Source organism: Lynx canadensis, chromosome D4, assembly GCF_007474595.2.
Source record: "Lynx canadensis isolate LIC74 chromosome D4, mLynCan4.pri.v2, whole genome shotgun sequence".
NCBI classification, from domain to species: Eukaryota; Metazoa; Chordata; class Mammalia; order Carnivora; family Felidae; genus Lynx; species Lynx canadensis.
Window position 1 is genome coordinate 23,957,819 of NC_044315.2, and position 144,179 is coordinate 24,101,997.

Below are 144,179 nucleotides of genomic sequence, written 5' to 3' on the forward strand. Positions count from 1 at the left end.
CCTCAAGCTTCTTTAGAAAGGGTATATAGTGTATGAGAGATAAGGTTTTGAGACCCTGACTGTCTTGAAATGTCATTATTATTGACATTTTATCAATGGTTTAGTTAGGTATAGAATTACAGGTTGAAAATAATTTTCCTTTGGAAATTTAAAGGCATTGTTTCATTGTCATTTTGCTTCTGGTATTTCTGTTGAAAGATGCATAGCCATTCTAATTCCTGTTTCTTAATTTCTTTTTTCCTCTCTGCAAACTTGGAGAATTTTTTCACTGGGCAATGGGCCCAAATGACAATATGCTTTATTTCCATTCATTCTTCTGAATTTGTTAATGTTTATTTATTTTTGAGAGAGAGAGTATGAGTGGGGGGGTGCAAAGAGAGAGGGGGACAGAGGATCAGAAGCAGGCTCTGTGCTGACAGCAGAGAGCCCAATGCCAGGCTCAAACCCATGACCTGAGCTGAAGCTGGGTGCTTAACTGACTGAACCACCCAAGCTTCTGGGTTTTAGATAAGCTTTTTCAATCTAGCAACTCATGCCTTTCAGTTCTAGAAATTTGTCTTGATTTATTTGGCTATGTAGTCCTGTTTTCTCTGATGTCTCCTTGTGGAATAGCTATTTTTGGATGTTGGACTTCCTTCTGATTTCTCTTTATGTGTTCCTGAAAGACTCCTCGAATTTGTCTTCCAAACTCTATGTTGTTTACTTTTTTTATACTTCTCCCATGTTTTTAATTTCTAAGAGCTTACTTTTGCTCTTTAAATGCTCCTTATTGACAGTAACTTGTTCTTGTTTCATGGCTGCAATAGTTTTGTCTATCTCTTTAAATATATTCATGATAATTTTTTTTCTTTTCTCTGCATGAGCTCTATCTCCCCCAACTTGATATTTTTGTTTTAGTTGGTCTCCATCTTCCATGCTAGAGACTTTCCACAAATATCCAGTGATCCTTAGATTATTCAGAGGAGCTAAAATCCTGATGGAAAGTGTGGGGCATGACTTGCCAACTTTGAACTTTACTGTAGGATGATGGTATGGAGGTTATATTTGTTGGGAAGATATCTGATGTTAGTGTCTTAAGGTCTTCCCTCTTGACTGGTCATACTCCAGGGAAAAGTCTTTGAATCTCAGAAAGATAAAGGTGTCAGTGTCCTGTAAGCTGAATGAGGAATATTGGCTTTTAGCACCAAGCACCCAGAATGTATATTGTCACTTAATTCCCCCATTTGTTGTTGTTTTTTTTGAATAGTACCAACACTCAACTATGCCTGGCACCCATCCCCCAATTTAGCAGCCCTCTGTTTTATTCCAGAAAATACATCTCCAGATGTTGGTCTGGGTAGTAGTGGCATAGCACTGAAGAACAATACTTTAGGATAGAACTGCTTCTCAAACTTTCATCCCACCTTTCATTGAAACACCAGTTACAGAGGTATCTGCTTCCCTAGTTCCTCAGCTTTTTGGGAAATTCACAGTGTAAATCTAGATTATTCTCAGCTTTCTCCCACTACTGGTTTGGGATTCAACTTCCTAGGGTGCCTAGGTGGCTTAGTCGGTTAAGCGTCCAACTCTTGATTTCAGCTCAGGTCATGATTTCATGGTTTGTGGGTTCTAGCCCTGCATCAGGCTCTGAGCTGACAGTGTGGCGCCTGCTTGGGATTCTCTGTCTCCCTCTCTCTCTGCCCTCCCCTGCTCACTCTCTATCCCTATCAAAAATAAATAAACATTAAAAAAAAAAAAGGATTCAGCTTCCTTAGGTTGTTCATTCAGTTCCCAATTTTCCATCTACTTTGCAGCTTCACAATTTTGTTGTAACGGTCTTCTGTCCTTGTGGGTCTATCTTTAAAAGAAAATCTATAGGACTCTAGTTTTAACGGGATTTTAGAGGAGATAATTTATATGCTCTCTCACCCTTGAAAACATTCAGTATTTCTGATTCCTAACTGAGTCTTATCCTCAGTCTTATGTACCATGTGCCAACTTGTGGAGGTTTTGCTGTCAATTTGCTTTATTTTTGCTTTTATTTTGAGGGCGTTAGGCCTTCCTTACTTCCTTAGCCAGCATTCATGGCCAAAAGAGGAATCATGAAAGCAGGCTAGTTTCACAGCTGCAGTTATGAGGCAGAAGGTGGGCTCCAACACACTTCTGCAAGGGGCATATTTTATCCTTCAATGTCAGCACACTGGATGGTCAAGAACGGCAGGCCACGTGCCTTCTTTTTCTTTCATGAGATCTATCTTGCTAACATGTGAAGCAGTATCTATGTTGTAAGCACCATGCTTCCCTTCCCTGGACCTTATGGGGAGTGATTCTGTAGTAAGTAGTACATCAGGGATGCGGAACAGACAAGGGCGACGGAGCCCCTTCCCATGTCAGGCTTCAGGCTGAAGCAAGCCTGAGCTGGAACAGAGAGAAAACTAACACCACTAAGGCGAACTTGGAGTTCTGATTACATTAAGGGAATTCTCATCTAGATATACCTTCTCATCAAGGGCCTGAGCTTCCTACTTGGAGCAATGGATCCATTGCCTCCACAGATAGAAACCCATTTAACTTGAATGGGACAAAAATTACACGTTTATTTTCACTAAACTCTAACTGAAATTTAGCATGTCAGTTCATATAAAATGCTGGCAATGAAATGCAGTAGTATTATTGGTACCTGTGACCACCCTGTCCACAAAATCAGATATTCATAATTTACTCTAGATTAATGCAGATGTCTCAACACACAGTTTACTTTCATGACTACATCACAAGTATGGGGACTCTTGGATCCATCACCAGATCTTGCACTAGATCTTGTGCCAATAAAACAGCATAAATACCATATTATCACATTGTTTAAGTATCTTGGGAATAGTCTTTCAATAGCATTGGTTTCCTTTACAATCCTCTGTATTTTGTTTTATTCATTTAAAAACATTATTCCTAGGGGTTCCTGGGCTTCAAAGGAGTCCATGGCATAAGAAAGTTGAGACACTGATCCAGAAGAGCCATGAACCTGCTGAAGTGTACATTCAGGGTGGAGGAAGCTTACTTCCACTCAGTCACGTTTAAAGGGCTGCAGGAAGTAGAAATCATCCAGCGTGCCAGGTGCACAAGTCAGCTGATCATGGCAACCACTGACGAAGGGCTGCGATGGGCACTGCAGGGAGACATCACGGAGAGGAGGCTTTGGCTCAGACCTGAGTGTCAGGCATAGCTGCCAGGAGGAACTGAGACGAGCAGTGCGGACAGGAACTGGGTAGGGCAAATGGACACGAGCACATGGTTCTCCAGGCAGAAAGCAGAGCCTGAGTAAAGGGTGGGGGTGAGAGGGCTGGCATATCTGAGAACAGATGTTTCTGTGCCCAAAGGTAGACTTTGGAGTAGAGAGAGGTGAGGAAGAAGCAGAACGTGGATCTTCTTTATTTGTCTGCACATGTTTCATCAAGCCCCACCAGAATGTAATCTGCTTGGGAGTCTATTTTATTCACCCTGTATCTCCAGTGTCTAGAATCGTAGCAAATGTACAGGTAGGAGTCAGATCACAGACAGCCGCAGAGATCATGTAAAGTTTTTAGATTTTATCTAAGAGGTAAAAACATCTGTTTCTGGAATGACTGATCAAGAAAAGAAGATAGGTGTGGTGAATTAAAAAACTCCTGAGGCACCTGAGTGGCTCAGATGGTTAAGTGTCCAATTCTTGATATACACTCAGGTCATAAGATCAAGCCTTGCATCAGGCTCCATGCTGAGCATGAGCCTGTTTGGGATTCTCTCTCTCCGTCTCTCTCTGCCCCTCCTCCATTCACACAGGCTCTGTAAAAAACAAAAAAAAACAAAACAAAAAACCAAAAAAAAACCCAAAAAAACAAAAACAGAAAACCCCACAAAACTCCTAAACCCACACTGGAATTATTCATAAGATATGCCCTGAAGGGATCTTTGTCCAGCTCTTGAGTTCTGCCTTGCTGCACAGCAATGGGAAGATGTGCCAGAAAACCTGCATGGAAAAATTTCCAGAAAGCCAAAATCCTGAGGACAGTGAGAAACTCTACTAAAGTGTATGTCAAATGCTATGAAATGTGGTTTGTGAACTGCCAGCCTGAAAGGCCACAAGTTAAAGGACCTTGCACCTAAATCCCCATTCTACAGAAATTTAAGAAATATAAATTCACAAATAAACCTGATATGCAGATGCAGAAAAAAATAAAGGAAACTGGGTAACTATTTCTAGGATTTTTCATTTGAAAATTTGCCTTACCCTGCAATTTTAAGTTGAGGCATTTTTGCCTGTTTTCCATTTTCAGCTATGAAAACGAAGCGTAACATCTAGATCTGGAAAGAAAAGATGTTATTTTTACTTTAAAGCTTGTAAAACAATATGCTTTCCTAAGGATTAATTCCCATCTTGTGGACATTTGCATATATCCATCAGAGATCCTTCTCAACAGGCTACCTGTCATGGTATAAACATAAAGGTTACTCTCTAATTAGTTTGAGAACATCATTAACCACCACCATTGTCTACTGTCTTTTAGATTCACACTCTCAATCACAGCTCTGGTTTTCTCCATCCCTTTAACTATTTGATACAATTAGACTTTAATAAATGGAGGTTCCACACCTGTAAGGACTCCATTCACAATTTTCCATTTTAATTTTCAGATCTTCGTCTTTCTCTCCATGATTTCCCCCTCTTTTAATTCATCTACACAGTAGCCTATCCCCTGTGATACCCAACTTCATGTCCATCGAAATACCAAGAACATATATGGGAAGTAATCAATGAACTTATGTCAAAGTGAGTCCTCTACAATGCCCTATCCCCCAAGTAATCTGGTAAATTTTTTTAAGGTTTAATTTTGAAAGAGAGCGAGAGAAAGGAGAGAGAACAGTAGTGGGGGAGGGGCAGAGAGAGAAGGAGACAGAAAATCTCAAACAGTGCGCAGAGCCTGACATGGGGCTCCACCTCATGAACCTGTGAGATCCTGACCTAAGCCGAAATGGAGTCAGACACTTAACCGACTAAGCCACCAAGGCGCCCCTCAAAACTTTCAAAGTGAGGGTGATAAAAGTGCCAGGTAGTATTCCAAGCCCTTTAAATACACTAACTCATTTAGTCTTCATAAACTTTCTGTGACAATAGTACTTTTATCACTATTTTATCAAAGAAACAGCTGGGGTCCACAGAGGTTAAGCCCCTTGTTCACAGTTACCCCACTAGTAGGTATATGAGGCTGGGTTCATCCCCAAGCAGCCTGGCTGCAGAGCTCAGACCTATGGCCATTAACATATGTTGTCTTGGGGCTCCTAGGTGGCTCAGTAGTATGAGCATATGACTCTTGATTTCGGCTCAGGTCATGATGCCAGGGTCGTGGGATGGAGCCCTGCATCCGGCTCCATGCTGAGCGTGGAGCCTGCTTAATATTCTCCCTCTCTCCCTCTGCCCCTCTAGCCAGTTAGTGCTCTTTCTCAAAATAAATAGAAAATAAAATATGCTGCCTCTTGATTACACTGTCCATGACTATCGTGTACGTGCATCTGTGTATGTCTGCAGAAACCCTTTGCAAAGCCTGCCTTATTTAAAGTTAGTTATTTGCTCCCCTATTTAAGCACTGCATGCAGCAGAAGGGAGGCAGCAGCAAAGGGCTCAGGGCATGTGTCTAGTTAAACAAGTATAAGGGCAATAAGGATGCCAATCAGTTCCAACGGATGCTACACAAGTAGCATCCTATTTTATGCTCATCCTATTTTAGGGGGTTGAGAGGGAAGACTCCTGAAGAAAGTGACGTTTCTGCTAAAACCCAAGGACAAGCAGGAGTTGCTAGGCAGTGTGGGGAACGGAAGGAGCAGAACGAGTGTCGGAGAAAGGCACTAACCCCTGAGGTCATGAGGATGGCCAGAACATGCCCTGAAATTTTCCTGCAAAGCCTCCCAATTCCTGGCTGTCACATCCCAAGCTGGTTGACGTGCTGCCCCACTGGCCAAGGTGACATGGCTGTACCGTAGCACCAAATAAACCATGTGTTCATTTGTTTCTCTAGCCAGCTGCTGTCCAGGACAGATAAGGCAAGTGTTTTAGAGGCATGATTTCATGTAGGCACATCCTAGAATTAAAGTTATTTAGGTATGCCTGCAGGAAAGCTGAAGGAAACACCCCAAAGGCCAACAGAAGCGTGCTTTACTGAATTTACAATGCAGAAAATATTTGTAGTTCCTTAGACATTTGCATTGCTATAAAAATTACACTTTATGGTATAATTATTAATGGTTTGAAGAGAAATAAACAGTATAAACGAAATATGGCCAATACTATGAAAATGTAAACCATATAAATCAAAATCATGAAACAATTATTCAATACCCAGAGGCCTACTTAATATATACATATGAAATTTCTTACACACATATACAATAAAAGCCCACAAAAGCCTTCACTCTGAAGCCGATCACTGTACAAATATGAAAATAAATCTTTATCTTTTAACCTCAATTTTATCTTCAGCAAGAGGGTTGTATGACTTGGGTTTATGCAAATCACATTTGGTATTAAATAATCAAATGTCACATATGTCATATAAAGCAGCAAGTGGAAAAAATAAATTATGAAAATGCATGAGGCTAAAAGTTAACAGTGAAAAATGTCTCCTTATCCAACATTCTTTTCCATGATGAAATTAAAATATTATCCAATGTGTCAGGACGCATAAAAAAAGGAGCATAATAGAATTGTGATTTTAAAAGCTCTCAAAGGAAAAATTGAGTCAAGATGAGTTAGCTGCACAGGACTATGCAAATGTGTCACAATAAGTCTAAGTTAAAAACATTAAATATTTTTTTCTTACCAAAAATACACTGTAACTTTGAGAACACCTTCATGAAATCAAATGTGAGTAATAATTATGATTTCCCACCAATGCAGCTGAAAGAACTTTCAAGTAGCTTTTCTTTAAACAAGATTGCTAACCAAAGCTATAAGTCTCTAATTTGGATTTTATTGCCAAAATATTTATCTAGGTTCAAATAAAGATGATTGCTTTGTCTATTAAAGGTGCCTTTGTAATCTCCGAATCTATGGGTGTACTAACCATACAATCCAGAGGCAAAAGCGAAGATAATACTTCTGTATCAAAGGTATACTCTACGTACAGACCGTCATACAAACACAGAGAGACACTTTGGGGGAAAATAAATAAAGGCAACACAACATGTATATTAACACAATTTTGTGCAACTGCACCAGACACCTGAACATGTGTCCCCTATGTCAACACAGAAGATCCTTTCTAACCTGGGCTCCAAAAGGTGCCACAGAGACAAACAGCAGTGGCCAAATCTGCATCTCACCATAGTCCCAAAATAACCACCTCCCTGCCCTGTTCCATTCATTTGACAAGCAAGGCATTCTTTTCAGTCAAAACTATAAACTTCTTTTTCTGCAACCAAAACCACACAACAGAAATGCATGGTAGAGTTGCTGAGGATAGATCAAACTTTCCAGTGGGGGGAGGGGGGAGGGGGGGCTAGATGTCAATAGAGAAAAGGCAAGCTTTTCAAAGCTAAAGGATGCTGTGGTTATTTATAACCTGTGTGTGTAACATATCTGGTCAGTTTTCATTTAAAAAAAAATGAAGCTAGGGAATTTAAGGTTTGATCATAAAAATCATAAACAGGAGAAAACTGCTACATGGGATTCTTTTAATTCAACAAAAAGGAACGTTATTAGCTCACATAATACCATAAATAACCACTATTCTTTAAGTTTTTCAGGAACCTGGACCTAACCTATACGAACCAAGGTAAGTTCAAACGTCTGGTTGGAAATAACTTAATTGGTTCAAGACCACTGAAAACCAAACACCAAAAACCAGGCTTCTCTCTAGGGTCAGGTGTCGACTCTCTCAGCTGCTAGCGACATTTCGGTGGAGAAATCTGGGAGGCACTGCAGGTTCTAGAAGAGCAAGGCCAACCAAGCTGTTGGTGAGCAGGAGTCACTAGTCACATTCAACAAAGGACTTGGACTTCCCATTCCTAAGGATAATTCCTCTTTTGAAGAGTTGAGTTTCCAAAACCACACATTTCTATCACTGTTCATTATTTCAGGAAGCAAATGCTGGCAACTAGGGAGTTGAGGGATTTGCACTGTATTGGAGATTATGTTTGTAAACCATGGGAAGGTAGGAATCAAGCATGCACATTTTCATTTGTCAAAATGTTAAATTGTTTCTACTGGTAGTGTTTTTTTTTTTTTTTAATGAGGTATAATTCACATGCCATAAACTTCAGCCATTTTAAAGTATATAATTCAGTGTTATTTTGTATATTCACAGTTGTACAACCATTATCACAATGTAATTCCAGAAAATTCTCATCCCCCAAAGAAACCACATACCCATTAGCAGTCACTCCCAGTTCCTGTGTGTCCCCAGTCCATGGTCATGACTTACTGGTATATATTTTTAAGTAAAGAGTGACAACTTTCCTGGGCATTGCATTTTTAGTAGTATGTGGCCTCCTAAGTTTTCATTAGAATTTTTAACATTGACTCTAAACCATGGATTTTGTAAGTATTCTGAGATTACAGTACCATTTTTTCCAACTCTTTGTCAAAAAAAAATGTTTTTTTCTTTATATATATAAAAAAATAGATTTTTCTGTCTCCACTGGAGCCTAACACATTACCATGTTTTTTCTCAAGTTCTGTTGTTTCAGAAATGAGAAAAGTCAATATCCCCAATATTTAAAAAGTACAACCAACCAGAGTCCTTATTAACTGTGGGCCAGCAGACGCTCCTTCCCGCTCCTTACAGCGCACAAAATCTGAGAGGTCAAGGCCCGCAAGGCCAAGATGCTTGTTTCACAGATGAGGAAACAGATCTAATGTGGGTTGCTGACAGATCTCAGGCCACAGGCTAGTTAGCAGTAAAGCTAGGATGGTAACCCCTTTTTACTAATATTCTACTATCGAATATTTGAAATAAAATTTTGTCATGGATTATCTACAAAGTCAGCTACACATGAATCTAATTATGTCAGTTTCTTCTACAGCTTTGATCTGAGCAGGTGACTTTTTTTTTTTTTATCACTTTTTACACATTATCTTGGAGACTCTGCAAGGACAAGACAAGTATATTTAACCAGGGGGCCCAAATCATTCACTGAAACATAGCAAGAAGCCAGGGCTCCAGAGAGATCTAGAGCACGATTCAGACTCCCACACTGTAACTTCCCACAGGCAGTGTCTGTAGGATGTACCACTATGCAAGAAGCAAACAGGTCATGGAAACTTAGCACTCTGGGACTTGAGAGGCCAAGGATGTGTGGGATTTAACTACTGCAACAGTTCTTCATCTGGGTTGACTTTTTGGAACTGGTCCCGCTCAGATTGGTAATGGATTTGCTGTCATCCTCATCAGTTCTTTTTTTCACTTCCCTGGGGGAAGGGGGAAAGGGAGGGAGGGAGATAGGAAGAGAGAAAGAAAGAGAGAGAGAATGAATTATCGAGGTACAAAACCGAACCACAAATGGCTTTGTAGAAATAAAAACAACACTGCTGAGCATTTGCTGTGTGCCACCCAGACCTTGTGGTAAATGCTTTATAGGTATTGACTGTCTTAATCCTCACCAGGACCATATGAATTTGTTGTGCCCCATTTGATATATGATGAAACCAAGGCAAAAAAAAAAAAAGGTTAAGAAATTTCCCTTCGGTCAGGCAGCTGGAGGAGACACAGAGCTGTGCTCTGAGCACCAGGCCACACTCACACGTGCACAAGGCAGGCACACACACATGTGCATAGGTACACACACACACACACACACGCACAGCCTACTCTTGCTCTCTCTGGTGGTTTCATATACTTTATTGTCTCCTGCATGCACAGCTCACTCCTTAATACTCTGGAACCTGGCTTCCATCCCTGACTCATGCTCGCTGACCTTCATGAAAACAACGATAACTTTATAACCATTCTTTAATTATACATGATCATGGATGTCGTGATGAATGTTTAAGTTAAAATCCAGAAAAAGAAAAATCTTCCTAAATTTCTCTTAGAATTAACAGCTAGAGGCAACAATGACAAAAGATCTGTAAAATCTTGCAAAAGTCTCCTAGGAAAAGATCCTTCCACGTGTATTCCTTGGGATGCTCGTGAAACATGCAGGGACCCTGAAGTCCCACCTGAAACTACTAAGGACTGGCGTATTCCTAGTACAGCAATATATTTCAGTAGAAATAGAATATAATCCACATATGCTATTTTAAATTTATCAGAGACCACATCAAAAAATGTAAAAACAAATATGCAGATTTAATTTTATTAATATATTTGATTTAAATGAGTATAGCAAATATATTGTCATTTCAGCATTTATTATCAATAAAAACAGTAATGAAGTATTTTATAATTTTTATACTGTCTTCAAAATCCAGCATATACTTAATACCTACAGCACATCTTAATTTGGGTTAGCCACACTTCTGGAATGTCCGAATTGGTCAGCACAACTCCAAAAGGTGCTCATTTGTGCTAATCACTTTCGAAAACCACTATACTGTGAATTGGAAAGAAGATGCCTCAGCGGAAGAAAAAAAGAGAAAGAAATTAATTCTTGCTGAAGGCCAGCTAATAAATGCTAGGCTTTACATTTTTACATTTTTCTTATTTAATGCACATTCACATGCACACAACATAAACACACATGCAAACCTGACAGGTTGACAGGTGAGTACTATTATCCTCTCTCCACAGGTAAGGAAACAAAGACTCAGGATAAGAAGGAAGGAACATGAGCCAACCTAGAACAGCCCACGAGACTCATTTCAGACTTCTGACCACCAGAAGCGGAACATGATAAATTTGTACTGCTTAAGGGACTACGTTCGTGGGAGTTCATTACAGCAACAACAGGAAAGTGATACAACTTCCAACTGCATCATCTCGGACATTTGGTCATTCAACAAACTCTGGGACCCCCTCTGTGAGCTTTGAAGGGGAGAAAGTCTAAACAAATCATTACAAGGCCCTGAGAGAGCTGCTAATGCCCACACACAGTGTGCTGTGGGAATACAAAGGGTATACCACAGTCGTGCTGGCCTGCAGAAAAGGAAGACTTTATGGAGACAGCTTCATGGAGACTTTGACAATGGAGGGATCTCTTAAAAGGACAAGGATTGAAGGGTTCCTGGGTGGCTCAGTTGGTTAAGCGTCCGACTTCGGCTCAGGTCATGATCTCAGTTTGTGAGTTTGAGCCCCATGTCAGGCTCTGTGCTGACAGCTCGGAGCCTGGAGCCTGCTTCGGATTCTGTGTCTCCTTCTCTCTCTGCGCCTCCCCGACCTGTGCTCTGTCTCTCTCTCAAAAATAAATAAATGTAAAAAAAATTTTTTTTTAATTTAAAAAAAAAAAGGACAGGGATTGGCCTTCAGTTAATGAGGAAAGGAGAGTCCAGGTTCAGGGAACAGCATGCATAAAGGCAAGGAAACATAAAAGAGCCTGGCCACAACTAGAAATAAAGTTTGACTGTGTCCACAGATTATCACTCCTTTGGGAAGCAAGATAAGAGATGCCACCAGAAAGGTAGGTGAGGCCAGGCTGTGAGGGTTTAGACATGTTGGATACAGTCATGCCTTCAGAATTTCTACTTGTTGATGGGTTGGGGATGTGGTTTTGGAATTTTAAAAAGAAGTGGAGGTTAGAAATACAGAAAGTGGAAGTCACCAGCTAGAGATAGTTCTAGAAACACTGGGGACAGAAGGCATTAGGTGGAGAGAGAGTAAAGAAGAGAATGTGGAATGCAATCCTGAGACTGCCAACACTGAAGTGACAAGCCTATGCTTCAGATTCACGTGACAAGTCCCAATGATGCCACTTAGTGGCTGTGTCACTTTGAGCAAGTTGATCAAGCACTCTAGTTCTCCATTTTCTGATCTGTAGAATGGGTATAATAATCATAGCACCTTCACAAGACAACTCATGTCTCTCCTTCTGGGGGTTCCAATGGCCTCTATCAGCTACAATCATCTGGCTGCCTGGTCATATGTTTCTTCTTTTCCTCTCATGTTATTATTTTTTTGTTTTCAGAGACAGGGAGAGAGAGAGAGAGAAAGAGAAAGAGAGAGAGAGGGAGAGAGAGAGACAATGTGAGCAGGGGAGGGGCAAAGAGACAGAGAGACACAGAATCTGAAGCAGGCTCTAGGCTCCGAGCTGTCAGCACAGAGCCCGATGTAGGGCTTGAACTCATGAACCGCGGGATCATGACCTGAGCTGAAGTCGGACGCTCAATCGACTGAGCCACCCAGGCGCCCCTCTTCCTCTCATGTTAAATTACATGGCCTGTCTCATATTTATTTCCTCGGTATCTTTACTGAATCATGTATCGGGCCTCCATGGGCTGAATGCTCACAAAATACAGACATTATAGAACCTGAAAACAAATATTAAGGAGGAAAAACATGTACCCACATTTTTCATCTGGCCTTCGGGTTTCTTTAATCCATCATAAATGCAGGCATGTCCCACTTTAAGGAAATCAACAGTGTTAAGGCTGGGAAAACTAGACTATCTCTCCAAAAACTACCACATGCCCAACAGCTGCATTTTAGGTGAGTCAGTCTCATGGATGGATTTACACCCACAGGCTCAGCTCCTCGGCTGAACTGATAATATCAACCTAAGCATTTTTTGTGGGTTTTTTTTTTTTTCAATTTTCAGGCCATTGATCAACTAAATGCCCCTGGAACTTGAATCTAGTGCAAAATGCTTAAAGCTTGTGGTCCTGGTATGGCAAATTCACCTGCCAAGGGATGATGATTGTGACAGATGTCCCGTCAGCATTACAAGGAAACTGCATTTCTAGGAGAAACTTTTCCTGGGATTGAGAGGTTTCCAGAAAAAGCAGTATTAGTAGTTGCAGGTGTTAACCACACATTTATGGCCACCTTTCAAAACAGAATTCTGGTTCAGACTGTGCAAATTCATAAACTCTTATAGTACACGTTTTAAGATGTAACACAGTGTGAAAGGGGCCACGACAGGAATTATCTTGTGAGATCCAAATCGAGAATGCGACATGCTTTGGATGATGCATAGCTTTCTGAAGGATGAAAAACTTTTAAAAATGATAATTTCACCTGTGGTGACTCTGCCATTTCAAGACACAGGTACTTTGACAAGCAAATCTGAAGGCAGGATAGAAAGCAAATTCAAGCATTTACATGTTTGCCCTACTTGTAATTTTCACATTTAACACATCGCTAACGTAACTAAACCAGAGGCCTTGCACCAGGCCACAATGCAATAACAACAATAAAAGAACTCCTTGATAAGTGATTCACGAGAAGTGACCTCGTTATCAAAATGCCTCTGCACACAGGTGTTCTAAGGAAAGAAGCACATGGCTGTGCGGATGCTGCATGGTAAACAGGGCGCCGGGCGGGAGCAGATGGGGAAAAGGCACAGGCGGCTCACAGCCTCTCCCATCTTTACAATACAATAAAGGGAATCGATTCTGTGCTCTGGGTGTGACTGTGGCAATTTGGAGTCATTTAACTTTAATATGACCCCGTGAAGACAATTCAGCATTAAACAGTGATTATGGGATTCAGTGGACTACTGGCTATGATACACAGAACCATGGACTGTCAGAACCGGAAGGACCTTGGGGGTCGTTTCCTCCAGGCTCCTTCCTCATTTTACAGATTAGAGAGGCCGAGAGGAGACTCCATGGCTGTGCGAGGGCAGATTTAAGATCGGACTTTGAGCCTCCTGACACTACAGTCTTCCAATAAGCTAGGCAGCAAACGACAGCCTCACAGGGGGCCTGACATACAGCATCCTTTTCTCCCCACTGCCAAAGCTAAGGCTCCCTCCACCTCCCCTGGGGTTCCAGGTCAGCCTCGGGCCCTGCAATGTTCTGCAGACCTGCAGGCAGGCCCTTCCCACACCCATCGAGCCCAGCAAGTGCATCACCTCCACCCTGGAATCCCCGGGTATACTGCAGTGAAACACCATATGACCACCTGGAAAAGTGTAAACAACTAATAGTTCAGCAATGAATCCATCTTTCGTGCATTTCGCTGAATCTCTCACCACCTCTACTGAGTGAGCCTTCCTTGGTCAAAATGGCTGGAGGCCCCTATGCACACAGAGGTGCACGAAGTCACTTATTTCACCCAACTTACAAAGGTTTTACTTGGGTTCTTGTTTGACAAATATAATACTAGCCCATGATTCTCCCTGTGACTCACAGGCAGAAAACCAAGTAATTCCCCTGAATCTACAAATGTTTAATGCTTACCTTTTTTCTACCTGTTCTAGGTCACACTCAAAGTTAGCACTGCTTTTGCTTTAAACAAAGATGATTTCCAGTGTGGTGGGGAAAGGTGGTTCTCTATCTTGGACTGATAGCAAAGGAGATAATTTTTAAAGACAGGCCATTTAAAATCCTGGGCTAATTTCCTGGGGCAGCTGAGTGGCTCAGTCAGTTAAGCATCTGACCCTTGATTTTTGGGTCAGGTCATGATCTCATGGTTCATGAGATCGAGCCCCACCAGGCTCTATGCTAACAGTGTGGCACCTGTTTGGAATTCTCTCTCTCTCTCTCTCTCTCTCTCTCTCTGTCTCTCTCTCCTTTCTCTGCCTCTCCCCACCCCCAACCTCACCCCATGTGTGTGCCTGCGCACTCTCTCTCAAAATAAATAAATAGTCTTAAAAAAAAAGTCCTAGGGCCCATTTCCTGATTCTCTCAAGTGAGGGCAAGGATCTTGCCCAAGGCCCCAGTCGAAGCAGCTAGTAAGCACTAGAAACACCAAGTCATCAATATAAAAGCAGCACTTAAAACACTGCAAGGTATTTTACTTGTCAATGTATATTAGCAAGCCAACTATCCTTCTAAAATTAAGATTCTTGGGGCGCCTGGGTGGCGCAGTCGGTTAAGCGTCCGACTTCAGCCAGGTCACGATCTCGCGGTCCGTGAGTTCGAGCCCCGCGTCGGGCTCTGGGCTGGTGGCTCAGAGCCTGGAGCCTGTTTCCGATTCTGTGTCTCCCTCTCTCTCTGCCCCTCCCCCGTTCATGCTCTGTCTCTCTCTGTCCCAAAAATAAATAAACGTTGAAAAAAAAAATTAATAAAATTAAGATTCTTGTAGGGGTGCCTGGGTGGCTCAACCGGTTGGGCATCCAACTTCAGCTCAGGTTATGATTTCACAGTCGGTAGGTTTGAGCCCCACGTCAGGCTCTGAGCTAACAGCTCAGAGCCTGGAGCCTGCTTCAGATTTTGTGTCTCCCTCTCTCTTTGCCCCTCCCGGGCTTGTGCTCTGTCTCTGTCTCTCAAAAATAATAAATAAAAACATTGAAAAATTTTTAAAAAAAGATTCTTGTAAAACCTCACAAATGACCAGGAAAAAAAACCTACACAAATTACACTAAAATTATGGCTTTGTCAGTAATTAAAGATCACTGGCCTGAATCTTGCTAATGTACACTTTCTTTTCTTTTTTTCCTTTCCTTTCCTTCCAATTTTTTTGGATATTTAATTCCTTTAGGCCAGTAAAGAATCATCTTTTCATTTGTGGCAGAAAACTAGGCAAAAAAGAGAGATCTAACAGATAATATTGTTATTTCCTAAAAATTAAATTTACTCCAAGGATTAAAACACTCACATTTATATTCAAGTTCCTCAATGATATAATTTTCATTCTAATCTATATCCCAAAGTGTTATTTATTATTAACACCATTACCTTAGCTTAGTAATTATCTGACTAATAATTTTAACAAGGTGCTTCCAACTGGCATGACATACAATTTGCTTTGTTGAGGTTTTTTTTTTCCCTTTACCCAGGAAAATGTCATAATAGATAATTTCATAATAGTCTCTTGTGTTTAAAATCTGGTTCCTGGAAATGATTCATACAAGTCAACTATTAGCTTTGCAGTGACATTTTGCAGAAATGTCAACAACACCTCAGATGCACCTGTTTTGTTTGGCAGTAAAGGTACTTTGCCAACATTCACAGTGCAGAGGCAGCATTACCAGTTTTTATAAAATCTGTGCTCAATTGTTTCACTCACCACTACTAAATACAAGACTGTGTTTTTGAATGTATATTCATGTTATGGTCAAGAAATTTGATATATGCACCAACTACATGAAAATTCAATCCTACTTCCAGTTTTCCAAATATGAGGCAACACTTTACCGAGCGAGATGGAGAACAGCTTCCACTACATTCGAGCCATCTTTGGCGCTGGTTTCACAGAATAATGCCCCATAGGTCTGTAGAAAAGAAATACACACAATTAAATGAAGAATTCTCTCTCTCTCAGGTCTCTTTCTTAGGTCTCCCGGAATTTTAGCTTTTAAAACCAACAAATAAAATAAAAATACTCTTCTGTTGAGGATGCTAATAGCCAAGAAACTGGATTCAGAGTTTCAATGCTTTAAGAAAGAGTGAATCTGAATGTAGTTATGCCAGAAACAGTTTCTAGTCAGAGGAATTTTATTTTGCCTTAAAAGTAAGCACTGTACACAATTTCATGTTTTAAGGTTCTTCCCACATTCCTATCGCAGTTGCTACAAATGTTCTCTAAAAGATCATCTGAGAGAAGTAAAAATGATAGTTTAAGGTAACCACTCACGAATTAAACGTCCATCAAAAGTATGTGTCCTTTGGGCCAGCAGCTAACACACATCCCTTCACACTATCATCTTTTCCTATCAAGATTCAGCAACCTCCATGTTGCTAAAACCAATGGACATCTTCTAGGCCTCTATTATTCAACGTCCCAGCAGTTATGTATATGATCACAGATCATATACTCCTGCTTCAAACCTTTCAATGCTTCTCATTCCTCCTCAAGTAACGCTCAAGTGCTTCACCACGGCTGACAATGCAGTCCCAGCCCACCCCCCAGCTTTACCTGCCATCATCTTCCCTCACTCACAATGCTCCAATTACCCTGACCTTCCCTCCATTTCTCCAATGTTCTAAATTCCCTCCTACCTCAGGACCTGTGCACCTGCTGTTTCCCTTACCTGGGTTATGCCCTTCCCCCATCAAACCCCTTCTGCAGGCTGACTCCTACCACCCTTTGGGGTTTTCAGGTAATCCTCCCCGGAGGTTAAGATTCAGTGTTGTCTCACCCTGACAAGTTGCTGCACAGCCCTGTGTGGTTTTCCTGCATTGCACTTGCCACAAGTGTAATGGATGAAGTTACTTTTGTGTCTTTGCCTGGAGACAATTTCCCTCAGGAAAGGCCTGGGTGTGGGCAACACTGTCCATGTGGGACAAGGGGAGGATGTAATGGCTGCTCTGGAGCATGGAGAGAGAGAACGACACAATGGGGAAAGATTCCACTCCACAGTGGGACCTTCACCCATGAGCCCCTGTGGATTCCACAGAAAATGCATAAAAATCACAAAATTCTAGTGGAAATGGGTAGCACTGCTGCTGAGTTCTAGAGCTAGGATGTCAGGGGGTGAAACAGAGATTGCCTCCACAGATGCACAGGGGTAGGGGTCACAAGACACACAGGTAAACAAACCTTGGGAACTCAGAAATCGTGAGATGGGAATAAACCTGGCATATGGCCAGGAATGATGTGCTCTCAAGGGGGTGTGTGGGACAATGTGGCACACGCATTATGTAAGTTTTACATAAATCTCCCCCAGAAATAAACTACCTGAAGACAAGGACTGTCTGCTTTGTGCTCTAGTCTCTGCTCAGCACACAATGAAGTGGATACAATGAAGTGTGTGTTGAATGAATCCCCTCTGTATTTCACTGCCTGGTTCTGATGTTTAGCATGTTAGGCTCACAATTCCAAGATTTAAATCAAGAAATATTTTCCAACTGAAAATAGTGACACTGAAACTCATTGTTCAAGCCCGCATGTCCATACTACAGGGCAGCCCTTCCATGGTGCTGATGACAGACAACAATGACCACAGTATCAGATCAGACTGTTAGGGCATGAATTTATCCGACCCAAGTACCTCTGATTCCTTGTTGGGGAAGGACAGGTCGTGAGAGGGCCCTGGAGCATTCTCACACACTGGTAATAATGGCAGAATAAACACTTCCCATGGTAATAGGCTGGATAGACATGGGCTTCATCCTCTATTCAAGTGCATAACCAAATTTAGACTATTCAACTAAGCACAAATCTTAGAGAAAAAAAAACGAGTTTCCCAATGCTCTTCCACCCAAGTGACACACTGCCCTTTGGCACAGTAAACCTCTGGAACTCAACCATGTTTTCTAAACAGGAAACCCTTCTTTTTCCTTGACATTGATTCCAGAACTACAGGAGTCCAGGAACTGGTAGAGAGTGGGGAGGAAGGCAGGATAATTCTGGCTACTCTTTGTCAATGTTCTCCACTGGAGGATGACCAAGTGGTCATTTTACTTCCATGAGAGGTTTAAATCCTTGGTACAACTACATCCATTGAAGGGAGGTGAGCGGAGTTCTGCCTGAATAAGGACAGGAGACCCATCAAAAAGGATGGAGGTTGGGGTGCCTGGGGGGCTCAGTTGGTTAAGCATCTGACTTTGGCTCAGGTCATGATCTCACCATTCATGGGTTCGAGCTCCACATCGGGCTCCGTGCTGACAGCTCAGAGCCTGGAGCCTGCTTCAGAGTGTGTGTTTCCCTCTCTCTACCCATCCCCGACTCCCACTCTGTATCTCTCTCTCTCAAAAATAAATAAACGCTTAAAAAAAAGTTTTAAAAAAGGATGGAGGTTTGCCAAAATACCTCTTAAAGTGAATGTAGACAAAAGTGAAGGGCCATAAACTACAAAGCTCATGAACTGCTAAAGTCTATCCCAATAGACCCACTTCTACCCTTACCATGGCTAGCTTTTCTCCAAAGTATCCTGGGACACACTTTTGTCCCTCTGCTGCAGCAGCGTCACGAAGATCAGCCTTGTTTCCCACCAACATGATAGGAATGCTCTCCTGGGTTGCATCCTGCCACAAAGAATAAAATTGTGTGTTCATCAAACACCGAACAAGTTCCACTGACAAGAGCAGCAATACCAACCGCAGCTTCCATTTTCCAAATGCCCCTCGGGTGCCAAGTGACATAGAGGGACGATCTTTAAGCCTCAAAATATCTCTAAAAAGAGTCAGACTTCTTCCCATTGCCAAGTGAGAACACTGAAATTCAGAGAGGCCAAATAAGAACTTGTAAAGGCCCAGGCCACGGTCCAAATGCACTCCATCCCCCCGCCACCGTACAAACCAATATAAACTCAAGAGGCATGACCACAGAATTATATTTGGCTGTGGCGCCCAGAGCATTTTCTGCAGCTTTCACTCCAACGAGCGGTGATGACCAGTCAACTTCGTTATCTCAGGTACAAAACACACAGGAAATCCCTCAGCCATAATGGGATAAAAACAGAGCCTGAGGGCTCCACATGCACTGCTGTCTGGTTTACAACAAAAGCAAAATATGAAGGTTCTAAAAGGTTCATTTTTCTTACAAGAGTTAATTACCAATCATTCAAAGGAATCAATTGTAAGGATAATGCTCCTAAATCAACTTACACAAACTGTACCACCATCTGGGACCACACAAGCTGGCAGAGCGTGAAATGAGAGAAGCACAGCTGAGTTTGAGGCCCCCCGCTCCCACCACCGGGCTGCTGGTGTGGGTGTGTGAAATCAGGCAAATCTCTTCATGTTTCTGACTCAGTTTCCCCACTTGTAAAATGAAGGAGTTAGTAAGAGCACATGTGACCTCAAAACGTGCTGATGAGAACAGAGGAAGATGACCTGACCAGCACAGAAAAACAGGGTTCTGGTTCCTAAGCACGAAAAGCAGGAGCCCCGACTAAGGCACATGGGACGTGCCCTTTGCAGTGTCTAAGATACAAGGTGTTCTTTCAGTTTGGTGCCCTACCTGTCACGAGATCAAGAAATAAGCATTAAAAATGATGACATTATACCTGACTTCCTTTCTCTTCAGACCATTTTCCTTGCACCAGAGTGTGATAACAGCAAAGGGGGAAAGGAAATAAAAGGCCCTCCCAGAAACTAGGCACTCCATCCACTAACGTGTTAATTAATTGTGCTTCTTGGGCAAACTGCTCAGGTTCCAAGGGGGCACCATTTGGAAGCCATTAAACAAATATTCACTTAAGTAAGCCAAGAACCCAAGCATCCAAATGACTTCCCAAAGTCATTCCAGTAAAGACTGGCAGTTCCTTCAGGTCTTGACTCAAACTCCACCTTCCAGGGAGGCCACGCTGACCACACCACCTGCGGTCCAGTGCTTCATCATCAGGCCCCTTCCCCTGCTCTCTTCTTGTTGCTACAAGATTTGTTATTTTCTACCATTCTATTTATTTTACATATTTATTGCTAGTTATGTTTCCCCTACTAGAGTGCAAGCTCCGTAAGGATAGGGCTCTCCGTTTATTAATGGATACACTGCAGGCTCTAGAATAGTACGTGCACAAAGGAGGCACTCCCAAAATGCTCTTGAACGTGTAAAAGTCAGGAAGAGATCCCACATCTCAAGTGTCTCCTCCCTTCAACTTTCACCCAATTATTCAATCAATACATTATTCATGACAGGTGAGTAAATGGCCAAAATTTAACTTTATCCCTAATTTTGTTGCACGATTTTGTAACCCAGTGGTTTTTATCAAAGTGTATTCATTAATAATTCAGAGGGTCTGTTCACCGCTGAAGTTCTACTACAACGCTCTGGCTTACCCCAACAATCATAATCTGAGTTTCTACCCATATTTATAGTGGCCATATAAACTGTCCCTACAGGGGATGTCTGGGTGGCTCAGTCAGTTAAGTGGCCAACTTCAGCTCAGGTCACGATCTCATGGTTCCTGAGTTCGAGCCCCACATCAGACACTCTGCTATCAGTGCAGAGGCCGCTTCCTATCCACTTTGGATCCTCTGTCTCTCTCTGCCCCTCCCCGCTCTTGCTTGCTCTCTCTCTCTCCCTCTCAAAAATAAACATTTAAATAAATAAATAAATAAATAAACTGTCCCTGTAGAATTTCCTCAAATTAGAGTGAGCCATGGCAAAGGTTTATAACGCTTTGTTTTTTTCTGAAGGTGAAAGTCTAATGCCAACTGGTATCTATTTTTTCCCGATTGCAAATTCAATCATTCATATTCAATACAGTTTTCATCCTTTTCAGACCCTGTGAAAGGTGATCCAAAGAGCTAAAAAGGTCACTTATCATGTGTTGGTGATTAGCAAATCACGGCAAATTATGAGGTCCTGGTACATGCTGTGGCTGGTCACTAAGGGCCGTTTCAACATGGGCTGACCTTGCCTTTAGGCCTCCTTTCCTTGAGCATAAATCCAAAGACTTAAAACAAAGACTAAGTCTAAAAACAACAACAACAATTAAAAAACCAAACAAACAAAAAACAAAGACTAAGTCTGATAGTTTTAACAACAAAAAGTTTTGCTATAGATTTTGAATTTCTGTGGGGTATGAGTTTGCTGGGATTATGTCATTCTGGACTCATCGCTCTGTCCCAGGGAGGTCTGTCTGTTCCCTTGAGCAGCTGCTTTTCCTCTGTTCACTGAGGGTACCTTGGAATTCCTTTCTGGACCTCAAAAGCTTTTCTCAACCCACTGCTTACTCTGGTGCTTTATCCCAGTAGCAACCAGGGTTGAATCAGGAGAGCCAATTCCCCATTCAACTCCTAACCTCTAAATAACCACAAGCCATTGTCCTATTCTTTCTCTACCTCAAGTTTCACATAAAAAAGTGAGAAAAACATTACACTTTTTACTTCTTTTCTCAGATACATTACAGAGATGAATATAACATGTGGAAAGTTTTGTGAAATAAAAATTCTACGTAAATGTCAACACACTTTCATCGTTATTTATAACAAATTTAAGCCATGATATTTCAGTAGAACAAAATGCACATTTCTTTGTCATTTCTCACATCACTTCTTTAGTTAGAAAGAGATCATTAATTCTATTTTTGATAGGGTATTAAATAGGCCCAACTGAAGAATCTAGAGGCTAACCTGGTATCATACAGCAATCAGTTCTGTGTTTAGCCACCACTGTACTATTTCATGCCTGTTAAAAATTATAGATAATGGACTTAATTGAAAAATTATATTAGCCACTATTTTTTTTTAATTTTATTTTTTCTAAAAGAGTATATTGAGTGGTGCCTGGGTGGCTCAGTTGGTTGGGTGACTGACTTTGGCTCAGGTCATGATCTCTCAGTTTGTGAGTTCGAGCCCCGTGTTGGGCTCTGTGCTGACAGCTCAGAGCTTGGAGCCTACTTATGATTCTGTGTTTCCCCCTCTCTCTGCCCCTCCCCTGCTCATGCACTGTGTCTGTCTCTCAATAATAAATAAACATTAAAAAAAAATTAAAAGAGTATATTGAACCATAGCTTGCAGTTTCATGTTGATTAATAACTACTGGGGGCTCCTGGGTGGCTCAGTCAGTTAAGCGACTAACTTTGGCTCAGGTCATGATCTCATGGTTCGTGAGTTTGAGCCCCACGTCGGGCTCTGTGCTGACAGCTCAGAGCCTGGAGCCTGCTTTGGATTCTGTGTCTCCCTCTCCCTCTCTGCCCTTTCCCCATTCATGCTCTGTCTCTCAAAAATAATAAATAAACATTAAGAAAAATTAAAAAAAAAAATAAACGCTGACAGCAAGACACCTGGGTGGCTCAGTCGGTTAAGCATTTGACTTTTGATTTTGTTTCAGGTCATGATCTCGTCATGGTTCTGGGATCGAGCCCCACATCAAGCTCTGTACTGACAGCACGGAGCCTGCTTAGGATTCTCTCTCTCTCTAAATAAATAAACCTTTAAAAAAATAAATAAAACTTAAAAAAAATAACCTCTGGCAGCACACTATGGTCAAAATCATTTCCTACTTTCAGAAATTATTCACCATGAAACCAAAGATAAGAAAGGTCCTCAGATGAAAGGCATCATCTCATTTAACAAACAAACAAAAAAGAGCACAGATGTTACCACGTATGTTTAAAATACCAACTGGAGGGGCACCCAGGTGGCTCAGTTGGTTGAGCGTCCGACTTCAGCTCAGGTCATGATCTCACAGCTCATGAGTTCGAGCCCTGCATCAGGCTCTGTGCTGACAGCTGGGAGCCCTGGAGCCTGCTTCAGATTCTGTGCCTCCCTCTCTCTCTGCCCCAACCCACTTGCATTCTGTCTCTATCTCTCTCAAAAATAAACAAACATTTAAAAAAAATTAAAAAGTAAATAAATAAATAAAATACCAACTGGTATTTCAGTGATACCCAAATTACTGCCACCACAAGGCTGAGAACGCAGGTGCCACAGAACTGGGCCGTGCACATGCTCACATCCGTGATGCGACACCCACACGTCCGGCATGCATGGAAGGCCCTGTGCAACACCCAGTCATGCTACACACTACCCCATGTGTAAAAGCAGCTTCTTCTCAGGCTACCTACATGTGCATTTACTTCCAAAAGGGTTCTGATTTCATCTGTAAGAACACCCCCAAGTTTCATTCCCAGAAGCTCTCTTCAGTGGTATCCATGGTTCTGTGGAAACCTACCCAGCTACTGAGGAAGAGACCAATACTGCCAAGTGTCACTGGAAACTCCCTCTAACACCCAGTCCTTCCTGTGACAGCCTGGACCAATGGTCTCTACCGGTGTGCACTTCAACCAAGAAAAGAAATCGCACATTCCAAGACGGCCTATGACTCTCTTGTGTAATTTTTGGTTTGTTTCTCTGTGTTGAGGTCTTACCTCAATCATATCTACCCACTCTCGTACATTAAGAAAGGATTTCTCGCACGTCACATCATACAGCAACAGAACGCCATCTGCTCTCCTGAAGTAAGACTTGGCAATACTTCTGAATCTGGCAAAGAGAAAAGCATGTTAAGTAATGGTTCTAATCAGTCCACTGGGCAGGAGCTGCCCCTTCATCTCTTTTATGCTTTTTTTCTCATCTTCTAGAATGAGCCTCCCCTGAGAAGACTCTAACGGCAACCGTCACTGTGAAACAGCCACCTCCAAGGACTGGGATGTCTCAGCGGAAGGTAACTGGACAACAATCTGGGGTGCTAATCTACAAGAGCCAATCAATTTCTCCATCAAACTACCCCCAAGAATGTCTGCAAACCGCAAAACATAACCAGGACAAGGTTGGAGCATAATTTCTTAAAAATTTCAGCCTTGGCAACAAGCTCCTGAACCTACACGTGGGACACAGAGGAGGGAGGGAGATGCACAAGAGAGAAAATCTCCGTTTTGGTGGGGGGGGGGGGTCACATGAAAGAAGAACAACGGCTGCAACAGGCCAGAAACTGTATACACAGGGTGAGGGGCAGCTCGTGAGGGGAAGAGCATATACCTCAACGTGTATGTCCCAACTCTAAGCCAACTGCCCTATTTTATATTATCTTCAGTAAGGCCACATCAACCGTGAATGTTTTTTATTCCTTTTTTTAAAAAATATTTTTTAAATGTTTATTTATTTTAGAGGGCAGGGGCAGAGAGATGGGGACAGAGGATCTGAAGCAGGCTCCATGCCGACAGCAGAGAGCCCGATGCGGGGCTTGAACTCACAAACTGTGAGATCATGACCTGAGTTGAAGTCGGTCGCCCAACCAACTGAGCCACCCAGGCATCCCAACCACAAATATTTTTTTGTTTTTTTTTAATTAATTTTTTAATGTTTATTTATATTTGAGAGAGAGAAAGAGAGAGAGAGAAAGAGAGAGAGAGAGAAAGAGAGTGCATGAGTAGGCGGGATAGAGAGAGACGAAAACAGAGAAACTGAAGCAGGCTCCAGGTTCTGAGCTGCCAGCACAGAGCCTGACGTGGGGTTCGAACCCACGAACTGCGAGATCATGACCTGAGCCGAAGTCGGGTGCTTAACTGACTGAGCCACCCAGGCGCCCCATGAATGTTTTTTAAACGTTGAAACTCAGCCTGCTCCAGAATATGAGCTCCAGGTGAACAGCTTTTACATATCTGTGTCTGTTCACTGCTGAATCTTAGCAGCCTGAGTAGTGCCTGGTACACAGGCAGGCAGCACCCAAACTTAGTTGAACAACTGGAGAGATTCTATTTCCAAAGAGTTAGACAAGATTAAAACCTGTGCTTAATACTTATGGTCATTGGCAATGAATGCAAGATAAGGCAATGCCACCCAACATGAGTCTTCCATTTAGTTTGTGCCTCTGCCCTTGAACTGAAGGAAGCGGACAGATTCTCTTTTCCATCACTTACTGTACCCGACTAAGTACCTGCCCCCACTGATACTGCATTTGGACTGTTGGGTCACCTAAATTCCCTTGTTCTCTTTTTCCCAAGTCAACACAGGCTCAGAGGAAGCCTAAAGATCTCCACAGACAACGGACAGGTAAGTGAAGGAGGGAAGAATGTGGCAAAAAGTGCGCATTCCTGAAATTGTAATATAATTATATGATCACGAGCAGAAAAAAACACCAAGCACCTTAGGAGGCTTGTCTAGGCAAACCTAAGCAGAGCCCGAAGCACCAAACAAAGCACTTGCCTCTCCTGACCGGCTGTATCCCAGAGCTGCAGGACCGTTTGCTCTCCATCCACAATGAGAGTTTTCATTTGAAAATCAACTCCTAAGAAGGAATTATAAGAGAACATGAGGGAACATGATGTAAATAATTCTATTGTTCTTTTACTCTCAAGCACTACTGGGATAAGAAAAAAGCCAATAAGCCCAAGCTCAGTGAGGTAGACAGGAATGAATGTGGCCTTCAAGGGGACTGACCTTCAGATACTAATTACAAGTCAGACCACATGTGTGCACACAGATGTACCATCTGCAGGTTGGCTGACTTGGGGAAGGATTTAATCTATGGACAAAAGGAAAATCTATGTTCTATTTGCTTGGGTAATCAGACAAACTCAGTTATGTCTCTGTGTTTGTGTGTGTGCATGTGTATGTGCTTGTGTGCACATAAACGTGCATATGTGTATGTATGCGCATGTGTATGAGTGTGTATACGGGTAAGACACACATACGTGCCATGCTCTTTAGCAACTGAACAAAACACTGCAGTCTTTTTATGAATCAAATTACAGTGAACTTTCAGCTTTGTTATCTTGAAGGGTATGTAAGTAACAAAGGACCATAAATTTACAAAGACACCCACTGTGAAGAGGGTAATCAATCTGTTCTAATATTTCTAGTTATCAAAATAAGAACTCTTAGATGAAGAACAAAAGTGAATGATAATTTGCGTATCTTCAACCCTATTTACTGATTATTATCCAAATCTGGGAAATCAGGACACTTCTTTTCTTGTTCTCAGAAGTATTTACTCATGTATTCCATTGTAAAGGAGGGGAGGGATCATACACCTGCCTATGATTTTGACCATGACAAACTGGCCATTAATAATGTCACTTTATCAACAAGTGACATCTTATCAGAAAAGCCTTCCCTGGTCACCCTGTGTGAGATTTCGCCTCTCTCCAAACCTCATATTTTTTTATTTGTTTTTCACCGACTCCCATCCTTTGGGATGTAGCTTCCTTCGAGGCTGGGTTTTAGTTGACTGTTCATTGTGTGCCTTCAGCACCTACAACTGCATTTGGCTCATAGCAGAACCCAGGAAATGTTTGCTGAACAAATGAATCTCCAGCTCTGAACTTGGTTCAGTTTTTCTGACCGGCTAAGTAGATTATCTTTGTCCTTTGTCAGTCTTCTTTTCCTAAAGTTGGGCCTTGACTAAAACAGAAGAGGTCCATTCTACAGACAAGGAGACACACACACACACACACACACACACACACACACACACGCATGTACGTATACAGAAAGAGATCTGTATATCTGTGTATCTAATCTCTAAAGAAAATAAACTCAAGCTAAACAAGGTCATCTCCCCATTATCAACTGAAGAAGGACCCATACCCAAAGTGGCACTTGTATTTCCTCGAAATTCATTCTTGCAAAGTCTCATGAGGAAACTAGACTTCCCCACTGCAGCATCTCCAGCAAGCACAATCTTGTAAGCCTTCTGTGAGCTGGAAGATTTATGGTTACCATCCACCATGTCTGTCTAGGGGACAAAAGCCACAGTGGGTGATAAAGGTCATGCCAGTTTTCTTCCTAAAAAGTTGTATGACACCGAAAACTCACAGTGTTCATGAATAAAATACCTCAGCAACTACCTACCGGTGGTGACAGTGCCGAGATGGGCTTTCTCGAAGAACTGACAATGCTGCCTTCGCTAGAGGGCCCCTGGGGCTTCCAGTCCAAGATGGAAGCCACGCCTTCTGCACCAAACGTCTCTTCATCTCTTATATCAGGAACCTAATTTTTTTTTTAAGGCAGCGATTAAAAAACAAAGTCTCTCATTACACATATACATCATGGATTAGAGAGAAGAAAAATAAGTAGCTGAATCTATAGTCAGTGCTGTTAGGGAACAGAGTAGCCCTGAATGGCAATCTGTGAGAATTTCTTCCCAACTTGGTGGAGGGAAAAACCATTCGGCTGACTATGTTTCATATTTATAACCGTTAAGTCGTATTCCCGTGACGGATACAAGTCAAATGGGGTGACAGATTTCTATCAAAGGTAAGGCCCAGGAGACCATGATTTCTGGGGCTTACGTCTGTGTCTGAAGCATCACCCGCAAAGCTCTCCTGCGTGCCGTGTGACCTCTGAAGTCCCCTCTGGTGCTTGTACTCCACCTCTGAGTCGTACTCATTGGAGTCTCTCAGGGTAGACAAGCCGCTGTCGAAGCAGCTCTCAGGCAGGCTGTCAACCTCACAATTCATTCTCTGCATTGGATCACAGAGGGCCAACGAGTCACAGTCCTCATCCACATAGGAAGAGCGGGATGACCTGGTGACAAAGGGGAAGAGAGATTTACCGGAGAGCTCACAAAGCTCAGGACCACACAGCAGTGGACTCCAGAAGATCAACACTCTAGCTTTGGCCAAGAACCACAATGTATTCCATGATTGTGCATCAGGGGAAACAAAATGTTCAAAGCAATATCAGTTCATTCCATGCAACAATCAGTTAACATAAAGATACTCAAATCAAACATTTAACAAAAATGAAGCTGTTTTTAAAATCACTTTATTTCCTGATACAAAAGGAATTACAGTGTCCAGGGCATAAATGCAATCTCAAGTTGAGTTAAGAAAAATGTATGCAGAACATGTGAACCTTTTTACTCTGATGCGTTTGGACCATATTCCAAACAGCTTGTCCATTTCTGGATAACTCTCTACTTAAAAGAGATGCTGAGAACCTGGACAGCGAAGGCATCTATGGTGATGTGAGACTCAGATGCAAGAAACAGTTCCATGAACTCAGTTTAAGTCTCGTGAACTCAGCTTAAGTCGTAACAGTTTCTCTCCTCAAATACTCAAAGAGCGACACATAATGAAGAAGAATACATTCTCTCAAGTTGCACAAGACAAAATAAGGGCCAACTGATAAACTTTTCCAGGAGTCATACTTCCAAACAACATGGTGAAAAATGACAGGCAATTAGAAAGGTATGGTACTGGAATATGACCTGGGAGTTTTCTGCCAGTAGGTGTTGATACAGAGTCTAGAAAGACTCCTATAGGAAAGGTACTTGGATAAAGGCTAGATCCCCTGACTTCTATGGATGTTTCCATTTATCAGACCCTCTAACATCTTATAAGTGAGGCAGAAATTAACATCAAACAGGAGAATCAAAAGAAACCACATTATTTCCCTATATACTTTTGCTTTTCCATTTGATTTTCACAAAAACCTAAGTTTATGTTGAAATAAAAGCAAGGGCTATAACTCATTTAGTCACCACTACACTCTGGGGACCATTCTGGCCACTTGGCATAGACCATCTCATCAGAATGGAGAAATGGGCAGGGTATATAAGTGTACAGAGATAAAAATATTAAGAGATTAATATGCTTAGAAAACAGAAGGTGATCTCAAATATAAGTAAATATAAGCCATATAAATCTGAGAACTCAAAAATATTTTGGTGCCATTAGCAAATGTGTCAAATTAATTAAAAAGGTAATAACTTAAGCCACCAAACTCTCCCTAAATATGTTGCTCATATCCTGGGGCATGTATTCACACCATATCTGTAGCTAGCTATCTGTGTGTGTGTGTGTGTGTGTGTGTGTGTGTGTGTGTGTGTGTGCACATTTTCTTGTTGTTTTATAATTTATGAAACTCTCCTTCCAAAACTGATTTAGGTAACACTATAAGGAAACTAAGAAAACCATACTCATAATATAGTACAAACTACTTCAGCTCCATGTAATTATTGATCAGAACTTTTTTTAAAAACTTATTCAGATTTTTGATAAGGAATGAAGAAGTGAAATCCTGAATTGAGAAATCACTTCCATGAATATCTAGACTCCAAATTAAAAATATAGGTACAGATCAGACTTTCTCAAAATCAAGTTCTAGACATACTCTTTTAAAAGTAAACTATTCTTACTTCCCCAAAGAATATTTTCATCATAATTAAATATGTACAAATATAGAACAAGTCATATTTTTGTTACAGATCTTAGAGAAAACACAAAACTAAAACAAATAGACAAGTTAAAACCCAGTAAGGCCACAAAAGCAATAAAATTCACAATGTGCTTTCAAAAAGTAAATTTAAATGTTGATTTCTTACATCAAATTAATGACCCTCCAAAGGGGACATCAGTCCAGACCCTACTGGCCCACTGGTTCCTATTCAGGGTGATGAGCACCTGAGTGCTATGCTCTTATCTCTCTGAGCCACAGGCGTGTGATGACTTTGTCCCTTAGAACCTACTGTTGAGGAGTTCTTAGTCCAGTACTATTCAGTCTTACCCATAGTGTGTAATCTTTTCCAGAATGAACTATGGTAAAATTTCTGAAATAATTTTCAGTTATGTATCTTTTCCCTTATGTGCTTAGAATTGATCTTAAATATCAGTCCAGAAAAAGCACATTGCACCCACACATTGTTAAAAAGAAGGAGCCTGGGTGGCTCAGTCGGTTAAGCTGTGCTGACAGCTCACAGCCTGGAGCCTGCTTCAGATTCTCCCTCTCTCTGCCCCTCCCTTGCTCTCTCTCTCTCTCTCAAAAAATGAACATTTAAAAAAATTTAAATAAAGATAAAAAATGTCTACTGCTTAGTAACAGAGCAACCAAGTTGCCTACACATCTATAAACCATCCACATTTATTATTTCACAAATCAGTGAACAACAAAACTTCTGATACCTGGATAGAATTTTCCTAAAAGTGACCACCAATAAGCCTTGGTAACAGACCTTTCTGAAAGGGGACCTGACCATCTTGCTATCTCCGGGATAGTAAGTACATTATTCTTGAGAACAAAAGTTCTCAAATGCAAAGGGAATGAACATGAATTGGAGGGTTGCACTGGAAATGGAGAGCTGGAAACCTAGAGTTTATGTGCTCACTTCTATTTACAAACTTTGATACACTCCAAAGTTAACTTTTTAAGTAAAACAAAGGACACATGTGTTTGTACACACATGTACACATACATGTAACCTTCCAGTCCTTATCACTAGATCTCAAGCTAGGACCAATATTTCACTTCATATGATTCAGAATAGAGGTAAATTCTCACTTCAGCTTCAATACAATAGCTCACCAACACCTACTAGTCATATTTGTATTTGTTTTTAACGTTTCCCTGCCCTTGAACACAGCTTACATATTATGCTGAGCTATTAAGCATTTACAGATCACGCCAAGAGTCTCAAAATCATATACCACACGTACATCAACATCCTACACTGTAATTCCATTTATTTCCCTGAAACAGCACTCAGAGTCCATTTCTTAGGAACACGACGTGATGAGGGATGAGGTAATGGGGAGCACATGTAAAATCAAGTCATGATAACATCTTTTTTTTTTTTTTTTAAATTTTTTTTTTCAACGTTTATTTATTTTCAGGACAGAGAGAGACAGAGCATGAACAGGGGAGGGGCAGAGAGAGAGGGAGACACAGAATCGGAAACAGGCTCCAGGCTCTGAGCCATCAGCCCAGAGCCCGACGCGGGGCTCGAACTCACGGACCGCGAGATCGTGACCTGGCTGGTCGGACGCTTAACCGACTGCGCCACCCAGGCGCCCCAAGTCATGATAACATCTTAAGGAAACTACTTTGCCCTCTCTGGGACATTTTTACTTGGAATTTTTACAGGTTTCAGAAATTTACAATAACATAGCAGAAAATAGAAATTTGTGCCCAAAGTAGATTCTACTATTTTATTAATTCACCTTTAAGGAAATTCACTTTCCTTTTAACTTTGATCCAGAATTCAAACAAAAAGTAAGTAGGTGTTAACATACCTGTCATAGCCCAGAGGTTGAGGGGAATGACCATTAAATTTGGGACTGCTTCTAGAAATTGTATTCCCTGGTGATATATTATTTATGCGCTGCAATACAAAAAATATATAAGCAATTTTTTGTTATGCCAGGTACATATAGTACATATACATATACACATATTTACAACACACTAGTTACCTTGCACTGTAATTCAAATCTTGGTATCCTACATGAGTAAGTGTTGAGTATGGACGCTGAGGTAAAAACTTCAACAAGGCACCTGCACACAGTACCCTTGCCTCATTGTGTCTTCAGTCCAAGCCTTACTGCATAAGCGATAAAGGGGTATCCCAGTTCCCCACATCTGCCAGGACCCTGCAATACCAACTTCTTTGGATTTCTCTCTTCTCAAACCATAATTTGGCCGAGTGACTGACCTGTCCATATGTAAAGCTACTGCATAGGAACCCCAAACTGGAAGCTGACCTCCAAAAGTGGGAGAGGAGGATTTCTGGCATGTGCCCTCTGGGGAAGTTCCTCAAATTTCCAAGAAGGGCTTAGCTTGTTTCCACAGCAGGGTTTTAAAACTAATTCCCACTCTGATAATCTTACCACCATAGAAAATACTTACTGTGTCTAAATGCATGCCTCAGTCAGAAGTGCGTTCTCCCTCCTCAGAAATGAGCGGTATTTTCTTTGTACTTCTATAAGATTTCCCACTTTTTCTTATATTATTGCCATCCATGCACATCTTAACTCCCCACTACATTATAAACTCTTCCTGGACGCAGGTCACACTTTATACATCTTTCTCTGGTTTCCCTGAACATCTAACAGAGAGTCAGTTAACATCTAGGTATTTATGTCTACAGAGGGGTGGCATATTTTTTAATTTGGGAAAATGTTGCTTCTTCTCATTAAATGGAATAGTTTCTCATTATTGTAAGTTCCCCTTTAAGAAAATACATGATTTGTGGGGTGTCTGGGCAGCTAAGTCCATTAAGCAAGTCTGACTCTTGGTCTTGGCTCAGGTCATGACCTCACTGTTCATGAGTCCAAGCCCCACGTCGGGTTCTATCCTGCCAGTGGGGTCCTGCTTGAGATTCTCTCTTTTCCTCTCTCTCTACCCCTCCCCTGTTCATGCTTGCTCTCTTTCTCTCAAGACAAACAAACCAACAAAATACTTTAAAAAGAAAATACATTATTTTCATCAAAATATCCCATTACAAGAAGGAACAAAATGTATTCTAAAATTCTACTTGCGGGGCTCCTGGGTGGCTCAGTCAGTTAAGCATCTGACTTCAGCTCTGGTCATGATCTTACGGTTCGTGAGTTCAAGCCCCACATCAGGCTCTGTGCTGACAGCCTGTCTGGGGCCTGCTTCAGATTCTGTGTCTCCCTCTCTCTCTGCCCCTCCCCCACTCACACTCTCTCTCTGTCTCTCAAAGATACATAAATGTTAAAATTAAAAAAAAAATAAAATAAAATTCTACTTGCATACCAAAGATCTGTTGAACTTGCTGTAACTGTTTTCAAGGGCACTCCTCAGGCCGTCATTACTGTCATGCAGTTTCCGGTTAGCTGTTCTACAGAGCAGATAAATTAAATAGATAGATAAGGAAAGTGGGGGTGAAAATCACTGCCTTTGCAGGCTCTCATGTTCATTCTATGGAATTACTTACCACCTCTTGCAACTTTGTACCACTCCCCTTCAAACCTCATCAACTGAGATCATAATTCATTATTAGAACTACAACTTGGTGAATCACCTCTCTTTTAAAGGTTTGGAAGCATTTAAGGAAGGAATTAGCTATGCTGTGGAATCCCCTCCCTCAGGTAGGTTCACAGTGTGAGTAGGTTTCCTGCAGGTCTCTGTTCCCTAAGTGCCTGGACCCAGCTGGCCCCCTGCGCGTGTCCCAGCCAGGTGTGGATGCGATGTGTTTTATCACACTTCTTTCTCCTCCTGGCTATTCCCACATCCTACTCATGGCCTGCCACTGCCCAGGTACCAGTTAAGGTTCCAATGTTGACTGTGGATTCAAATCCCAACACAGGCATGTACTTACCATATAATTTATGGGAGTCATTTAAGCTGTCAAAGCCTCGGCAACCTCTTCTAAAAAATGAGGACAATAACAGAGCCCCTGCCTGAGAGCAGCCAATCTTTTCCTACTGAAGGCTTATCCATCCTTCAGATCTCAGCTCAACTGCTGCACCTGCCAGAACACTTTCTGGACCTTCCTGGTTAGGAGGAAGCTCTTCCTGTATGCCCCTGGGGGACACGTCCCTTCCCCCTGTCCCACCTCCCCTGCAGCACTTTATGTTTGTTTCTATAATTATTGATCAGTTTCCATTCTCTTTCCCTAGATGAGCCCCATATCTAGAGAGACTTTTTTTTTCTTTTTTTTTTTACTTGTACTCCATCCTCAGCTCCTGGAACACCTGACCCATAAAAGGTAATGAATGTAAATCTGCTGAATGAATGAATAAATGAACAGAGTTACTATGTCAACGCTGTACCTGCTACAGGTGAGAATTAATAAGCATTGTAAATGGTGAAAAAAACAAAACAAAACAACAGGGGCTCCTGGGTGGCTCAGTGAGTTAAGCATCCGACATTGGCTCAGGTCACGATCTCAACGTTCGTGAGTTTGAGCCCTGCATTGGGCTCTGTGCTGACAGCTCAGAGCCTGGAGCCCACTTCAGATTCTGTGTCTCCCTCTCTCTCTGCCCCTCCCTCACTCACACCCTCTCTCTCACTCTCAAAAATAAACATTAAAAAAATTTAAAAACAAACAAACAACAACAACAACAACCACAAAACTTGACAAGCCTGACCTTACTTCCTTTGGGAAGACAAACCAGAAGCAAATACCTGGATAGAAAAGAGAGCAGGGTGGAGGAGGGGAAGGTTTTGTGGAGAAGGCCCTCACAGGCTAGAATTACAGTAACTCAGGAGCAAAGTTGACAGGGTGGGTATAATATTTCCAGCAGGGTTAAAAAAAAAAAAAACCTAAGAAAAATAGCCGTGTCATCAAGAACAATACACTGGGAAAGAATGATCCTTTGTACCTGGTGCTGTGGCATGAGCTAACAGGACTCCTGACAACCTCTGCTGGGCTGCAGAGGAAACTTCTGAGGTCACAGCCCTTAGTCTTTACAGAGGTATTATAACATACCACCTGACTTGCGAGGGTTTTTAGAAAATTATACTCTAGCCTCTGGATTTGAATAGTTTACTTAGGATTAAAAGCATGAGAAAACCAAGTGGATGTGCTGGAGGCAGCATGGTGAGAAGAAACAAGCATATATCCACAAACCCAGTATATGGCAACTTGTGTCAGATGTGGCACAGCTCTTATTAACAAAACATTAGGAAAATGTAGATGTAATGAGCATTTTATATGAGAACTTACTGGAGTATTTCGATTTGCCTCTCAAGACTATTTCGATCTTCTGTGTACTCCTGGATTATTTGCAGATCCCTGTAAAATCATATTTTATGTTTGAACAAGAATTTGGTATTCAGTCCTGCCTCACCTGTACCTATCTTCCCAGACCCCCTTTCTCAAAGATGTGTCCCTGGCCCTGGTTTTCTAGCTCCCTGCGCTTCCCACGCTCCTGCTCGGTTCCTCTGTGCCGTGAGCACATCCCCTCTGCTTCCTGTGCAAGTTTCTGGCTGTGTTCCTCCCAGAACATCATGACCCCTCCCCTTCTGCTAAGTCCACTCTCCCCAGGCACTCATCACCAGTCCCTTCAATCCAGCCTGCTCTCTCACCTCTGACCCTTCCCTGCTTATTCCCTGCCTTACACAATCCCAACCCAGCTACCTTCTCCTGCCTTGTGATTCCTTCTCCTCTCCTTGCCTGGGCCTCCCCTCCTCACCCTGGACCGCAGAGGAGTCCGCAGGACCAGGCTTTCTCCGTCTGCTATAAACCTATGCTCAGAGATTCCTGTTGCTTTATTACAAAGCCCTGGCTGCCTCCCCATAACGTCCACTGAAAACAGCCACTCACCACCAGCCCATATTCTACCCCCATTCCTAAGTGGACAAATCCCTAAGCTTCCAAAGACTCTGAGGCTCTCAACTTTTGTTCACAATAACCTGTCTGCTCACTCTCTTGATGATAAAGCTCAAAGTTTCCCAATGGACTATAGGAATTTAAGTTCCTTAGTCAACAATTCTGGGCCCTTACATCATAGCCTTAAATTAGCTTTAAAATTTTTTAATTTTATTTAACTTTTATCTTTCCATTCAAAATATCTTTTTCTGTCCAAACGTCTGAGCACTGTTCCCCAAACAGTCTTATCTGTCCCTATGTTTGTGCCTCTGCCTTGGTTACTGCCTCACCTGGAACATCTCTGAGACTCTCTTTTTCCATCTGTGAAATAGGAATACTAAAAGTCCCTATCTCCTAGGATATTCTATGGACTGAAAGAGTTAATACTAGTAAAGTACTAAGTACAGGGCCCGGCAGACGGTAATGCTACTTTTGTTACTTGCTGATGTTGCTACTTTTGTTACTTGCTGATGTTGCCCCTTTGGCCAACACAAACCAACTCCTTTCAACCTCAATGTCTCCTCTTTAACAAAGTTTTCACTTCTTCTGAATAAAAAGTACATTTTGCCTACCATCACATGGCAGTGAACCCCACCTGTAACACTGCTGCTGGTATTGTTTCTGACACTGCTTAGCTCTCATGTTAACTCTGTCATCTTTTGGCTTTGAATCTTTCTCAACAACATTTGATGTTCTCACAGAGCAGAGACCACATCTTTGCTTTTTTATGTATTCTACACTCATAACTCCTTATTTAGTTTAGGAGCCTGTGTACAGTAAGTACTTGCTTCGCTGCTTTTCATTACAGGACTTTAATTCTGATTAAAGTTTGCAAGCAAATAAAACAAAAAGCAACATAGTTTTCCCAAGTGTACATGTTTTATATATTTGAGTGTGCATATGAATGTATGTGTATGTGTATACACATACATACATGTGTATTCTGTGCATATAACCACATATGCATTCACATGCAAGTGTGTGTATACAAATACATGCATTATACATTTGTACACCTTTACCTATATAAATATACAAATATATATAAATACATGTGTTTGTGTGTGTGTGTGTGTGTGTGTGTGTGTTAGGTCTTGTGTTATTAACACCATACTAATAAAACTAAAGCATATCAAAAGGAAATGACTTACTAATAAGATGCTACTTTTTCCCCTTTCATATGTTGAAGGGCCAGGATTCCCACCTTCAAAGCACTTTAATTAGCACTGACTCCTGACACTTCATATTCTTCTGGTCCCAATAATTTAAGTATTTATTAAGTCCTGCACTGTCCTAAGCACTCAATAACTAAACTGTTTGTTAAAAAAATTAAAACACAAAAATCACCAGGAAACATGACACTGAAAGTGAAAGCTTTAGAAAGAACATATCGCAAAAGTTAATAAATAACTCTTTATTTATTTCAGTTATTACACGGCTCAGCTTCATTCACATGAATGGTCATCAAAACAAACATTCCACTCAAACTAAAGAATAAAATGGAGAGTTTCATACCTTTCTGAATTCAGACTCTGATCGGCATAATCACTTTTCAAAGCATCTAATTCACTCTGAAGAAAGGCTATGTTTGTCTGTGCTTCTAAAAGATCTTTCTTAACTTTCTGATTTTCCTGGAGAAGAGGAACAACAGCATGGGCAGTTAGATTCAGGAGTGTCTTCCACCTGAGAGAGTCAAGTGCAGGGGAACCTCGCGCACCAACCTTACCCCTCCACCGTTCTTCCAATCTTGGTATTCCAACAAACTATCAATTCAAGGTGATTTAAAGTTATTATAAAGTATTAAAATCTCAAAGAACTAAATCCTTGAAGCTGTTCTTTTTTTTTTTTTAATGCTTGACATTTGGTGCCAAACAATAGTCTAGACCTGATCATGAGGTCCTTTAACATGTTATTGGCAAATAAACTCCAATCAAATACTTAAACATCTGTTTTACTCAATGAAAGCTACAAAAATGCTGACAAATATTCTGTGAAATTACTAGTACCGTTACCAAGTAGACTGCCTAGTTTTTATAATAAATCCTATCACCTAATGTTTGTAAGTTTTGCACTTAAAAATAAACTAGTGTGGTTTAAAAAATGTCCATATTTTAAAAAAAAAAAAAAACCATTGGGGCCTTCTGGTTCAAAATGATGGACTGAGCACTATTCTTTCCCTTTTGAGACCCCATTAACATGAAATACCAAATAACATGAAATAAACCAATACAAGTTAAAAGAACGGAGGAGGGGTCCCTCAACCATTCAGTGAATTAAATACATTTTTGGAAAATGGAAACTGGATGGAAATATGCTAAAGGGAAGAGAACAGGAGCAAAGGAGGTACAGAAGAGGCAGAGTTGAAGGTTCTGCTATAGAACAAAGGAGGAGGCAAAGGAGAAGACAGTTGGAAATGGGGCTAAAAACAGAGATTAAATTTTTATATTAAGGCACACCCCCCCAAGGCCATCCCCTTTATACTAGCAAATAATAGCAGATAGTTGATTCCCAAGGCAGTAATACAGGGCATGTCTTTTAAAAAATAACTGGAAGACCCTGATACTGTTAGCTACAGCTTCTTGATTATCCATACCCCACTCATTCCGGTAATCAGGGGTCCCACAGTCTGACAGTCAGCTTCACACACAGAGCTCCTAGGAAGACTCTCTTTCAGGGAAGAGGCCTTGAGGCAAACAGATCTATTTACCTAGCTGCACAGGAATCCTACACCAGCGACCTTTTAAAATGCTCAGAAATTACAGGATGACATAAGGGGAGCAAGCCTGAAAAACAATCACTCCAATAAGAACTGAAACTTTGTGGACTCCAAAATTAATATTTTCAAGGAGAAAAAACAAACTCCATGCATTGGGAACAATAAATAAGAACCTGTAAGGCATCAGTGGATGATATCATGAAGATGCCAGAGTTGGGTTTTTTTTTGTTAGTTTGTTTTACAAGAAACCAAAAACTCAACCAGAAAATCCAAGAAAAACAAGCAATTCCACAAGAAAGTCATGATCCAAGTACAAAGCCAACTAAGATGTGGCAAAATTTGGAACTGCTGGTGCATTCCACTTTGACCATAAAGCTGGGAGTTTCCCTTCTGAACGGTACGGAGTAATGACTACACAGAAAGAAAGGCACTTCTCCACAGTCAGCTCACTTCTGGCTCTGCAATGAGAATATTTAGACTCATAATAAAGGAAATGCTCACTACTGGCTTTCAAGAGTCCACCTAAAAACAAAATAAAGACAATTTTAAGGACGGTAACAAAACAGATGCAAATGCTGTCAACTGCGGCAACAGAAAGAGCAAAGGTATGGTCAGCAAAAGATGGGAAAGGGACAAAAAGAGGAACGCTGGAGGAAGAGAAGGGCAATAACAGTCATCCTACAAAGCCAGGGACACAGACGGAGCTGAAGTTGTAAGAATACAGGGTTAACAATTTCGAGTTCAAGGGCGATGCCATTACTGCTTTGAATTAAAAAATAAGTAAAAGCATTCACAATAGGGGGCACCTGGGTGGCTCAGTCACTTAAGCGTCTGACTTTGACTCAGGTCATGATCTCACGGTTCGATTTGTGAGTTCCATTCAGAGTTCGAACCTGGGGCCATGTGGGGCTCTGCACTGACAGCTCAGAGCCTGCTGCCCCTCCCCCGCTCTGGTGCACACGTGTGCACATACTCTCTTTCTCTCTCAAAATTAAATAAAAAATATTTTTTAAAAATCCAGAGGAATGGGGGTGCATGGGGGGGCTCAGTCAGTTAAGTGTCTGACTTTGGCTCAGGTCATGATATCATGGTTCATGAGTTTGAGCCCCACATCAGGCTCTGTGCTGACAGCCCAGAGCCTGGAGCCTGCTTCAGATTCTGTATCTCCCTCTCTCTCTGCCCCTCCCCTGCTCGTGCTCTGTCTCTCAAAAATTTTAAATGTTAAGAAAAATTTTTTTAAAGTCCAAGGCAATGCTTTATACTTAAAAAAAAAAAAAAACCATTCACAATAGTTGGGGTATCACTGAGGATAAAAGCCTGAGTAACACCCTTGGTCAAAGGTATGTCAAAGACTTTCTCTAACTGCGGTATTAATTTCTCTCTATGCTTCCATCCCTGGAACACTGAAATAACAGCATGATTATGTCTAGGAAACAGTCATCTAAGAGAAAATGTATTTCTGTAAGTGAAAGTTGATTCTTACCATTGATAAATCATAAATTTGCTTTTTTAATGCAGCCACATCTTCCTTTTGACTTATGTGTTTTGACTGTTCTTCTAGCTGAAAAAGCAAATAAAAGTTGTGCATTTTGCAAACTCGCTTTGAATTGCTTCAGTTAAGTTTCTGAATATCCGTAAGTGTAGATACAGGAATTCTGAGAGTCTTCAATTTTCAACTTTATCAGTCATTAAACTATACATAACTCATGAGGATTTGAAAATTTGCTTTAAATAATTTAAATAATTTCAAGTTCCTGAACTTGAAAAAGGGGTTTTATCGTTTAATGAACTTCCTTCGAAACAACTGAAAAGTCCTTTTGGGAAACCTTTCAAATATTCAGCAACCTACCTTCGCTTTTTCAGTTATGCTACATAGGAGTCTGGACCTTTATATTCCCCAAGAACTTTTATCTGTACTTTTTATCTATCCTCTATTATGATTATTTATGAAGGCCTTAATTCTACCAGAGTCTAAGATTTTTAAAAGAGGGTTAGTGTCAGATTCAACTGTTTTCTTCACAGCGATTTCAGTAAATGCTTATTAAAATAACTGAAATCAATAAAATGTAAGTATGACATAAGGCTAATGAATACATACTTGAGCTCTGCTTTCTGGCTGACTTATTAGTATATGAATACATACACAAACTATATGAATACATACACGAGCTTTGCTTTCTTGTTGACTTGTTAGTATTACCAGACTAAACTGGCTCGGGAGCATCTCTAACATGGACAACAAAAAAATATCTTCTCTACAAACAGCTTACTTACCCGGAACCTTAGGGATTTGTGGGTTTCCATTAATTGAATAGTTAGGTACTGAGCAAAAGGAATGCTGTATTTCATCAAGTCTAAGTCAAAGGCTAAGTAATCTGATGCTGGACTTTCTTCATCTTGCCAGACATCATCAACTAAAGATTTTCACACAACTATGCCGTGACTGCCGCATGGCAGACCATACGACTGTAACTAAGAAGAGCTCTTGATTTTATAAGAGGGATGTCAACTTCAGAGAAGAAAAACTGTGTGTGTGTGTGTGTGACAGGGTGGGGGGGGGTGTAGGATCTAGCTCCTCAGCATCAGTGGCATAAGGTAATGGCAACTGTAACCAATTTGTGAACGTTTCCATAGTTCTTTAAATCCTTTAATGTTCTTACCCTACGACCCAGCAATGACACTACTAGGTATTTATCCAAGGGATATAGGAGTGCTGTTTTGAAGGGACACATGCACCCCAATGTTTATAGAAGCACTATCGACAACAAAGTATGGAAGGAGCCCAAATGTCCATCAACAGATGAATGGATAAAGAAGACATGGTATGTATCTGTATGTATGTGTGTGTGTGTACACACACACACACACACACACACACACACACACACAATGGAGTATTACTCGGCAATCAAAAAGAATGAAATCTTGCCATTTGCAACTACGTGGATGGAACTAGAGGGTATTATGCTACGTGAAATTAGCCAATCAGAGAAAAACAAATATCATATGACTTCACTCATAGGAGAAATTTAAGATACAAAACAGATGAACATAAGAGAAGGGAAGCAAAAATAATATAAGCGAGGAGGGGGACAAAACATAAGACACTCTTAAATATAGAGAACAAACTGAGGGTTGTTGGAGAGGTTGTGGATGGGGGGGATGGGCTAAATGTGCAAGGGGCATTAGGAAAACACTTGGGATGAGCACTGGGTTCATATGTAGGGGATGAATCACTGCAATCTACTCCTGAAATCATCATAGCACTATATGCTTAGATGTAAATTAGAAAATAAAAAAAATAAAAATAAAAATAAATAAATCCTTTAATGTTCCCTCACATAAATCATTGCTTGCTCTCTTGCAGAACAACCCTCTAGCAGGCAAGAAGTCTGGTGTGAGAAAGCACAAACTGTGTACCAAGACCACTCCCTTGCTTATTGGCTCTGTGACTCTGGACAAGTTACTTCACAAGGAACTCAGCGTCCTTACCTGTGAAAGTGGGAGATTTACCTATCCTCAGAGAAAGTTTGAGAATTAGATTTAAAAATTATGAAAAGAAGCTTAGTAAATCATGAAGTCAAAAAAGTACTGGTTATTACGGTTAAGCAAGACGGCCAATGATTAACCCCATATTATGGATGAGAAACTAAAGATAAGATAAAGAAGCCAATTGTCCCAGGTGTTACAGGCAGAAAATGGCATAGTCTTGATAAGAACCCAGGTCCCAGGCTTCTGACTCATGCTCTTCGCTATTTGGTCCTCATCATGTGCCTTATCATGGTAAGAAATTTTGTGTCTTTCTTGTGTAACTTTCTCTTAGCCTAAAGATTTGGAAAGGCATGAGGATAACTGAGGACAGGGGCTAGGAGAATCTGTGATTCTGGCATAAACAAAGGATTGGTCCATTCAAATTCTGTAATGCAAGCATTATGTACGGTCTAACGACCTTCGGAAATCAGAGAAAAAGGCTGACATCAATAATAATTTCCCAAGAAGGCTATTGGGGAAAATTTTTAATAATTCCAGAGGTTTGAACTGCAATAGCCCATAAAATACAGTTAACTGTCCCTTAATCTCATGAATATAAACATTGGAAAGAGCTTGAAAGGTTATCATATCAACAACCAGAGAAGCAAAGTGATGTGCCAGAATCCACGATGCTACTTTCAGGGATGATTATTTTTTAAGTATCCATTTGCCTTTTAGCCAAGATATTTCCACTAGTTATGGAGACAATCCACATGCAAGAAGTGGATCCCGTACCGTGCTGCAGACAACCCGTACCCGCAGGTGAGAGCCTGTTTTAAGCATCTCTTGCAAACTCTGCACCCAGTGATTTGAAACTATTAATGGTGGGAATACTCACAGCACAGAAACTCGCAAATGTTGCAGACTCCTCCCTTTCCCCCTTCTGCCTCCAGAACCAGTTGTTAAGTATCTACCAGCACACCACTCGGTGACACATAACCTACTCATTAGAAACCAAACACAGCAAAGGCCAAAGGCCAAAACCAATCACACCTTTGCTCACATTTCAACAAATTCTCTCCCACCTCCTACTGATCTGGGGTCCCCTAAATCTGGAACTTTCTACGTAGAAGAAAGTATTTACTTCATTTAGTGTTCACTGAATACTGACTGTGTACCTTGCAGTAAGCTGGGGATAGGGATACAGGAATACGTGATGAGTAAAGACAGTACCCCTCCTGTCATGAGCAGAGTCCACTGAACGTGTGGGAATTGAGGGCACCTGAGGAAGGAAAACTGGGGCTTGATGGACAACTGTTCAAGGGATCAGAAATATTTATTAGATCTGTGTGCAGAAGATAGGTTCCCCTTGGAAACAGAAAAGGAAATCAGGGATGTTCAAAAAAAACATCTTTCCAGAGAGTGCAGTTTGACTCTGAAATCTGATTCCAACTGCTGCTTTAATATGATTCCAAATGTTTTTAGTTGCCAGTAATTAAACACACCGATATACTGAGACTATTCCTAGAAGCCTCACTGCCACAAACCTACCTTTCTGAGTTTCTTTATTGTCACCTGTAGATCCCCTACTTCTGTTTCATACTGACGTCTGAGGTCACTGAGGGCTTCCTCAGCTTTACGTTTTTCCTAAAAAAAAAAAAAATTATTGATTTAAAAAAATTTTGTTAACATTTATTCATTTTTCAGAGACAGAGACAAAGCGTGAGCGGGTGAAGAACAGACAGAGAGGGAGACACAGAATCCGAAGCAGGCTCCAGGTTCTGAGCTGACAGCACAGAGCCCAACGCGGGGCTCAAACTCATGAACCACGAGATTACAACCTGAGTGAAGTCAGATGCTTAACTGACTGAGCCATCCAGGTGCCCAAAAATTATTGATTTAAATAGGTTCTTCAACACCTCATAAAGCAGGAAATGTTTTGTGTCAAACTAAGGCTGACCCCAAGTCTCCCACACAGGGAGTGTGAGAAGGGATGGAAGAAATAAATCAAATGACTCTTCTGGAACTAGAACCTGCAGGAGTGAAAGAAGAATGGAACACTAGAGCCTATGTGCACACATCAGCTGAAGAGACACCTCTATGACTATTACCCACATTATGATGGAAGGCCATAGCACATCAATTAACTAGCTAAATTAATTGTTGCTGTTATTAATTAAAAGATATGGCAACAGCCAAGGGTCCAAGTGCTTGCCTGAACCCTAGCATGTCATCAGGGCCTAGGAAGGTTTGGTGGGTTTGTCCTTTTTCCAAGAGCTCACACATTACCTGAATTCAAATCACATCACCTACACATTGCTATGCTAAGTGCTTCCACATGGGCTCATACTTCCCAAACGTGTCCTGTCTGTGTCAGAGAGTGGCAAGGGGCACCCCAGGAGGTCAGCTCCTCCCAAGAGCCCAGGTATCTTCAGATTTCCTTTTTCTCTTAACAAAGTATGTAACTTTATATCCTATGTTTAGTATTCAAATCAAGTTTTATGTTAATAACCAGTGAAATTGAGTGTACAAATATCCACTGATAGCCTACTATATACCAACAGTCCTGGGCACAGAGGAACAAAGCAGGAGCAATGCAGACAAACATGCATCCTGGTGGGGGAAGCCAGGAAACAAAGATGACCTCCGGAAGTACTACTAAGGAGAAGCTAACGATGAGATGTGACAGGAAGTGAGTTAGATGGGGGTAAGGTAGGGCGCTCTCTGCATAGGAGACCTGACCCCATGTCTAAACACCCACCTGAGATCCAGGGTCTTGCTGCCCACTTACTGGCTGTCCAGCTGGGACAACTTACTTGGTGCCTCCACTTCCTTACTGGATTAAAGGGAGGACTGTATTAAATTATCCAAGTAAATTAAATAACCCATATAAATTAAAGAACCCACATAAATTAAATATTCTATGCTTAGGAGAAAATATATAGGAGAAGAGCAACATTTTCACTCATTATAACCTTTGCCTGAGTAAGCCTCCCGACTTTATCCAGCTTTACGGGTGAGGCAGCCAGTGTCGCCACTTCACGGGTGGGATGAAGATGTGCAGACTCCCAGTGAGGCGCCACCTTGGACAGCCTTCCTGCCATCAAAATGGACCCAGATGTCACTAGGCAAGTCTCCTCACTAAATCCAGGGCCACGACCCCAAACATAACAAGTTTTACAGTTTAAAAATATTTCATCCAGAGCTCAATACAGGAAATTATCACTGTGTAGCTCTCTCCATTCCCAACCTGTCACAGGTAGATGTCAAGAGATCAGATAGGAGGTCATCGCAGCAACCTACATGAGACGTGGCGGTGGTTTGGACCAACTCATCACAAACTTCCAGGAAACTGAAGGGAAGGGAAGCCTTCCCAACTCATTCTATGAGACCACCATTAGACACATCAAACACATCAAAAGAAACCTATAAACCAGTATCTTTTATGAGCATGGATGCAAAAATTATAAACAAAATTTAGCAAAATGAATTCAACAAGATATGAAAACAAAAATACATCATAACTGAGGTTTATCCCCAGAGTGCAAGTGTGTTTTAATACTCAAAAATCAATGTGATTCACCACACTGATATTCTAAAAATGAGAAAAACCATGGTCATTTCAATAGAGACAGAAAAAGCATTTGCCGAAATCCAACCTTCCATTCCTGATTGGCACAACAACTCTTAGCCAACCAGGAACCTGCTCAATTCGGTAAAGGGCATCTATGAACAACATGGACAAGGATGGCTGTCTCACCACTTTTCTTCTTCTAACCACTGCAAGTAAGGAGAGAAAAATCAATAAAGTGATTATTCACATCAGAAGTAAAGAGAAGTAAAACTGTCTTTATTCATAGATTACATAACCATCTACCTAGAAATTCTGATGGAATCTACCAAACAAGCTACTGAGTGTGAACAAGGTAAACAAAGGCTCCAGGGTACAAGATCTACATGGAAAACTCAAATGTGCTTCTGTAGATTCACAATCAGAAATGGAAATCTTCAACAACCACTGTGTAGAGTAGCATTAAAATATCAAATACATAGGAATAAATCTGAGGAAAGATTTATAAGATCTTTATACTGAATACTACAAAACATTGCTAAGAGAAATTAAAGAAGACCTAAGTAAATGGAAAACGCATCAGGCTTATGGACCAAATTATTCATTATTGTTTAGATGCCATTTCTCTCCAAATTGATCTATGGATGCAATGAAGTCCAACCAAACCCCTAGCAGGTTTTTGTTTTGTTTTTTAGAAATTGACAAGCTGATTCTATGGAAATTAAAGGATCTAAAATAGCCAAGACAAGACAACTTTGAAAAACTAACATTACCTGACTTTGAGACTTATTATAAAGCAATAATGTAATATTGGCCTAAAGCAATCAATGGGGAAAATCAGCAGGCCCAGAAATAAACCCACACAAATACAGTAAACCAATTTTGGACAAAGTGCAAAGGCAATTCAGTGGAAAACAATCTTTTCAACAAATGATACAGGAACAACTGGATATCTACCTGCAAAAAAAAAACCATGAACTTTGATCCACACCTTGCAAAATGGATCCTAAATGTAGAACATAAAACATAAAAAAAAAAAGTACAGAAGAAAACATAGCAGAAAATCTTTGTGACCTTGGGGTAGGCGAAGATTTCTTAGATGCTAAAAGCATGATCCATTAAAGAGAAACTGACAAATTGGACTTCATCAAAATGAAAATTTTCGACTCTTCAAAATACACTGTTAGGAGAGTGAAAAGACAAGTCCCAGTGTGGGAGAGAATGTTAAAATCAGAATATATAAGAACTCTCAAAGCTTCATAACAAGAAAACAACCTAATTTTAAAAGTCAGAAAAAGACTTTAACAGCTATTTCACCGAAGAAGATACACAGCAGTGGCCTGGCAAGGAGGACAGAGGAGGGAGGAAGGGGCGTGAGGAAACCCACAAGATGGACGGATACACCCCATTATCTTGACTGCGGTGATGGTTTCAGAGTATACAGATATACCCACTATTATTGTATTCTATGCTTTAAATACGTGCAGCTTCTTGTATATCAATTATACTGCAAGAAAGCCATTACACTAAAAAAATTTAACTGAAGCAATGAATACCACTATACATACAACAGGAGCTAAGGTCAGGAAGAGTGGAATACAGGCCAGAGGACTGGGAGAGAGCATCAAGGAGAAGAGGAGACTTTCCCTAAACTTTGCCAAGTTCAGGAAAAGGGGAAGGAGTGGGGCAACGGTTACCCAGGCAAAGAAAAGAGCTGGAGCAAAGCCGGACCAGAGCTGTGTGGTGAAGAATCACAGGGAGCTAAGCTGAGCCAGATGTTATAATTAACCAAACCTGATGCTATAAGGCGTGGGGGCCATGGTAAGGTCTCCAATACCAACAACAAATATGTCTGTTCCGTACTTAGCTGGAAGAAGCAGGGAGACTGGCAGCAGAATAGCATATGTGCTCAATAAGTGTGCGATGCAGGAGTGAGCACACAGATTAACGGACGGAGGGAAAAAAGGAAAAGAATTTACGATTTTTCTGTTTCTAGACTACAACAAATGAAGTGCTAACAGAAGAATGGGATCCCCACTGCACTGAAGCTGGGCCTGTGGATTCTGAGCCATTCACTCAGTTGACTATGACTTCCCAGTAGTTATTAAATATGTCATTAAGAAATAAGACAACAAAGAGACCTGAAGTCATGCATGTGAGAGAGCAGTTTTAGGCAAAGAATGTGAAAAAAGGCAAAGTACGCAAAGCAACAGGAAAAAGCGGGTAGGCCCCAGGTGCGATGTGCCCACCATACCTCAGGCACGGTGCTAGGCACATAGCCAGATCATCAGGCTTAACCTCCACAAAGCAGGTAGGTGACATTACCCCATTCTAAGATGGAACCACAACCGTCAGAGGGCAGGTTATTTTCCCAGGGCTACCTACCCCAGGCAGGAAGCACACTAAGGCCTGTCAGATGCCAGTGCTCAGGCCTTCTTACTACCCCCTGCTGCCTCTCAGTGGTAACAGAGCAAATGAGTGGAAAAGAAAATAGAATGTTCAACTGAACGTTAGCCTCAAAGATACATCATATCTATTTTCTGTTTTCAGTAAACATTAATCACCTAACTATATTACATAAGGAAAAAAGACAATTATTGTGTCTCCGGGAATCACTGAAGGTGTAGCAACTTTCAACCACAAGAGTGCCTATGATGAATAAAAAGTACATCCCATTAGGGGTGGCCTGGGTGGCTCAGTCAGTTGAACGTCCGACTCTTGATTTCAGCTCAGGTTATGATCCCAGGGTTGTGGGATCGAGCCCCACGCCAGGCTCCACACTGAGCATGGAGGCTGCTTAAGATTCTCCCTCTTTCTCTCTGCCCCCTCCCCTGCTCACACATTTTCTCTCTCGCTCTCTAAGAAAATAAATAAATAATAAATAAATAAAATTTTTAAAAAAGTATATTCCATTATAAAACACTGAAGTTTGCAGAGAGAATTTTAATTTCCCCACAACCTACATTTAAAGTTGGCAGTGGACATGGTCAGTGACAACGGTATAAAAGCTGAGCCACCTTCCTCTACCAAAGAGGGTTCTGCCTTCGTCCTCAGGCCTCAGCTCTCACATCGCCTCTACAAAGAGGCTGCTGGCCTCCCGCCTCCTTTCCCCATTGCGGTCTACCACACTTGCTTTTCACTGCACTTGTTGTGCTTGAAATTATCTGCCTTATTTGATTACTTATTATCTCTCTCTCTCTCCTTACTCTCCCCACAAAGCCACCACCACCAAAAATTGCCCTCACTGAGAGCCCCCCGGAGCCTGGACTTGCTGCACCACCTTGCCTGGTGCCCAGTCTACAAAAGGTGCTCCCTCAAGATTCGTGGAAAGAAGGGGCCGATCCCACACACTCACATCTTTCCGCGTCTTGTGCTCTGCCGCCTGAATCCTCTGGTCCATTTCCTCCTCCAGCTCACTCAACTGCATGGCTGCCTTGTCCTGGGCTCTGAAATTCAAGAGGATGCACGCCTTGTCACCGCAACATGCAGAGAAAACTTCAACCTCCGCTATTCCAACCCCTATTTTTACAGATGAGGAGAAACCCGGCGTTTAAAGTAATATTCCCTGTTCCTTCCACGTAATAAAACGAGATTGGCAATTTGACCATTTGGGTGTAAAATGACATTAAAACTAGACATTAAATAAATGGTATAAATTAGATAGAACAGTATTAAACTAGATTGTGGCAAAGTACAGATAAAGATACCAAATCACTGGGAAGCTGTCAATAAATTCTGAAAATCCTTTTTACTGCCATGACTGAGTGACAACTCGGGACAAAAAAAGAACCCCATGGCAAACAGATGGTTAGATATAATTTTGAAATTTTATTCTATGAAACACACAGTACTACAGTTAGAAGGGGAAAAAAAAAGGAATCTCAACAACTATTTCTAATCAGTTCCCAAAGTTCTAGAATACAGATATATGGTCTTTACATTGTAGAAAAATTCTGTTTCTTTTATTAATGTCATCACTAAATCACCTCTCTCTAGAGGCAGAGCACACGGATTTGCCAAAAAGTCAGAAATGGGAACATTTCATTGAAAAGAGTTCTGGGATAGTTTTCTTGAGCAACTGTCTAGTATGGAGACATCTGCTACTTTACAATGGTTGAGGCTTCAGATTAAACCCTAGAAAAAGTATCATTTGTTCTCTCTCTGCTGCAGGTCTGATTATCTAAATTTTATCCTGCATGAGCCTTGCCTACTCAACTAGATTACGAGAGACTTGAAAGCAGCCACGTGAGATTTAGACGATCAATGACATGCTGTTAATAAAAAGTAGAGACCAGGACCTAAATATAATAAGACCTCCCATCTTCCAGTTTGAAGGCTTCTGCCATACCATCCTACCCGCTTTCCACTTACTTACTCCTTGTTAACAGTCTGTTCATGCTATAGTTTAATTTCTATATCAAGTTCCAAATGAACACTGAGGGGTTGGGAGAAGGGCCCAGAATAAAATTTTTCATGATTTCCTACTACTTCCTGCTTGTGTTTTCTTCATCCTTACCTTACAGCTTGTCCAAAGGTATGTTAACCTGGTTTAGAAAGTCAGCTATTTCTGGTTCGTTTATAAATACTTACTGTCTGAAATCTAGGAATTACATATCTCCAGAGCAACTTTGGTTTGATTTGGTCAACTCTGGGAATGTAAACAGCCAAGCCACATATCCCTTCTCCCTCTATGACCATTTTTCCAACTGCCCCTTCTAGATATCCAGATGCTCCTTCTAAACATCTGGGCATCTGAGACTGCTCCTGAATGTGTTCTTTCTGCCTCCTCATTTCTGAGCAACTTTTTTTTTTTGGTAAATTGGGGTACTCTATAATGACACAGTGTTTGCCTCCAGCAATTCCTAACTCCTAGTGAAATGTCTAATGAGATGAAGACTGTCCACTCTAACCTAGTCCAGGGCTCCCATCCAGACACTAGGACCATTCTTCAGGTCCAAGTGCAGGGCGAAAAGATGGAGACCCTCCCCCAACCAAAAGCCCAGGTGAGGAATGGATGGCCCTCAGGTAAGAACATAAGATAACTGCACAGTTGTCATGTAAGTCCTTCAGCGAGGTCTCAGACAGCTAGGGCAGAGCCTGACTGTGGATTCCACCCAGACAACACAGAAGCAGGAAGGAGAGAAGCACTAACACAGATCAACACACATGACACACTCACTCCACAGGAGCAGAGCAGCCTGGCTGCTGATGAGAACATTAAGAATCCCATTCTTTTTTCCCCAATGGGTTTACATGGTAACATCCTTAAAGGTCACATGTAAATGTGTGTGTGTGTGTGTGTGTGTGTGTGTGTGTGTGTGTGTGTTCCACATGGTTTTGTGTGAGTCTGTGTGTGTATATATGTGTGTGTGTGTACAGGGAAGTTAGTCTGTTTTAAGACGTATTCACTGGATACTCTAAAATCTCAACACATGTGTCTGTGAATCACCCCCAGCTCCATAATGCTCTACAGAATTTGGAATGCAGAGGACCACCCTCCCATCCTACTGAAAGCCCCTAGCAGGCAAACTTGAGGGAGAAGTTCAGGGTCAGGAACTGAAAATTTTCTAAGAAACCCCCTGTGAATGGTACAACTCTTGCGTGACCCCAGCACTATACAAAGTCCTACTTAGCATCAATGTTTTATTTATTTATTTATTTATTTATTTATTTATTTATTTATTTATTTTTTAATTTTTTTTTTTTCCAACGTTTATTTTATTTTTGGGACAGAGAGAGAGCAGGAACGGGGGAGGGGCAGAGAGAGAGGGAGACACAGAATCGGAAACAGGCTCCAGGCTCTGAGCCATCAGCCCAGAGCCCGACGTGGGGCTCGAACTCACCGACTGCGAGATCGTGACCTGGCTGAAGTCGGATGCTTAACCAACTGCGCCACCCAGGCGCCCCAGCATCAATGTTTTAAAACATTACTCTTCTATACGTTAATTCCCTTCACTTACTGCAGAGAGTCAACTAGATAGTTTGATCATCATTTTGAAGGAAAGAATAAAGAGACAGAGGAATAGCCCTCTCCTGCCTCCATGCACATGGGGAACATCCTATCAAAGAGGCTGTCACAAGTTCTGGCAGAGACCAGCAGGATGTGCTGCACGCTCGGAGATGTCGGTAAAACAGATGGCAGCAACGAGCATCTGTGGGGCAGAACACCCAGGAATTAGGGTAAACAACATGCCCTCTTTCCCACTACTGCCAAAGGACTGTGGTCCTTCTGGGGGGGGGCAAAAAGGCTGATGTTTGGATTGTAACATATCTAAGCTCTTTCTCTGCACTGGGCTGCTGGTAAAACCAATAAGATGAATGGCTTACACAAACTGTCTGCATGACAGTACGCGATTAAAGCTTTTTGGCTTTCAGTTCAGGCTGGGCGGGGAGGGCGGGAGAGAGGAAGAGTCCCACCACTAAGCCCGTGCCAGGGGCTCCAGCCATGACATCATCGATTGCATCTCAACACCCTGAGAATGTGAATATTTATCGTTTCATTCTGCAGATGCAGAAACCTGCCCAAAGTCACACACCTGTCAGTGATGAGGCCAGGCTTCAAATGGGAGTCCTGTCTGCCTCTCTGGATGAAAAGTTTCCCGTACGTTTCGAGTGGCTGGATAGAAGATAACAAATCTCTTTGAACTGGTCTGTATGGAATCACTGGCCTTGAAAAGTTTATATGACAGGGTCACAGCGACCTACTGATGGGCTGCTGGCCGCCCCTACAAAGTACTGCCCGACACAGCTGCCCTCATAGGTGGCTGAGTTTAGGCAGCTCCAGATTCCTGAGGCTCAGGAAGCCCACCCACAACATGATGCGACAGCGCAGTTCAGTCCACGTGCCACCTGGTCAGAGAGCCAGTTAAAAGACCCCCGCGTGCCACAGAGAAAGGAAAGGTTCTAATACCTCTTCACTGCAATGGCCAGGCTTTCCATTTCTGTGCTTTGCAGTTTGATCTCGCGGATGAAGTTCCTTATAACATGTTCGTATGGCTGAATTAGTCTTGGCTCCACAAGGTTGATGTTTAGATACAAGGTACTGACTTGCTCCTTTCTGCCAAAAAAAAAAAAAAAAAAAAAAAAAAAATTTTAATTAAAATTAAAAACTAAATTAAACCGAGTAAAAAATAAAAAGGCAAATTTTCACAATACTTTGAGGAATAAGATACGTAAGAACCAAGAAAGAAAAAAGCAACAATAGAAGGACCGGAAGAGAGGGAAGAGATGCCGTTGCCTTATTCTCCGTATTATTTTTCAAGTGGAACAGCAAGCTCATTTTTTCCTGGATTTATTGAGGGATGACTGGATAAATAAAAACTGTATATATTTAGTTTTATAAGGTCATGACTTAGTGTTAGAAGATGTAGACCAGTGCATAGGGAGGGAATGATAGGGAGTTACTGCTGTTTTTCTTTTTTTTCCTTTAACAGAAAGGTAAAAAATAGATGTACAGAAAAAAAGTGAGGTAACCATTAAACCGATTAATAACGTGTTCCACCAATCTCTAATAAGACATATTTCAGCATTTATGATCAGAAGAGTGAGTATACCTGTTATTTGATAGTCCATTAAAAATTACTTCATATAAATTCATATATATTTATATGTGACAATTCTATTTGTCATTAACTTTTATTAAAAGACAAATACTCCAGAGTCATTTCAAAAGAAAAACTGATGCGCCTTGGCAGCCTGCCTGCCGGAGGATAAAGGAGTGAGTCAGGGGGGCTTGCGGTGCCCCTGACTCAAGTTCAGGACCTGGTGCGCGAAGGAAGGAAGGAAGACCCTGTGAAGACACAGAAAGGTGACCATCTAAAAGCCCAGGAGACAGGCCTCAGAAAGAACTAACCCCGCTAACGCCGTGATCTGGGACTTCTAGCCTCCAAAAATGTGAGAAACCTTGGTTGTTGAAGCCACCCAGTCTGGTATTTGTTACTAGAGATACGTAGGCAACCAGAGCCAACGATAAAAAGTCCCTGAGTGACTGAGTGACAGAGCTGGGATTCCACCCCAGTCTGAGGCTGAAGACCACATGATCCACCATAACACTATTTTGCTTCCCAATTGTGTTAGACATCTGAACCTTGCAGAAGAAATGGGATTCAAAATTAATCCACTGAACTATGAAACAGTGAAAAATCTGAGGTATATATTAACCTAGAAGCTTAGTTAAGCATGGCCTCAAGGGGTGCCCATGTGGCTATAAAATCCCCTAGGTCTTAAATAAACTGTTCAATCTGTGTAGATGCCAATTATGATTCAAAAGAACTGCTCAAGTGAAATGTTATTAATAAACCTGCAGGATGAAGTCACTTTATTTGATATAAGACAGAAAGCAGTCATCACCGTTCCCATCAGAGCAGAGTACAAATGCTAGTTGCAATAGTGAGCTGTACTTACTAGAGCAGGAAACAAAACAAAAAATACTCTTATATTGTCCCATGCAACCTCAGTGCATAACTGGATCATTAACTTCTTTGCCTTTTGTCATTTACAGATCACCAGCAGAATACAAAACATAAAAACTTTCTCCTTAATAGGGACCTGCCTGTCAGAGATGGCCATTAAGATACTGTCACCTAGAGTCCTTGTTTAGTGGCTAACAGCACAATAAAACGTTCAGAAGCAGAGATCAGATTTCCTGCTTTCTGCAAATTTCAAAAATAAGAAAGACACATAATGATTTCTAAATCTTCTCAAGTCCTTTGCTGGTCTTGACATTATAAAGAATTTCGGATGGTTTACAGTGAAGTATACAAACAGATCAATTCTAGAAAATATCTGCCATCATCAGAAGATAGGTTCTATAGTTAACCATCATGCTACAGACTACTGGAATGCTCATCTGTCCTGCTTCTTCTTACTGGGCACACAGGGAGAAGTCACTTCCCAGAACCACAGGCAACTACACCGGAGCCATGCGACTGGTTCTGATCAATGGAGTGGGAAGAGAAATGGTGTGTTTGCCACTTCATGGCTTATTCCCTAAAATCCTTCATAAAATCCTCAGCTTATACTCATTTTTGTCTGTCTGTCTCTCTCTGTGTCTCTCCTTCCACCCCCTTTCCCTCTCCCTCTCTTCCCACTCCTCTACCTATTTCCATCTCTCTTCCTCATCCTCATAGTTTAAGTGGAGAACTCTAATATGGCAAAGACACAGGATAGAGTGCGCTGGGATTCTGGAGTCCCCACACTGAGGTCACCTGCCCTGCAGGGCTGCCTGACCACTTTAATCTGAATGACATGTGAGAAAGAAATAAGTTTGTATTTTGCAAGTTTGTTCCAAGCCACTATGACTTGGAACTTGTTACAGTCAGTTTGAACTTAAAAAGTTGGCATTATAGTTTCCTATGTTGTTTTTTTAATCATCCTCTTCCAGATTAAATTACTTCCTCATCCTCTTCCGTGCTAGCTTTGTATTTACTACGTAAAAGCTTCTATGACCAGGGTTAAGTCTTTACCACCACCACCCACTCTCTTTCAAGGAAACAAAAGACTCTTCTGAAGCATTCATATACCGAAGCAGATACTTACTAAGCACCTTCCATATGTAGTCCAGGCAGTGATTTAGCATTTATTATGTACTAGTCACTCAACCCTCCTGGCAACCCTATAAGGAAGTTACCACTAGTATCCTGTTTACCAAAGAGGAAACTGAGGCAGAGACAGGTAAGCATTGTCCTGATAGCAAAGCCAGGATTCCATCTCAGCCCATCTGGCTCGAGTCCAGCTCCCCATGGAGAAACTAGCTCTTCGTGCCAAGAGTAGACGTTGAGCTGGTCTTCAGGGGTCCCAAGGGCATGAAGAAGATTTAACATACCAAGATTTTTAAAAACCTACTTTGCAGGAGGATGTATATTATCGCTGCAGGGATTGTCCACATCACAAAGAGACTCCTTTAAAGAAGGAAGGCATGACTAAGATTAAAATGAGATAATCTCATAAAATTTGGTTTGCCTAAAGCTATTTGGGGAAAGCACGTTAGGAGACAATAAGGCACATTCCGACCTCCCCCCGCCCCCCATATTCCTGTGTGCTTCATTTGGTCTCTATCTGTGAAACCAGAGAACCACCTGGATTATGCTGAGACAGCCACCAGAAAGTACCTGGCAATTCTGACACCTCATGGAAAAAAACAAAGACAAAAAAAGTCTTATTGTAACAAGAGATGATACCTGGTCCCTCTATGCAAGCTTTCAATGCCGTGCCCCGCGCACAGGCAGCTAAACACATGTGGGTTCTTCAGCTCAGCAGACTTGGTGCCACTATTTGGTGCCAAGACGATCTTTAGTCTGCTAAGAGTACCACAGTCACTGGCTTCCCTAGTGTCCTTGCTCCTGCCATCAAAGGTTAAACAAGCAGAGGATGCACAATGCCACACACACAGATCTGGTTTTTTCTGGCCCAACCCAGGGTGGCACAGGTGGGTGCTGAGTGTGGTGCCCGGTGGTGACAAGCCTGAAGCTCTTTTAATTCGTTAAGTCCAGGGACTCATCTCAGGCAATTACGTTTGGATTCACAAGTACCACATACACCTGTTTATAGGTGTGCTTGACAAATACTCGGTACCAACAGAGAGTCGAATCATATGCTTTAGTCAGCCAAGACAAAACATGCTCTCTGCACTTCAGTGCTGGGAGAGCCCCTAACACTAAAAGTAATCTAATTTATGTCTGAAGGAAAGAGATCAAATGAAAGGCTGAGAAAGACATCAGATCAGAGAAAAACACGCACTGAATTGTCAACCAGCTTTAGATGTTTAAAACTTGAGCCTACTCATCTCCTTGTCTGATAAACTACAAGATCATTTGTTTAAAAAAAAAAAAAAAAGGACAGCGGTGATGGCTAATTACTGATGAAAAATTCACAACTTAGAATTTTAAAATTGTCCCTGGGAAAATAAAAAATAAAAACCAAAATAAAATTATCTTGGGAAATGTGCATTTTAAATCACAAATATTCCCACTGAAGCTGAAAGGGCTATTACATGAACTTGGAAGAAAAACAGGTATGCTTAAGATGTGCAAAAATTTTTAAAGGGTCACATATTTTCACAGGATTAACACTTTACTTAGAAGAGCACGTCTATATCTACCTTTATGTGTATGTAATGTAGTAGAGCTGGGATTTAGAATGTCTGCACACCTCTGGTCTAAGGACACCTCTGGGGGCCACCTGGGCGGCTCAGGTGGTTGCCGGCTCAGGTCACAGTCTCAGTTTGTGAGTTCAAGCCACTTGTGGGGCTCTGTGCTGACAGCTTAGAGCCTGAAGCCTGCTTCAGATTCTGTTTCCCTCTCCCAATTTCTCTCTCTCTCTCCCCCTCCCCTGCTTGTGTGCTCACTCACTCTCTCTCTAAAATAAATAAACATTAAAAAAAATAATAATAAGGGCACCTCTGGGAACAGCCAAGCACAGACAACACCACTCCGCACGAAGGAACACAGTGATCCAATAAGGTTGTTAGGAAAAGACTCCATTAGATTCCAAGTCTTGCTCCCTTAAGCATTAAAATAGGGAGCTAACCTATTCATTCAAACTATAAGTTAAACAGATCTAAAGCCCAAACAGTTTGCTGTTGCCAAAAGCTAACAGCATTAAGTACCAATGTCTGCATCATTGTACAGTAGCGACTGCCATAAGAAAACTGACATTATGACACTAATATATGAGCGTGGGAAATTAAAATATCCATGCCATGCAAGGGGCACCATGCTACATCCTAAAAGTAAAATGCTAAAAAACAGACTGAGTTCCTTCCCTCATTTGAAGGTTAAGTACAAGATGCTCTGGCAGCATAGACAGGTGAACATGACCAGCCTTTAGGGGATTACTTGAGGGATGAGTAGATCTCAATTAGGCAGAAAGTAGGAAAGAAGTGAGGGAATGGTGGCCTGTCCCAGGCACCTGTAACCATAAGCTGAAGAGGTGGGGGCAGGGAGCAGATAACTGAAAGAAGCTGGTGGGACTGGACAGCTCAGAGTGGGGGAGGGACAGCAGCAGCATCAGATGTGGATGTGGCCTGAGAAGTTAGCAGGAGCCAGAGGACCTCACAGGGCCTGAAAGCACAGCAGAGACACGGTGGGGGTGCAGGGCAGTTACTGAGAGAGTAGGAATCCAGCGGAAGTGTTAAAATGAAGTGATAACTTAATCAAGCATGCATCTTTACTATTCCCATCTTCACAACATTTTGGCTGAAGCAGGTAATTAAGCAAAGGACTTTGAAACAAGTTTGTAGAGATAAAGGTAAATCTAAGTCCATTGTCATTGAATCCAGAAATGTACAACTTCAGAAGTTTTCATGAACTTCTACTTTCCTTTGCCATAGGATGTGTAAAATTATAGACAAGTAAAATCTGATCAGATAGACCAACAGATCACGAGAACAGAACAGAGGGCCCATAAAGAGACCCAGATGAATATAGTCAATGGATATTTGACAAAAGAGCAAAGGTAATATACAATGGAGCGAAGAGAGTCTTTGCAACAAACGGTGCTAGAACTGGGCTTCCTCTTACAAAAGAACCAACAGAGACACAGAATTTATACCCTTTGCCAAAATGAAGTCAAAATGGATCACAGACCTAAATGTAAAATGCCAAACTATAAAGCTTCTAGAAGATAAGAAAGGAGAAAACCTAGATGACCATGGGTATGGCAACAAAGTTTTAGATACAACACCAAAGGCATAATCCATTAAAGAAAGAACTGAGAAGCTGGACTCCACCAAAATTAAAAACTGCTTTGTGAAAGTGCCAAGAAAATGAGAAGATAAGCCACAGACTAGAGAAAATATCTGCAAAAGGTACATCTGATAATGTAGTGTCATCCAAAATATACCCCTCAAAAACCCTTAAAACTCAGTAAGAAAACAAACAACCTGACGTAAAAAATGCGTCAAAGACCTTAACAGATACCTCACCAAGGAAGATATACAGATGATAAATAAACATATGAAGAACTGCTCCACATCATTTGGCATCAGGGAAATGCAAATGAAAACAAAAGATACCACGACAACACCTATTAGAATGGCCAAAATCCAGAACACTGACAACATCAAATCCTGGTGAGGATGTGGATCAACAGGAACTCTCATTCATTGCTGGCAGGAATGCAAAATGGTATTCACTTGGGAAGACAGTTTGACAGTTACTTAGAAAACTAAATGTACTCTTAACCATACAATCTAGCAATTTACCTAAAGGAGTTGAAAACTTATGTCCACACAAAACCCTGCATATGAATCCGTATAGCCACTTCAGTCATAGTTACCAAAACTGGGAAGCAACCCAGATAGATGTTCTTGGGTAGGTGAGTGGATAAACTCGGGTGCATCCAGACAACAAAATAGTGCCCAACACTAAAAAACTGACCAGTGAAGCCATGAGAAGAATTGAGGAACTTTAGATGCATATTACTACATGAAACAAACCAATCTGAAGAGATTACATATTAATTCCAATTCTATGACATTCTGGAAAAGGTAAAACCTGGAGACAGTATTTCATTAGGGCAATGAAAATACTCTGTACCATAATAATGTCACAGTACCTTTGCCCACATAATGTACACAAGTGAACCCTAATGTAAAATAAGGAATCTGGGTGACTATGATGTATAAATGTAGGTTCATCAATTGTAACAAATGTATCATTCTGATGGGAGTTCTGGAAAATGGAGGAAGTTGGCAAGTGTGTGGCCAGGGGGTATATGGGAGATCTCTGCACATTCCTCTTAATTTTTCCATGGACCTAAAATCGCTCTAAAAACTAAATCTTTTTTAAAAAAATCTGATAGTTTCAGGGTGCCTGTGTGGCTCAGTCAGTTGAGCATCTGACTCTTGATTTTGGCTCAGGTCACGATCCCAGGGTCATGGGATCGAGCCCCATGTCAGGCTCCACACTGGGCATGGTGCCTGCTTGAGATTCTCTGCCTCTGCCCCTCTATCCCACTTGCTTTCTCTCTTTCTCTCTCTAAAATAAAAAATAAATAAAAAATAATTTTAAAATCAGATAGCTTTATTTCTCTTTGGGGGTAATAAAAATGGGTATATTCCTACTCAGGTGACACCAGCTGATCTCTCTGGATGCCCTGAACCACCCATACTGTCATTTGGTCAGTAAGTGGAAAGGCTTATCCTTTTACCCCCACACAAGTTAGGTAAAAGGTACTGACTTCAAAACGTACTCTTATTACATAGTACATCACATTTCAGAATAAACCCCAAATGACTAGAAAATAAATTCCAACAGCCAAATCCAGCTCTGGCCCTAAGGCAGCATTAGCTCTCTCTGTGAAGTTCATGTCTCTCTCTCCAGACAAGGGTGTGCCTCTCGGCCCACTAACCGCCTGAAGCCGGCCGCCTCTGACTGGAAGTGATTCCCGCTGGTGTTCTCACAAAAGGTGAGAACATTAACTCAGTTACAAAATTATTTCCGGCTCTCCCTTCCAGAGGGAAAAAAAAAAAATAATGATCTCTTCAACTCGGTCCCACCATCCCACAGACAGAAAGACAAGCCAGTCCACTGGCCTGGCCTTTCCTTGGCTCTGCTTTGCTACTGCTCAGGCAGAGGATGATGTAGTCTGGGTGTTCAACCACCAGTGCCTCATCCAGGCCCCCTCCCAAATACATCTCCCACGGATAAAATTCCTTCAGGATTCCCATCACCCTGACGAGTATTTTACTTCCCTAAGCACTTATATGGGTAACATTCCAGCAAAGATTTTAAAATGGAAACTCCCTGGGAGATGATTCAAAGTCTAGAAACATTTCAAATTGTAAATTGCTTCCTATTTGAAATCACTGACATTTAGTTACTGGGAGTTTACCAATGGAGGGAGGAAGACAGAAACAGCAAGAGGCACTGTGCTAAAGGTTTAGGGAGGGCATGCTCCCAACAGCTGAGGCCTGCCTCAGTCATGAATGAATAGTGCGTGGGGGAAGTGTAATGGCCTGGCTAAATCAAATGCTTCCTCACCACATCTGGCTTCATGACCCAGGGCAAAACGCTTAACCTCCTGAGCTTCAGTTTCCTCAGACATAAAGCGAGGACAGTAATGGAACCTACCACATAATGTGACCATTAACTCCTACTGAAGCACACACAACTGTACCAGGCACACTGCAGGGAATCCATAAATGTTGGCCATTATTATGGTCTGTTATTGCTCTTGACTCCTCTACCCCAATGCATTAAAAAGAACTAGGGGTTATCTCCTGTGTGCTTCTGGGTTGTGTTTTGGGAAGAGGCCAAAAGGGAAAAAGTGATGTGATGTGGAAACCTCACAGACAGAACTGCTGTCTTATGGGTGCCAGTGCCGAAGAAACTAAAAAATGAGAACTGGGTCATGCCCGAGGTCAGTCTGCAAAGCTTATGGTCCAGGCGTGTGATATAATGATTCATAAGAAATATATACTTGGTCACTCGGGTGACCAAAATACATTTCTCAGATAGATTTGGTATTCATCCACAGTTCCTGAAAAGCTGCAGAGCCATAAAGGTGAAATGGGAGTCTTTTTATTAACGAAGGTGACTTTTGGATCCCATCCTAGGGCAGTGATTGGTTGCCAGGAAGACCAACCATAGGATTAAAGAGTTGAAACTTTCAGCCCCACCCACCCCACACCATGACCTCCAGGGAGAGGAGACGCGCCAATGGCCAACAATTTAGCCAATCATGACTGTGTAATGAACCCTCCAAAAAACCCAAGAGAACATGTTTTTGCTCCTTTTCAGAGAGTTTCCATGTTTAGGGAAAGCCAGAACACTTCCATGTGCCACCGAGGTGGGCCCCAAGCTCCATGAGGACAGAATCTCCTTTGGTTAGGACCTCATCCTAGGTATCTCTTCACGTGGCTGATACATATTATGTCATACCCTTTAATAAACTGGTATATGTTAAGTAGGTGTCTCCCCAAGTTCTGTGGGCCTCTCTAGTGAATTAATTGAAACCCAATCAGTCAGAAGCACAGGTAACAGCCTGGGGCTTGTGACTGGCATCTGCAGTGGGGATGGGGGATGAACCCTTAACCTGTGGCATCTGATGTTATCTCCAACTGTCAGAATTGAGTTGAATTCTTAAACACCCTGCTGGTGTTCAAGGATTGCTTGGTTTTGGTGGGGGAGGGGGTACAGAGGTCAGCCCCCACCCATGTTGGAATTGGGTCCAAGTGCTCCAAAAGAAAGAGTCAGTAAAAGTCTTCTGTAAAGCACCAGTCAGAAAACATTTACGATTTCTATTGCAAATACTCAACCTTGCCATTGTAGCATGAAAACAGGCATAGACAAACCATAAATGAATGAGCTTGGCTATGCTCCAATAAAACCTTATTTACACAAACAGGCCGAGGGCCAATGGACCTTCCTTTGATCCCTGTATAAGTCTATTAACAGAAGGCCCTGAGCACAGTAATGAGCACGGGGCAATGCAGGCCTAGCTTTCTATACACAAGGGAATGGGCGGGCCTTCGTTCACATCTTGCCCCTAGGTGCAGAACAGTTTTTTTTATATATGGATATCACATTGTCAGCGTGCTCTACATGTGTGCAGGTGTATGTGAGAATACATACCTCTTTACTTAAGAGTACTGACCTTGCACGTTCATACCCCCAGTATTTCTCTTCTATCAATTTACCTGGCATCAAGTTAAATGTAGGCATAATCCAGTAATGTTAGTGCAAGCTGGTGTATTTTCACTGAAAATCTCTTTGTTTTGGTAAGAAAGATGGGAGTTAGGGAGAAAATAAAAGAGTGCCACATCAGTTCCTATTCAAAATTTTCCTTTAGAAGACATCTGTCACCTTCCCAGGTTTGCCTGGGACAATCTCAGTTTATCCTGTTGTCCTGTATTCTGTCTTGACTTAAAAAAAAGGAAAATTCTGGATAAATGCTAATCAAAAAGCTACATTAACAGTAGGTAACTATTACTAAACTATGTACTAACTATGCACCGAAGTTATTAACAGCTGCATTACAATAAGCCAGGGTGAGCTGTGGATCTGTACCCTTTTACCTCTTGCTGTCACCTAGTGGTGTGTGACATACCCCACCCGTGCAGTGGAGAAACTTCTCACCAACAGATGGCTAAATCAGAAGACAATCAGTGATAAGCCCATCTCTCCTTTCCTGATCCTTTTCAGACACAGTGTAACTAAGCCTTTCCTTTCAGGACTAAGGAACAGAATGCTCACTGATAAGACACATTAGGCTCAGACAAGAGAAGCTATAGACAGGTAACTCTTGTGGATCTCAGATGGTGGTGGAGAAAGGCTGGGGACGGCTGCCCTGCTGGCCATCCGGGCAACCAGCCTATTGTGCCACTACCTGCAAGATGCACAGGGCAGCCAGGCGGCTGTGTGGCCAAATCAATGGGAAATTAGGAAATTAAAGGCACAGTGTACATGAAATTGGTACAGAAAACAGAAGTCGGACCACCCTGCCCCACAGCAACAGAAAGTAACTAGAATGCTCTTGCTATTGTAACTGAACCATTTTAGTAAAACTTACATGTATAACTTATTTTATTGAATGGTAATGACTTTACATTTTGCAATAAACCCTTCTAGCAGCAATGACTTCAAAGAACAAACAAAGGTTCATGCTTTAAAAAGGTAAGTACCAAATCTCCTTTCTACAAAAATGATGGTGATAAATGTGTAACTTGCTCATCATGTTTGCCAACTGTCACAGCCAAGAGGAACCGATGCAGATATAACAACTAAACGGAATGTGGTCCTGGATGGGATGCTGGAACACAAAAGTCCACTGGGGAGAAACTGAGGAAATATTAATAAAGTATGGACTTAAGTTAATAAGGATGTACCAGGACCAGTTCACTAATTGTTAACAAGTACACTATACCAACACAAGATGTTAATCGTGGGGGAAAGTGGGTACAAGTTATAAGGAAACTCTGTACTATCTTCACAACTTTTCTGTAAATCTAAAAACATTCTAAACAAAAGAAGTTTTTGTAAAAAAAAAAAAAAAAAAAGTTTGTCAACATTTAGCCTCCACCATGGTGGACCAGACTGATACCATTAACCACAAGAAATCCAGAAGATAATAAATAACAAATCTCCTAAAAGCATCTACATCTTTTTAAAAAAATTTTTTTAATGTTTATTTGTTTTTGAGAAAGACAGAGAGACAGAGCATGAGTAGGGGGAGGGGCAGAGAGAAAGGGAGACACAGAATTTGAAACAGACTCCAGGCTCTGAGCTGTCAGCATAGAGCCAGATGCGGGGCTCAAACTCACAAACCGTGAGATATGACCTGAGCCGAAGTCTGACGCTTAACCGACTGAGCCACCCAGGTGCCCCGCATCTACATCTTTTAAGAAAACTGTTCAGGGTCTACAATTCATTCATGCAGCTGCAGAATGAAAGCATGCAAAGCATGACCCTTCCCTTAGATCAAAAGACTATCTTTCTAAATTGATTCTGTGTATTTTCACTTCCAAGTTTTCTTGTACAAATGCACATGGTGATGCAACAAGTGTTTATGTGTCTCTGGTTAGCAGAAAAGGAACTCTGCAGAGATAAATGAGGCCAGTTTTAGATCAGTGTCATCAATGCTTCTAAAAGAAAATCAGTGGAGTTAATTCCAATAATGGTTTGATTTTGTTTTTTCCATCCACTTCATGCAGAGTAAAGCTTTTGGAAGTTCATTTTGTTGAAGGTAAAACATCCAAACTCATTACAAATGTGACTATAAATTCAGTGCAATATAAAACGAAAGCACTTTTAGTAAAAATCTTTTAGTTAAAAATTAAATTTTTACTAAATTAAGAAATGTATGGAGTAGAAATACATGTGGAACTGTCAGTGGTGCATATGACTGCACCCAAACAGGCTTTGATATTCTTACCAACTGAAAGAGAAGCTGTAGCTATCAGAATTTCAAATATATTCACACATATCATTACAGCATCTAAACATTTTTGTGGAGATTACTTTTTTTCGTGGCTTATCATCATTCAAGTTTTGGAAGCATTTGAACCTTTCAAGAACTACTTAACAAATCATCCTATGGTTTTTTTGTAAACCTGTCCCCTAAGTTGGCATTACATTTTGTTCAAAAGCTGCTGGAAAACTTTTATCAAATTAGTCAACAATGGGAGCTACAAAAACTACCTTCAGCTTCTGTAGCTGTTAGAGGTTCGAATTCACTGAAAAATAAGCCTGAAAACAGGAAGGCACTGATGAACTAAACAGATTAAGAGCTCAAATGTTGCACAAATTAAATTCTAAAATTCCGTAATTATGATTTGGAATATCTCCACCTCCTATTTTTACTTGATTAAATTTATACTCTGTACCAAAATAAAATGAAATTGAAAAGGCCTACAATTCTGGAGCATCTCAGTACTGAAAAACATTCCTAAGAATCATAATAGGAGACAACTCATCTGACAAGTCTTATCTTGTAAAACTTAAGAAATCTGTCAAAGTATTTGTCAAAGAAAGTACTTTGAAAGTACTTTGAAGACAGAAGGCATAGAACTTGTGACCATCAAGGGTGGAAATATTTACGTATGTCAATATTTACACTTCTCCATACTAAAACTAAATACAATTGAGAATATCTGCCATTTATCAGAATTTGCTCTAAGCTTATGGCAGAATTTTCTCTATGACTGTATCTCAGCGCTTAGACAGAGAATGTTTTCTCAGTTAAAAACATGATGACCTTCAAAGAAGCCTCAATGCTGATGTCAATAATTTCAAATTTAATAATCATAAAGTGGAACTCTAAAGAAGATCACAAACAATTTTATGGCGCAGAAAAAGCATAAAAGACCACAATGAAGAAAGATATATTCTTCGTGGAAGTACGAGAAGTAGTAGTATGAATAAGATGAATAAGTAACTGATTAAAGTGCTGAAGTATTTTCCAAAACTAACTATTCCACTTACACAATTTTTTTAACAGTCACAAGATTGATCAAAAGATTTTCTTTGCCTTAATGTATATACAATGTGTGTATGTTTTAGAAATAACCTTATTTTTAAAACTTTTTGAGTAGAACTATTTCAAGGACCACATATATAATAAAAGCAATTTGTCAGACAATAAAATACAATTCCAAGAAAGTTAGATAATCTCAAGCATATTAGTTTCTCTCATTTTATTCACAGGAAAATTCTGGGTTTGAGGATCAATTCTATGACCACTCTACTTCCTACTTCATTTCCTTCAACCTGCTCATATTCTAAGCACTCTTAGGTGCTCACTGTCCTCAAATATTTTCGACAGTGCTCAACATGTAATACATAAATTTTCAACAAAGGAGACAATGTTCAGATCAAATACGTCACTTTGGTTGATTTCACATCATCCCATTCCTTAACCATTTTTTTCAAATTTTAAGACTAAAAAAGGGTTTGGAAACACATGCATCCCTTCCTGGTCAAAGTGTACTTTGATATTGCTCTCTGATCAAATCAAAACCCTTTTCCTATCTAGAAAGTAAACCCTGGGGCACCTGGGTAGCTCAGCTGGTTGAATGTCCAACTCTTGGTTTTGGCTCAGGTCATGATCTCACAGTTCATGGGAATGAGCCCCACACTGGGCTCTGCTGATGGCATGAAGCCTGCTTGGGATTCCTCTCTCTCCCTCTCTCTCTCTGCTGCTCCTCTGCTTGCATGCTCTCTCTCTCTCTCTCTCAAAAAAATAAATTTCAAAACAAACAAATAAATAAAAAGCTCTTTCAGAAAGTGAACACTGCATATCAGTCAAGGCTCTCCCAAAAGTTACCTCCTCCATGAAGCCTGCCCTGTTTCAACCGCAAGAAATCTTTCCCTTCAGATCCCCTGCCACACTTCATCTGAAGCTCTGTGGACTGTTTTCTGTGAATGTTTACCTTCCCTGTTACCCTATCAGCCTCCATATCCCTTGCAGCACCAGAGAGCTGACCTGACACAGATGTTGCATCAATGAATAAAGGAGGCCAGAGCCTAGAGAAGGAGGACTCAGTGGGAGCTGAAGAGGAGAAGAGAATATGGACTTCTGTGCTGGATCTGAGGTTGGCTGAGGAAGTCCATGCTGAGGAGGGAGCAGATGAACCTTGCTGGTCACAGAGTCAGAGAAGAGACTAACTAAGGGAAATCGAACTGCCAAAGAAGAAGGGCCAATCCCCTCCTGAACGCTGTGAGAAAGCAGGGCTTTCCAGAAAGCACATCTCAACCCTACAGGCAAGAGCGTACACTGTTACTCTAAACCCACTGCTGCCCTTCATTTATTTTTCCCTTTTCTCATTTTGCATTGTTTCTAACAGGGGATGTGCCCAATATTTACCATATAATACTAGGAAAGAGTCCAAAATTGTCTACTCCAGAAACCGTCTGTCCTGCAGAGGTTTTTCACTAATATCTCTAATAGGCACAGGTGCCTTCGTTGTCCATCCACCTCAGATCTGCCTTTCTGTGTTCTGAGGTTGCTGAAATCAGAACTCCAGCCGAATGGCTGAACTAATGTTGTGAATCCTGACTATATTTTCTCATTAATAAACAAGGATGCATTTGTAACAAACGAACATGTACATTTTAGTTTCAGAATCATGAGTACCACTAAAGAGCACATTTTTTCTCTCCTAAAATTAGCATATTCTGGAATATAAGTGCATCCTACCTGTTCACTCAGCAGCAAACATATTTCTTGAATTTGTATTTAGTATATGTTAAAAACCTACTACTGATTATTCATATAATGCTAAATTATTATTGACATCATGGAAAGATAACTGGTGCCAAAGCTATAGTCACATTTTCTTGAACAGTTAAATCTTGACCTTATGCCGGTGTATGGATGATATGGGCAAGAAATTTTGTTGTACATCATATACAAGCCACTCTGGCCTTCTTAAAAACCTCTCTCGAGGGTTACTACAGTTTTCTCTGAAAGATCATGTAATTAAATAAGAAAGTTTTTTCTATGGCATCCTTGAACCACCTTAAAACTATTTGTATACATGGCAATGTTTGTTTAGTTACTGTATGAAAAGCATAGCAAAGAATTTTTTAATCTACTGCTTTTAAAGTATCATTGATTTTTACCTATATACCTTCTTACCTAACCATCAAACATAAAGATAAATCAATAATGGCTTTCCAGTCTCTCTGTTTTACACAAAGAGGTGGATCCAAAATATTAAACTAAAGTTAAATTCGCTGTAGAGGTTTCCTCATAATGTTTTTGAACACATTTCCCTTTTAAAGTAAAATGCTGCTGATACCATTAATCTGACATTTCAACAGCTAAGACCTTTTGAGAGACCGCTGGTCTCATTCAGTGGTGCCTGGGGCATGTTTTCCACAAGGGAGAAGCTTCCCGAGATACACTCCACTGCTCATCAACTGTCCATTTCAATGCTTTCCAAGCATCCTGCAGGAAAGTTTAATTACTTTTTCATTTGATTTTCTCAACACCCAAAGGGTGATTTTCTGGAATGTGATTTAAAAAAAAAAAAAAAAAGAAAGCAGCCAAAAATCCTATCAAAATCTGACTTTTTCACATTATACCAGGATCAGTTGTCCTGAAAACAAATCCACTTAGGAGTTTCCAGAGCTGCAGCCCACTAGCAAACAACCTTCAGATTTGCAAACACTATCTACTGAGGGAATCTGACCTCAGCCCCTCAGGAGAGCCAAGAAAAGAACAACTGGTCTCTTAATTGAGTCATCATCTTAACTCACTGGTTCATCAGATTTAAAAAAAAGAAGGCAATCTCAGTGAGCTGTGTATTTACATTTATCTCAGTTTATATTTTTCATCCCAAACCTTTACTCTTCCCTGGTTTGTAGTTCTGGTTCCCTGTGGTATGAGCTGCCCTCTGCTCTCATGTGCGTGGAAAACATCCCCTCTGGGCAATACAATTGGCCCAAACGCTACTAAATAAAATGGAAATAGATGTTGAATGGTTGCTTTCAATCCAAGTACTAAAGAAGGGGCTTAATAAAATGACATAAGCAATAAAATTATTATAAAAATTCATATGAGTGGATAAGGAGAATGCACAAAGCTGTAGTAGGTGTTTACCTCCATGGATAGTTTTTGTAGCATTTCCCCAAGACTCATAAAAAAGAGCATTAAAGGGGTGACTGGGTGGCTCAGTCAGTTGAGCGTCCGACTCTTGATTTTGGATCAGATCATGATTTCACAGTTCTTAAGATCAAGCCCTACACCTGGCTCTCTGCTAACAGCACGGAGCCTGCTTGGGATTTTCTCTCTCCCCTCTCAGCCTCTCTCTCTCTCAAAATAAATAAATAAACTTCAAAAAAAAAAAAGAGCATGAAAGATAATTTCAGTGACCAGCTATTGGCCTGGAGGCCCATGACACAGGTGAAAGCACCCACACCTGGCCAGACTCCCATGGGCTCATCCAAGCATATGCCCACTCCTACTCTTGACTAGACACCTATTTCTCGCATGTATTCATAATAATAAAATTGAATGTTCGTGCTTATCCAAGTATCATCATTTCTACAAAGATACTTTAGAACTATCAGGTCTACTTTGCAGAACTTTCAAAATGAACATGGGAAAAGGAGCTAACTGGAATAAAAATTAAGACTGCAAATAATAATAATAATAATAATAATAATAATAATAATAATAATTTCAAAATGACAACAGCACTCCAGCCACCTAAAATTCAGGGATCTGGCACCAAGAAGAATCCAAAGAAGGTTGAAAGCCAAGAAAGAATAAAAAACAGCCTCTACGACACCCCTGCTCAGTACAGGAATAACCTGCATTCAGAGAGGTTTGAAAACACAATTCTAATCATTTGCTTTGTGAATCTTCAGCAGATGGAGGTACCCAGGAAGGAAGGAAGAACTGACAATCATGAAGTGTCACCGGGTAGCCTGACAGCTAGAAGAGAAAATGTATATAGGAACTCAGAAAGCCACGCTGAACTACCATCTCCACAAATCCTGGGGATATCACTATACTACAGCCCAGGATGAAACCAGACTTCATGATGATGTCCCTGAGTTAGCAAGGAAATCTTAAACCATTTTGCAGTTATTAACAGCAATGCATTGTATGTGTCCATGTGTTTACCAAAGACATGTGACAGACTGCTCATTGTACAGTAACAGCCACAAAGCAGAAATTTCCCAAATGGATAAGTAAATCCATTTATTTATGGGATACTCTACACACAGGGATACTCTATAGCAATGGAAATGACAGATGTACAACTCCAAGCTCATGAACACAATGTGGAGCACAGGAAGGAAGATACGCTGTTTGGGGCCCTGTATGTAAATTAAAACAAAAACCAAAAAACAAAAAAACCCTGGCAGGGGCGCCTGGGTGGCTCAGCCAGTTGGGCGTCCGACTTCAGCTCAGGTCATGATTTTACGGTTTGGGGTTCGAGCCCCATGTCGGGCTCTGTGCTGACAGCTCAGAGCCTGGAGCCTGCTTCAGATTCTGTGTCTCTTTCTCTCTCTGCCCCTCCCCCACTTGTGCTCTGTCTCTCTCTGTCTCTCAAAAATAAATAGATGTTAAAAAAAAAAAAAAGGCAAAGGATAATGACTGTTCTGGGGCTGAGGACAACAGGGATTGAAAGGGAGCACTGGGGACTTTGAAAAAATTGGTAAAATGTTCAGGTTCTTGATCTGGATGCCGATTACGTGAGCATTCCATCTGGGAAGATCAAGGAAGATTAAGCTCTGTGAACTGTTCTGTATGCGTACGTCTTTGAAGAATACATTCACAAAATACACAATATATTCAGTGAAGTATCAATTACTTATCTTCATGGTAAATTCTGTCAGGAACACTTCACAATTCAGATTTCAGACAACCAGGGCAACCCAAGGCATAATTCTGGCATACGTCAAGTTCATATTTTCTACCTAAGTTCAACATTCTCTTTCTCGGTCTTCTCCCTTTATAGGCAACTCCCAAGCAAAAGTGGCTAAATCCCATACTCTCATTTTTCATTTTACTGGCAGAGTTAAAACAATTTTTAAATGTTTATTTATTTTGGAGAGAGAGAGAAGGGAGAGGGGAGCGGACGAGTGGGGGAGGAGCAGAAAGAGAGAGGTACACACAGAATCCGATGTAGGCTCCAGGCTCTGAGCTGTCAGCACAGAACCTATCTCGGGTCCAGAACTCACGAACTGTGAGATCATGACCTGAGCCCAAGTCGGACGCTTAACGGACTGAGCCACCCAGGTGCTCCTCCCTAACAGAGTTTAAAATGTGCACAAATCACCCAGGGACCCTCTTAAAATGCAAGTGCTTCAGCAGGTTCATGGTGGGGCTTCAGAGTCTGCGGTTCTAGAACCACTACCAGGTGCTGCCAGTGCTGCTGGTCTGCACTGCTGAGTAGCAGTGCCTGAGAAAAGGTGTGATTTAAAAGAAGCGTCTGCTGGGGTGCCTGGGTGGCTGAGATGGTTAAGCGACGGACTCTTGATTTTCGGCTCAGGGCACAATCTCACAATTTGTGGGTTCAAGCCCCGAATCAGGCTCCATGCCAGCAGCCTGCTCGGGATATTCTCTCTCTCTCAAAATAAATAAACTTTAAAAAAGTAAAAAAAAATAATAACGAAAGCAGTGTCTGTTGAGCTCCTGGGAACTGAAAAATGAGCATGCGACTAGCAGCTTTCTTATGGCTGAATTTTAGGACTTTTATCTGGTGGAACACTTCTGGGATTCCCTATGCCTCTCAAATTGCATCCTTGTTAGGAGCTACCAATTCAGGGACTAAAACTAGTAGTTGGGGACAGTAGAGGAAGAACCTTCCCTACTCTAAGGAACTTCATAATGTTTCTCATTATCTTTGGACTTCGTGGCATAATGACTTTTCCACAGCATCTGCAAGAGGGAAGGAGGGAAAGAAAGGGAAGGAGGGAAAGAAAGCGAAGGAGGAGAAGGAAGACATAAGCAAGCAAGCAGATGGTTTGCCCGGGAAAGGGCAACAGTGTGGAATGCTGGCGTGGCTTGATGCGGCCAAGGCTGCTTCAATCCGAAATGCCTCTTCTGTCAGGTGCTTGGTTCAGACTCACGGATACTGTGATGAAGAGTGGGACTGCAGGGTAAGGATGGAGTGGTACAGAGGAAGCCCATTTCCCCCCAGGGGGCATCTCAGAGCCATAAACACATGCAGGGCAAGCCTTTTCTTGGCAGATAGAAAAATAACAGGAACCACAGAAAGCTGCCACAGAAATTTGGAATGTTGTTTTGGACTGTTTAGGCATTTGGAAGGGGCGCGGGAGGAATATAACATACGTACCGGGTTTTTTTTCCAGATTCAAGTAAATATCCACAAGTTTTCTGGTATATATTTTATAACCTAGAAGCATTTTTAAAATGGTCTCTGATCTTTTCAAAACTGATTCCCAAGACATCGGGAATCTCAGAAACTGGGAACATCTGAAAAAGTTTCTTACTGGCTGTGGTTAATTTTATGTGTCAACTTGGTGAGGCTACTGTACTCAAACACTTGGTCATACACGTCTGGATGTTGCTGTGAAGGCATTTTGTAAATGACACTAACATTTAAATCAGTAGGCTCTGAGTAAAGCACATTCCCCTCCATGATGCAGGCAGGCCTCATCCGATTAGCTGAAGACCTTAAGATAAAAGACTGACCTCCCTGGAGGAGGAAGGCATTCTGCCCATCCCTCTGCCTGCAATGACTCTTCCCGGGGTCTCCAGCCTCCTGGTCTACCTCCGCAGACTCTGGACTTGCCAGCCTACACAATCTAAGAACCAATTCCTTAAAATAAATTCCTTTCTCTCTCTTATACACACACACACACACACACACACACACACTTTATAGTTTCTGTTTCTCTAGGGAACCCTAAATAATATGGTAGTTTACATCATTGCACTTTGGGGCTAATCACACATAAACAAACATATACCAGCTTCACAGCATATACAAGCTAGCACTGCCTAAAAGAGCTGAATAAGATTATTCAACTTACTCAGTTGAATAAATTGAATTCAATAAGAACTGAATTATTTTTCAGTTGGCAAATACGAACTTTAAGTGTCATTCGATGGAGTAGGTCACTTTTTAAGGGCTCCAAATGCTCAGCTATATCATAACATTTTAATTGTCACAGGGCTCATTAGGATTGTAATAACCTGTCTGAAAAAGCTGCAGACTTTTGGGGACTGATGGATTTTTATTGGCCTAAAGACAGCTTATTCACTATAATCTATTAGCAGCAAGGCAATGCATTATCCCCTTAGACCAGTACAAAGCCTCTGAATCTGTACACACAGAACCAACCTCCCACTCAGCGCTGGCTTTGTGCCTGGCCCTGCCCCCTCATGAATTTGTACTGAAGACCAGGACTGCTCCACCACAATGTGTGTTCCTATAGCATCAACCAGCTTGTTTCCTAGGTCAACAGGTGAGTGATGCTGAAGTGGAAGCTGTGTTTCCCAGCATATTAAGGCTCTGTGCCCCCAAGTAACAGCCACCAAATGCAAGTCCATTCCCCAAGCTGCAGCGGCAGCTGAGGTAAATACAGGGCCGACACAATGCCCACTCGGCCGGGGGCCTTCCTCTTGGCACAGATGGTCCACATGCTTTGTCCTGGTTCTCTCAGAGCTTTGTGCATTTTGTCCTTGTCCCTATAACTCAGCAGCCACAACCTATATACCTCCTCCATCGAGCTACCTTAATCTTCAAAAAAAAAATTAAACTGTAATATCCTATATTTTTGTTTTTTAAAACATGTGCAGGTATTCCTGGGCTGTTGTATTTCCATGTCTATGTCTCTAACATGACTGAGGCTCCTGGGTGGCTCAGTCAGTTAAGCGTCTGACTTCGGCTCAGGTCATGATCTCATGGTTCATGAGTTCAAGCCCCACATTGGGCTCTGTGTTGACAGCTAGGAGCCGGGAGCCTGCTTCAGATTCTGTGTCTCCCTCTCTCTCTGCCCCTCCCCTGCTCACACTCTGTCTCTCTATCTCTCTCTCAAAAATAAATAAACATTAAAAAAATTTTTTTAATCTAACATGGCTTTTTTTTTTATTGTGCTGGTATCTTATTAGAGTTGTTACTGGGTTTTTTTTCCAGTGTTCTGGTTACAAAGGTGTACAATATTGAGTGGTTGGCCCTATCGTATCCTTCTTCATATGTCCTATGTGTTTGCAGAATATTATGTCTTTCTGGAATGCATACACCATGGTAGAGCAGAATGCCGGTACTGTAATTCATTCATTAACATCCCCAAGCTAACCATTTCTGCCAGACTGTGAAGTACATGCTGCGCCATGGATCCCCAAGGAGGAAAAGAAAAAATATTTTGCATCACAAACACTGGTTTATAGCATTTCAGTCAGAAAGCATGACATATGAACATCCTAAAACATGGATTTTCTAAGCAAATGTCGATGGACTCTCCCAGAATTCTTCCACCCCAGCCCAGAGCAGACTATAACTCTGTTCTACGGAAGTAAGAATTACGAAGTGATCGTGTCACGTCAAAGATGAAATGGCACAGCTGCCATGCCCCGTAGATGAGCCACAAGTCAGTGGATGTGCCACTAGCTCCCGTGAGCCCTTTCACCTCTGCCAGCAGGTGATACTCTCACCACTACATTCGGATTTCAAAATGAATAACTCATTTGCACATGTTTGCTTTATATCCAGACATTTAAAAAATATTCCTGGTCAAAAATATTATGACAAAATGGCCATCTGAACATGCTCCATAATTTTATAATTGTAAATAATCACAATGGGGTATCGTGGTTGAACATTCTCATAAAATGTCCCAAAACTATTTAAAAAAAAATTGAAATTGAATAGCGACTGCCCTTGGTGTATGTGTGTGGTGAGAGTGCTCTTAGAATGTGTCGTTACCTCAAGTGTTTCTGCCTGCTTGCCTAAAAACAGCCAGTATGAGTACATTCAAGGGGCAAAGCTTCACAGACCCTGTATTTGGGATGGCTCAGAAACAAATGACACAAACAGAAATCAAGGCACAGAGCTTTGATAACTCTTCAAATTTCTTATCTGTCTGAAAAAAATTCATATTTAACTTTTTTTATCATGATAAGAAACATACATGAAATCTACCTTCTTAACAAAATTTTAAGTGGACAGTCCTGTACTGCACATTATTGTAGAGCAAATCTCCAGAATGATTTCATCTTGAATGACTGACAGGCTATACCATCAAACAGGAACTCTCCATTGTCGCCCCCCCCCCCCCCCCCGCCCCTACAACCACCATTCTACTTTCTCCTTCCAGGAGTCTACTTAAGATACTTAAGATAAAAGTGGAATCATGCAGTCTTTGTCCTGCTGTGACTAGCTTGTTTTACTTAGTGTAATTCCTCAAGGTTCATGTATGGTGTCCCACATTGTGGGAATTCCTTATTTTTTTAAAGCTAAATGATATTCCATTGTATTATATACATATTCTTCATCCATTCGTCTGTCAGTGGACACTTAGATTATTTCCACCTCTTGGCTATTGTGAATAATGCTACAATGATCATGAGAGTGCAGATATCTCTTTAAGATCTTCATTTTAATCAATTCTCTTCTGTACATACCCAGAAGTGTATACATACCCAGAAGCTGGATCATATGATAGTTCTGGGTTTTTTTTTTAAGTTTATTTATTTATTTTGAGAGAGAAGATGAGTGTGCATGCGTGTTGGGGAGGGACAGAAAGGGGGAGAGAAAGAGAGACAAAGAAAAAGAAAAAGAAAGAGAGAGAATCCCAGTCCTGTCAGCGCAGAGCCCAACATGGGGCTTGATCTCGTAACCATGAGATCATGACCTGAGCGGAAATCAAGAGTTGGACATTTAACTAACTGGGCCAACCAGGCACCCCATATGGTAGTTCTATTTTTAATTTTTTGAGAAACCTCCATGTTATTTTCCATAGTGGCTACACCATTTTATATTCCCACCAACAGTGTACCAGAGTTCCATTTCTCCACATCCTCACTAGGATTTGTTACTTTCTGGTTTTTTGATAATAGCCATCCTAATAGCTGTGAGACGGTATCGCATTGTGGTTTTGATTTGCATTTCCCTGATGATTAGTGACGTTGAGCATCTTTTCATCTGTGAAAAATTTTGTCTGAAGGACAAAGTATTCCAACAGTAAAAGATAATACCACTGCAGTACCTCTTATACCCAAATTCCTTTATTTTTAATCAGAAGTCATTCCATTCTGATTGACTTTGTTACAAGTCTTAAAAATTATGATATGCTTAAAAACTGTGACATGCCTTAAATGTTGTTCTAGCTTCAAATGAAGAGAAAGACATTAGGGTAAAAGGGGTTCTGGACATCCCAATGCATTCAGAACTCAGCCCTCCTCCCCCAAGGACGCACCTATCAGGGCAGCAAAACCTGGAGGCAGAAAATATCGTACAAGCAACATCTGTTAAGCCTGAACAAGGTGACTCCGAAAAGTACAACAATATCCAGGAGAAAAAAAAACAGTGGTAGAGAGAGACTATCTTTGGGTCAAAAAATACTACCCACAAACTTGGGAAGTGGAAGCAGCAGCCCAAGTCCTAATTTAGGGTACCGTGCAATCACATGCTCACATCAACATGGATCCTCAAAGCAAAACTATGCCTGACACTTGAATTTACCAGGGTACCTTCTCAGGTAGGAAACAAAGGATGTGCAAACTAGAAATGGTAGCTTTCCCGACTCTATGCTTTGACCTTCAGAGTCTGAAAAATTGGAATTTCCACTTCAAATCTGAATTTTTCACCATCTTTTATAAGCTGGCATCACTCACAGCACTGAGCCTACATCCAGCATGACAGTTCAGAGAGGCTGGTTTTGGGCCCGGACTCTTCTCCACCAGCTCAGTGTTAATCATCTGGCCCCAGACCCCTGAGTTTGTGACCCCCACCTCCATGACATCAGTCACGACCCACAGGATGGTAAGAGAAGGGAACCTGGAGGTCATCTGACAGGTGCCTAGAGTCCCTCAATGGAACTGTAACACCATCATAGGAGCTAGAAGGATACGACTTCTGTATCGAAGACAGGAAGAAACTCTGAATTTTAGTTTACCTGTTTGATTTCTGACCACCAGTAAGAGCTGAACTCAGACCATCCACCCATGATTCTTCCCATTCTATAACCTCACTGATGCTATCACCTCTGGATAGAGACAAACTGGCCAAGAAACTCTGATTTCTAACAGGATACTATTTAAAAAAATTTTTTTAATGTTTATTTATTTTTGAGAGAGACAGAGACAGAGCTTGAGCAGGGGAGGGGCAGAGAGAGAGGGAGACACAGAATCGGAACCAGGCTGCAGGCTCTGAGCTGTCCGCACAGAGCCTGACGCGGGGCTCGAACCCACGGACCGTGAGATCATGACCTGAGCCGAAGTTGGACGCCCAACCGACTGAGCCACCCAGGCGCCCCTGACAGGGTACTATTTTAAAACACCCAGTATCTAGCCCAGTCCCAGGCACATGTGGATATCAAAACATGTTATAGGAAGGAAGGAAGGATGGGTGGAAGGAAGGAAGGAGAAGGAAGGGAGGAAGAGAGGGAGGAAGGATGGACAAAGAAAAAGGTAAGTTTCTTCTGTTGGATTAAATGACAAGATTGGGAACCATTCAAGATGAACTTCTTCAACAGTATTATGCCCTCAAGTTAGAAGATGGACAAGACTGGGGTGCCTGGGTGGCTTAGTCGGTTAAGCATCTGACAGGCTCAGGTCATGATCTCACAGTTTGTGAGTTCAAGCCCCACGTCAGGCTCTTTGCTGACAGCTCAGAGCCTGGAGCCTGCTTCGGATTCTGTGTCTCCCTCTCTCTCTGCCCCTCCCCCACTTGCAGTCTCTCTCTCTCTCTCTCTCTCTCTCTCTCTCTCAAAAATAAACATTTAAAAAATTTAAAAAAGAGAGATAGACAAGATTGATAAGCAATGATAAATAAACTAACATTTCCAATCCTACATTGTTCTTGAGAATTTCAAGTCTTTTTTAGAACAGTGTATCTCACACTTGATTAACATGCAGACCTTACTTAAAAATATCTCCTATGAGTTCCAGGGTTGACATAAATATTGTTTTTACCATGTTGCTTAACCAGGAACAAACATGAACCATATATAAACTTCCTATACTTATAGCTCCAAAACACTTAGAAGACCAACATGCATTTACAAAATCAATGAAGTCAGAATTAGCAACATTCATCTAACCTGACAGGGGATACACTTCCGTCTGAAACTAAATCACCGTAGCCAACATCAATATGGTAGCACAGCTTGCACGTGGCTCTTTGGAGCACATTGACACAACCAAAACCCCACTCTCCCATCACTTTCTACAGAGACCACAGACAATCCAACAGTTTGGACAGTTCATGAGTGAACTGTCATGCTGGATGTAGGCTCAGTGCTGTGAGTGATGCCAGCTTATAAAAGATGGTGAAAAATTCAGATTTGAAGTGGAAATTCCAATTTTTCATACTCTGAAGGTCAAAGCACAGAGTTGGGAAAGCTACCATTTCTAGTGTGCGCATCCTTTGTTTCCTACCTGAGAAGGTACCCTGGTAAATTCAATGTCAGGCATAGTTTTGCTTTGTGTTGTCAGCCACTTGACATGAACATATCACCATGCACTGTTCTGCCTATGAATGCAGTGCTGGGGATGCCACACAATCTTAACCACAAAGGCAGGCTTTGAAACAGAGCGGCCAAATCTCTGACGTAGGAGTCATCCAGGTGATTCCAAACGTGTGCAAATCAGTTTGTGTTATATTTCATCAAAATGAAAACAAAAACATTTAGGATTCTAAGACTCCCAGGTACACATGGAAAGACCTCAAAGGGTCTGATTTCAGAAACACTCTTGACATGAAACGTCCACAGCATAGGGTATGTGCCAAGAGGTATTTTTTCAGATTATACCTCATCCCAGGTCCTTCAGGTATCAGAAACTCCTATGTATTTAAGGTGGGACAATAAGCTCTTTGAAGGTCAGGGTCAAGTCTACAAAGTCTCTCTAGTGTGCCTAGGACACTGGCAGGCACACTGAGTGAATGAGAGAAAGAATTACAGAAACATGTTTGAGTTACTGCATCTGTCTATCTTTTTATAAGACATACAAACTAAGTCCTTAAAGGTCACAATTCACTATTCTCCTTTTATAACTGCTCTGACAAAAGCAATTATAATTTGGAAAATCCTGGATATTTACAAGTTGAAGCAATGGAATTTTTTTGAGGAACTAACTCCAAGAAAATCATGTGTCATACATATATTCCCCCGTTACAACTTCCCTGTAGAAAGCAGTGTTTACTTTACATTTTACAACCTGATAGAAGACTAATGTCATCAAACAGAAGCAGCCTGAATGCCCACGATAAAGAATCTCTTCCTGCTTCTTCCTTCCAACTACACACTGCAGTCAGGAGCTGCCTCAGCTTTAACAAGTTACACATGAACCAAGAACGTGTACTGCATACACCATCTTAGGAGGAAAAAACCCAGGCATTTGAACGCCCATGGCACTCCGATCTCTCCCATCACCTACAGGGTCCCATTTCTGCTGTCAGCCTCCAAACCTCCATTCGAGGCAGATCAGTGCAATGGTGCTACTTCCATTTTTCAAATGAAATAATTGTGTAACCCGGGTGGAAATGAAGAAACAGGTAAAGATTTTTTTTTTCTTTTTTCTTTATTTTTGAGAGAGAAAGAGAGAGAGAGAGAGAGAGAGAGAGAGAGAGAGAGAGAAAGTGCATGCAGGGGAGGGGCAAAGTGGAGGTGACAGAGGATGTGAAGTGGGCTCCACATGAACAGCAGAGCCCGATGCAGGGCTCCAACTCACAAACCGTGAGATCATGACCTAAGCCAAAGTCGGACACTTAACTGACTGAGCCACCCAGATGCCCCCAGAAACAGGTAAAGATATCTATATGTACAGTGATAGGAGTAGTATGACCCTGAATCTGAACAGTGATTTGGGAGAGGAGTAAATCAAAATTTCAGGTTAAAAGACAAGCTAAGAGAACAGTCTATGGTTCTTGGAGTGCAGTCTTCCCAAGGACACCCCATTTTAAGCCTTTTTCTTTATGTCCACCTCATAAGGGCGGGATAAATCATCTCTTATCAAAACCTGAGAATAAAGACCTGAACAATCAGTGAGATCTCAACAATCTGAGCAGGCCACTAACCACATGGCCAGAACAGATAGTCTTCCAAGGACAGGAAGGCCAGAATACATTTCTGGGGCCAGGAGACCTAAATGAAATTATCACCTTGAGATGAAATTCAACTATCAAAACCAGAAGGGACCATCATCAAGTAGAGTCCATAAAAGCCAAGCCACCGGCAGACCCCTACAAAGCCCAGGAGCAAGTCTCGGAAGGTTCGAGGCTGAGCTGCGGTTTTCTTAACAGACACATTTCTCCCGCTCAGCAGCAGGGAAATGACACAGTGAATTACAACAGAAGATGTACTAAAGAGGAGAAAACAAAAAGCAAAAGACCAGCAACAGTTAGAAAATAAATATACATATAAACACCCCACTTCTGAACCCAGAAAAGGCAGAGAATTCTGGAAAGCCTGTGGCTACTACACTGATAGATCCCAAAGCCAGCCCCAGAAGTAAGTATCAGACACAGGCAAAATCACCCTTAATCCTTTTCCAGGACTGGGATCCAACCCACTGTCATGTCTCAAGGCTAGAACAAATCTTTATCTCCCCGGATGAGCACCAGATATATTCCTGGCCACATGAGTAGAAAACATATACTTATCTACAAACACACAGTCCAAAGCACCAAGATACCCACATTTTGGAGACACTCAAGAGCTAAAATTAGATTGAGCAAAGCTGATTTGCCTCTCCCGTCTCAAGGTGGCTCATGGCCTCTTCAGTGGAAAGAGAGGGGAAACTGAGGCACTATCCAATCTGTCCATCTATCTATTGATCTCTTTCCTCTCCCCTCACCTGTACCCTCTCTTGCTCCAAGTCTCCAGCCCTCTTGCTGAGTTTTTCTTTCTCTGCCTTTATCTCTCTTCTGCCTCCCCATCTTGTGATCTTGTACCAGACCATGGAAAGGAAGGGGCTGCATGAAACAACCATGCTATTTTAAAAGAAGACAACCACGGAGAGCCTGGGTGGCTCAGTCCATTAGGCATCTAACTTCAGCTCAGGTCATGATCTCACTGTTTATGAGTTTGAGCCCTGTATCAGGCTCTGTGCTGACAGCTTAGAGCCTGGAGCCTGCCTCAGGTTCTGTATCTCCCTCTCTCGGCCCCTCCCCAGCTGTGCGTGCGTGCTCTCTCTCTCTCAAAAAAAAAAAAAAAAAAAATAAATAAAAAAATAAATATAAATATATATATATATATATATATATACATAAATAAATGCAACCAGACTGGAAAGGGCTAACGTGGAACCCAAGAAGGGGAAATGTAAAAGAAACCCTGAGCAGTAGGGAAACTATACTTCAGCCTACTTGTAGCTACATGTTTTAAAAATGTCCTGCTTAGGGGCGCCTGGGTGGCGCAGTCGGTTAAGCGTCCGACTTCAGCCAGGTCACGATCTCGCGGTCCACGAGTTCGAGCCCCGCGTCGGGCTCTGGGCTGATGGCTCAGAGCCTGGAGCCTGTTTCCGATTCTGTGTCTCCCTCTTTCTCTGCCCCTCCCCCGTTCATGCTCTGTCTCTCTCTGTCCCAAAAATAAATAAACGTTGAAAAAAAAAAAAAATTTAAAAAAATGTCCTGCTTAAATGGGATTGGTGTTCAGCCATGGATCTTTCTCTCGATTTCCACAATCATCCCTACAGTTATATGGAGATGCTAAAGTACACTGTTTTTGACACCCCATACACAACTCACAGGTCGGTAGTTTCAGTTCTTCTCAATTAAATTTATTCTTTCTAAATTGTCAATATAAAAGTCTCCCCTTCAACACCGTGTGTGTACAAAGGTCACAAACCATAAGAAACCACACAGGACTGATTTGGGTGCCTGAACAAATGGCATCCTTGTCCTGCCTAGTGGGTCACCAATCACACTAACACCTGTTACCTTACAAGCACCACCTTGGGTCTGTCCCTAATCTGGCCATTGTAGTACCTGTGCCCATGCACAAATCCATTGTGGTTCTGGTGGCAGCTGGATCCTCATGTTTCTGTTTGTGAAAACATGGGGCTCAAAACTGATTTATCAAAGTGAAATCAAATCACAACACAATTCGCAGCAAATGGAGTTAAGGAAGCTCTGAAAAGCTTCAGCTCCAACTAGAGGAAAGAGTTCTGCCATCCCCCCACCCCTGGTCAAATGCTCAATGCACCCACAGGCACATGCATGTAGACACACACACACACACACACACACACACACACACACACACACACACACCCTATTTCTCTCTTTCTTTGCTGATCTTAGAACACCATAAACAGCTCACACCAGAGTATTAAAAAAAAAAAAAAGGAAGGAATCAACAAAACAAATGAAGAAAGTGCACATAACATGAACTAACTGCATTCTCAATATATGAACCAAGGAATCAAAGAACAGAGGTTTATTCCATTCGTTTTTGCAAACATTTAGTGAGCACATTTATTACGTACTAGGTACAAAACTCTCTTTCATAACACACCTGGCACAAGAAATTGGCCAGGCTAGGTTATTACAAGCCTGTTCTCTATCTCTCATCCAACCTTCTCTTCCCGCTTCGTGGAGTTTTCTTGGCCCTGTACAATCTTCCCTTCCTGAATTCTCTTATATAACCACATGGCCATGCCCATTCTGGTTTCACCTGCTGGCTGACCTAATTCCAGTTCTCTAGGAAGTGGTGATGGCCATCCTGACCCTGAAGACCATTTACACCTGCCCAGTTCAGGTTAACAGGTCACTTGACTACTCTGGACAGTCCCCTTTAATCTGCTAAGTAAAAACCAATTTGTGAGTGTGCTGACACACATCCCAGAGACCATTTTCATCCTTTCAGACAGTGCAACATTATTTCTTCTCTAAGATCACAATTACTGACAACTGGGGAGTTTAACCCAAACTTGCTTAATATTTTACACCAGGAGCTTGAATGGTCTTACAAATGGGAAACTCTGTCAACACTACCACCTTGTGCCTTTAAAGGAGCCCAACATTCTTACATCTATATGTGTTCTTCTCAAACTAGGCATGAAAACCCCTTGGATAAGCATGGGATAAAGCCACCAGGCAAAATGGCACATCCTCCTACAGAAACAATGTTCCCACTGGAGGAAAATATAGTATTTTATATTAAAATAAGCCCTAATGTATTATGGGGAAAAATGAACAAATACATGACCTTTTTTATTGTTTCTTTATTTTTGAGAGAGAAAGAGAAAGCACGTGCAGCCACTAACTGGGGACAGGGACAGAGAGGGGGAGAGACAGAAACAATCTTAAGCAAGCTCCACACTCAGTGCAGAGCCCAATGACGGGCTTGATCCCATGATCCTGGGACCATGACCTGAGCCAAAATCAAGAGTCAGATGCTCTGACCACCCAGGCACCACTCAGGCACCCCCATGACCTTTTTTAAATATAAAAACTCAAGGCTTCAAAGAAAGTTCCCGGTTACAGTAGTCCGTTGGACTGTCCTCTATGTATGGAATTTCTTGCAAAAAAAAACCCTCTCACCTTTAAATGTTATTTCATGAATTTTTGAGAAATGTTTCACCTGCACTATAAATTTCCTGAAGTCATGAACTACATTCCATACTTCTCTTTGTCCCCAGGGACCTAGAACAGTACCTAAAACAGTGCCTGGCACAAAATAAGCACTCAATAATGTTTGCAGAATTAATTTGGCTGAAATAATGCTGATGGCATTATCAATAACAAAAGAGTGTTATCACATTTGGATGAGAGGAACGGAAGGTGAACAGCTGTATGAGGAAAGTGGAATGGAAGCAATTCAATTTACCAAAAACAGTTAATGGCTGCCATGGTAACAATCAGATGCAGCAGCTCAGTTTAGTTCTTTTCCACTTGAACAAGTACAGGAAGACAAATATTGTACTTGTTAATCTCCAATCAGAAGGGGGTGGGGCTTAAAACAAGTCTACTGGTGACACTGGTGCCCATAAAATTTAATAACCTTTGAAGAGTTTGGAAATGATAATAACAATATCACCAATATTAAATCCTGGTTTGTATACTGACTCTAAGAAGATCAATCTAAATCACTTAATGGTTAAGTGTCATATATTTACTGCTGAGAGTTCACAACTGTGAAAAGTAGATCCGCGTGTGGATATAAAGCATGGCATGGGTTCTCCTTTCCTTATTCCTAAAATTGTTACTTTTCATTAGGCAGACCTAAACCAAGTTACAGATAAGAGATAACGCAAAGAATACTGTTTATAGCAATGTTGACATTTTTCTACTTTCCTGGTAGAGCCATTGCATTTTAACTCATTTGTAAATAACAGAAAAATGGGTATCACACCCACTTTCTCTACACATCTGTCTCATACTGCACTGAGTCACTCTCCATGCCTCACTTTCCAAACTGGAGGGAGGAGCTGGGCAAAGGAGGAAGCGGAACCCAGGTCTCCAGGTCTGCAGGTCCACGCTGTGAATGAGTGAGCCAGACCACTGTCCCCTCCCAGGGCTACTTGCTTCTCTGAGTCTTAAGTCTAAGATATGTGAATTGTCAGCCAGAATGACACCTTTCAGTTATTAATAATGACAGAGCTCCATAAGCTTTCAACCAAAAATCCAAACAGAGAGCAGAAATACACTTTTTACAGCATTCACGTGTTTGTAGTGCCAGAGGAAGAAGTGAAACTGGCAGCTCAAGACATACCATGGCAGGAAAGCAGGGACACATGCAAAAATTACTCTTGCATAAAACCTGAGTATCTTTCTTTCCCTGCCCTGCCCCTGCAGGCATTCCCTTAACCCCTAAGAAGTTAGTAACTTGATATTATTTCTGTCGGAGCCATAGGAGTAGAGAATTAATTGTATGATTTTATCATTTGATTCCATTGTATAAAACCAGTTTTTCAGTTCAACAATATCTGGGATCAAATCCCTGCTCTTTTATTAACTAGTCAAGTCCCTTAATATCTTACAGGTCTACATTTCTGAGTCTTTAAGTTTCCCCAACAATCAGAAATAAGAAAACCCACTTCCCAGGGTTGTTGCAACAATTAAATGAACGAACTCTGTAAAATGCCTAGAACATAGTACGCATCAATGAATATGCGAATCCAGGAATATAAATGCCCAACATGTTTGATCTTCTATGTAGTTGTAAGAAAACAACAAATACAAAAACTACTTGCAGAGTATGCCGATCGCAGCGACGCTCCGGGGTGCAGCCTGGAGTCCTCGGTAAAAAGCGCGATTAAATGTAGGGAGCGCTCCCAAACCCTTGCCTGGGAAGAAACTCTGGACCCTGCGGAATTCACTGTGACCCAGGTAATTAACAAAGTGCCTTTTGCAGGGCTCAGAAATGAGCAAGCAAAACTTTCTCCCCAAACCCGAACTCTGAACGCACTCCCGTTCTTCAACTCTAGGGGGTCTCGACTTGAAAAAGTTAGAGTCCGTGGACCCGGAATACAGGAAACACCATCCTCACCTCCGGCCCTCCAACCCACACACGCACCTGGGGATGAACTTGGCCTCTTCCCCGAGTCGCGCCTGGAAGTCCTGCCAAGCCTGGACCGGGCTCGCGCGACCCCAGGGTGCTGCCAGCGTCTCCGCAGCGTCCTCGTCGCCCTCGTCCTCCTCGCCGTCCTCGCGGTCGGGCTCCACCTGGCCCGCGGTGGACGCGGGCTCCCGAGGCCCCCAGCGCCGGTGCCGCCCCCCGCGGCGGGCCCCGCGGAAGCCGCGCGCGAATTCCTGGAAGGTGATGGCGCCGTCCCGGTCGGCGTCTAGACGCTGGAACACGGCCTCGGCGTCTGCCGGCCGCACGCGCAGCTCCGCGCACAGCGCGCCGAACTCCTCGCGCTCTAGGCGCCCCGAGCGGTTCGCGTCGCAGGCAGCGAAGACGGAGCGCAAGCGGGCCAGCTCCTCCTGGTCCCCGTCCGCTTCCATCCCGCCTGGCGGGGACAGCCCAGACAGCTCCGGGGCGCGACGGGGCGCGCTGCCCGCCGGGGCTGAGGTGACGGCAGGAACTCCGGGGCCACCTGCTGCCGCCGGGAACCGCGGAGAGTCGGGCTCGTCCGGCTGGTTCGGCCACTTGCAGGAATGTCCGGACGGGGCGAGGCTCCTGGGCGGGCTGGGGGCGGCGCGCTTCGACGCTGGTCCCACGCGCTGCCCCTACCGGCCCAGGAGCAGTGTTAAGTGCGCCCCCGAACTCCGCGCACCGCGCAGCCCCGCCCGCCCGCAACTGAGCGCCGGGGACCGGCGGCCCTCACTTTCCGGGCCGGCCGGCTCCGCCCAGCCAGGTAGGAGGAGCGCACGGCTCCGGTTCCCACGCCTCCGGAGCCCGCTCTGCTTTCCGCGCCAAGCTCCAGTCGGCGGAACCTGGGTTGGGGGGCTCTTGGGTTTAGGGGCCCGGCCGGAACCCTGGCACTAGAGTCCCCAGCCCCTTCCGCGTAAACACTGCTCAGGAAAGCCAAGAGCTGGCAGAGGTGTGCAAAGCTAACCGGACAAAAAGAGAAAACGAAGATAGGTGTAGGATTCCAAGTTGGTGAACGTTATGTGTATTTTTATTCTCTTGTAATTCCGGAAAATTGGTAAACTTCTGCATATACAAGTTTTTTGACAAAGTAAACTAGACGATTTACAGAAGACCCCGTTCTCTGATTTTACCGGCTTTCCTTAACCCAGGTCCTTCCAACATTAAGGTACAACTGGTTAATACACACTAGAAATCACATAGATCTTCCAGATACCCACATCCAAATAATTTTTTCTCAGTCCCTGTTTCCTCAACCTGAGAAAAAAGTAGAAACCGGGGCGTCTAGATGGCTCAGTCGGTTATGCATCCAACTTCTGCTCAAGTCCTTATCTCACTCTCAGTGAGTTCAAGCCTGTGTGGGGCTCAGTGCTGATAGCTCAGAGCCTGGAGCCTGCTTCAGATCCTGTGACCCCCCTCTTTCTCTGTCCCTCCCCTGCTAATGCTCTCTTTCTCTCTCTCAAAAAAAAAAAAAAAAAAAAAAAGATTTAATAACCCAAATCCTTTGGCAGGCAGCAGCATTTAAACAAAGACTGGGGTTGCTTTTTTCCTTTTTTTAAACAAATCTTATGGGAATTCTATATCCAAATGCATGTTACCCTTTGATCTTAAACACTTATTTCAACAATACTATTGTTTCTTTAATACTGACTGTTTAATGGGTACAAGATCTTTAAAATTCTGTCATTTTGATTTTTTTAAAAAATCTTGTCCTGTTTCCAAGAGACCCTCACTGTTTTATATGACTTATGCATATGTTCCCTTTGGTGATTGTAATAGCCTGTGAAAATGCATTTTGGTTATTCCTACTTTACTTTGTCCATTCCCTCCATGCTTTACACGTTCTTTTATTTACTGCCAGTTCTTTTTTTTTTTTTAATTTTTTTTTCAACGTTTTTTATTTATTTTTTTTTGGGACAGAGAGAAACAGAGCATGAACGGGGGAGGGGCAGAGAGAGAGGGAGACACAGAACCGGAAGCAGGCTCCAGGCTCCGAGCCATCAGCCCAGAGCCTGATGCGGGGCTCGAACTCACAGACCGCAAGATCGTGACCTGGCTGTAGTCGGACGCTTAACCGACTGCGCCACCCAGGCGCCCCAACTGCCAGTTCTTTTAGTTATGAGTCTGTATTTCTATTTTATCTCGTTATGGATTTTCTTTATTGCTTATTACTTTTATTTTTTTATATGATTAAAATAAAGTAGGGGATTTGACTGACATTCCCTCAGGCTGGTGTTCTTAAACATAAAGCTAAGTGCTAACCCTCTGAAAAACTGTTAATTCTTGAATAGTACAATAAACAGGGTCAACACTCAGCATCTATCAAGCCGTAAATACCACTGATAATCGCCATCTGTAAATTCAACTGGTAAATTATGAGAGGCATTCTATTAGAGGCCCTGGTCTTAGCAATCTAATTGCTAAGTGAATAGAGTTCCACACAAGTGGACAGCTAATACATTGAAATGATTTTATCATCAGTGCAATATAAATTGTTATTGATTTTGAGTTTATGTTCTTTCCTGTTTAGTCTAAAGATTGATTTTTCCATATAAAGTAAAAAGTGGCTAGCTTGGTAATGCTTTTAAAGCTTTAGAAATATATGTATTAAACTGAATCTTTGAAGTATTATGATTATACTGTTAGCAATTACTAAATAGCTGTAGTTTTCAAAATAGATGAGTTAATGTTCATGACTGCTTAGATAGAAGTGCTTTCTTGAAAACTCTTCATGCAACTTCATTCCTGAATTCCCTTGACCTTTGCACTCGGTTTATAAACACTTATATTTTTTGACCTGCTCTGCCCTTTCACTCAGTCTCTTCACTGAAGAATCATCAAGAAATACGGATTCTTCCAAATGCCTTGTGTACACATATTTTCATTTCCAGTGATAGTGATCTACTCCAGACCTACTACAAGTTATCTATCACTGCATAACAACACAACAGACACTTAGTGATTTAAAACAGCTACCATTTCATTTGTTCATAATTTCATTGTCATCAGCTTGGTCAGGGCTCAGGTAAATACTTTTTCTGCTGGCTTTCCTGGGATCATGTAGTCATGGTGGCTTCACTGTGGCTGCGTGGTGTTAGAAAGCCTCACTCCTGTCTGGCTGGAAGTTGGTGCTGGCTCTCAGTTGGACCATGTGTCTTCAGGAGGCTAGCATGGGCTTTGTTACATGGTGGCAGTGTTCCGAGAGAATAAGTCCCAATGCACAAATGCCTTTCCAGTCTCGGTTTGTGTCATGGTTGCTGATGTTACCTTGATCAAGGCAAGTCACATGGCAAGCCCTACATCAGTGTGGGAGGGGACTATGCAAGGGCACAGATACAGGGAGATGTGCTTTATTAGAGGCCCTTTACTATTACAATATACCATAGCTAGGGGACTGGGACAGCATTAATACATTTTCTCAGGTTCTTGTCCTGCTGTCCTTCTGTCCATTCTACATAACCACAACTGGATAGTCCTTTTAAAATGCCAATTATTCTGTCATTCTAGAGCTCAGTTGTTCTCAAACTATGATAATTTTGTTGCCCAGGAGACATTGGGCAATGTCTGGAGGCGTTTTTTTGTTGTCACGATTGTAAAGGGGGAGATGATACTAGCATCTAGTAGGTAGAGGCCACAGATACTGCTAAGCATCCTGTGATCCACAGGGCTAGTTTCCCATGACGAAGAATTATCTGTCCAAAAATATCAATACGGATAAGAAAGTCTGCACACCCCCTCCAAAAAAAAGAAACCTAGCTCATAAACTCCCAGAGGTTCCCCAGTAAAAAGAGAACCAAGGGTAAATTCTTCATCTGGTCATTCATAGTCCTCTATCTACCTTTAATCTCTCACCAGGGCTCCTACAATCCCCAAATATGCCACCCTTGATTACATAACTAATGTTAATAGTGTCTTATTGTCATCACAAAATGTAAATATCAAACACCCTTTAGCTTTCCTCTCTTTGGTCTACCAAACCATTTCCCAGACTGAGTGGAAGAGTTGAATCTTGCTTTTCCTACCAAAGTTTCCGCAATTTCACTGTGACCTGTCACTTACAAGGACATTGCTTAGTTTGTATTATGTCAGCTCAAATATGGTTTTATTTTTCAAGTTAAAATTGTAATCCATCTGGAATTTAATTTGGGTCAGGTGTGAGTGATTTGTAGATTTAACTTCACTATTGTTCTGGATTTCTACCTAGTGTCTCAACTCTCACTATCTCTTCCCCATAGATTGAAATATCACTTTTAGCATATACTTAATTCTTCTCTCTATTTGGGTTTCTTTCTGGACTTTCTAGTCTGTTCTATCAAGAATCACTCACATTTTGAAAGGACTCTTCGGCTTACAAAAAATATTCCTAAGGTTCCTATTGTGTCCGTCTTTTGTATTTTTAAGTGTTTGTTTATACATCAGTAAGTACATGGCAGAGAAGATCATGGAAAGAGAAGGAGGCAGTGAAGCTTAGGACTAATCTGTGAGGCACAAGCACAAATTGATAATACATCTGAAACTGTCATGTAAATCAGTGAGAAAAAAAGTTGATGTATGGAAAGAGTAAGGAACCTCCTATGTATCTAAAATGTGAGATGCCTCTGCAAAGCCACTCAACAAGTTACTGAGGAATGCTTTTGAATATACCAGCAATATACTCAGGGGAAGGCCAGGGTTATATAATCTGTCTCTAATTTTTCAAGAAAGAGAGGGAAGAAAGAAATAGGAAGCATTTCTTTTCTATTTTAGTATCCAGAAACAGCTAGTGAGAAATTGGAGATAACAGAGCAACCTTTGAGAGCCAGTGAATCAGTAGGTAAAGAGAGCTTGCCTGTATTTATCAGCATGACTTTGAGATAGATCAGCTTGCTCGGTGTCTGCTCAAGGATTTTAAAAATCAGAGATAATCTTGTTAGAGTGTGTTTCTCAAAACAGTGAAAAGATATTATTGTGAGCAAATACATTTCTAAAATACACACCAAAAAAATTGGAAAAGAATCCTATATCCGTTCTTGGATGAGATAAAGAAAGCTGTTTATACTTGTTTAATCTAAAATTTCCTAAATGTATTTGACTATGGAAGTAAGGTTTTTGGTTTTGTTTTGGTTCTGTTTCAATTTCTGAGGGCTCTCCACCAAGTTATCGATCTTGAGAACATACTTTGGGAAACCTCTCGATAGACAATGACCAGGGTGATGAATCATGAGAAATTCTCTCTTGCCACAGTATCAAAATTGGCCCAATTTCCTATAATGGGGAATGAGCCCCACCCCTTAACCTCCTCTTCACCCAGTAAATGGGAGAGGTTTTTAATGAAAGCCTGTTGTTATCTATCCTATAGGATTTCCTTCAGGTACAAGAGCGTTCCTCAAAGTCACTTAACACTGCAGTTACTCTCAGAAAGATCCAGTAAGCCTGTTAAGATGGAACTAGATATCCAAGTAATGGCATACCACTGAGGGACCAATTAGTAGGTTCAGACAGTCTCTCAAACATATGCACCCTGCAAGACCTTGAGTCTTCGTTCTCTCATGAATACTTGCCATGGCTTGCTGTTCCAAAGGAAGTTACAGGAAATTTTTGAAGATTTTACAAAAAAGAATGTGTCAGCAAATTTACATCGTACTGACTTAATTAATCGTTATGTAAACTTGAAAAAAAAGAAAAGAATAATGTAACACCCATATACCAAGAAATTGCAAATGTGAACATTTTATCAGATCTATTTTTTTTAGAAAATATAGCATTATAGAACCAGTTGAACTTCTTCTTTGATTGTATATTGTTTCTGTAATCAGTATACAGCATTGTTGTGTGTGTGTATGTGGCAGTTAACAGGCTTTGGTAGGTCTTTCATTATAAAAAAATTAAATATCTCTATAATGCTCTAAACAGTATAAACATATTTCACAAACCAGAGCAAGGTAGACCATTCGGTACTAGAATTGGGTGAGAAGTGTTGAGTTTCAAACTTCTGATCCCATTTTTTGATGACCAAGCAAAGCTCATATGTCATTTTCCCACATTAAAAAAAACTGTCTCATACGTACATCTTGTTTCACTCAGTCGAGACAAAAGTTTGCATTTTATATTATACATGCAGGTAATGGAAAGAGAAATTCAGTGCAGTGAAAATACATCCATCTCAGTTCAAATTTTGGACAGTAAAAAAAAAAAAGCCAACTGTGATAAACAGAACTGTCCAACAGCCCCCAAATTCCCATTCACTGCTGTATATGTTCCATATAATCCCTTCTTTTTCACAGTGAGCAGATCTTATGAATATGATAGGATAATCACCCTTGTGATTACATTATGTTATATAAGACTGGGCAGTCTGGAGTGAGATTCCCCTGCTCATATTGAAGAAGTAGCCGCCATGTCGTGACAGGACTCCATGGCTAGGACCTCAGAGATTAGATTTAAGGTGATTAGTCTTTTCTAGAGTTTCATGTAAATAGAATCATTCAGCATGTACTCTAACATGCCTGGCTTCTTTTGCTCAGCATAATTATTTTAGGTTCATCCATATTGTTTCATATTTCAGTAATTCATTCCTATCTGGTAATGCATAGGATTGCATTATACAAATACACCACATTGTGTTTTATCCATTATTTTGATGATTGATATTTGGGATAGTTCCAGATTTTGACTATTATGAATAAAGCTGCTGTAACTATCCCTGTACAAATCTTTGTAAGTAGAAACATAGGTGTCCATTTCCCTTGGGTAAATTCCTAGGAGTGAGATTTCTGGATCACGTGGTAGGTTTATGTTGAACTTTACAAGCAACTGACTAAGTGTTTTCCAAAGTGATTGGAATTTTACATTCCCACCAGCAGTATAAGAGAGTTCTAGTTGCTCCATATTCTTGCCAACCCTTAATGCTATCAGTCTTTTCAAATTTAGCCGTTCTATGGGATGTGTACTGGTATCCCATAGTGCTTTTAATTTGGATTTCTCGGGGCACCTGGTTGGCTCAGTCAGTTAAGCGGCTGACTTCAGTTCAGGTCATGAGCTCACAGCTTGTGGGTTCAAGCCCCATGTCGGGCTCTGTGCTGACAGCTCAGAGCCTGGAGCCTGCTTTGGCTTCTGTGTCTCCCTCTCTCTCTCTGCCCCTCTCCCACTCACACTCTGTCTCTCTCTCTCAAAAATAAACGTTGAAAAAGCATTTTTTAAATTTGCATTTCTCTGATGACTGTGATATTGCATAACTTTTCATATGCTTATCACCCATTCTTGTATCTTCTTTAATGAAATGTCTGTTCAGATCATGTGCCCATTTTTTATTAGGTTGCCATCTTACTGAGTTGTACATGTTCTTTCTGTGTTCTGGAAACAAGTCCTCTGTCATTTAAATGTACTTTGAAAATCTTCTCCCATTCTGTGCTTTGCCTTTTCGTTTTCTTGATGGTGTCTTTTGAAGGGCAGATGGTTTTAGTTTTGATAAAATCCAATGCATCAATATTGTATTTTGTATTTATATTTTTGTGACCCATCCAACAAACCTCTATCTACCTAGAGTTGCAAAGATATTTATGTTTCCTTCTAGAAATATAGATTTCTCATTTACTGTTGCATCTATGATCCATTTCAAGTTAATTTTGTGTACGGGATGAGTTTAAAGTTGAAGTTTATTTCTTCCTATATGGACATCCAGGTCTTCCAGCACTACTTTTTGAAAAAGTATCCTCTCCCCATTGAATCACCTTTGTCAGAAATCAAATGACCATACATGTATGGGTCTATTTCTGGACTTTTTATCCTATCCTATTGGTTTGTACATTTACCCTTTCACCAATATCATATGGTCTTGATCACATTGCAAGTCTCAAAATCAAGTAGTATAAGTCCTCTAGCTTTGTTATTCTTTTTCAAAATTGTTTTGGATATTCCTGGTCTTAGGGATTTCTATATAAATTTAAGATCAGTTTATTCAATTTATACATATATATCTGGCATTGTGATTGTGTTTGAATCTTGTAAGTCAATTTTAGGATAACTGATATCTGAATATTAAGTCTGCCTATCAGAGAATATGATATATCTCTTGTTTATTTGTTGCCAGCATATAAAATGCAATTGATTTTGGAATTATCACAAACTTGTATTCTGAGACCTTGCTATATTCACTATTTAGTTCTGGTCACTGTTTGGTAGAATTCTTAGCATTTTCCTCCATATGCTATGCTTCTTCTATGGGAATAAGAGGATAGTTTTACTTCTTCGTTTCCAATTTGTATGTGTTTTTTTCCTTACTTTATTGCACTGGTTTATACTTCTAGTACAATGTAGAATTACAGTAGTAAGAACAGATCTCGTTGCTTTGTACCTAATCACAGGGGGGAATCATTCACTCTTCCACTGTTAATTATAATGTTAACTGTAGGGGTTTTTTTTGTAGATGTTCTTTATAGGGCTTAGGAATTTTTCCTCTATTTCTACATTGCTGAAAATATTTATCATGGGTGGATTTTACATTTTGTTAGATGCATCCAGCATCTACTTAGATGATAGTGGTTTTTTGTTCTCCTTTATCTTGTTAATGTGATGTCTTATATTGATGAATTTTCCAATTCTATAACCCAACTTTTACTTTCATAGGGTTTCAGGGACTCTTCACATGGTTCTCCCTCAAGATAGTTGGACTTCTTACATGGTACCGTCAGGACTCCCAAGAATGAGCGTTCAAAGAGTCTTGGGCCAAAGCGGCAAGCCTTCTTTCATCTAGCCTTAGAAGGTCTTAGAATGTTAGTTCAGCCACCTTCTATTCACCAAGCTAATCACTAAGGCCAACCCAGACTCAAAGGAAAGGTAAGTAGTCCTCATCTCGCAATAAGAGTCCTCACCATGCAATCATATTTCATCCTTTACATATCCTTCACGAGGTTAGACTTCCAAATTTTAGAGACAAGAAAATTAAATCTCAGACAAAGTGATCAACAGGACTAAAATCACACAGCTACTAAACTAGCATTCAAACCCAGATCATCTTATTCAAGTTTGCTGCATGTTTCCTCCCCCCATAGTGCAAGTAGCAAATGCTATCTTGCTCTGCCCCATCCCCTTAGATTCCCCTGGGCATGTTCACAGCCAGCCCCTGTGTCACATATTGGAGGACTGCCCTCAGGCTGCTAGAGTTTGCTTGGCTTGTGTGTCTAAAGAGCTGTAGGTGCCTGGGAAATTTGTATCTTCTCTGAAAGTAGTGGTGTTCAAGGCCCCTCACTCTCTATGTAGAACAGCTCCGAGTTGACCTGCACAACCTTCAGCATTGGGACGGAGACAAAGTCACCCACTGGGTGACACTGCTTGGTGTCAGTGTTGCACCGTTGCTTATCCTCCTTCCCTTCACAGTTCTACCCACCCCACTTCCCTCGACTTCCACATGCACATGAATCCTCATCCCAGGGTCCAGGTAACCCAGCCAAAGCCATGTACAACTACTTCCCTGGCATGAAATACTCTCTATAGAGACTCAAGTCAAAGGGCATGGCCTTGTCTGGAGTTTGTGAAAGGATCCTGTGGGATACATGGGCTCCTCAGAAGCCACCACAATGCCCTGACACAAGTCCTAAAGAAATCAACACATTTGGCATTGCTGTATTACATATAAAACAATGGTGCATACAATTAAATATGTATGAGATATGAAAGAGAAAATATCCCTCCCAGAAGGTTGGGATTGCAATTAATTAAATACATCATAAATTATAATTATACATTATAAATGAATAATACAAGCAAGAAAAATACCAATATTTAAAATTTTGTACTTTTTTACTTTATTATTACAGGGGGTATAATTGTGTGGCATACAAATGTGTATTATTTTTGATGAGATGCCAACACTTCACATGGAATTATTCCTTGATTATCTATCTCCACCTTAGCTCAAAAATAATTTATATCTCACTTTAAGTGGGAAAGTTTTCTGGGCATATTTTACTTCAAATATTTTCATTGACTATTGCTAGAAATTCTATTTTCCTGAAAACATTAGCATGTAAGGGCATAAATGTCATGAAATACTTTGACTCTTTTGTAAGCCTCTTTTATTTTACACAGGTCAGAAGTGATGGTGCAGCCATAAAGATGGAGAATTTTCAACCTAAAAAAGGAAAAGACAAGACCCCAGATTATGTGGAGTGAATAAGTGGAGCCTATATCCTAAGCATGGTAAGCACATGAAAAGTCTTTAAAATAACCTTGACTGGTACTTTATGTTTCTCAAGGGGAAAGATAGCATCAAATTTGAGAATAACAAGTACATTTTAAAAATCTGTCACATTAGTGAGGAATAGTAAGAATATCTGAAGTTGAAGACCAGCTGCATTCTGAAGGAAAGGGTGTGTTCAGTTCTACTGGGACACTTACTGTCCATAAATAAAGTTTTATTGGAACACAGTCATGCCTGTTCACTTTCATGCTTCAAGGGCACAGCTGAGGAGTTGCAACAAACACATATGACCTGCAAAGCCCAAAATATTTATTCTCTTTCCCTTTACAGAAAAATATTTCCAACCCCGCTCTACATGAAGAAGTGAGGGAATGACACGTTTCACGTATTCTCATAGCACAAGTTAACATAATACACTGGCAAAGAAGCTCCTTCTTGTCAAACTACTCCTCTACCTTTATGCCTCTAAAAATTCCTCAGATCCAATAAAAACATAATATTTCAACAGACAGGAAAAGAAGTGTAGTCATCACAAGGGAACAGTGGTAGCATGAAGGAAGAATGGAAATTCTATTGATGGTGACTTACTTAAAATTTTTTTTAAATTTTTTTAATGTTTATTTTTGAGAGAGAGAGACAGAGACAGAGCACAAGCAGGAAGGGGCAGAGAGAGAGGCAGACACAGAATCCAAAGCCGGCTTCAGGCTATGAGCTGTCATCACAGAGCCAACAGAGGGCTTGAACCCATGAATCATGAGATCATGACCTGAACCGAAGTTGGATGCTTAACTGACTGAGCCACCCAGGTGCCCCTACATTTTTTTTTTATTAGAGAGAATGATAAAGAGAACACAAGCAGGAGAGAAGGGCAGAAGGAGAGAGAGAGACAGAGAGAGAGAAAGAGAGAATCCCAAGCAGGGTCAGTGCTCAGCACAGAGCCCGACACAAGGCTCGATCCCATGACCGTAGGATCATGACCTGAGCCAAAATGGAGTCTGACACTGAACTGACTGAGCCACCCAGGTGCCCCTAACATTTTTTTAACATTTTTTAAAATAAAGGAACACGGACCAACCAGAATCTTGTGCCATTGTCTGGTTTGTCTCACTGTTAAGGTTTTCAGTTTCTCAGTATTTTAGAAGAATCCTATGATAAATTCTTCTCAGAATTACCAGGCATCATTTTAGAAGGCAAAAGGGCCATATTTTATGGTGCTTTCCATTTTTCCTTCCCTGCCAGAAATTCCAGCTTAACATTTAGTGTTAAACTGTGGCACTCACCTTAACCTCAGTTCCATTTCTTCTTTTTCTCCACCTGATTTCTGATCGTTTTTTAATATAATTTTGAATTGTTGAGAGGTGTGCTTGTGTGTGCACATGTGTGTGTGTATGTGTGCACTTAGCTATAAAAAAGTCTCAAAGCCTTTTGGAAAGTAGGCAGGACTTAAAATTAGGAATAATTAGGAATAATTATAAACACCTGTTAGGCAGTTGTGTGCATTTTAATGTTGGCAATATTGGAATGATAATCATGTCAATATTTCCTTTAATTTACCACTGTTGTTTAGAGCTGCTTAGGACAGGCTTAACTTTTCCCCAAACTTGTATTCTAACAAAAGACAGATCATGTCCTAAGACCACAATGGATTTCTTCCTAAGAAAGCCTATGAATTTGATCTCAAATGCTCAAAAATTACTTTTAGCTCCAGGGAATGCAATGTGTGCATTGTTAGATCAGAGATACATTTACATTCATCCAAAATAATGGAGAAATGTACATTTCTATGTGATATAAAAGTAGTTCCCAATTTTATAATACAAGATGTTAAAATATTAATCTTTTTTTAGACTAAGAAAGATTAAAGCTCCTGTTCCCAAAAGTACAAAGTGAGACAAACTAGATCAGTCAGATAGAGATCTATAAAATTCTAAAACCATTCCTATTCCTTTGGAAAGCATTATGTAATTCAGTATTCAAATGATGAGATACTCAAATAAGGCTCTTTTCACCAATACCCTGGAGTCTCGGCTTAGCAGTGAACTAGGACACTAATTTTTTTACTAATGTAGTAATTGGAAATACAGAATCAGGATTTGTAACGTTGTTACATGTATTCTTTAATTTGAAAATCTTTAATATTAAAGAAGATGGGTGAATAAAGTAAAAGTAAGAGTCACATTGCAATGAGATAGTGGAAGAAACAAAGAACTCTTGCCAACCAACATATTTTGTTGAATACCATTTCTTTAGAGTGATTTATTAAATAATGTAGATTCCATATATCTTTTAAGGTCCCAACTCACATTTCCTAGTAATAAATTAGTTAATATTTTATAAGATATTACAGTCCGCACACCAGATTTCCTCAGGCTGTTCCATTATTTTGTTTGTTTCAAAACCTGAAAAGTTCCAGGGCTCCATACAGATATATTTGTTCTAGGGATTCCCCATTGTTCTATGGATTCCTCTATTTCCTGAAAGATTAATTCCTTACCAAAAAATCTTAGATTTCATTCAAAAAGCTCAGATTTCATGGACTAGATTATGATTAACCAAATAGTTCTTGAAATAGGGACATATGAAATGGTAATTTCAACTCTGATAACTCCTCGAATATTTTCTTTCCCTGGCTTGTATATCGTTCTGGTAAATGGTGTTCCAAGGACAGAGGCCAACATAACTGAAAGGTATCTAAGTTTTTCTAAGTATTTTTTCCTGAGCTTTTTAATGACTACTAAAGTACAAAGGAACTAATACAATTTTTGCAATAAGAGAGGTCATGAAAACTTGGTTTAGTCTTAAATAAAGTTACCAGAAGCTATTTTCTGGGAAATATTTAATGATTGCTAGAACTCTGTGTCAATAAAATGATAACAACCCTGGGGATTTATAAATAAGCATAAACCAGTGCACAGCTCATATCAAGTTTCCTCTTAATTTTATGATGACATTTAAGACTGAAAGAGACACAGTGGGCAAAAATCAATATTCTCTTACCGTCTACAGTTTTTGCAAAGTTTTTTAACCACATCCAGGGTGACATTCTTGCAGAAACTGAGTTTCACACATTCCAAACTAATGTGACAATAATTAGCCAATGAACAAACTCTGGAAAGGAAAAAGAGAATAAAAAGTTATTAGAATAGATAGTTAAATGCACTTTTTACAAAGTTTTCAAAAATTCAGCCCTCAAATTTACCTTGGCCCTGCAAGTCCACTAACCCTACCCTATCCCTCCTCACCTCCTGGTCCTGCCCTCCCAACCAGGCTGAGGCTCCAAAAAGAACTCCCTGAAAAAAGTACACACAATGAACACACCTAATAAAATTTCCAGACCAAAACCAAACAAAAACAGTAAAGATGACAGGAACAAAGTTCTAAAGATGTAGATTTTACTTTGAGATTCTTAGAGAAATGGTAATAGTAGATAAGTCCAGAGAGTGTTATCATTTTGATGCGTATTTAATAATAATGAAGTAAAAGTAATTACTGTGTTAACATCTGACACCAGAATTACTCCCAGAAGGGAACCATCTTTGGGATAATGTTAGACTTGTCGAGGAAAGAATCTGCAGGACAGCACATGATAGTTCTGCCACTTTTCAGGGACAGGGATGGGCTTTTCTTCCCCCTGATATGTGGGTAAAGAAGACCATTGAGGGGAGAGAGATAGAAGGTAGAAAAACAGAGAGAAGGGCTGTTGCTGAGACCCTTGAGGATTAGTGAAAGTGATGTAGGCCCTTCTTAGGGTTCCCTGAAACATTTCTCCTGACTTTTGCTCACAGATGAGCTCAAAGAAGAGGCTGAGTTACTGTTGTCCATGTGAGAGGGAGCAGGACCCAAAAAGGCAAGACAAGAGGGAACGTGAGGGTATAAGTCTCCCCCAGAATTTGTCAAAATCATGGGCATAGAATTTCGACAGCCTCAAGATGTTTACCTAGATCTTGGGAGTAAAAAGGCCTCTTCTAGGACAAGGGATCCCTGTATACCATAAATCACTAGTTCTCAAAGGATGGCTCCTAGACCAGCAGCATCAGCATCACCTAGGTGCCTGGGTGGCTCAGTCAGTTGAGCGTCTGACTTCGGCTTAGGTCATGACCTCACGGTTCATGGGTTTGAGCCCCACATCGGGCTCTGTGCTAACAGCTCAGATCCTGGAGACTGCTTGGGATTCTGTGTCTCCCTCTCTCTCTCTGCCACTCCCATTTGCACTCTGTCTCTCTCTCTCAAAAATAAATAAACATTTAAAAAATAAAAAATAAAAGAAATTCGGGTGGGGAGTGGCACAAGGGCTTCACTCCTGACCCACTGAGTCAGAAACTATAGGGGTGGGGCTCCCAGTCTGTGTTTTAACAAGTCTTCCTGGTGATCCTGACGCACATAAACATTGAGAATCACCGACCTTCGTTGAACAATGGTTCACAGCCTTGGCCACATATCAGATGCATCTTTGACATGATTAGCAAATGCTGATGCCAGGGAATCATTCTCAGTGATTCTACCAACCTAAACAAATTATACTTCTAAGAAACAAACTGTTGAGAATAAGTCTATAAAGTCAAAAATCTCTGGTAAGCAGCACTTTTAATTGACCTTATCACCGGGTTTCCTAAAAATAGTAATTCTGATTTAATAGAATCCATGTTCAGTATTTATGGCCTCCAAAAGCATTAATTCTTCTTTCCATTTCAACCTTTCCTGTTAGTCCAGTTACCAGGTTTTCATAGAAAAATTGGGTGGGGGGGGGCAGCTGTAGGAAGGCAGGTAAGAGCAGAGAATAGCAAGAAGGAAGGCAAGTTAGGGCAAGTAGGTTGTAGCAAACATATTTCCACTTACCCAGAACTATTGCACAAATGGGACAATGATCAATGTCAGAAACAGAAGATGGTCTCGTATAGATATGGCCATGCCAACATTAAAGACAAAGTAAATTTCAAACTTAAATCCTAAGTGTTATCATCTTTGCTCTCCAGATATAGACCCGGATGGTATGTGTGGCCTATATGCACAATCAAAGATGACGTGGGTTGGAGATTGTGAGTGTTTCACATAGCACACCATGGAGAGTGCTCCTGATGTTAACAAGGGCAAGGAAAAGCTTCTGTAGACTGTCCTTGAAATATTTCTCCAGGTTTCATAATGGTGAGAGCAATATACATATAAAACCTCTAATTTCTGTCCTTGCATTTCAAATGGACTTTTCTCTAGTTTCCAATTAATAACAAAAATTGGAGGACTTTAAATGTCATGATGATATCCATAAATACTGAAATTCTGATATCTCTTTGGATTCCACTGAGTGATTAGGCCAGTGCTATCGAAGAACTAAGTCTCCCCTATAATAATTATGAAAATTCAAAATTCTTCTTAGTGGGTTTATTCAAATTGAGTAATGATAATTTTTGCTTTCTTTTTAATAATACACTATTGAGAGAAAAAATAAACACCCCAAATAAGGAACATGAGTTTAGGTCTAGTGAATAATACTATTTGAATGAACAAAATTTTTTTTTTTATTTTAAAAAAATTTTTTTTTTCAACATTTTTTATTTATTTTTGGGACAGAGAGAGACAGAGCATGAAAGGGGGAGGAGCAGAGAGAGGGAGACACAGAATCGGAAACAGGCTCCAGGCTCTGAGCCATCAGCCCAGAGCCTGACACGGGGCTCGAACTCACGGACCGCGAGATTGTGACCTGGCTGAAGTCGGACGCCCAACCGACTGCGCCACCCAGGCGCCCCTGAATGAAGAAAATTTTAATGGTATTTATAAACAAATAATAGTGTCTAACACAGAGTGCTTTTCATGTGCCAGGCCCCTAAATCTTTTCCTGTGTTAACTCACTTAATCCCCACAAGGCTCCTGAGACAGGAGCCATTATTTTTATCTTCATGTTACTGATGAGGAAACTGAGGCACAAAGAGGTTTAAGTGTTGTACCCAGCCAATAAAAGAGCTGGGGTTTAGGCCAGAGAATTGGGCTCCAAAGTCCATACTATATCAATCTTACCTCTGCAATGAAAGAAAAGATTCAGACTACTTTCACAAGAATTAAATGGGTGTTTTCCTGAACACTTCGGTGAAAAATCTTATTGCTTCACAGGAAAAAAGTAATCTGCCTCTCATTCTTGATAGTCTATTTGTGAATGAGTGGACAAGACTCTGTTTGATAATTGTTCCTGATCGTTTCTGGCCCAAACCTTGAGGATAATATAAAAACCCCATGATTGCACCCCAGGATACAGACACAGGTTTCTGTTGAGTGTTTTCATGAGCACAAGAATGGTGTCCCACATCTTCTTCTAAGAAAACAAATTCACTTATGTGAGGAAGGCAATGTATGGACAGGTTTTATATTGCTGGAAATGTTTCTTTCTCAAATTCTTCAACCACCATTGGAAGTACCCATCGCTTTCAGAGTAGATCATTCTTTTCTCTTATAATTGAATAAATCCTGCTAAAATAGGCTCTACTGTAGAGGTACCCATGCTCTAAGAGTTGCAGTAAAACAATGAGACACAGAGTGTCTAGGTGCCTGTCATATATTTACCTACTTGGTCACTGCTCTATAAATTAAGCTACTGAAGTACTGGCTTGGGTGCAACAAAGAATGCAATGTAACTGGTTTTGAATTCACATTTGAATTAATTGAATATTTTATTTAAGATGTGGAAGTAAAATATAAAAGGAACGTACTGAGGAGGCATGAAACAGATAATCCTGTAAGAGTGCCAGGAGAGCCAACAAAAATGGGGATGTTGCCATAGTTACCAAGAAACACACACACACACACACACACACACACACACAGCTACAATCTCCATGTCAGTAAGATATTGAAAATAAGCAAAATAAGCTCTTAGGTCTGGGGTCATTCTCTCCTCTGTACTTTAATTAGTACGATCTTGGCCTTTGGAGACACGCCAGAATGAAAAAAATGTCTTCAATTCTGCCTGTTAGTAAGTTTCATCCTTATGAAACTCACTCTGAAGCCTCGGTTGCATATTAGTGTAATTAGAGACATAGTATCCTTCTAAAATGAAGATAGTCTCCTAATTAGGGCATTGACCAGAGCTGTCTATCATTCATGTAGGCCCACCACCAGAGGTAAGACAGGAGAGACTATGGTTCTAGCTGAATCACCCTTTTGTTAGTTCCACATCACAAAGGAGCTACTTTTGTCTCATAAACAAAAATCAGTAGAAGTGTGACAGTGGCTTATCATTAGCTCCACCATACCATATATTCACTTTTTTCTTCATTATGTCTCAGTCAGACATTTGTAAGTGAAATTCAAACACATACAGTAAGCTGATCAATGGGATGATGAGCCCAGTCTTTATCCAGGTATTTCTAGGTGAAAGACAAATGAAAGAAAGGTAGAGAGAGAGAGGCAATTTCCATCTGTAACTTGGCTTAATCATAAATAACAAATGGGGCCTAAAGGAAAAGTAGGCTTCAAGGCTATAATGAAGTAAATTCATGATGTCTTCCTTTCTATTTGCTTTGACTGATTTTTCTCATAGAAAAATCTGTAGGACTCTGACAAGTGTCCTCTGTCGACCAACTGCTGCAAAGTATGAAGTAGATCATGGATAGAAGTGTAATTAGAAAGAGGGATAATATTCATGAAGTTGCAAAGCGGAGAGGAAGCATGTCAGTGCTGTAAATCTTTTCTTTTTTTAAGTGCTTATTTAAATTTTAGTTAACCTACAGTGCAGGAGTAGAATTGGTTTCAGGAGTAGAATTTAGTGATTCCTCACTTACATACAACACCCAGTGCTCATCACAACAAGTGCCTTCCTTAGCATCCCTCACCCATCTAGCCCATCCCCCCCAACTCCCTCCATCAATCCTCAGTTTGTTCTTATTATTAAGAGTCTCTTGGGGGCGCCTGGGTGGCTCAGTCAGTTGAGCATCTGACTTCGGCTCAGGTCATGATCTCACGGTCCGTGAGTTCGAGCCCCGCTTCAGGCTCTGTGCTGACAGCTCAGAACTTGGAGCCTGCTTCAGGTTCTGTGTCCCCTCTCTCTCTGACCCTCCCCCATTCATGCTCTGTCTCTCTCTGTCTCAAAAATAAATAAACCTTAAAAAAAATTTTTTTTAAAAAGAGTCTCTTATGGTTTGCTTCCCTCTTTTTCTCCCCCTTCCCCTACGTTCATCTATTTTGTTTCTTAAATTCCATGTATGAGTGAAATCATATGGTATTTGTCTTTCTCTGCCTGACTAAATCACTTAGAAGTTCTGTAAATTTAATGGAAGTGCTTTACTTGGGCAGTGATCTGCAAGTAAACAGACATATATCTGTATGTACTACAGATAATACATCTGTAGTAAATGAATGAAAAATTCGTGGGTACTTTGAATTCTGTCTATTCCACATGACCCTATTTTTTCCATTCAGACCCATTTATATGTGTGTGTGTGTGTGTGTGTGTGTGTGTGTGTGTGTGTATGCAGGTTCACAGGAAGAAACCAAGTATAATCTTTATATTTCTTCTAGAACATCAATGGGCCACACCCTAAAACACCACCTTAGAACAAGTGAGTTCCATAAAAAGGGCTTTGTGTGACTTTCCCAGATTGATACATGATTGTTTCATATATTATCTTTAATCAGAGATTTTGAAGTTTAACAGATGTTGGGGGCACCTGGGTGGCTTAGTCGGTTAAGTGTCCGACTTCGGCTCAGGTCATGGTCTCACGATTCATGAGTTCAAGCCCTACATGGGCTCTGTGATGATAGCTCAGAGCCTGGAGGCTGCTTCAGATTCTGTGTCTCCTCTCTCTCTGCTCCTCCCTCACTCACATTCTCTCTCTCTCTCTCTCTGTCTCTCTCTCTCTCTCAAAAATAAATATATGCTAAAAATAAAAATAAAGTAAAAATAAAAATAAAATTTAAAAAACAAATTTTGACCAGACTTATTGTGGAGATAATTTTGCAATATATACAAATATTGAATCATTATGCTGTATGCCTGAAACTAATATACTGTTATTTATCAATGATATCTCAATAAAAAATTTAATAATAAGAGTGCCTGAGGTGGCTCAATCAGTTGAGCATCCAACTTCAGCTTGGGTCATGATCTCGCAGTTTGTGGGTTCAAGCCCTGCATCAGGCTCTGTGCTGACAGCTCAGAGCCTGGAGCCTGCTTCAGATTCTGTGTCTCCCTCTCTCTCTGACCCTCTCCTGCTTATGCTCTGTGTTTCTCTTTCTCAAAAATAAATAAACATTTTTTAAAAATTTTTAAAAATTAATAATAAATAACTCAAGCAGTTTAGCTCTAGAAAAATAGAACTGTATGTGTTTATTATTGTAACATATTGTAAAGTGTGTATATTTTGTACATATTCATGTATTCTACTTTAAAATGTATGCAATATATCAGGAAAACCTAAGAGAATCAACTGGAAAGCTTTGCATAAAATGGTATACTTGGACAAATCCCCACAAAATTTTTTAAAAACCAAGCATTAATACCATAATATCTATAAAGATTTATTATACATCTATGAAGCAAGATATATGTTTCAATAGTAAAGAGGGGCAAAAAAAACCCACACATACACACACCAAAAATAAAAAGATCAAGAAATGCAAAATGCCATTAGGAATATTAATAAAACTTAATGTCAAGAATCAGCAGCAAAACAAATCAAAATAAGATACACCCTCCATAATTTGGCTATGTATGTGACGGAGCACTGAGGTTTCCAGTGGTGCTGAAAACAGGCACTTCTATATGCTGCTATTGGAAGAATATACTGTACAGTGTTTTGGAGAGCAATTCAGAATATTCACTAGAAAGCCTTGAAAATGTTAATTTCATAACTTTTTGAACTAGCAATTCTATTTTTAGGGCTTATACCAATGAAATAATCAAAGATGCAAATATTTGGGTATAACGATATTTTTTACTGTGTTATTTTTCATAAGTAAAATTAGAAGCAATCTATATGCCCAATAATAAGATAATATTTAAACTAATTATATCACATTTATGTAAGGGGATATCAAGCAAACATCAGAATAGTGTTTTTGGAAAGATGATGGTTAATTAGAAGATGGCATAACTTTACATGGAAATGCAACAGACACAAAACTGTATTTATGAGATGATTCATATTTAAGTGTATTGTAATAGTGACATATCTTGATTTTACTATGATAAACTAAAAATGTTTTATTTTGAAGATCCTAAGACAGTGGTTAGAATACTTTCTCTTAAGGGCCAGATAGTAAATATTTGAGGTTTTGCAGGTTTTAATTTGTATTTAATCACAGGCTAACAAGTAAAATCAAAGATATCATATAGGCTTTTTATATAAGCATTTAAAATATAACTATTTAAAGTTGTAAAAAAAACATTTTTAGCTTGCAGGTCATTAAAAAAAAACAACAACAGGCAGCTGGCTACAATTTTTCAAGCCCCCTCTTATATTAACAAACTTGCAAAGTTCTTCTTAAGTTCTTTCTGGCTTACTATGTCTTATTCAGCAAGTGGAACTATTAACAACACCTGCCCTAAGCACATTGCTGGATTGTGGTATCTGATTTGTAGGGAAGCTTTTGGCAAATATAACCTGTTTTTTAAAAAAATCACAATATGGGGGCGCCTGGGTGGCTCAGTCGGTTGAGTGTCCGACTTCGGCTCAGGTCATGATCTCACAGCTCGTGAGTTCAAGCCCCGCATCGGGCTCTGTGCTGACAGCTCAGAGCCTGGAGCCTGCTTCTGCTTCTGTGTCTCCCTCTCTCTGCCCCTAACCCACTCACATTCTGTCTCTGTCTCTCTCAAAAATAAGTAAACATTAAAAAAAAATTAAAAAAAAAATCACAATATGGAAGAACTTGTTCTCTCCTGGACTTCCTTTTCCTCCCTTCTGCCCCCTAAATCCTCCCAATGCTTCAAGGATTATCTGAAGTATTTTTCCAGAAGTCACCCCACTCTTAAGGCTACAGAAATCTCTTCTTCAAAGGATGTGTATGCCATTTATTTTTCTCAAAATTAGGTGAGAAGCACCTTGGAGGAGATACTTGTCTTGGATACTGTTTGCTATCCCTCACTGCAAACAGCTCACCTAATTATTTTGAATTTATTATATATTTAAAATGCTCCATTAAACTAAATGACAGGAACTGCATTGTTGCATCTATTCCAGGAATATTCAGCTTTGTGATTCTAGGGAATGAAGACTTAACCACAAAGCAATCTTTTACTTGAAAAATTTTAAAGATATGTACCAGTAATGGCAAATAGGTACAAGAACATTATTTGATTTTACCAGGAAAGTAAAATTGCCTCCAGTAAAGGCACAGCCATCACTATGCCCTCCTGCTTCGCTACAAACTGAGAATAGTAATAGTAGTCCTATCTAGAAGCTGGAGAATCCATTGACTTCTTATAATCATTAGGAAGTTGATTCTCTATAAGTTCGCTTATTCTGAACTGTTATTATTTTATAGATATAAAATGTCAGTTTTCATGATATTAAATAATTTAAGCATCATTTAAAATGTTGCAGAACTTCCAACAGTAATTATTGATGTGCATGTGACCCTTCACATTGCATACATTCCAAACCAATACCCCCTCTATGTTTATTTCAACATTTTTATTTTTTAAAATATTTTCAGGTATCTTTGGCAAAGAAGATGCTTTAAGCAACCAAGTGGGTAGAGCTTACCCACTAATGACCTTGTGGCATACTAAATGTACTAGGTGTTATGAGGGATGTAAAGAAGTAGAATCAATCTCTTAAAATCATATTTTTACAAGATGACCATTCAGAGCTCAAGAACATCTTTGTTAAAATATACATCCACAAAAGTGACCAGCCGTGATGTGTGGGCTTGGGCAGCAACTGTCCAGAGGTCGTCAGTGTCCTACGTCACTGTCAGTGTTCTTAGTAAGTGGAAATAATAATACCAGCCCTGAACACTTGCCATGTGTGTTAGTTGTATGATGCATCATAAATTACTCCCAAACTTAGAAGCTTAAAATAATAACCATGTATTATCTCTGTTTCTCTGGGCCAGGAATCCAAGTGCAGCTTAGCTGAGTGGTTCTGGCTTTAGGTGCCTCATGAGATTGTAGTCAAGCTGTTGGGAGGGCTATAGTCTCATCTAAAGGCTTGGCTGAGGGAACATTTGCTTCCAAGCTCATTCACATTGGTTGTTGGCACATTGCTGTTGTTCCCTTCTGGCTATTGGCCAGAGAATTTAGTTCTTCACCATGTGGACTTCTCCCTAGATTGCCTGAGTGTCCTTATGATATGACAGCTGGCTTTCCGCACAAGAAATAATAAGAGAGGGAAAGAGACAGAAAAACAGAGAGAAAGCTGCCCCAGATAGAAGTCTCAGTCTTTTATCACCTATTCTCAGATGTGAGATGCTATCACCTCTGCTGTGTTCTGTTGATCTCACAGACCAATGCTAATACAGTGTTGGAAGGGACTACTTAGGGCATGAATTCCAGGAGCTGGGAATCATTGGGTGCTACCTTGGGAGCTGGCTACTACAATGGTAGAATATGATCTATCTAATATTAACTGTGATCGAATATTAAGTGTCACTAATACAGGTATTTTGTTACATCCCTTGACTTGTTTGGGGCCCAGAAATGCAATAAGAAACAGTAGATATATCTGACCAATAAGGGGCAGGCATTGCAGTAGAAGCAAAATTACAGAGAGAAACATTGAAGACAAAAATGAAAAAAGGCACCCTACTATGGACTGAATCATAACAGCCCACCCAATTCATATATTGAATCACTACTCCCAATGAGATGGTATTTAGAGACAGGGCCTTTGGGAGGTAAATAGGTTCAGATTAGGTCATGAGGATGAGGCCTTCATGATAGGATTAGTGCTCTTTATAAGAAGAGACTCCAGAGAGCTTGCTTGCTCTCCCCCCACCTCATCATATGAGAATACAGCACAAAGGCAGGCATCTGCAAGCCAGGAAGAGAGAGTTCTCAGCAGAACCCAATTCTGCTACACTGATCTTGAACTTTCCAGCCTCTAAGACTGTGAGAAATAAAATTAGGTTGTTCAAGCCACCCAATCTATGGTATTTTGTTATGGTAGCCCAAGCAAACTATGCACACCCTAAGTTAGCAGTAGGTTAGCCTATGCTAAGCTATACTATAAGGCCAGAGTGTCATAAGGGAGCAGTGGTTCTGAATATACCATTTATATATGTGCATGTGTGTGTGTGTGTGTAGATAGATAGATACATAATATATTACATATATTACATATGTTGTACATTGACTTTATTCAACATTAGTGAAGGTAACCCCACACCATGGCATAAGTGAGACTCTCCCTCAGGTTGGTAAATGTTGGGACCCTTGGAATATAGCCTCCATTGGAAGACTGGTCTGTGAGTTCCAATATTCTGGGGAAGGGTAATTATGATTCAAGAGTTTAAGAGGAAATGCTGACTGGGGAGAAAAGAAAGGTGGCAATTCAGGAACTATGAGTTGACGGATGTCAGGACCAGTTGTAATCAGTAAAATAATTCCCTGGGAGGTAGCTGTGCAAAGGAATTGAAGGAACTAAACACAAACAGGAAAATATTGAGATCTCAGTCTTGGGGCACACAGCTTAGAATTGAGGTATTGAGATCATTCTCCCTCAAAGATTACTCAGTTGGCCTCAGCAGTGGAGATCTGGAATCATAAGCATCACTGCAGTAGAGGACACTGGAATCCACTGAACCATCTTCAGCATCATCCCTTGTGGCAGCAGGAGGCAATGGCCATAGTGGGCTCACTGGCTTCCGGTCTCTTCACCTGCGTGAAGCTGGATAAACTCCCTCCTCTTTTGATTATATAAGCCTTCAGGGTTCCAGGATAATTAGTGAGGAGGCCAACCAAAGAAGAAGAAAATATATTTCTTATCAATGAGGCAGGGATTGCTTAAACAAGAAATTAATTAGAATGGGGGCACCTGGGTGGCTCAGTTGGTTAAGCGACCTACACTTGGTTTTGGCTCAGGTCATGATCTCACAGTTGTGAGATCAAGCCCCGCGTGGGGCTCTGAGCTGAGTGTGGAACCTGCTTAGGGTTCTCTCTCCTTCTCTCTCTGCCCCTATCCCACTCACATGCTCGTGCTCTCTCTCTCTCTCTCTCTCAAAATAAATAAACTTTAAAATGTTTAAAAAGAAATGTAAATAATTATGACCATATTTTTAATTCAAAGTTTGTGAAGTAGTTCATACCAGACTATACATATCGTTTGTATATATCCCTCTTGGGAAACAACTCTTCTGTCAGTTGATTGGATAAATCTCTTCTATTCATATTTTCATTTATCATGGATTTTCTCTTACAAGAATCTATAGAGATTCCTTTTGGCCTAGCATATCATAGTCTACATTGTAGACTCACAGGTACCCTTAAAATGATGAACTGAAATGGACAATTAATTCATGATTCATTTTCTTAAAGCAACGGGATAAAAAAAGAATCTGCAGATTCCCTACCCTCTTTTGCTTATTCCTGTAGAGCTCAGGTCTAGATATTTGAGCTGGTGGCAGCTTCTTGCCAATGCATGGATTCCTGCATTGGTTATCTGCCGGCATCCACTCACATCAAGATACCTGTAGAGTTTAAATAAAAAGGATTTAATAGGGGCTTTTCATAAATTGGCACCCTCAGTTTCCCCTCTCCTAACTAGCAGGTTAAGAGTTGGTGTTTCTATATGGAGAAATATTAGCTTCGTATTTATGTAGCTGAGAGAAGACACTTCAATGGAATTTGTTGTTTTATAAAGAAAACACATAACAAAGCAATTTAAATCACATTGTTCTTTACCCAAGTCTTACTTTCCTAGAGATAGAACTCTGTCTACTATGCCCCCCATATCTACTCGGTTAAGTACTATGAGCTCTAAGTATCTAAACAAGTTAAGTCTTACCTAGAATTTCATAGACTGTTCTGATCATGAGAGTTATTTTAAGAGGCATTAAAGATAATATAAACAGTTTCCAGGACCAGAGTTCAAATAAAGATCAGATGTCTTTGCTGCTTTCATTTAAGTGTTTTTAAGTATCAAAATCAAGAAAAAGAATAGTTTTCTAAATGAAAAACTATTTGAGAAATCATTGTCGAATTTTTGCAAGAGCAAAAACAGCTTCAGCTTTCATAATAGAGAAGGGCTTGTAATAGAAATGTCTACACAGATATAATAACAACTATATTTTAACTTATTATTTACATTATTTGTATTCTATGTTATTAATCTCTTAATTTAATCTCTAAGTCACCTTGGAGAGTCAGTTTATAACTCTTCAAGCCTATGAGACAAAAATCACTCCCAAGGTCTTCTTTTCTAGAGTCTTTCCAGAAACCACCATACGGTACCTGCCTTGCTTCTCCAAGGAAGCAAATAAACAATTCTGAATGCCTCTGCCGGGCTTGCCTGGAAGCCATCAGTAGGAGTCTATAACAAGGGGTGCATTTATGGCAGCAGGAATGGCATTGCTTGTCTTTTCTCCCCTTTTCCTTCTTCTAAAGGAAAGCAGACATTCTTAAATGGAAAACCCACTAGACAGATGCAGGTGCAGGAGTAAAAAATGCTGGTTTCATGCCCTTGTCCTCTGATGCCTTCGTTTGTCCTTACAAGGCAAACTTCCATCAAATTAGGGTACCCTATCTATTTATGTTGCATATTAAAGATTAAAACAGTTCTCCTGCTGGGGAAAATGTAGCACAGATGTACAGCCAGATGACTTGGTGTGGAGGCCTACATTGCCATTTACTGATTAGGCAAATGTGGACAAGTTACTCAATTCCTTTGAGCCCCAGTTCCCCTTGGGGGCAAAATGGGAATAACTTTATCATTTAGAGTTATTATGGTGGTTAAATATATGTGTCTGTGAAAGTGCCCATCAGATAGAAGGCAATATTATTATTTTTTTAATGTTTATTTATTTTTGAGAGAGGCAGTGTGTGTGAGCCGGGAGAGGCAGAGAGAGGGAGATAAAGGATCTGAAGCAGGCTCTGAGCTGTCAGCACAGAGCCCAAAGCGGGGCTCAAACTCACGAACCACAGGATCATGACCCGAGCCAAAGCTGAATGCTTAATCAACTGAGCCACCTAGGCACCCCTAGAAGGCAATATTGTTAAAGAGGTGGCATATTGATGGATTTCCCAACTGTTACTCTGTCCCCCATGTTTTCACTAGTGGTGGCAGTCACTATTTTGTGAAACCTTTGATGCTGCTGCTGGTGTCATTTGTCATTCCAAAGTTCTCTTCTGTCAGAGAGAGTTGTTTGTAGTGAGTGTTGCTCAGTTGCTAATACTCATTCAGTCTGATAGAGCACTTGTTGGTCAGATCCCCTGGGATCTGATCCCAGCCCTACCAGTGCCCAGCTGTGTGAACTTGGGCAAGTCACAGCACCTCTCTGGACCTTGATGATACCCTTGTTATATAAATAAGTGTTTGTATTAGGGTATCTTTAAGGTTTTCTTCAGTCCAAAATTTCTAAGTCTATATATAATTAATTTAGAAATTATATGACAAGGTATTGGTATTTCTTTAGGTTCCTCAACTATAGAATGGGCAGTGGCCATTTTTTTAATAGCCATAAACGTTTTTTTGACATTTGTCCACTGAGAGGCGAGATCTATGTGCCCTCTCCTATAGAACGGGGCACACCTGTTAACTGCTTCAGTCAATAGAGTACAGAGGAAATGATACGATATGAATTCCAAGGCTAGTTCATACAAAGTGATGCAGCTTCCTCCTCATTTCCTGGGACACTCATGCTAGAGCCCTGAGCTGCTGTGGAGGACGTTTCATTGTCCTGTGGCTGCCACTCTATGGGGAAGCCCACACCATAGGGAAGGCCACGTGTAAGTTCTTCAGTTGACACCATCAGCTGAGTACAGAGCTCAAGTCATCCCTGTCCAGATGCCAAACATGTGAGTAAGAGAGCCTCCAGATGATTCTAGACCCTTTCAGTCTTCCCAGCTGAGGCCCCAGACACTGTAGAAGAGAGATGAGCTGTTATTCCTATGCACTGTCCAAATTCACAAACCACAGAATCTGTGAATCTGATAAAATGGTCATTTTACGTGACTCAATTCCAGGGTGGTTTGTTATACAGCAAACTGGAACAGAGGCCAACAATGCCAGAGTATTAAAGACATGAGGTTGTCCTCCATGTATTTCATAGCTCTGTAATTCTGAGTTCAAAGAAAGTAGAGAAAATAGTAAGGAGCACATTAAGTAAATGGTCCTGTGGCTCAGACCCTTTAGAACATCACCTCTCAGGCCATGCCTTTTTCTGGTGAATACTTGTGGGTCAGTGGGCTTCTGTCATGGAGGGCATCTTCTCTATGCCTGCTCTGCCTTCCCCTTACCTCTTCTTACCATCCCCACTCTTGCTTACATTTGATGGGGAAGGATGAAGACATTAAAGCCATTTACTGGTATTGTAAGGCAGGCCTGTTAGGAATATAGAATGGTCGCTGTGCTGAAATATTATCCTGAATTTGCCCTTCAAAAAAATCTTTGGTCAGACAAAATCTCACACATCCCCAAACCATGCATCTGTTCCTTTCTGTTTCATCCTATTCCAGTCAGTGTTGATGGGTCAGGTCACTTCACAGAATAATGTTGGCTGTTCTACCAAGACACAAAAATGTATCAGGCAGAACCCTGGCTTCTAATTCATCCATCCACAAGAATGTATAGGTTATTTCAGTGATTTTTTTAAAAAAAGAAAAATACACAGATCAAAGTCAGATTTCTAAAGAACAATGGGACCACTTTGCTGGGGTCTGGTTATGATGCTTACAGAGGGGAGATTACCTGAGGGTTCGCAGATAGGTGCTGATTTCCACCAAGCTCACGTCTGTTACCTGAGAGCAAGAGCTGAGGACCAGACTGTCCAGTTTAGGACACTGTGTCACAATGCAATGGACAATCTGATCCCTCATCTACAGGAGGAAACAAACCAGAATTATTTTCAAGCACAGGGCTCTCTGCACAGAAAAGACAGGACGAAGAATCGTGTGTGTTAACGATAAAAATGTGCATTTTTTCCCCAGATGTATTATCATTATTATCATCATCATATTAGTAATTCTCTTTTGAGGAGTGCTTAAGGTGTGTCAGATCTTGAGCTAGTCACTTCATATACACCAGCTCTAATCCTTGCAATGGTCCTACAAAATAGACATCAATACCCCCACTTTACAAGAAGGAAATTGTGCGCCTGGGAATTAAATTGCTGAGGCTGCCCCTAAGTAAATGGAAAGCATACAGTCAAATCTAGAACTGACGGTCCCAAAGCCAGTATTTTTCCAAGGTACTTTCGGTGAAGAACTAAACTAGTAAGAGTCAGTCATCTGATGCAAGCACTGAGGCTCGTTATTAATATAATTGGTAACTAAGAGAGACCTTGATAAATTAATGATATAAAACGGAATTAGTTGTAAGATTCTAAAATGAATGTCAAATTTAGGCTTAGTAGGTTCTGTTTTAGGTTATTATTAGAATAAAATGAGTTATGAAACACTAAGAAACTGAGGTGTTATGAAGGATCTGAATGCACCAGACAAGAAAATCAGATCTAACTTGTGATTAACTGCATTGTTTTCTGATTTTTCTGCTTTTTTTTTTTTTTGTTGTTTTTTTTTTTTTTATTTTTTTTTTAATCACTGTTCACTATGGTTTTTTCACCATAATGTTAATAGCTACTGAGCACTGTCTTAGTAGGAAGATTTTATTCATCTACCTAAAATTATTATCGTAATAAGTAACTAATAATCACCTAATTGCAACTAGGATGGTGCTAGGCACTGAATGAACACAGACTCAGATTTTCCTTCTCATAATTTATAATAGGACAGGATCTTAGAAGCCCTGTCCCTTTATATACATATAGGTGTAGGCACCTATAGAGAAGGGGAAATCAACTCCTCAAGCCCTCATCCACCTTACATCTTTATCTGTCCATCTCTTTGTCTTTACATAGATTTATATCTATCCATGTTCTGTCATCCATCTGTTTATTTTTTATGTTTTATAATTATGCTATAAGAATTATTGCCTTTACCCCATATAGTCTGGTTTAAGTGCACATTTACATTTATGCTCTCTTACGTGAGTGAGTCCGAGCCCACTTTTCAAACCTTGAGCTCTGTCTGGACCACAAAGCCTATGGTTTCAAAAGCAAAGAGACCTGTCCTTCTTCCATGGTGACTCTCAAGTCCTTGCTGAAAAGCTTGGCATTTAGAGATCATAAAGGGTCTTTGACTTTCTGGGACATAAGAAGATGGAAAATCACAAGAGAGATCCTGTCCAGGATATCATGCTGTGCTAAGTGATTTTCTCATACACTCAGGTGACCCACACTTTAAGAAAACCTTAAGTAAGAGAAAGTCAAACTTAAACAGTAGGCAAATTAGGCAGTACCTATTCATTTAAAAATAATTCCAGACAAAGTTCTTAAATAGAACAAGCCTTCCCTATGCATTCAAAATGAGACCTGACTCACAATATTTCAATCAACACATAATTTACTGTGATATAGCCTTCACAGCCTGGTCTCAGCCCAATCATTAAGTTAACACAAATTTGCGTAGCACTGACTGTATTACAGCAACTGTGCCTTGTTCGTGATCAACACTCAGGGCCCAAAGACCTTTTGGGGCTTGGCTCCAAATCTGTGATCTTATATGGCTGTTTTAGTGCCAGAATCTATAGAATTCCCATTTGGTTATATAAATCAGAATGTCATAGAGGTGCTTTGTCCCATATTGTACTTAGATTAACTAAGGAGCCTCAAATACTATAGTGATACAGCATTTCTTAAACTAGGCTCACAATTTAAGTAATGGGCTCTGCCTATCTCATTCAGGATATCAAGTAATCCAACATGGCATACATAATGCTAATTTGGGAGCTCTTCATATGTTAGAAGCGAATGCCAAACATGAAGTAAGATTAAGCTATTGTTACTGTGTGAGTTTGCTGTTTTGAGTAAAAAGAGACGAAGAATTTTGAGTTTGTGAAAAGACTTTCCCAAACATATCTAAATACATCATCAAGCAAGCTAAGAGCAGACTGTCGACTTTTCAGTGGAGAATGCTTTTCAAGGACATGACATTTTGATTAAAGAAAAAGAAATGCAGTATTGTTCTCTCTCATTACTTCATTTAGAGTGGTATTCAAGGCAAGAACACTTCAGAGCTCAAGATGAGACTATAAAAGAGAAAACTGAGCACAAAAAAAATTTTAATTCAACTGCTTACAGCAGCTGACCCTTTCACTGGCTTCCAGTCAACCAGTACCAAAAAACATGAGGATGTTCTGAGCCAGAAGTACCATCCACTCAAAGTTCACAGAATTGCAGTTCATATTCAGTTTGTGAAGATCAGCCTGCCCCATGGTCATGTCACCTTTTGGCTCATCGTGTGTAGAGGGAAAAGTCAGCCTGCCTTGTCCTTCCACATACTGGTGGAAACCGGTGGATATGGGGTGGGGGGTGGGGGGTGGGGGGGACAGCACACCTGGGTCCAGGCTTACTAGCTTTGTGACCTGAACCATATCTCTTTCAACCCTCAGAACTTCAATGACTCCATCTGATAATTGGGGATAATGTTGCTTCTCCCACAGGGAGGATGGGATGCAAATGAAATAATACGTGTAACAAGTGCCTTGTACAGTTCCTGGAATATGGGAGGGGCTCAATAAATGATAGCTATTATCATTATCTCTTATTTGTTCAATAGTTTTATTGAATTACGGTAAATATTAGTTCAGTTGCAAAAGTGGTAAAAGATCCAGTTAATGGGTCGACTTTTAAATCTATCACCTGATGCGTAACTATATAGCATTGTTTCCTTAGGGAGATCGTATTTGCTCCTCTAGTTTAAAGTATTTTGAGTGGAAAAAATAATCCAATGTCCAAACCCTTTCTATCCAGGTACTATGGGATTCTTTGCCTTCTGTAAATGCACATTACTTCATGATGAGGCTGGAAAGCCACAGAAACATTATTAGTTTTGGGTTCTGGAAATGTAGGAATGTGGAGACCTCGTTAAAAGTCTGCAGACCAAGAAGTCTCACCATTTTGAGGCCAGCGACATTAAGTGCAGTTACTTCTCGTAAGTTCTCCAGGCTCCTGACCAGGCAGGCCTCAGAAACCTTGGGGACTCTCCCGATGTTCAGGGTCCGCAGGTGTGGACATTGCACGGCCAGGGAACCTACACTCTTGGCAGTGAGAGCAAGGCAGCCAAATACTTCTATTTTGTGGAGACTAAGGAAGGAAAAAAAAAATTAGCAAAATATATGGTGCTTCCTGATCCACTGCACATGAGAAGATCCCTAAAGTCACCTGAGTGACATTTTTACTTTTTCATGGTGGAAGGCCTGCATTTTAATGTCATACTTGAGGCATAAACATATAGTGCTGATAACATGAAATGAGTTGGTAAATTTCATCAACAGACGAATAAAATTCACTAAGTGTGGTATTCTCAGCAAAGACAAGTCTTGATTCTCCTTATTCCTGATAGCTGTGTTCTATAAAGCTGCTGCAAATACTGGATGAGTGAATACGTAACCATTGTTTCTAAGGGAAATACAAGGTTAGGTTCCCACAAGCCTCTGGTCTTAACATTTTTGTCAATTGATCGATACATAACCTTGTTTTATGTGTGTTCTTGCTTAAAGACACTTATTTTAATATATATTATTGATTCAATAGCATTGGACATGGCCAACACTGTAACTCCTGCCTAAATAAATTAAGCTGACACATGTAGACACTTTACAACCTTCTTGCCCTTAGGAATACTACACAGCACTTCAGTACAATGCTTGGGGGCCATTTTAAGCAGCAAAATCACCAACAAAACACAAAAATGTGAAAAACACAGCATTCAATAGACTGCATAAAAAATACTTTACACTATGAGAACTGAAACAAGAAGACAGAACCTCGCCCTGTTGGATCTCAGCTGAGAATACGCACTTTGGGCAACTCAAATTTGTTACCGCTCTATGCATGTCCACAAATGGCCAGGAAAGCTCCTCAAGTATTGATTTGGGGGTTACAGATAAATTTTAGTAAGTAGGCAAGTTCAAAAATATGGAATCCACAAATAATGCACATCTTCAATATCAGTACACTAAATTCAGCAATAGTATATACGATTAAAGGCAGCTTCTGAGAGGAAGAACAACCTTAGCTTATATTAGCGGCACCTGAATTACAGGGTAGCTGTGCTCACTGGCAGTGCAGGTTTATCAAAAATATTTTCACATTTCTTACAAATTGATATTACACGGGAAGATGGAACCATCCCTCACCTCAAACTAATTACAGGACTTGTAAAACCTGTCTGCTTTAAAGCACTGATAAGTCTTGCAAATCTGAAGTATCCTTTTTTTTTTTTTAACTATTTTAATTTACTTATTGAGAGAGAAAGAGCAGGAGAGGGGCAGAGGAAGAGAGAGAGAATCCCAAGCAGGCTCCACTCTCAGCACAGAGCCTGACACAGGGCTTGATCCCACAACCGTGGGATCATGACCTGAGCCAAAATCAAAAGTTGGACGCCAGACCGACTGAGCCACTCAGGTGTCCCTGAGGTACCTATTCTTGTAGCTGGTGCCGTGGTGTATTTTTCACACATATTTGCCTGATCTGGGTTACTTCTTGCTGTGTTTTAGGAGCCTCCTCTTAGAGAATCTCCATTCAGAGTAGAAGCATGGGGAAGGATTAACAGTGTCTCCGTGGTATGAGGCTACAAGTTCAAGAGTCAGCTCTGAAGGAATCAGGAAGTTCCCACCAGGTCCTCCTGGTAGCAGCTCTCCAAATGTACTTCCTGAACCAGTAGAACCTTGTTAGAAATGCAGATGGCTGGGGCCTCCCCAGATCTATGGTATCAGAAGCTCTGAGAGTGGAGCCCAACAATCTGTGGCTGAGCCGGCCTCAGGAATTTTCTTCATCCTATCCAGGTCACTTTAGTACTTAGCACAGGCACATGGGTCCTGGATCCATGTTTACATCTCGGATATGTAAGTTCACTAGTGCATAATGAAGCTTTAATTATTTCCCAGAACCAGTACAAAATAATAAGCTACCTTAAGTGATAGCCTGCTTTTAGGGCATGATTTCAAAATCAATCCATATGATAATTAATGAGTTATTGTGAAGTATTTTAACAGATAGCCTGTTAATTTATTGCCCCATCCATCTAGACAGGTTAATTTGAGTCAAGGAATTTCTTTTTTTTTTTTTTTTCAACGTTTATTTATTTTTGGAACGGAGAGACACAGAGCATGAACGGGGGAGGGGCAGAGAGAGAGGGAGACACAGAATCAGAAACAGGCTCCAGGCTCTGAGCCATCAGCCCAGAGCCTGACGCGGGGCTCGAACTCCTGGACCGCGAGATCGTGACCTGGCTGAAGTCGGACGCTTAACCGACTGCGCCACCCAGGCGCCCCAAGGAATTTCTTTAAAAGAGCAAAAGGAGAGTGAGTTTTCAGGTGTGGGGGTGTTTATGTTGTGTGTTAGTGGATGTTTGTGAGTATTTGTGCATACATAAGCAACAGTCAGAAAGAAAAATCTGGCATATTACAATAACAGAATTATAATGAAATATGACATAAATTGTTATTAGAACATTTTTTCACAAGAAAGTAATTTCCTGGGGTGCCTGTGTGGCTCAGTCAGTTGGGTTTCCGACTCTTGGTTTCAGTTCAGGTCATGATCTCACGGTTTATGGGGTTGAGCCCCACTTTCATTGCGGAGGCTGCTTCGGATTCTCTCTCTCCCTCTATCCTTCCCCTGCTTGCTTGTGTGTGCGTGCCCACATGTGCGTGTACTCTCTCTCTCTCTATCAATAACAAGCTTAAAAAAAAAGAAGGTCATTTCCCAGTTGTCTAAATAAATATTTATTATACTGATTGTGCTATGGCCAACTATAGTAGTCCACTAGAACTTGTTATTGTGAAACATGATCTATATTGAATAAAAGTCAGATTTTACTGAAAATTATAAGTGTAGTAAGAGAATATGTCCTTTAGTGTGAAAGACCTCCGCCTTTTTTGCAGCCTGTGTTCTTAGGACCAGTCCGTTACCTCTCTGAGGCTCGGTTTCCTCATCTGTAAAATGAGAATATTAGATTTTTTTTTTTCTTAAACCAGGATAAGTTTTTTTTTTTTATATATGAAATTTATTGTCAAATTGGTTTCCATACAACACCCAGTGCTCATCCCAAAAGGTGCCCTCCTCAATACCCATCACCCACCCTCCCCTCCCTCCCACCCCCCATCAATCCTCAGTTTGTTCTCAGTTTTTAACAGTCTCTTATGCTTTGGCTCTCTCCCACTCTAACCTCTTTTTTTTTTTTTTTCCTTCCCCTCCCCCATGGGTTTCTGTTAAGGTTCTCAGGATCCACATAAGAGTGAAACCATATGGTATCTGTCTTTCTCTGTATGGCTTATTTCACTTAGCATCACACTCTCCAGTTCCATCCACGTTGCTACAAAAGGCCATATTTCATTTTTTCTCATTGCCACGTAGTATTCCATTGTGTATATAAACCACAATTTCTTTATCCATTCATCAGATGATGGACATTTAGGCTCTTTCCATAATTTGGCTATTGTTGAGAGTGCTGCTATGAACATTGGGGTACAAGTGCCCTTATGCATCAGTACTCCTGTATCCCTTGGATAAATTCCTAGCAGTGCTATTGCTGGGTCATAGGGTAGGTCTATTTTTAATTTTCTGAGGAACCTCCACACTGCTTTCCAGAGCGGCTGCACCAATTTGCATTCCCACCAACAGTGCAAGAGGGTTCCCGTTTCTCCACATCCTCGCCAGCATCTATAGTCTCCTGATTTGTTCATTTTGGCCACTCTGACTGGCGTGAGGTGATATCTGAGTGTGGTTTTGATTTGTATTTCCCTGATAAGGAGCGACGCTGAACATCTTTTCATGTGCCTGTTGGCCATCCGGATGTCTTCTTTAGAGAAGTGTCTATTCATGTTTTCTGCCCATTTCTTCACTGGATTATTTGTTTTTTGGGTGTGGAGTTTGGTGAGCTCTTTATAGATTTTGGATACTAGCCCTTTGTCTGATATGTCATTTGCAAATATCTTTTCCCATTCCGTTGGTTGCCTTTTAGTTTTGTTGGTTGTTTCCTTTGCTGTGCAGAAGCTTTTTATCTTCATAAGGTCCCAGTAATTCACTTTTGCTTTTAATTCCCTTGCCTTAGGGGATGTGTCGAGTAAGAGATTGCTACGGCTGAGGTCAGAGAGGTCTTTTCCTGCTTTCTCCTCTAAGGTTTTGATGGTTTCCTGTCTCACATTCAGGTCCTTTATCCAGAGAATATTAGATTTAGAGAAGTCTATGGTGCCTGATCTGAGATTCTACCTAAGGTGGACACTGAGCTGGATATGCAAGCATTAGCTTGAGAACTAGAGTCTCAGAGAAGAGGAAACACTTGAGGTAGAGTCAGGTACTGAAAGCCTCAGTTTCAGTCCTTCTCTGTTGACTATTATAAGATTGCATGGGATATGCAGCACCAACAGGAATGGTAGCCTGAGGGAAGAAATACTGGGGAGGCATCAACATCAAGTGCAAGGGAATGCTGCTTCCTAGTCCTCAGGGAATGTATCTGAGACAACATTCATACCTAAGAAAAATTATAATTGCCCCTGGAATTCAACCCACCTCGGTAAGCCAGCAAGGTAATGATTGCCTATTGCCACTCAATTATGATGTTGTTCACGTGCTATTTACCTCATTGCCTTTGTCCCCATTGCTCTTCTTTTATAGAGTTTGATCTCCAACCTGATTACCTGACCCTGGACCCTCAACCAGCTTCCAACTAAGCTTCTCTGACCTTAGAAAGGCCTTGATATTAGTCTCAAGAGATTTTACTCAGCTTTTACCATCTTGTTTTATTTTTTAATTTTTTTTAATGTTTATTCATTTTTGAGAGAGACAGAGCATGAGCAGGGGGAGGGTCAGAGAGAGAGAGGAAGACACAGAATCCGAAGCAGGCTCCAGGCTCTGAGCCGTCAGCACAGGGCCCGACACGAGGCTCGAACCCACAAACTGTGAGATCATGACTGGAGCCGAAGTCAGACACTCAACTGACCAAGCCACCCAGGTGTCCCACCATCTTGTTTTTAAATGTAGGTTTTATTATTATCCAAGTATAGTGAGACCAACAGATCAATAGTTCCTAAGAGAAGGGGCATGCAACACAACAGTGTGCCACATAGGGAAGCAACAGAGGGAAGTGAAGGGAAAATATGGGCAAGAGTCTTTATTGTGCTTTCCATGGGAAGGAATGAGTGAGGCAGGGTAAGCAGGTTTAGGATTAGTTGGTTTGAATAATTTCGATGGGCTTTAGGGCACAGGGGCTGTTGCTGGTTGTCTGGTACCTGGCCCTGTGGTGATTAGGACAGATAGATAGTGGCCTGGGGTATAACAGCTAGGTAAAGAAGGTGGTTAGGGGATATGGGCTTTGGATTGGTTGGCTTGCATATGAAAACCATACTTGCAAGTGAGTCCTTTACTCTCTCTAGGAACTGGAGCCCTGGGAACAGCAGTGTCTCCAACGTCAGCAAGGCCCCAGATGTCAAAACATCAGAATAAAAATGCTTAATACATATCTCCAATGACCACTTTCCTCTGGCTACCCTCAGCATCCTTTAGTTCATTCTCAGGTATCACAAGACTGAAAGAAGGGAGCCTCTGCACAAAACAGATGAAGTCAAATACTCAAAGAATAGCCTTTTATTTGATATGGTCATATATACTGCAAGTGCAAAACTTAGCTAAGTATTTGTAGGGGACCCAAGTTCAAAACCCACTGTCACTATTCAGTAGCCCCTGAAAATGTCATTAACAATCAAAACCTCTGGGTTTGTTTTTTTTTTATATGCTAAATAGTAATAGAGTAATATATAACAAATGATTGTGATAACTTCATGAGATAAGGCACTTTAAAACTGTAAATCGCTATGTAGGTTTTAACATTTAGAATGATTTTAACATAAAATAGATTGACAGAGGCAAATACTGAAGTGTTTATGGGTAAAATAATATATCTGGGATTTGCTTTAAACACCTCCTTCCCCCCAAAACAAAGAGAAAAGTGGAGGGGATTGATGACACAAGATTGACAAAATACTGGTACTTATTGAAACTGAATGATGGGTACATGGGAATTCTTCACACAATTTTGTGTATTTCTGAATATCTTCATAGCAAAAATTAAAAATTTTTTTAATGTTTATTTATTTTTGAGAGACAGAGCGTGAGCGGGGGAGGGGCAGAGAGAGGGGGAGACACAGAATCTGAAGCAGGCTGTCAGCACAGATCTATCAGCACAGAGCCCGAGGCGGGGCTCCAACTCTGAAAGGTGAGATCCTGATCTAAGCGGAAGTCAGATGCTCAACCGACTAAGCCACCCAGGAGCCTCTCATAACAAAAATTTTAAATACAAGTTGAGAGACATAGAGAAAAGAAGCATTAGACTTTACAATCTTTGGAAGTTTGCTATTCTATAAAAACGCAAACTCTACCATACAATATTTATTTTTGTCTACATGAATCAGAGGCCCTTCCTGTTTCCTTGGACTTCTGTATTGCTAAGGCGACTGGATCTTATCAATGGTTCCAAGTACCTCTAGGCTAAAATTGACGGAGGTTAATCAAATTCTTGTTATAATCCATTTGTGTTAAGCAACGGAATTCCTAATGGTAAAACTATAATCAACATGTTATGACTGGTTTATGATGAGAGGTCCTATCCAATTAGAAAATTTCCCTAATCAAAGGCTCTTCACTCTCAAGAGAGCTTCACTGAATAGCGGTGGAGGTTGCTTAATTAGTAAGGTTAAAACATCCTTCAGAAACAAGGTCAAGATGACATTTCTATCTGTGCCAAGTTGATGAAAGAATCCTCCAAAGACAGCACTGAGAAATCTTGATGTGAAAATTCCTAGAAGACTTAGCAAGAGAAGGAAACGTAAAATACATTGATGTTAATAATATCAATGGACTTTTCTCTAAGCACATTCTAGGCAATGGATTTACATAAGCATTTCCTTAAGCTTTCCATAAAAGCAACCAACTTTTTGGCTTCAGAAAACTCTTTCCCCAAATGTATTATTATTGTTTTAAAAAATAAAAATCCTTAAAATAACAATAAGCCCTCAAAGCCAGAAAACCATAAACCACAACTCTAACCCAATCAACAGAGGAAATTAAAAAAGAGGCAATTCTCAGAGAGTCTTTTTTTCATGATATCTATAAGGCCACTGAAAGAGATTGCAAGAATCACTGAGTCAGTCTGTGCAATAAAAGGAGAAGAATAACATAACACTCTTTAATCAAAATGCTGTATGCAATGACAAAGAAGTTGATAATCAATGTCAACTAAACAAAAGCTCAGTGACAAATCCTGATTTTTTTTTTCTTCATCTGACCAGACAATTCTGCTTCCCAAACAATTACATTTTTGGTAGATGGCATCAGCTTTCAAACCCTCATTTAACTCCGTGTACTTTAATATAGCCTACAATGATATTAAAATGTTATCTGCTCTCTAAAAACATTTAGCTATTCAAATTAGTAACAGGACACCCAGATAGTATAAAATAAAACAGGTCCCATTACGTAACACTTGCTCACTATCAAGGCTGGCTTGCCTCAGACGGAAGACACCCTTTCTACACTTTCAAACTTCACTTTAGTGCCAAGTGTAGACACTAGTTCAGCTAAAAGGAAGAAATGAAAGTCTCACCTTTATGGAACAGTCTACCTTGTTCCAGGTAAATGAGTTTTATAACTTTCATTGTTAATAGGGAGGAAAATGGGGTTTCGGAGCAATTATGTAGCTGACTCAAGCTTGAGCATCTGTAAGAAGGTAAGTTTCTACACTTCATGCTTGTTTTTTTTTTTTTTTTTTTTTTGCTACTTCTGAGGCCAAACTGAGCTTTACATTACCAACCAAATATTCACAGTAGCAGCTACTTCCCTCCCGATCATGAAGAGTCACAAAGCTAAATGAGAGAATACAGACTCCTGCCCTGAGGACCATTATTTAAAAAGTGAAAAGGGGCGTCTGGGTGGCTCAGTCGGTTAATCCTTAATCGTCTGACTTTGGCTCAGGTCATGATCTCGCGGTTCATGAGTTCGAGCCCTGCGTCGGGCTCTGTGCCGACAGCTCAGAGCCTGCAGCCTACTTCAGATTCTGTGTCTCCTCCTCTCTCTGCCCCTCCCATGCTCATGCTCTGTCTCTCTCTGCTCTCAATAATAAATAAATGTTAAAAAAAAAAAGAGTGAAAAAGAGTGGAAGTCATCATCAAGTCTGGGGAACAACCTGAAGACTCACCTGCTAAAATTAACTTCAATTTGACCATTCAGGGTCTCTGAAAACGGACAAGAGATATACCTCGTCTTTCACTCCTCAAGCTTATTTTTCAAATCTTAATCCCCTCAATGTGTTTTTTCATTTCCACGTGAGAAAACAATTCATTTAACTGAAATTATTAACCCAATATAAAATTTTCTTTTCTCAGCCTGAGTTTTCCCATAATTGTGGATAAACCACAAGAGAAAAGCTTTGTGTTTATAAAAAGAAAATGCAAGGCATTATTTGGGATCATGTGCTTGAAAGTACCTTGAAAACTGGTTCCAAAGCCTGGAAATACTATGAAAGTATATGATTGCATGATTATAGATCCCAATTTATGGCAAACAAGTATGATGCCAGAATATAGCAGCTAACCTCATCATAGCCAGGAATTTTGATTACAAGACTGAATAACAGTAAAGGTTTTATACCATCTCATGCCTTAGCTGTAGGGTTGCAAGTGACTTGACTGAAGGCCAAGTGACTGCAGAAATTGCAGCTGCTGGGACCAGTATCATTTAAGAGAAATCATCTGGACATGGGCCCATTGCCCACTCTCCTCAAAAAGATTAGCTGAAAACCCACTATGCATTTTCACCAGGAATACACAAAGTATGAGGCTCTGGCCATCCATTCTCTCCTCCACCCTCACCCCCTCTGTCATACTTCTGGGCCCTTCACCCAGCCCATCCCTCCCCTACCCCATCTAAACCCTTGAGCTCAGCTCTATGGAAATACCATCCCATACGCTAAAATCTTCTATGAAGTTATCGGTTTCTTTGCTTAATCTCTCTACCTTTCCTTAAGGGAGTCCCCTCCTCCTCCACGCAGTTACTTTCCCACATCCTTCACAAGTTGATACTGTTCATTCTCTCACTGTTATGTAGCTCAAAATCTGGATGGAGAGATTTTGTCCTCTGTGTTCCCCACCATCACTTGCCAGCAATTATCACCTCCTCTCACATCATGTGTGACCGACTGACCACCTCTCCCCTTCCTCTTAGCTGTCACTTACCACCCTTGCGTATATATCAACTTCCCATGTCCCTCAATCACTACCATTTCTGAAAGACTTACCACGGGCACAGTCTTCCTTCCCACCCAACTCCTGCCAGTATCCTGGGCAACTTTAGTAGCCAAGTGGATGACCTGTCTGACACCTTGACCTTGGGTTCTTGACCTCCTTATCTCTTACAGTCTTCTCCTCTGCACACCATCAGCCACCCATTCCATCAGTATGGCCTTAGACTTCATCATACTGTGAAATTACTAACTAGGGCATCCCTTATTTAGATCTTGACTTCTTTTTCTTCCAGCTAACAACTACTTTTCAAGCTACCATGGCCGTTCTTCCACTTCATCAGGGTCTCCAAATAACTGTCCAGATGCAAGGGATTTTTCGAACATACACACTTTTCTTAAAAAGATAAAAGTAAGAAAGACTTTGTAATGGAAATGCTGTTTATGCGAACATCTAAAAACAGAGTTCTGGAATTAGGGAGAAGGGTAGGAAGGGTATCATAGGAAAAAGTACAGTACAACCTGCTGCTACTAATTTAGTCTGTGCTCATTACAAAATACGGGGTAATCAAACTCATTGTGTAAATGAAGTCCTTAAATGAACAATATGTGTGTGTTTGGGGGCTGAGTGGAGAGAGGTAACTCATGCACGAACATGAGCTGATGTGAACAGTAGTTCCTGGAGATGATCATGAGTCAGCTGAAGCAAAAGACTAAAATCAACAAAACCAGAAAACATCTGCCTGTTGTAGGAGGGTCTAAAAATGTTTCTGTAATAAAGTAAAACTTAACAAAGACGGCAGTGGAAGATGTGATGGACATGAGTCCATTTGAAGTTTATAAGCCTTAAATGTGTTAACAATCTAAAAGCATATGTTATGTCAATATTTAATACATAAAAGCAGAGATGGTCGGGTAGCCTCAAGAGAACAAATTAGGCAAATACCATGATATGGAGAACGCAGGACTTCCTGGAGAAAAAATCCACAATAAAACCAATAGAGGAAGACAAAGCCATGTTCCCACCTTTAAAGTTTAAACATAGAAATAATGGAAAATAGATGTTGTTCCACCAGGAACCCAAATTCCCAAGTTCCTATGGCTGCAAAAGACTCAGGGTCAGAAGTAGTCCAGAGATGGACTACAATCTGGAGAGTTACCCAGAGCTAGTGCTGTTTGTCTAATTTCATAAAGTAGACCCTTGGGAATCACCCTTGGTATCTTCCATTCCTCCTGTACTATCCTAGTTTCTCAGCAACTTCTCTCCATTTTAATTTGTAAATATCCTACTTCTGAGTTTTCACTGCCACTGCCCTTGGATACCATTGTCTCTGGTCTAAACCACACCAATAATAATTACTAGAGGAGAGCCCTGCTACTCAAACATGATTCTCATGCAGGTGGCATCAGCACTATGTGGGAACTTGCCAGATATGCAGATTCCCAGGCCATACCCCCTGAATTATAACCTGAATTATAATCTGCATTTTAACAAGACTTCCAAGTAATTCATATGCACATAAAAATCTGAGAAGCACTGAACTTCCTCGAAATTTCATGAGCCAATGGTAGTATAACACCAATTTGGTTTCTACATGGTCTTAATATGAGCCCTCACTTGTTAAGAACACACTTACGGGTGCCTGTGTGGCTTAGTTGGTTAAGTGTCTGACTTTGGCTTAGGTCATGATTTCATGGTTCGTGGGTTCGAGCCCCCAGTCAAGCTCTGTGCTGACAGCTCAGAGCCTGGAACCTGCTTCGGATTCTGTGTCCCTCTCTCTCTCTGCCCCTCCACACTCACTCTCTTTCTCTCTCTCTCTCTCTCAAAAATAAACACTAATTTTTTTTTAAAGAATACATTTAAACCTTTAAATTCTTCAATGAGTAAAAAGTACTCAGTTCATGTTTCAATTTGTTGATGTTATTTGTAACTAAGAGTTCCTGAATTGCAATTTCTATGTTTGTGATTTAACTCCAGGTGGTGGGAGGGTACAGACAGCAATTCTCCTGCATCTCCTTGTGGCCCCTAGTATAGCACTATAAACACCAAAAGGACCAACAAATTCCTGCTAGTTAAGCAACTGGGGTCTTCAGTAACAACAATATAAAGAACCAGGATATCTATAATAAAAATGTATGTGTTCAAAAACACAGGTGAGCCTCAAAAACAAACATTATGCTGAGGGAAAGAAGTCATATACACAAAAAATACACACTGCTCTATAATCTCATTTAAATGAAGTTCACCCGGGTGGATTGGTGTCTCAGTTGGTTAAGCATCAACATCAGCTCAGGTCATGATCTCACAGTTCGTGGGTTCGAGCCCCACGTTGGGCTCTGTGCTGACAGCTCAGAGCCTGGAGCCTGCTTCAGATTCTGTCTCCATCTCTCTCTGTCCCTACCCTGCTTGTGTTCGTGCTCTCTCTTTCCCTCTCTCTCTCTCTCTCTCTCTCTCTCTCTCAAAAATGAATAAACATTTTAAAAATATTTTAAATGAAGTTCAAGAAACGGTAAAACTAAGTAAACTAAGCTACAGTGATAGAAGAGTGAAGAATGATTACTTCCAGGGAGAGGGAGATTACAACTACAGAGGAACAATAGGGAACTTTCTGGAGTGATGAAAATAGTCTATATCTTGATGTGGGTGGTGGTTATACGGATGTATACACATGCAAAAATGCGTTAAATTGTACTAAGATTTGATCATTTTACCCCACATAAATTATACTTCATGAAGACACAAAAAACAAAATAAATAAAATTCATATATTAAATATGATTTTCATAAAAGGGAAAATGTAGATATACTTACTTCAGCACAGTATTTTGAACATGAGTTCTTTTTGGTTTTGTTAAGTTTATTTATTTTGAGAGTGCGAGCAGGGTAGGGGCAGAGAGAGAGCGAGAGAGAGAGAGAATCCCAAGCAGGTCCAGCACTGTCAGAGCACAGCCGGATGCAGGGTTCGAACTCATGAACCTTGAGATCATGACTTCAGCCGAAATCAAGAGTTGGATGCTTAACTAACTAAGCGATCCAGGTGTCCCTCAGCATGGTATTTTGAAAGTTCATGCTACCAAATCATAGCCTAAGCTGGGCCACCATGTTTTTGTTTAAAAAAAAAAAAATGTATTGGAACACAGCCACACCTATTTGTTTACAGAGACTATATGTTCTTCTAAACCTAAAATATTTACTATCTGGTAAATACTATCTGGTCTCAGTTTTAGCCAGTCCTGTATCAATCCATTTATTTTGTTCTCCTTCTAGGTGACAGTCTATATACTAATTAGCTTTAGAAGTTTTTCTGAAAATGTCTAGAGTTGGTACCGGGGTAGACCAAGAACACCAGAAGTGACGAGCTGGTGTCCTTAGCCTCAATACTAGAGAAGAGCACAAAGCGATAGCTTACAGAGAAGTGAGCGGTCTCACATCACATATGAAGAATACTGACATGTTTATTTAATAGACCAAGAAAATAGAGGAAGCAAAAGCACGGGGACCAAACAGTGGAGTGTATGTGGATACTGTGAGCTCTTTCACAGCAGGGCTAGGCCCACGCATCTATTTAGCCCCTGCAGTGCCTTGCACATTGTAAGAAACTAATAAGCAATAAAGAAATGGATAAATTAAACCAATTTATAAAAACAAAAGTCATTATTTCATTTAAGTGGTTCAGGCTTCCTGGGAGCAACATGATAGTTTGATTTATTTTGCATTACATGAAAAGACAATTATGAGTGGGGAACACTCCCTGTGTTTCTGTAATTCTGATTTCGTATTAACATGCTCACACAACATATATCAAAGGTCTAGTTGGTGGGAGGCCTGCCAACTTATTAGCACCATTTATTGTCCTGAAAGAAAGCACTCACAGAGTCATTTGAGGAGGACACGGCATGTTTGACCAATTCCTAAATAATTTTAAAAAAAGTTCACACAAAATAAAGACACCTCAGTCAGCATGATCTCTGATCTAATGCTAGTTGTACAATTTTCCATTACTGCCTTCCTAGCTGCTTTACAAACAGTGGGTGGCATTTTACAAAAGCTGATTAATGCTGGGATCTTAAATTGCCGAAAATTGAAGGAATGTGCCCATGCTGACAATTTGTTAACCAAAAAATTGTCATTTCTGTCATTGTGCAAGGCTTTAGCCCATCTTATTTTTTCTCAAATGCCATGTTACATATTCTCCCCTCGGTGAAACTGAATGCTTTTTTCCCCAACAGTAAAAAGGTTTTATGGGTTCATCAAAAGGTTAAATCTTTCTAATTCCAATGAATCAACTACCAAAGTGGAAGGAATATATTTCTGAGTATATTTGCAATTTTTTGTATCAGTTTGATAACAATTCACAGATCTGTGGTGACACTGACCTCTTATAAGTTTATCAAAACAGCATTGTATTACTGATACAATTATATTTTTAAAGAAAATGAAATGTGCATATTCAGTTGTAGTAGGTAGCATTGTTAAGCCCTCAGAGCAACTGGCCTACATCAGCCTATGCAAAGTGGCCATCTCAATGTAGACAAATGATGACCATCAGAAAAACCATATTTAGGAGCCAGAGTGAACTCAAAAGAATATAAGCCACTAGTCCCTGTGGCTCCTGACCCACACTGTCCTAGTGGCTCTCACCATCCCTTCCCACTTGGCTTAAAGTCAAGGGGCACGTCCCTCTCTCATTAGAGTGTACTAATAACTTATTCCTCAAAATCCCTTTTCCAGCGCTTTAACCTTTACTTCTCATACAGGCTGAGACTAAGCATTTGCCAATCCTGCAGAACTAACAATACGTTCCGTTAGCATATCCTGTATGGGTGGTCTAGCATCTTGATTTACAATGAAAATGGGAATATTGTCTCAAACCTTGTATTTTAAGGGCACCACAGAAGACAGGATGTAAACACCCTAGGGTATGTAGGAAGAGGGGAGTCAGAAGAGAAATGTGCACACAGAGCCAGGATTCTTAAATGTCTCTACCTTCAGGAAATAATAAATTGTCCTCACCCTAGAAAAGGAGACACCGCAGAAATTGCCCATCTCCCTGAATATTTATAATCATATTTATATTTATGTTTATAATCACACTGCTTTGTGGCCTAAATTTGTACCACCTGTTTGGTCTGAAAAGCCCTAAGTCCAGAATTTCTTCTAAGGTGATTCTGATTTAGCAGGGTTGCAGAACCAGGAAGAAGAAAAGGCAAATGCTTACCAGAGAAATGTACATTTACCCTGTTCTTCTGCTGTTTCCAAAGGAGCTCGAAACACGAGCTGACATTAAAATCACAAGCCACAAGAGGAAACAAGGCACCATGAGCAACAATTGCCAGAAACAGGGGCGCCTGGGTGGCTCAATAGGTTAAGTGTCCAACTTGAGTTCAGGTCTTGATCTCGCAATCTGTGAGTTCAAGCCCCGTGTCGGGTTCTATGCTGTCAGCCTAGAGCCTGCTTTGGATTCTGTATCTTCTACTCTCTCTGCCCCTCTCCCACTCGCACTCTGTCTCTCTCAAAAATGAACATTAAAAAAGTTTTAAAAAAAACGAATTGCCAGAAACAATAAGTGGCAAAGTCAGATGCACAGAACCTGAAGATATTGTAATTTTTAGATGCAGAATATAAAATAAGAATATGTACTATATCTAAAGAAATAACAGAAAATATTGAAAGTACTGTATGTGCAATAACGAAAAACTATCAACTTCGTTAGGCTGATAAGAAGAAAGGAAGGAAGGATGGAAGGAAGGAAAAGAAAAGAAATCCACCAGTAAATATGTAATAATTAAAATTTAGAACTCAATTGATGGATTAAATGGCAAATTGCATGCAATGCAGGAATTAAGGAGGTAGAAATCAAGCTGAAGATTCTATGCAGAATGCAAGTGTTTACAAACTTGACAAGATATCGATTCTTCCAAGATAACTTAAAGTTTAAAAAAAATTAATAAGAAAATTTTAGAGAGAATTTTTGAAGGAAATTGATAAAACATTTCCAAATATAGTCCAGAAAATGGAACAGGAAAGAATGGAGAATAAAATGTTTAAAAATAAAATGAAGAGCTTCTCCTTTTATAGATCAGAATATTTGATAAAAATATAATAGAAAAATGTGCTGTTAGCACAAGAATTGACAGACAAATTAATGTAATAGAATGGGTTGCCATTCTACATGTTCTGATGAGGAGGAAAGCTTACTATCTGTTAAAGAAAGCATTCTAAACCAGTAAGATACTATTTAGAAATATTTCTATCTAGCAAATATTATTAGGAGATTGGCCCAGCTTTCAGAACTTATGCCAAATCCTTACTTGACACTAAAATGAGTGAGAAGGGATCTTCAGGGTTGGAACTTTAACATTGACTCTCTTTTCCTAGTAGCCAATGGAATGAATGACCAAAACCTGAGAAAATTGAAAACGTTGCAAATTCTTCAATAACAACCCAGAAAAGACAAAGATAATTGAATGTGATAAACTTTAAAAAAACTTTTGAAAGGAAATAAATGGATTCTGAAGCTGAGAGGGATCAGTGTGAGTTGGCTCCCAGCCCCACCCACCCCAGAATTCATGCTAACAACAAAATACTGAGAATTCTCAGCAGTTCCTACAAATATGTAGAGCAAAATGGTTTTGTGCACCATGAGTTTATAAATCATAAGTATATGACTTTTTCCTTGAAGAGATAAGAAAAAGGAAGACTGAAAAATATTTAAATATTAATAGCAGATAATGTGTTAAGAATACATATAATTACATTTTCTTGGTAACATTTTTAGTTTCCAAAGAATAACATCTTAAGAGTTAAATGAGGGGCACCTGGGTGGCTCAGTTGGTTAAGTATCTTGGGTCATGATCTCACGGCTAGTGAGTCGAGCCCCGCATTGGGCTCTGTGCTGACAGCTCAGAGCCTGAGCCTGCTTCAGATTCTGTATCCCCCTCTCTCTCTGCCCTTCCGCTGCTCGCTCTGTCTCTCTCACTTTCTCTCAAAAATAAATAAAACATTAAAAAAAATTTTAAGAGTTAATTGAGAAAACACATTTTAAAATAGAAAAAGCAAATAATTAATTTCACAGGTTTCAAAGCCTTTTTTTAAACTAAACACAATGGAAGAAAACATAAAGGAGATTAATATAACTAAATAGTTTTTATAATTCTGAACATAGAAGTGTTTTTTTTAATTTTTTTTTAAATTTACATCCAAGTTATTTAGCATATAGTGCAATAATGATTTCAGGAATAGAATCCAGTGATTCATCCCCTACATATAACACCCAATGCTCATCCCAAGTGTTCTCCTTAATGCCCCTTGCCCATTTAGCCCATCCCCCCACCTACAACCCCTCCAGCAACCCTCACTTTGTTCTCTGTATTTAAGAGTCTCTTATGTTTTGTCCCCCTCATTTTTATATTATTTTTGCTTCCCTTCCCTTATGTTCATCTGTTTGGCATCTTAAATTCCACATATGAGTGAAGTCATATGATATTTGCCTTTCTCTGACTGACTAATTTTGCTTAGCACAATACATTCTAATTCCCTCCACGTTGTTGCAAATGGCAAGATTTCATTATTTTTGATTGCCAAGTAATACTCCATCGTGTGTGTGTGTGTGTGTGTGTGTGTGTGTGTGTGTGTATACCACATCTTCTTTATCCATTCATCAGTCAGTGGACATTTGGGCTCTTTCCATACTTTGGCTCTTGTAGATAGTGCTGCTATAAACATTGGGGGTGCATGTGTCCCTTTGAAACAGCATACCTGTATCCCTTGGAATACCTAGTAGTGCAATTAATTGCTGGGTCATAGGGTAGTTCTATTTTTAATTTTTTGAGGAAACTCCATACTGTTTTCCAGAGTGGCTATACCAGTTTGCATTCCCACCAGCAGTGTAAAAGGGCTCCTCTTTCTCTGCATCCTTGCCAACATATGTCATTGCCTGAATTGTCAATTTTAGCCATTCTGAAAGGTGTGAGGTGGTATCTCATTGTGCTTTTGATTGTATTTCCCTGATGATGAGTGATGTTGAGCATTTTTCATGTGTCTGTTAGCCATCTGGATGTCTTCTTTGAGAAGTATCTATTCATGTCTTTTGGCCCATTTCTTCACTGGGTTATTTGTTTTTTTGAGTGTTGGGTTTGATAAAATTCTTTATAGATTTTGGATACTAACCCTTTATCTAATATGTCATTTGTAGATATCTTCTCCCATTCCGTCAGTTGCCTTTTAGTTTTGCTGATTGTTTCCTTCACTGTCTTGATGAAGTCCCAGTAGTTCATTTTTGCTTTTGTTTCCCTTGCCTCTGGAGATGTGTTGAGTAAGAAGTTGCTGTGGCTGAGGTCAAAGAGGTTTTTGCCTGCTTTCTCTCCTCGAGGATTTTTGTGGCTTCCCTGTGTTATGTTTAGGTCTTTCATCCATTTCCGTTTATTTTTGGGTATGGTGTGAGAAAGTGGCCCAGGTTCATTCTTCTGCATGTCGCCTGTCCAGTTTTCCCAGCACCATTTGCTGAAGAGCCTGTCTTTATTCCATTGGATATTCTTTCCTGCTTGTCAAAGATTAGTTGGTCATATGTTTGTGGGTCCATTTCTGGGTTCTCTATTCTGAACATAGTTTTTAAATGTAAATGCAAAACTGGAAAAATGCTTGCAATAGCTATGATAGAAGGTTAATATCCTCTATATTGAGAGTCCTTAAAAAAGAAATAAACCTCTGAAATATAAACATATATTTCACAGAAAGAATAGAACAAATAATAAACTTCTGATAATGTTTTTTTTTTGGGAAACAAATGTTCTATTAAATGTTCAACTCTGCTATCAAAGAACAACAAAGTAAAATGATAAGCATGACTTATTATATAAAAGAAGCAAATATTTGTATTTAAATTATAATATGCTCAATGCCAGCAAAACAAGGTTAGAGTAACACTTCACATTCTGCTGGAATATACTATTACCACTTTCTGGAAAGCTATTTTGCAATACTTATGTTCAGTAATTTCATCTCTAAGTCTCCATCCTAAGATTTTCATCATATCATATATAATAGCAAACATTCAGAAACCATTCAAATATGTTAGTGAATTTGTACATTAATTTTATGCAACCATCAAAAATTATTCTTTCAAAGGATATTAATGAATTGAGAATATTCTTTCAATGTAGTCCATGAAAATAAATAGTACAAAACTCTATCCTTGTGATCATGGTTTTGTGTAATTACTTTTTAACAAACAGAAAAAAGACTGAAAGAAATTGATCAGATGTGAACACCTCACTTGGTAGTAAAATTAAGGGCAATGTTATTTTCTTCAATTCTGTATGTTTCAACTTAAGAAAAATGCTTTGTTTTATATTAAAAAATAACCATTGCATTTAAAATTCCTATGGGTTTAAGAGTCAATTTTCAACAAATATATAAGAAATAAAAGAAAATATAGATATAATTAATATCTAGAGAGAAAAGAGCTCTGTTATCTTAAAAGAAATGGATATAATGTCTTTGTTACAAAAATCACTATGCCTTCCATAAAACTTGAATGGAAAATTTACAATTGAAGAAATGCATATAGCTAACATATGAATACAAAACCAAGCAAAGACAGGAGTATTAAAGTAAGCATGCAACATCTTTTTTTCCTTATTAAATCAGTGATGTTCACTTTGTCCCTGCCCCTCAATTCTACCCCACTCCAAGGAACAGTGACTGACAGGAGTATGATGAACAGGCATTCTATTCCACTGTTGATGGAGCATAAATTCAATCCTTGAAATCATCTGGATATGTGAATCAAGAATTTTTAAAAATTTTTTAAGTTTATTTATTTTGAGAGAGAGAGAGAGAGAGAGAGAGCATGAGCAGAGGAGGGGGCAGTGAGGGGGGAGAGAGAGAGGGAATCCCAAGCAGGCTCCATGATGTCAGCACAGAGGCAGATGTGGGGCTTGAACTCATGAACTGTGAGACCATGACCTGAGCGGAGATGAAGAGTGGGAAGAAGCTTAACTGACTGAGCTACCCAGGTGCCCTGTGAATCAAGACTTTAAGGTATTTTCATGCAGTTAGACCTAGAAATCTCCCTGTACATATTCTAGCCTAAATTCATAGTCATAAAAGAGCTGTAGGAATCTCCATGCAGAAAGATGTATCGTTAGAGCAGTATTTACTTCAAATATTAGAAACCTTTAACTGCTCAACACTTCAGAGATGGCTAATAAATTTTGCAAACATTAAACTGATGTTAATCGCAAGTTTTCAATAATGTAAGAAAGTATTTGCTAAAATGTTAAAGACAAAAAAAGCTACAACTATTAAAAAACAATGTATTATGGGCGCCTGGGTGGTTCAGCTGGTTAGGCACCAACTTCAGCTCAGGCCATGATCTCACAGTTCATGAGTTCGAGCCCCGTGTCAGGCTCTGTGCTGACAGCTCAGAGCCTGGGCCTGCTTCAGATTCTGTGTCTCCCTCTCTCTCTGCCCTTCCCCCACTCATGCTCCTCTCTCTCTCTCTCTCTCTCTCAAAAATAATATAAAACATTAAAAAAAATTTAAAACAACTTATTTTTTTTTTATTTTTTTTTTTCCAACGTTTATTTATTTTTGGGACAGAGAGAGACAGAGCATGAACGGGGGAGGGGCAGAGAGAGAGGGGGACACAGAATCGGAAACAGGCTCCAGGCTCTGAGCCATCAGCCCAGAGCCCGACGCGGGGCTCGAACTCACGGACCGCGAGATCGTGACCTGGCTGAAGTCGGACGCTTAACCGACTGCGCCACCCAGGCGCCCCTAAAACAACTTATTAATAACACTTAAAAGCAAACGTATCCAAACAGTAATAGCTATAACAATGAAACAAGGACAATATACTGGAATTTTTCGAAACCAAATGATTAATATTCCAGAAGGAGCAAAGGTGCAATTTGAAACAACAGGGACCATTTTGGAATTCTCTGCCAAGACTTCATTTCTAGTTTTATCTTTCCATTTAATGTTGACTTCTGTCAAAATTGTACAAGGACAAGGATTCAAGAAACTTGAGATAATTCAGAGAAACCAGAGCCGGCTGCCAACTTATGTAAGAAATGCTGACCTTCTTAATTTACTCATACACTTTGCCAATCAGAATTCAATTTGATGAGGCTTTTTATTGGCCAGCTGCACTTTTTTTTTTTTTTCCAATCACAGGGGTCACGCTCCTTGGTGTGTTTTTCTACCAAATGAACTATTACACAATTCACAGGCTATTGACCTGGAGGATTCATGGTGTTTCCCAAATTATTTGTGTAGTGTGTCAGATCCCACAGGTGCAAAATGTAGTCTTGCTTTAAAAGTTGCTTAAGGAGACAAGGTTATCATATAGAAATATTGGGGAATAAACAGTCTATGATACAGGCATTCAGAGAAGTGGACAATCAATGTAGGCTGGAATAAAACAAAGTGGCATTTATGAAGGACATACTAAATACCAGTCACTGCGAGGTGGGTGTTTTTGTTTTGTTTTGTTTTTATTTAGTAAACATTTCCTTAATTTTCATAGGAGCTCTCTCTGATAATCATTTGACCCATACTTTATAAATAAGGTAACTGGGACTCAGAAAGTGTATAACTTTCCTAAATTCACATAACTAATGAGCAGGCTTATATGATTCCATTTTTTCCCCTCCTACTCAAAGAATGATTCACAGAGAAGGTTTGAGAAAACAGTAAATAACATGTCAACAGGTTAAAGGATAGATATTCTGTAAACAAATTATAATCCATCCAATACTTTCTCTTCATAAAAAGTTGATCAGTGATTTGAAGCAGTTTCATAGAATATTTTTCTTCTTATAAAGTAGAAAGTCTAAGGTGTCAAAAATAACCACAGTCTTAAGCAATATCTAGAGCCTCTCAGTCTTTCAAAAGCACAATATTAAACATATTCCTATGCCTCATGGGTTTATAAATTATGAGAAGAGAGTTAAGCATAGTGAGGAGTTTCAAACAGATTCTTGACAAAATATCAACTCCCAATTCCCATCAGATTCAGGCATTTGCCATGTTTTTAAAACATCATCACATCTAATGTACTACTCATTAGACTTTCCAGGCTGGTAACATTGGGGAATTTTATTTAAAAAAAAAAAAAAAACAGGGGCGCCTGGGTGGCGCAGATCGGTTAAGCGTCCGACTTCAGCCAGGTCACGATCTCGCGGTCCGTGAGTTCGAGCCCCGCGTCAGGCTCTGGGCTGATAGCTCAGAGCCTGGAGCCTGTTTCCGATTCTGTGTCTCCCTCTCTCTCTCTGCCCCTGCCCCGTTCATGCTCTGTCTCTCTCTGTCCCAAAAATAAATAAACGTTGAAAAAAAAAATTAAAAAAAAAAAAAAAAAAACAGACAAAAGTTGAAGAGAAGGTAGTAGCCTCTCTCCCCGGGGAGTGGCCGAGATAAAAGTTCTGTTTGTCCAGGAGCTGTTTATGCAGAGAGTCCCGTGCACCTTGGTCTCACACTGGGCTGGACTCCCCGGACTACTTTGGAATGTCCACAAATCAGAAGCAGACTCAGACCAGAGGAATAAAAATGTGTCATCCTCTGAATCATCTCACCCCAGAAATATGAAGAAGCCAGCCCTGCTATTCATGAAGCTTCTTTCTCAATGTTTCCTGTAGGTGTGGAAGCAGCAGCTGCCGCCCTGAGAGACCAGACACCTTATCTGAGGACTCCACGCACCCCTGCTTGGTGAGCCTTCATGTTACAGAAAGCAAACCTCATCCAGCCCTATCCTGTGAGTCTGCAGTACCTTCGCACAATGCCATCTGCTCCTGGTCATCTTACTATAGTGGGTGGGCAACTCCTCCCCCAAAGTGTGGGGAAATGACAGCTGCTGAAATTATAGTCATGTGATCTTTCCACAATGGTGGGGTAAATGCATGGTATTAACTCTTAGAGTTCATCATTAAATCATGATGGGGAAAGTCTCTAGTTATTTGTGATTAGCCTTGAGGTTCTGAACAAGAGGAGAAGAAAATGTTTTCCAGATCTTTCCTTCAGTTGTTCCAGAACACAAAGAACACTCTGCTTGAAACTGGAAAGTCTAGCTTCTGTATCTTACTGTGTGCCATGGCACTTAGCATGTCACTTAGTGGCCCTGCGCCTCAGTTTATTCAACTGACAAATAGGGAAAATGAGTGCTTGATGAAACACCAAATAACATAATACAAATAAGACAATAGAATGCTCTCTGTGTAATGATAGGTGATACATAAATGTAAGGTATATGTAAATGAGAAGCTTATCACTATTACCTGTTTCCATGTTTTTTCACTAAAGCTCTAATGGCTTTATCTGTAATCTGGCATCCATTAATGGACAGTTCTTGAAGGCTGGAAGTTTACAAAAAAAAAATTACATCTCAATAATGTCTCTATTTAAAAAGAAGAATTTCATAGCAAAGCTTGCAGTTGCAGTTCTTTATTTATTCAAATAGCATCAAAATATCTGAAGAGGAAGGGCACCTGGTCGGTTAAGCCTCTAACTTCAGCACAGATCATGATGTCGTGGCTCATGGGTTCAAGCGCTGCTTTGGGCTCTATGCTGACAGCTCAGAGCCTGGAGCCTGCTTCAGATTCTGTGTTTCCCTCTCTCTCTGCCCCTCCCCTACTTGTTCTTTCTTTCTCTCCCTCTCTCTCTCTCATTCTCTCTCTCTCTCTCTCTCTCTCTCTCTCACACACACACACACACACACACACACACACACATTTTCTCTCTCAAAAATAAACATTGAAAAAATAATTTTAAAAAATCTAAAGAGGAATTTTGCTTTGGTAAACAATGCACTTCAATTTTGGTTTATCAACTTGGGGAGGGCTCGATAAATCAGGCACAAATATTTATCTTTATTCTTGGATTCTTTCTGTAACTTTGATTTTGCCTTTTTAGAAAATATATTTTCATTTCAAATTATTTTATCCAGCCTTTGGTTGTGTCCAAGGAACCTGGTTGTGGAAGGGCTATGGCATATTCCTGGGTGTAGTCATTTTAAGTATACTTTCCACCATCACCATCATGTTATTAAGTCAAGAATGGCTTTCTATAAATTAAAGAAAGCATACAATGACATCATGACCCTTATAAAGATTCTCTATGCTCAACAGCAGTCCAGGCTTCAACTAGAAATTAACAAAGAAATAAAATACACTGAGTCTTACATAGCCTTTAATTTTAGATTTACCACCATATATAATGGGACATAAAAGCAACCATGTTTTTTATATGACACATTCCTTCCCATTGGATCACAAAATCAAAAAAGCTACAAAAGCATCTTACCTGACACCAGATTAGTTTAGCAGTATGGATTCTTTCTAAAAGCAAGGCTCAATATAAAATTCTTATCTTAGAACATCCTATAAGGAAAGTTTTCATGTTGAGAAGCCTGATTGAAGGAATATTAGTAAAGTCATATGTTACAGAAATGTGTATCTTACATTATGGCTGGAGCAAAGGAAGAATACTGAGACAATAGCTCTGGAGATAGAGATTTCCCTCCCCATCAGGCATGCCATCTGCAATTTTGAAGCAGGCCATGAAGGAGTTGCAAGTTGCTCTATTCTCCTTACATAGGGAACTGGATGAAATTATCGATATTTCTCAGTGCAGCCATTTCCTGGTTTTCATCTGTTATATACTTGGGGACATCGTCAACAGTGGATTCCTGTCTCACTTTCCCCTTTTGGGAAACCAGTAAAGACATTGATATCTTCAAAATGATACTAAAATACATTTCTTAAACTGTTCTTATGGACCCTGTGTGTAGAAATTACATTTGTGATGATTGACAATACATCTGGTTTTGCTACTTGGGATGGAAAAGCCATTATGACTTCTGCATCTGACATATTGACATCAAAGATTCTATTAAAAATTCTGAAAGAAGCCTTGCGTACTGCTGGAAGAGTTATCAACTTCATCAGAGCTAGGGACTGGGTGGTTAAAGAGGCAGGTGGAAAACTAAAAACTACTTTGGCCATAATTCTACTCTAGAAGAAGGGATTAGAAAAGGTCAATTATCATATCAGGATGGCTGTTCAAAATTGTCTGGCTTTCTCTTTCCTTCTAGAAATGTGCTCGGATTGCAATTCTACATTAGGTGGGGCTCACTGCTTTGACTATGAAATATAATCAGTGGCATTAGGATCTGGTGCACGCTTCACCACGTTCTCTTTTCCTTCTTCTGTGACGTTTGCCAGGATTCCAGACAGTGCTTACTCTTCTAGCCTGGGCCCTGGTCTTAGCCCAGGGTAGCTGTGGACTGGAGCCTCCAACCCATCCAGGATGGACATGAGCAAGAAATAAACTTTTGTTGTTTTAAGCTCCTGAGATCTGGAGGTTCTTGGTTACAACATAATCTAGCTTCTCCTGACTGATTCAAGGACTATGACAACTTTCGATCACCAGAGTACTTCTGCAAGTAGAACTCTGCAGATAATCAGAAACACTGCAGAACTCTTTTATGTGTTTCTTAAACTCAGGTGACCCTTAAAATGTAAATGTAGATCTGTAATCCTTTTCTTGCTGCCATAAACAGCATCAATGATGAAAACCTTGCCACAGTGACCTCTTGCTTTAGGAACAAAGGAAGTAATGCAATATCATTTCAACTTAAGAGCCTCTGGGAAACCCAGAATGCCTTGATATCCATCAACCATTATCTGATAAAGAGACCTTCTAGAGTTCTGATTCTATTTATGTGCCTCTGTAAGTCAGGGCTGTCAGCTCTCAGCTTCTGTTACCATCAAAACAAAAAGTCACAACCATTAGGATGTTAAAGATGATATTTGCATTCAGGAACAGCCTTTATAGAGTTTCACTGGAGCAGATTTAATTTTTGCTTTATGCTTTAATTATGCAATTTGGAACTTTTTCAGGTTGTCAGGGATGGAATTAACTTTTGCTTGAAAGATATTTATGAGATAAGTTATTTGAAAAGATTATGTTCTGATTTTTCTGAAAAGAATCAATGTTCAAGGCAATATATTAGTAAGTGTAAATATATCATACCAATTAATATACACATATGTGTATCAGGTGACATATACCTACATATGCTACAGACATACACATATTTATATATATTAATACACTTATCAACATATGTAAAAGGTTTTATGCACGTGTTTATGTGGCTCATTATGGGTAAGGAATCCATTACTTTCATCTGATTCTCAAAAAAGTCATACTCATAACACTGTAACTACTTCTCTCAACTAGGGGTCAACAAACTATGGCCCATGGCCCAAATGTCACCTGCCACCTGACTTTGAAAACAAAGTTTTACTGGAACATGACCAGGTTAATTTGCTTACATATTGTGTATGACTCCTACCAAGGCAGAGTTGAGTAGTTATGACAGACCGTATGGCCTGCAAAACCTAAGAATAAACTACCTGCTCTTTAGAGGTAAAGTGTTCTGATCCCTGCTCTGGACTCTGCTCCATCTAGAAATCTGGCACTCCTGGCTGTGAACTTATATTAACAGGGCTGACTTTACAAAAATCATGGCTTGAATACAGCCAAACATTAAATCCATCCTCACTGTTTCTTTCTGCAGGAAACAGATATAAGGCAGAGGGTGATGAGACTCTAGGTTCCAATACAGACTCTACTACCTAACTCGATGTGTGAAGTTAGACCAGTTACTTGATCTCATTTGCCTAAGTTTTCTCCTCAGCAAATTGAAGAAAATAGCAAGAACACCTACATCATAGGGGTTAATATAATTCATAAATAGAACTTAGAACAGTGGCTTGCGGGGAGCCTGGGTGGCTCAGTCAGTTAAGCGCCAACTCTTGATTTCGGCTCAGGTCATGATCTCAGGTCATGAGATTGAACCCCACATTGGGTTCTGAGCTGACAGTTCAAAGTCTGCTTAGGATTCTCTCTCTCTCTACGTCTCTCTCTGCCTCTCTTTCTCTCTATCTCTCAAAATAAATAAGTAGAATATTAAAAAAAAACCAGTGGCTTGGGGTGCCTACGTGGCTCAGTCGGTTGGGCATCCGACTTTGGCTCAGGTCATGATCTCACGGTTGACGAATTCGAGCCCCACGTCGGGCTCTGTGCTGACCACTCAGAGCCTGGAGCCTGCTTCGGACTCTGTCTCTCCCTCTCTCTGCCCCTCTCAGCTCATGCTCTGTCTCTCTCTGTCTCAAAAATAAATCAACATTAAAAAATTAAAAACAAAACAAAACAGTGGCTTACATATAACAAGAGCAAGAAGTGTTATTTCCAAAAATGTGTTATCAGTGAATTAATTGGAGGCATGGCAGGGTAACTCTTGGTGCATTACCTTGAAGCTCCTTGTATGAGAGCCATCACACCCACATCTGTGGCTCCAGACCAACTCATGTCCACTGCTGTCAATCTGGTGCAAAGGGCCCCAGCATGGAGCAGGACCTTGTCTCCTGTAAGCCCAGGACCACTGCAGCTTGTCACATTCAGTTCCTGGGTGATTAAAACCAAGTGAGCATTCATTAGAAATGCTTCAGAATGCCTTCGGAACAGGGCATGAACAGAAGGAGATTTTAGTAACTAAGAAAGAGGATTAGAGAGTAAGAGAAATCACCATAGAAGCCAACAGCTGAGGTATAAACAGCTCAGCAAAGGGGGAAGAAGAACATGACTAGAGCAATCGAAATAGAATGTTCCTTTCTCAGCTGGCCTGTCTTCCAGCAGGCCTGTTTACTGAATCCATCACACCTTCCTTCTGATGGCTGAAGATTACACTAGGGGAAAGAAGGAACTCAAGGGCCATTATAGGATTACAGGAGCTCATTCAAAGTGTCAACATTATGTAGCCATTCAAAGTTATTTTTATGAAGAGCTTTTAATGAGAAAATGTTTAAGTGAAAATGAAGACTACAGAATGTTTTATATAATTTATAATCCCCATTATGTTCTCTTTTTTTTTGAAAGAGAGAAAGAGAGAGAGAGAGAGGGAGAGAGAGGGAGAGAGAGCACATGTGGGGGAGGGGCAGAGGAACAGAATCTTAAGCAGGCTCCATGCCCAGCGAAGAGCCAGACAGTGGGGCTCAATGTCACAACTGTGAGATCATGACCTCAGCTGAAATCAACAGGCAATTGCTTAACCAACTGAGCGACCCAGGTGCCCCTCTATTATGTTCTTTATTATTATTATTATTATTATTTTTTTTTTTTTTTGAGAGTGAAGAAAGAGTGTGAATGGGAAAGGGGAACAGAGGATCTAAAGCCAGTTCTGCAGGGACAGCAGACAGCTGGATGCAGGGCTCAAAATCACAAATCAAAAGATCATGATCTGAGCTGAAGTCAGACACTTAACCAACTGAGCCACCCAGCCACTGCCTCCCCCCATTATGTTCTTTACATGTTGTTTTTTTGTTTTTTTTTTAATTTTTTTTTCAACGTTTATTTATTTTTTGGGACAGAGAGAGACAGAGCATGAACGGGGGAGGGGCAGAGAGAGAGGGAGACACAGAACCGGAAACAGGCTCCAGGCTCTGAGCCATCAGCCCAGAGCCCGACGCGGGGCTCGAACTCACGGACCGCGAGATCGTGACCTGGCTGAAGTCGGACGCTTAACTGACTGCGCCACCCAGGCGCCCCAACATGTTGTTTTAAGATGATCTTTAATTAATATGTATTAATTTTGTAGCCTAAAACATGTTATTGCAGCAAGGCAAAACTAATAGCTAGTGCACAACTCAGAACAGTGATTAGCTGTGGGGGCGGTGGCATGGGGACTAAGTGGGAAGGGGCTTGAGCCGGTGAGGTGGGGTGGAGTAATTCTATATCGGGATGGGGTAGGTTAC

General features: G+C 40.6%; 1 protein-coding gene across 1 annotated transcript; it reads right to left on the reverse strand.

Moving 5' to 3' along the window:
• Positions 1 to 8,244: 8,244 nt before the first annotated feature.
• Positions 8,245 to 85,169, reverse strand: RASEF (RAS and EF-hand domain containing). Its single transcript, XM_030294113.1, has 17 exons — positions 84,739 to 85,169; positions 52,044 to 52,190; positions 48,489 to 48,579; positions 43,114 to 43,209; positions 39,575 to 39,652; positions 36,891 to 37,006; positions 34,731 to 34,799; positions 32,816 to 32,900; positions 31,333 to 31,421; positions 27,613 to 27,847; positions 27,173 to 27,310; positions 26,909 to 27,056; positions 25,526 to 25,607; positions 23,749 to 23,863; positions 18,836 to 18,955; positions 16,184 to 16,260; positions 8,245 to 9,418 (listed from the first exon to the last, which is right to left on the reverse strand). Exons 1-17 carry the CDS (start codon positions 85,167 to 85,169, stop codon positions 9,313 to 9,315), a joined length of 2,223 nt encoding a protein of 740 aa, XP_030149973.1. The 3' UTR covers positions 8,245 to 9,312.
• Between the last annotated feature and the right edge of the window lie 59,010 nt (positions 85,170 to 144,179).

Coding starts and splice junctions, on each gene's coding strand:
- RASEF (XM_030294113.1), bottom strand. CDS start 85,169: ATGGAAGCGGACGGGGACCAGGAGGAGCTGGCCCGCTTGCGCTCCGTC. Junction 52,191..84,738: donor GAGGCCAAGTTCATCCCCAG/GTGCGTGTGTGG, acceptor TTTTTTTGGCAG/AAAGGAGCAAGTCAGTACCT. Junction 48,580..52,043: donor CTGGCCATTGCAGTGAAGAG/GTATTAGAACCT, acceptor CTTGAATTTCAG/AGCCCAGGACAAGGCAGCCA.